The 133,347-nt window shown below is 58.3% G+C and overlaps 9 protein-coding genes across 19 annotated transcripts in view; 6 read left to right on the forward strand and 3 right to left on the reverse strand.

Annotated features, from left to right (window-relative positions):
• Positions 1-7,047: 7,047 nt before the first annotated feature.
• On the forward strand, positions 7,048-42,320 carry DCHS1 (dachsous cadherin-related 1). 4 transcript variants are annotated; one of them, XM_028725438.2, is made up of 21 exons: positions 7,048-7,267; positions 9,225-11,054; positions 24,014-24,202; positions 24,729-24,960; positions 25,091-25,327; positions 26,241-27,245; positions 27,357-27,544; positions 27,730-27,826; positions 27,972-28,129; positions 28,218-29,055; positions 30,254-30,493; positions 31,467-31,592; positions 32,143-32,352; positions 32,943-33,806; positions 34,353-34,466; positions 34,948-35,159; positions 35,302-35,456; positions 36,234-36,364; positions 36,623-36,909; positions 37,418-37,556; positions 37,790-42,320. In XM_028725438.2, the coding sequence occupies exons 2-21, from the start codon at positions 9,321-9,323 to the stop codon at positions 40,354-40,356; spliced, it is 9,723 nt and encodes a 3,240-aa protein (XP_028581271.2). In that variant the 5' UTR covers positions 7,048-7,267; positions 9,225-9,320; the 3' UTR covers positions 40,357-42,320. The 4 variants fall into 4 exon arrangements, with proteins under 4 accessions (XP_028581271.2, XP_077782915.1, XP_077782916.1 ...); XM_077926789.1 differs by lacking the exon at positions 7,048-7,267 and adding an exon at positions 7,496-7,692; XM_077926790.1 differs by lacking the exon at positions 7,048-7,267 and adding an exon at positions 7,998-8,177.
• A 4,220-nt stretch (positions 42,321-46,540) lies between these two features.
• On the forward strand, positions 46,541-54,506 carry TPP1 (tripeptidyl peptidase 1). Its single transcript, XM_028725492.2, has 13 exons — positions 46,541-46,691; positions 46,796-46,900; positions 47,617-47,756; positions 49,133-49,283; positions 49,383-49,504; positions 49,825-50,003; positions 50,158-50,356; positions 50,712-50,900; positions 51,712-51,784; positions 52,232-52,352; positions 52,721-52,879; positions 52,962-53,099; positions 53,273-54,506. Exons 1-13 carry the CDS (start codon positions 46,672-46,674, stop codon positions 53,408-53,410), a joined length of 1,734 nt encoding a protein of 577 aa, XP_028581325.2. The 5' UTR covers positions 46,541-46,671; the 3' UTR covers positions 53,411-54,506.
• A 483-nt stretch (positions 54,507-54,989) lies between these two features.
• Positions 54,990-56,405, forward strand: TAF10 (TATA-box binding protein associated factor 10). Its single transcript, XM_028725556.2, has 5 exons — positions 54,990-55,236; positions 55,444-55,712; positions 55,806-55,870; positions 56,014-56,128; positions 56,236-56,405. Exons 1-5 carry the CDS (start codon positions 55,071-55,073, stop codon positions 56,323-56,325), a joined length of 705 nt encoding a protein of 234 aa, XP_028581389.2. The 5' UTR covers positions 54,990-55,070; the 3' UTR covers positions 56,326-56,405.
• A 1,964-nt stretch (positions 56,406-58,369) lies between these two features.
• On the reverse strand, positions 58,370-64,937 carry ILK (integrin linked kinase). The gene is made up of 13 exons (XM_028725499.2): positions 64,781-64,937; positions 64,196-64,292; positions 62,969-63,134; positions 62,666-62,761; positions 62,314-62,410; positions 61,610-61,693; positions 61,392-61,477; positions 61,207-61,316; positions 60,971-61,098; positions 60,442-60,563; positions 59,609-59,708; positions 58,985-59,115; positions 58,370-58,876 (listed from the first exon to the last, which is right to left on the reverse strand). The coding sequence occupies exons 2-13, from the start codon at positions 64,282-64,284 to the stop codon at positions 58,727-58,729; spliced, it is 1,359 nt and encodes a 452-aa protein (XP_028581332.1). The 5' UTR covers positions 64,285-64,292; positions 64,781-64,937; the 3' UTR covers positions 58,370-58,726.
• Positions 64,938-65,146: 209 nt separating this feature from the next.
• On the forward strand, positions 65,147-68,788 carry RRP8 (ribosomal RNA processing 8). Its single transcript, XM_077926793.1, has 6 exons — positions 65,147-65,634; positions 66,007-66,472; positions 66,621-66,750; positions 67,025-67,131; positions 68,388-68,484; positions 68,597-68,788. Exons 1-6 carry the CDS (start codon positions 65,301-65,303, stop codon positions 68,720-68,722), a joined length of 1,260 nt encoding a protein of 419 aa, XP_077782919.1. The 5' UTR covers positions 65,147-65,300; the 3' UTR covers positions 68,723-68,788.
• Positions 68,789-68,807: 19 nt separating this feature from the next.
• On the forward strand, positions 68,808-77,663 carry LOC114595143 (F-box/WD repeat-containing protein 7). Of its 2 annotated transcripts, XM_077926792.1 has the most exons (13): positions 68,808-69,057; positions 70,806-70,949; positions 71,082-71,384; positions 72,622-72,704; positions 72,837-72,975; positions 73,327-73,461; positions 75,167-75,290; positions 75,372-75,508; positions 76,091-76,204; positions 76,292-76,473; positions 76,562-76,787; positions 76,866-77,076; positions 77,265-77,662. In XM_077926792.1, the coding sequence occupies exons 1-13, from the start codon at positions 68,914-68,916 to the stop codon at positions 77,531-77,533; spliced, it is 2,211 nt and encodes a 736-aa protein (XP_077782918.1). In that variant the 5' UTR covers positions 68,808-68,913; the 3' UTR covers positions 77,534-77,662. The 2 variants fall into 2 exon arrangements, with proteins under 2 accessions (XP_077782918.1, XP_028581290.2); XM_028725457.2 differs by having other exon boundaries at positions 70,806-71,384; positions 77,265-77,663.
• Positions 77,664-77,685: 22 nt separating this feature from the next.
• DNHD1 (dynein heavy chain domain 1) lies at positions 77,686-120,877 on the reverse strand. 5 transcript variants are annotated; one of them, XM_077926788.1, is made up of 42 exons: positions 119,723-120,877; positions 119,446-119,634; positions 118,593-118,796; positions 118,182-118,292; positions 117,936-118,092; positions 116,862-117,113; positions 115,345-115,488; positions 115,040-115,139; positions 114,297-114,565; positions 112,864-113,107; positions 112,616-112,773; positions 111,323-111,448; positions 104,527-104,803; positions 104,306-104,433; positions 103,945-104,143; positions 103,665-103,756; positions 103,324-103,540; positions 103,005-103,130; positions 102,740-102,837; positions 99,594-102,642; positions 99,299-99,443; positions 98,504-98,699; positions 98,137-98,425; positions 96,312-98,034; positions 96,014-96,222; positions 95,555-95,759; positions 89,674-89,776; positions 87,824-87,973; positions 87,486-87,668; positions 85,475-85,906; positions 84,922-85,363; positions 84,694-84,840; positions 84,394-84,579; positions 83,846-84,024; positions 82,535-83,500; positions 82,284-82,455; positions 82,092-82,178; positions 81,606-81,807; positions 79,526-79,617; positions 79,271-79,423; positions 78,299-79,026; positions 77,686-78,192 (listed from the first exon to the last, which is right to left on the reverse strand). In XM_077926788.1, the coding sequence occupies exons 1-42, from the start codon at positions 120,529-120,531 to the stop codon at positions 77,734-77,736; spliced, it is 14,397 nt and encodes a 4,798-aa protein (XP_077782914.1). In that variant the 5' UTR covers positions 120,532-120,877; the 3' UTR covers positions 77,686-77,733. The 5 variants fall into 5 exon arrangements, with proteins under 5 accessions (XP_077782914.1, XP_077782912.1, XP_077782911.1 ...); XM_077926786.1 differs by having other exon boundaries at positions 79,271-79,617; positions 98,137-98,699; XM_077926785.1 differs by having other exon boundaries at positions 79,271-79,617; positions 112,616-113,107.
• A 6,492-nt stretch (positions 120,878-127,369) lies between these two features.
• On the reverse strand, positions 127,370-128,247 carry TIMM10B (translocase of inner mitochondrial membrane 10B). Its single transcript, XM_028725572.2, has 3 exons — positions 128,162-128,247; positions 127,891-127,986; positions 127,370-127,779 (listed from the first exon to the last, which is right to left on the reverse strand). Exons 1-3 carry the CDS (start codon positions 128,201-128,203, stop codon positions 127,588-127,590), a joined length of 330 nt encoding a protein of 109 aa, XP_028581405.2. The 5' UTR covers positions 128,204-128,247; the 3' UTR covers positions 127,370-127,587.
• The window catches only part of ARFIP2 (ARF interacting protein 2), a 7,167-nt gene continuing 2,029 nt past the window's right edge, over positions 128,210-133,347 (forward strand). The window contains exons 1-8 of one of the 3 annotated variants that reach the window (XM_028725508.2): positions 128,210-128,353; positions 130,507-130,614; positions 130,939-131,047; positions 131,464-131,559; positions 131,767-131,882; positions 132,422-132,643; positions 132,999-133,156; positions 133,302-133,347. The exon at positions 133,302-133,347 is cut by the window's right edge and continues 129 nt beyond it. In XM_028725508.2, coding sequence (XP_028581341.2) covers positions 130,516-130,614; positions 130,939-131,047; positions 131,464-131,559; positions 131,767-131,882; positions 132,422-132,643; positions 132,999-133,156; positions 133,302-133,347 — 846 coding nt within the window. In that variant the 5' untranslated portion in view covers positions 128,210-128,353; positions 130,507-130,515. The remainder of the gene's footprint in view (positions 128,354-130,506; positions 130,615-130,938; positions 131,048-131,463; positions 131,560-131,766; positions 131,883-132,421; positions 132,644-132,998; positions 133,157-133,301) is intronic. The other 2 variants (XM_077926794.1, XM_028725509.2) reach the window with 2 other exon arrangements.

Genomic DNA, 133,347 nt, shown 5'->3' on the forward strand with positions numbered 1-133,347 from the left:
GCCCTGCGCGACCTCCGCCCGCCAGAGGAGGAGAGCGCGGCCCCGCCGCCGAAGCGGGAAGGAGCCTCCCGCGCGCGCCTCCGCCTCCTCACTCTCACGGGCGCGCGCGCCCTCCTGCCCGCGGCTCCCGCGGCTCGGCGCCCCCCGCCCCGTCGCCCCGAGAGGGAGCCGAGAAAGATGCCCGGCTCTCCCGGCGGCGCTTCGGGCAGACTCCCTTTTCGGGAGGCGATCGGAAGGCCGCCGCCCCCTCGGGCTTCCTCTCGGCGGCGAGACGGAGAGGCAGGAAAGGGCGCGGACGGCTCCCTCCTCCCGGAGGCCGGAGAGCCGGCGCATCTCTAAGGCGGGAGGTGGAGAGGAGGGGAGGAGGCCCACGCAAAGCCCACGGCCGGGTCGTCACGCTATTGGCACCAACCGAAACCAGAAGATGCTCAGGGCTGTTTGCAAGTGGGGACAGGACAGGATCAAGTCCCTTTCATCGCAGGCTGGTAGAACCTCTTTTCCCGGCTGACAATGCCCCACTCTCTCAACCCTTCCTCAGAAGGCTTGGTTTTCAGGCCCTTCATCATCACCCTCCTTTGCACACCTCCCAGCTTGTCAATATCCTCCTTACACTGGGGTGCCCAGAACTGGACACTTCCTCTGCACTGGAGGAGGAGGAGGAGAAGCATATTATGGACCTGCAGAAAAAGTGGGTGCAGTGTGACTCTGGGTGCTTCAACTATGATTCCTTCATTGCAAGAGATTCCTGCAAGACCAGTGGACCCTGGGTCTCTTCCAGCTCTACAATTCTATGAGTCTATGAAGTTGTTGTTGCTTTTCCAGTAGCTCAGTATAGACATTTCCTGTGTTAGAGAGGAAGCTTCCTCCTGCTTTAAAGGAGGGCAGCTCAGGCCAGGGGGCTTTCTCAAGGCCTTCCTCTGCCAGGAAAACACACACACACACACGGCTCACTTGGTATCCTCTTAGCCAGGTTGTACAACCGCAGAAGGTAGAATCCTACAATAGTAGAGTTGGAAGGAACCCTAAGGGTCATCTAGTCCAACCCCTATATATATATGTGTGTGTGTGTGTGTGTGTGTGTGTGCACGCGCGCGCTAGGCACTAAATAGCAGCTTAAATCTAGGTTACAGTCGCCACAACAGAATGTCTATTCGCCAGAGGGTTGGACTAGATGACATTTGAGTTCTCTTCCAATGCTACGATTCTGTGGTTTTATGATCTCCACTACATTGCTTGATTGTAGCTTGTTCTTACAAGAATTCACTTGTGCCAGAAGAAGAAACACACACAGTGGAAATGGAAAAGGTCTTTAACTATGGACTAAGGCAGAGGTTTTTAGACTGTGGTCTGTGAGTTCCATCTGAGTGGCTGTGGAAAGGCTGCAGCACAGCCGAATATCTCCGCACTTACTTTCCTTGATGTGATGATGGAGGACTAAGATGCCCAGCAAGGGGTCCATAATTTGCGCAGCTGCACAGAAGCACAAGACACACAGCTTTTGCTGCACATGCGTCAGCTGGCTTGGTGGAGATGTCAGTTGTCTACTCGGTACCCAGAAATCTCCACATAGCCACAATTGGACCCATGCCAGTAGCAAAATGCGCCTGGCACCCCAGGGAGTGTCGAGCACTGCAGCTAAAGAGCCCCTGATGGCTGGCCATCCAATCTCTGCTTAAAAAACTCCAACCAAGGAGAGTCCACCACCTTCCGAGGGAGTCCGCTCCACTGTTGAACAGCTCATACCATCAGAAAGGTCTTCCTGATGTTTAGTCCTTCCTCAAAGAAGTAACCATGGCCCAAGAATCCAAAGCTTTCCTGAGGACACCACGCACAGCCAGTGGTTTCCCTCTTCCTGGGTCATGACCTTCAGCAGGAAGGAGTGATGAAAAGACCACCTGTGCCCCAAGGCCCTTCAGCTTCCTGCCCAGAGCTTCCCAGTCCTTTGCAATCCCTCAAAGACTGTCTGGCAGTCTCCTTTGTACCCACATGAATCCGAAGGAAGGGGTTGTGGTGAGTGGGCTTCTCATGAAGCACAGAATGAAACAGTTTGAAGGGACCACAAGGATGATCTAGTCCAGCCCCTGCAATGCAGGAATCTTTTTGCCCAAGGAGACCCATGACTCATGCTCTACTGACTGAGCTGTCCCATTGGGCAACTTCTCTGACACATTGTGAATCTTTGCAACTGGAAAACGGCACACCTCCTGGAACCTCATATTTTATGATATGGCAATATAGAAATACTTTTATAAATGAGCTATTGGAATAACAGCAACAATTTCATAGAAGTTTTTAAACAGAGGTCAGATGGCCATCTGTCAGGGGTTTCTTGGCTGTGCATTGCAGGGGGTTGGACTAGATGACCCCTGGGGTTACTTCCAACACTACAATTCTATGATTCTATATCAAGGCAGTGTACATTATGAAAAATAAAACATTGTTTCTGCCATACACATGAAGTGTCCAGAGTGTATCCCCAGCACACTGAAGCGTCAGCTGCAGATGTGTCTCAGACTCCTGGCGTTTGGCTTCCTCTGATGGGTCTCGTGGAAAAGGGGGGGTATCTTTGCTCTTGCTCCACTTTACAACTGAAATGGGGCGGGGTGACCTTTCAGTTTGGTTTCTCTGGATTGAGGAAGGAGTGATGCTAGAACTGAGTGAAGGTGTATCACAGGGTCTCCTCAAACTATTTTTACATTTAGAGTCTGTGTTGTATCGTGTTTGGTAATGAAGATACTGGTTTGGCCCGACATCTGTTTTGTGTATAGTCATCTATTTTAGGTTTTGAGCATCTGCTTTCATTTGGACTCCATGACGCAGAGCTCAAAGCCCTTTCCAGGGTTGCTACAAATGTCAGGAACTTCACTGAAAATTCTCTGCTCCTTTTCTGCACTCCAAAAACTCCAGGCTGGTGGGGAAGGAGAGGGGAGCACAGCAGATGTGTTTCCAAGTCTTATTTTGTTCACATAACATGGAGATGAGGAAGCAGGAAGCCCATGCTTACAGGTGGGGGGGGGGAGGCTAAACCCTAATCTCCACCCACCAATTCTCTGCAAATGAAACTTCACCAGTCCCTCCACTGGGTCTACTTTCAGTTTGGCAGGCTGACTGGGGGCAGGGATGGACTTTCTGACTTAGGTTTGCATTTGTTGTTTTGTTTCTATGTATTTTGTGGTTTTCAGAAGAAAACATCAATAGAGAATTTTCCTCACAAAAAAGAGGCAGGGGTGGGGCATTTGCCATGGAGAACTGGAAGGCGAAGGAGGGATACGTGCCCCCCTAAGGAGGCATTAGTTCCTGCCCACCAAGTGGTCCCTGCTCATTCTGCCCTCCTGCATGGACCTTTGAAAGGGCAGCTCTGGCGGCTCTGCCACCTTCGCCAAGAGAGCCGGGAAGCCGACTGCTCTGAGCTGTGCCTGCAGCACAGTTTGCAGGACAGCTGGTGGGAGTCTTCTGCTGTTGGTTCTTGTCTCTTGTGGAATAGATGGTTTCAGTCCAGAAATCTGCACTCAAGGAAACATAGGCAATGTGGGAAGTGGTAGAAGGGATGATGATCTCAGGCTGAACTCCATTTTGGAAACAGGCAGCAGAGAGCTCTGCTTTCAAGGCAGCTGCATTTGGTTTAAAAACAAAGTCCCCTTTCAACAAACATTACATTTTATTTCACATTCAAAACCCCAGAGTGTTAATAAAGAAAAATACTCTGAGGATTTATGGACAGAGCTGCTTGCAATTAATTCTCTAAAGGCCAGCTCAGCTGAAACCTAAGCCCAGAATCCAGCCAGAGGATGGGTTTTTCAAGAATAGCAGCACCTCACATTTTTTTGGAGGGGGGCAATCTCACAAGTGGCCCCCCCACCAGTTTTTAGATTTAACTTTGTAGCCATGGAGACTGACAATCACAGCTCACCCACCAGCCCTCTACTCTGAACAAAGCTGCCTGGTTTCATTAAAAATGTTCACACACATTGTTTATCTCCCTGACATTCAGCACAAAAGAGGACCCTCTTGGGACCTTCACAAACTCCCTATTCATTGGGAAGTGTCGGCTGGTTTGCCCTGACTATTGGGTGACTGCCCAATAATGTGCTACACCAAGATAGCCCAGCACTAATATTTTAATCAAAACATCATGCAAAGAGGCAAAGAGACCATATATTATGTCAACACAGCGAATGAGTCGCCCCCAGCAGAAATGGTCTGGAGCCAGCGGAGGCCTGTGGGGCATACCAAGTGCTTCTGATCTTGTGGACTCCTCCAAATCTCTCTACAGAATCCTCTCAACCTTGTTTGTGGTGTTTTCTCAGCTCCCGGTAGCTGCTGCAGTGGCCTGGGCTCAGGCAGCTCACTCTCCCCTTGCACACACCCTCTCCATCTGCCAACAACATACTCTCCCTGTTGCCAGTTGTGTAAAGTGGGCAGCAGCAGCCACCTGCAGGACTCAGCTCAGTGGGGAACTTGCCAGAATCATCATAATCATCATTTATTTATTTAATTTATATGCTGCCCTATACCTGGAGGCTTCGGGGTGGTTCACAGAATAAAATCAAAATATAAAACCACAAAATACATATTCAAAATAAAACTGAAAACCCAATAACCCTCTTGGGTCTCCCCAAGACTGTGTGCAGTGCACAGCTGAGGTCAGACTTGACAGGTGGGATGAGAGGCAGTAGCAAGGCTGTCTGAGGGTCTGGCAGCCACGGATAAGCCTATTCTAAATCCCAACTGGAGTCTGAGTCGGAAGGAATAAGAGGAAGGAGGCATTATTTTTCTCCAGTCTGGGGCAGGATTAATAGTCAGAGGGTAAGAGCATAAGGAAAGCCCTACTGGGCCCCTAGTCCAGCATTCTATTCTCACAGCAGCCAACCAGATGCCCGCCTGGGAAGAAGCCCTTCTCTCTTCCTGCGATTGCCAGCAGCTCCTCTTACAAAGCATGCTGCCTCCAACCAACCATTCAGGCAAAGCAGAGCCATTGATGGCCTTATCCTCCGTGAATTGGTCTAAGCCTCTACTAAAGTCGCCCAAGTTGGGGGCCATCAGTGCCTCCTGTGGGAGAGAGTTCCGTAGGTGCTGTGTGAAGAAGTACTTTATCTGTCCTGAATCTTCCAACGTGCTGTTTCATTGGATGCCCAGGAGTTCTAGCATTAGGAGAAAGGGAGAAAAATGGGGCCCACTTTCTCCAGGACATGCATAATTTTATAAAATTATCATGTAACCTCTTACATGCCTTTTCTCTAAACCAAAAAGTCCCCAAAGCCCATTTCCTCATAGGTAAATCACTCCATCCCCTGGATCATTCTGATAGCCCTTTTCTGAACCATTTTCAATTCTACAATATCCTTTTTGAGGTGTATTCCAAATGTGTACACACTATAGATTTGCCCCAGCTGCAACAAAACATGTCTCTCCTGCATCACAGCAGGCACTGTAATCATTTTGACTTCCCTCCCAATGGCACACTCCTCTATTGTCTCCCAATTCCTGATCCTCAAGAGGTCCTCTCCTCTTCTTCCTTGACTGCTAAGCTGACTCAGGAGTCTTTGGTGAGGGACTTCGTCAAAAGTCCAAGTACAGTATGCCAACTGAATTATCTATCTATATTCTTGTTGCCGGAGGATCCACCTCTCTGAGCCAAAAATAGTTCCAAAAGAGCTTCACCAGTTCCCCTGACTCTGTCCCCAGTGGACATGGGGGTCAAACCCAAGGAAAGCTCCCTATGCAGCCAGAACAGAAGGGGGGACTTGGTTAGACACTTTCGGTGCCTCATGGATGGACTCTTCCACCCCTATTTTTTCTAAAGTGAAGCCTCCATGTTGCTAGCCAGGCCTTTGCCCAGAAGCATCCTGACCCAGGCAGACTGTCTTCCAGCAGGAAGGGTGTGTTATCAGGAAATGTGTCCACATTGCTGCTCACCCCAACAGGGCAGATTTTAGTCTTTCCAATTTCAGTGGTGGCCTGTGGGGAGCATCCCCGCCCCTCGCCTTCTGTCCTGCTCATTTCACTATGCCATAGCTGAGATGCCCCGTGGCACCCCAGGCTCAGCACCCCGTGCAGCGGAACCAGTGGTGCTGCCCTTCATCTGCCTCTTGAGCAAGAACCCCAAAGCAGGTTGCAGGAGCAGAGGCTGCAGAAGAGCAGGCCCAGTCTCTCTGCTGGGGGTGAATGCCAGCATGGATGGCCATGCTGAAGAAGAGGCTCAAGTGCCTCTCAGCAGGCTCCCTTGCAAGTGAGGGCTGGTGCTTCCAGGTGTGGTCCCTGCCCAGGCCGGCAAGGCTGAACGGGGGTGGGGGGTGGGGGGGTTGCAAGCCGCTGGGCTGCTTCCTCAGCCTCCTTGCAAAGACCTGCAAGCGGACGGGGAGCCCACAGCCCGGCAGCCTCGCAGGGGAGAGAAGGAAGAGCCCTAGGACCGAAGGGGAAGGAAGAATGGGGCGTGTGACCCACGCGCTCTCTCCAGCGAGGCATCTCTGTGGCGCCTGGCTGCTGTTACAGGGGATCGCCTTTTGTAAGCCGCCTTGCAGCCGGAAGCTCCTCCTGGGGCGGAAGACGGGACAGAATAGAAAGGACGGGAAACAAAGTCCGTGAACAAAATTAATCTCGTCCAGCAAAAATCGTGGCGACGGCGAGAAGAAGGTGACCTACAACAGAACAAGAGAGATCTAGAGGGGGAGGGGAGCGGATTCCCCCTCTGAATCCTTGCTTGCATCACGAGCCGTTTCAGGCATTGTCGATCGCATTCATTCATCAGTGAAAAGGTCACGATTGTTGCACTACGGTTTGTAACTGAGCGGAGGCTGGGGCGCTCAGCCCCCGCCAGCCGCCGCACCAACCGAGGCTGCCACGACCCGGCGCAGAAAGAAGCCTCTGAGCCTGTGCCGAGTGCCGCCTTCCTTCTCCCCGCGCGGAGGGTCTTCCTTTCGGCCGAGCGCATCGCGGCTCCGGAGCAGGCGCAGCCCCCGCCCAGGCTCGCTCCTTTGGGGGGGGGGGGGCTGCCGGGGCGCGCGCGGAGAGGGGGGCGCGCAGGGCCGCGGCGCAAGCGGGGCCGGGCAGGAGCGGGCGGGCCAGACGGCGCGGCTCGGGTTTCAGCGAAGCCTCGGCTCGCTCCATCCTCCAGCCCAGCCGAGCGCGGAGCCCTCGTCGCCCTCGCCTCCCACTTCTCCTCCTTCGGCGCCTGGCGCGGGGGTCTCTGCCGCCCGAGGCAGGCCAGCCCCCCACCCGCGGCCGGAGCGCCAGGCGGACAGGCGGATGGCCAGGAGAGAGGATGCACGTAGGTGGCCGGAGCGCTGCGCCCCCTCCCCGCTTTGTCCCGCGAGCAGAGTAGGAGCGCGGGCGGGGGAGGAGATGGGCGGGACCTCGCCGCGAAACGGCGAAACCTGCCCCCCCACCTGGCCCGCCCCGCGTGCCCAGCACCCCAAAGAGCGGCGAAAGGGCCGGAGCAGCCCCTCCCGGGTTTGCCCGGCGAGGGAGGGGGCGGCAGCCGAGTCGGGGGCTCCGCGAGGGGAGGGGGGGCGTCGGGCTCACGTTTCACAGGCCGGGACTGGACCCGCCTCGCCCGCCCGGCTCCCCCCGCGCTCGGCGCTGGGCAAATTGGAAGCAGCTGCGGCGCTGGGGCGACTCCGCGCCTCCTGGTGCTGAGCCCCCAAAGCCATGGACACGACGGGACCCCCGAGGGCTATGGGGCGGCCCCTCAAGGTGTGCGCGCGCGGGGCGAGATTCACATGTGTCCTGGGGAAAGGAGAGCAGAGGTCCAGGGACCCCCCCCCCCCAAGCCGGCTGGCCCTGCTTGCCTTCCCGCTACTCCTCGCCTCGGGCACGTAGCCCGGGCACCCCCCCCCCCCGCTGGGTCTGGGACGCGCGCTGCCCAAGGGCTTCTGGGCGTGGGAGCAGAGTCGCAGCCTTTCCCTGCAGCCGCAGCCCCCCCCTTGCCCCGCTGGGGAGACCTTTCCGAGGGGGCGGGGTCGCTCCTCCACCGCGGGCCGGCCGGGGTCCGACGCCGCCGACGAAGCTCGGGAGTGGACGGGGCGTCAGCCCAGGAAGAAGACGGCTTTGCTGACCGGCTTCCCCCTGCAGCAGGGCGCGGGCGGCGCGGGGCCCCACCGTCCATCCCGGGGAGCCCCGAGTGCCATCGCGGGGCCCCGACGAGCGGCAGCGGCGGCGACGCTTTCAAGCGCGGCCAAGTATGAGCTCAGGCTGTCGCTGCTTCCTGGCGGAGCCCGAATCCTGGCCGTGCCTGCGGGGCTCCCCCCCGCCGCCGCGGGACTCCCCCCCTGCCCCCCCCCCCCCGCCCGAGGAAGGGCTGACCCGCTCCCGCTCGGAGCACCCGCGCCGCCCGCGGGACTGGAGCCAGCCCGGCCCCCCAACCCCCACCCCACCCTGCAGTGAGGAGCCGCTACAGCGAGGCGGAGCGAGCGGTGGGGCTGCAGCCAAGGAGCCGGAGGAGCCGGAGCCAAGGAGCCGGAGAGACAAAGGCAGGCGGGGGGAGCCAGCCAGGCAGCGAGCGAGCGAGCGGGGCGGGGAGCAGCCGCGACGGCAGCGGCGGAGACAAAGGCGGGCCGTGGCCAGCTCGCGCTTTCTTCTTCTTTCTTCCCTTCCTCCCTTTCTTCCCCGCTTCTCCTCCTCCTCCCGCCCGCCCGCCTGCCCGCCGCCTTTGTCTGTCCCGGTCTCCGATGGCAGGCAGGTGGGGTGGCCCCAGGGGCCCTCCTGACCGGGGCGTCCTTCTTGCGACGGCTGTGCCCGGGGCAGGAAGAGCTGGGGGCACGGGTAGCGCCACCGTCTTTTGCTACGGAAAGAGCGGCTGAGGAGCTCCTGCTCCCCTGAAGCCCTCTTGGGAAGAGCAGGGAGGGAAGGGGGGCTCCTCAGCCCTGCCTCTGCTGCGACCGACCTGGAGCCACACCTGTCCCCCAACCCCTGTCCTCTGGTCTGCCCCCTCCTCAGCCCCTGTTCTAGCCAGCAAGACCCACCCCTACCAGCCTGTCTTGCCAGAGGGGAAGGGGTCCTGGGCATTTGAGGGTGCTGGAAACGATTTTGGGGGGTCTGTCAGGGGTGTCAGGAACAGCCCCTTTCACCTTTCCTGCAGCACCCACCACTGTCCCCCTGCTCTGGGGTCTGATTTCCCCCCTTGGCCACAAAGACAGGTGGGGGTCCCGTAACTGGCATGCTTCCCTCACTGTCTCCTCGCCTGTTCTTCCCCTTCAGACTTGCTTTCTCTTGTGCATTCCTTGCAGGATTAAGGCGCTTGCTCAGCAGACAGAGGCCGGCCTTTCGAGGGCCTCCCAACCCTCACCAGCTTCCTTCGGAAAGGCTTCAGGGAGCAGCTAGACATGGCCTGGGTCATTCTGCTGCTGCTGCTGGGGGTGCTGGCTGCCCTTGGGCAGGGCTCAGCAGTCCTGGGCACCCTAGACCTGCAGATTGATGAGGAGCAGCCGGCTGGCACCATCATTGGGGACATCAGTGCAGGCCTGCCCCCTGGCACCACGACTTACATGTACTTCATCTCTGCCCAGGAGGGCAGCGGGGTGGCTACAGACCTAGAAATTGATGAGAATACTGGCATCATCAAGGCTGCCAGGGTGCTGGACCACGAGAGCCGAGACCACTACAGCTTCATTGCGGTCACCCCTGAAGGTACCACGGTGGAGGTCAATGTCCAGGTCAACGACATCAATGACCACGCGCCCACCTTCCCCAAGCAGCGCAGCTCCCTCCAGATCCCAGAGCACACCCCCCTGGGCAGCCGCTTCCCCCTAGAGCCAGCCTTTGACGCCGACAGTGGCTTGCTCAACACCCAGGGGTACGCCATCAAAGGGGGAAATGTGGGGCAGGCTTTCCGCCTGGAAATGCGCCGTGGGCCCAATGGGGTCCTCCAGCCGGAGCTGGTGGTGAGCAGCATGTTGGACCGGGAGACGCGGCCCAGCTACACCCTCTTTCTGGAGGCCTATGATGGCGGATCTCCCCCCCGGAGCTCCCAGATGACCTTGGATGTGTCTGTCCAGGATGTCAACGACAACGCGCCAGCCTTCAACCAGAGTCGCTACCACACCCTCATCCCAGAGAACCTCCAGCCCGGCAGCAGCATCATGCGGGTCTTTGCCCTGGACGCTGACGAAGGGGACAATGGTGCCGTGGTGTACGAGATCAACCGCCGGCAGAGCGACCCGGAGCAGTACTTCACAATCGATGCCACCACTGGAGTCATCAAGCTCAACAAGGGCTTGGACTATGAGTTGCGGAAGGTGCACGAGCTGGTGGTGCAGGCGCGAGACCGGGCGGTGCACCCCGAAGTCTCCACAGCCTTCGTCACCATCCAGGTGCGAGACTACAACGACAACCAGCCCACGATGACCATCATCTTCCTCAGTGAGGATGGCTCTCCTCGCATCTCAGAAGGCGCCCAGCCCGGGCAGTTTGTGGCCCGCATCTCCGTCTCAGACCCTGACTACGGAGAGTACGCCAATGTCAACGTCTCCCTGGAGGGTGGCGAGGGCAAGTTCGCCCTCACCACCAAAGACAACATCATCTACTTGATCTGCGTGGACCAAATGCTGGACAGGGAGGAACGGGACTCCTACGAGTTGCGGGTGACAGCCACGGATGCAGGAACGCCCCCCCTGCGGGCTGAGTCAGCATTTGTGCTCCAGGTGACAGACGTCAATGACAACCCGCCCCTCTTTGACACCCAGGAGTATGAGCAGAGCGTCCCCGAGGTGGTTTACCCCGGCAGCTTCGTGCTGCAGGTGACGGCTCGCGACAAAGACCAGGGCCCCAATGGGGAGGTTCGCTACAGCATCCTGCACACCCACCACACCCATTCCCACTGGTTTGCCATCGATCCTGCCACAGGCATCGTCACGACGGCCTCTTCTCTGGATTATGAGGTTGATGCTCAGCCCCAGCTGACTGTGGTGGCCACGGATAGGGGCAAGCCTCCCCTCTCTTCGACCGCTGTGGTTCACGTGACCTTGCAGGATGTCAACGACAATGAGCCCCTCTTCGAAAGCAACTTCTACAATGTCTCCCTGAGGGAGAACGTCCCTCCTGGCACCTGCTTCCTCCAGGTGAGCGAGGGGTTGGGGAGGAACCTGGCCAGGAGGGGGTGATGCTGCAGGAGCAGCCAAAGTGGCAGCAGTACAAGCAGCCTCTCCCTCTGGTACCTGGCCCAGGTTGATGTGCCCTGTGCTTGTCCGTGGCTCCCGAGAAAGACAGATCTGGAGGGGGCGGGGTGCATATGGGGGTGGGCTGGAGTCCTTGACTAGGGTGGGGAATGAGCACCTCAAGTCCAACTGGCCAAGAGTCTCAGCAGCTCTGCAGATTGTTGGAAGGGGACAACCTCGGCTGGTAATGGCAGCTCATTTGTGAAGGGCCCAGGTTTAATCCCATTTGTGAAGGGTCCCAGGTTTAATCCCAGTGGCAGCTCTAGGTAGGGCTGGAAGAGAGAGTCCTGTCTGAAATCCCACTGTAGACGGAACTACGCCAGGTGGACCTCTGGTCTGACTTGGAAGGTGGGAGGCTAGGCTGTTCCTAGAATAGCAGGTCCCTTCTAGCCCCACATGCCTCCCTATCTTGAAGGGCTGCCACACCAAGGAAGGGTCAGTCCTACCTTCCCACTTCCTGTCTTAGGGCCATTCCCCTCTCTCTGCCCGTCCTGTGTGCTCAAGAAGAAGGGACTGGATCAAGAGGAAAAGAATCCTTTCCTTGGCATGTTGGGGGACACAGACTGGGGCAGAGGCCAAAGTCCCAGGGCGGGACAAGGAAGCCTCACGCTTGCATAAGCCCCAGCAGTCTGCTGAGTGAAGCCCTTCTCCTCCTTGAAGGAGAAGCAGCCTGCAGCTGATGAGCTCCTGCTTCCTGCTCTTCTCCATTCCACAGTCCATTGCAGAAACCTTGGACAGGAATAGCCTCACTAGATGGATACAGAAAGCTCCAGGCTGAGTCCACAGAATCCGCCATGGAGGAGAGAGTGAGCTCCACTGCAAGGCCCCTAGCAGCCTCTTTCCCTCGCGGGAGGCAGTGCAGCAGTAGATGGGCCAAAGACCCAACCCCATTTTATGGGCCAGGCCAGGAGATTGCCAGAGCAGATCTGCCAGGGTCCATCAGTCATACCCTCTGGCTGTCGCCAGGTTGGGTCTCTTTAGCCTTGGAAGAACCCCATTGCAATTTGGGTCCTCCTGGGATCCTTTCGGGGGCTCAGCTGCCTTGAGGTGCCTCAGGCGATGCCAGCTTAGCTTCGTGGAACAGAATCCTGCTCCTCTGTAACAAGGCATCCCTCCACCCACCCACCACTCCTCATGACAGCAGCTGAGTATCTGGAGTGCGGGGGGGGGGGCAGCAGGCAGCTGGCCAAGAGGAGGCAAAGGCCCTCTCCCTTGCAGCCCAAGGAGGGCAGGATGGGGTGGGGAGCATCAGAGCCAAGCTCTGCCCGTGCCTCTGACTTTGGGGGCACCAGCAGTGTTGCCATGCGCTTGGTTTGAAGAAGGGGTGTGGACCTGTCGGGCCCTCCAGATATTGTGGGGCTGTACCTCCCAAGAGCCAGGATGGCCGTGGGTAAGGATGAGGAGAGCTGGAGACTGGAGCCCCAGTCAGTGGATTTGTTGATGCACTAAGGAAAACCCAGGATGGACTGACTTTTTCCGGGTTTTATATTTCATCCAGATTTATTTTATATATTGTGATTTATTTTATTCAGTTCATATCCCCAACTTCCTCCCGAAGGAGCCCAGTGCAAAACCTGTCAGGGGGGTTTCCTTCCTCTAGCTTCCTACACATTTTCCCTTCAGCTCTCTGGGCTCTGGAATGTACCTTGCATCTTGATCTGTCTCTTGCCTTGCCCCGGTTTCCTTTCCTTGCCTGAGAAGCTCATAGCTCTGGCCTCTGAGCTCGTCCTTTTCGGAGCTGCAGACCTCTGAAATGGCTGTTCCCATTGGCTGGCTGCTGCTTTCTCCTTGAGAGTTTCCTTATGCTGCTGACATCTGTGTTATTCGAGGGACTTTCTGGCTGAGCAAACCCCAGTTTCCCCCACGGTTGTGCAACTGCGGCAGCCCCAGACTCCATCGCCACTTATGGGGAGGTTTGCTGAGCAAGAGGAGCTGGATCTGCAGACATTGTTCCTTCCCTTTCATATTCTTTGAACTGGGAAGCTGCACAATAGCTCAGGAAAGGGGGCAAATGCTTCCTTCAGATATATATTTTTAATTTATATAAGCATATTTAAAATGTTTTTAATACATGTGTATTTAAAACACAACAGTGTTAATGGAGAAATCTGAGGCTCCCTTGGACAAAAAACAAGGACACCAGCCAGGAATAGTAGAGCAAAACAGCAACCAGTCGGCTTGGTCTTTATTGAAGACTGTCGCAACAGGACTCCCACCTACCACAAGATGGAAGCCCCAAACTTTTATTACCGGTAGCTGCTAATCCCCATGTTACAGCCCCCCAAACTCCATCACTAATACATCATGGTTACATCATGAAAGTGGAGGTCTGGTGGCAGTAATCTGAGCATCCTGGACCCTGCCCCATGGTTCTCCTTGCCCTCCACCAAACACCCATCAAGTGTAATAAAAAAGATATTTACATTTCCCTGTTTCCCAGCCAAGTTAATCACATCCTTTTGTCTTCCTCTGGGTTTGTTATTTCTGGAACGGCTACCTGTCTGGCACTCAGGTATCAGGATGCCAGGGATTATCACTCAGGCAGAGGGGCTGCTGAGTAGCTGAGCTTACATAGAATCATAGAATCATAGAGTTGGAAGAGACCACAAGGGCCATCAAGTCCAACCCCCTGCCAAGCAGGAAACACCATCAGAGCACTCCTGACATATGGTTGTCAAGCCTCTGCTTAAAGACCTCCAAAGACGGAGACTCCACCACACTCCTTGGCAGCAAATTCCACTGTCGAACAGCTCTTACTGTCAGGAAGTTCTTCCTAATGTTTAGGCGGAATCTTCTTTCTTGTAGTTTGGATCCATTGCTCCGTGTCCGCTTCTCTGGAGCAGCAGAAAACAACCTTTCTCCCTCCTCTATATGACATCCTTTTATATATTTGAACATGGCTATCATATCACCCCTTAACCTCCTCTTCTCCAGGCTAAACATGCCCAGCTCCCTTAGCCGTTCCTCATAAGGCATCGTTTCCAGGCCTTTGACCATTTTGGTTGCCCTCCTCTGGACACGTTCCAGTTTGTCAGTGTCCTTCTTAAACTGTGGTGCCCAGAACTGGACACAGTACTCCAGGTGAGGTCTGACCAGAGCAGAATACAGTGGCACTATTACTTCCCTTGATCTAGATGCTATACTCCTATTGATGCAGCCCAGAATTGCATTGGCTTTTTTAGCTGCCACGTCACACTGTTGGCTCATGTCAAGTTTGTGGTCAACCAAGACTCCTAGATTCTTTTCACATGTGCTGCTCTCAAGCCAGGTGTCACCCATCTTGTATTTGTGCCTCTCATTTTTTTTGCCCAAGTGCAATACTTTACATTTCTCCCTGTTAAAGTTCATCTTGTTTGTTTTGGCCCAGTTCTCTAATCTGTCAAGGTCGTTTTGAAGTGTGATCCTGTCCTCTGGGGTGTTAGCCACCCCTCCCACTTTGGTGTCATCTGCAAATTTGATCAGGATGTCCTTGAGTCCATCATTCAAGTCGTTGATAAAGATGTTGAATAAGACCGGGCCCAAGACAGAACCCTGTGGCACCCCACTAGTCACTCTTCTCCAGGATGAAGAGGAACCATTGATGAGCACCCTTTGGGTTCGGTCAGTCAGCCAGTTACAAATCCACTGAGTGGTAGCATAGTCAAGACCGCATTTTACCAGCTTCTTTACAAGAATATCATGGGGCACCTTGTTGAATGCCTTGCTGAAATCAAGGTAGACTACATCCACTGCGTTCCCTTCATCTACCGGGCTTGTAATTCTGTCAAAAAATGAGATCAGGTTAGTCTGACATGACTTATTTTTCAGAAATCCATGCTGACTATTGGTGATCACAGCATTCCTTTCCAGGTGCTCACAGACTGTTTGCTTAATGATCTGCTCCAGAATCTTCCCTGGTATTGATGTCAGACTGACTGGGCGATAATTATTTGGGTCCTCTCTTTTCCCCTTCACATGCCTATATGAATTTCTGAAGTTTTCCCAGTGAGCCAGTACATAGATACATTGATCAGTGAATTCTTACATTTGGTATTGTACAGCAAAGGCCCTTTGAACAGATAGGAAGAAACTGTGAAGAAGTGTTTTGTGGGGACAAATCACAAAAGTGATTGTGCTGATTTTGGTAGTGGGCTGCATGTGCATGATATCTGCTGGAGGGGCAACCCCCCCAACCTATGCATAAATTCCTGCAACAACAGGAATATTTATTAGAAAAGAATTTAAACAGCAAAACATTTGATGGTGGGCATCACTGTAAGATGAAAGACAAGCCCTGTTAGGACATCCCCTCTCCCTCCAATGACATGAGCATGCCCGCTCCCCAGCAGCAGATGGGGCAGTGGGCCTCCTGGGGAAGCAAAGTTAAGGTTCAGGTTTAGCACAGCTCTGCCCCCCCCCCCCATGGTGGCCTTGGCGGTGCCTGGAGGGTGTTTGCTTCTGGCTTGGGGAGGGGGCACAGGCACAGATTTCACACAACACAGAAAAGATGCTCAGCGGGCATGTCAAACACTGTGCTTCAGGGGGGCCACAGGTTTGTGGGGGAGGGTCTCTGGGTGCGTAGTATGTGGGGTTGGGGGCTCAATAGAGCACTGGGGTGGGGTGGGGGCCTCTGTCCTAGCCTGTTGGCAACAACTGCTCTTTATGGGCATATCTTTTTTTTAAAATCTGCAACTAGCACCCCTCCCCCTTCCTCTCTCTCTGCCCCCCACATGCTTCTTCCACCCCCCCCCCCATTTATCATTTGCACATCCTCTTGTCACCCACCAAGGCTAGTTTGAAAAAGGGAAGAAGTGCAGAAGAACCAGTTTCTGCTGCTTGTTCATAGAAACAGGAAATATGCAGCTGCAAAGAGAAAACAAGGGCTTTAATAGAATCATAGAATTGTATGATGATAATAATAATAATAATAATGATTATTTATTATTTATACCCCGCCCATCTGGCTGGGTTTCCCCAGCCACTCTCCAAATATTGAAAGGGTTGGAAGGGACCCCCTAGGGTCATCCATACCAACCCCCTGAAATGCATCAGCTAAAGCACCCATGGCAGAGGGCCACCCAGGCTCTGCTTAAAACCCCCCAATGCAAGAGAGTCCACAACCTCCCAAGGGTTGAACTGCTCTTACTGTCAGAAAGTCTGTGGCCCTGTGAACCCCCCCCCCCCGGCCCCCCACCTCCCCTCCCTGGCCCTCCTTTGCACCCTGGGTGTTTTTTGCCTGGCTGGGATATGTCCTTGATCTCTGACAACATCTCTTGGTGATAGCTCAGATAGTTGGTGGACCATGAGACTTTTAATCTCAGGGTCGTGGGTTGTGCCCCACATTGTGCAAATGATCTCTGCATTACAGGGGGCTGGACTAAATGACCCTCAGGGTCCCTTCCAACTCTACACTTCTGTGATTCTTGGATTCCCTGGATGGAGGATGGAGAAGGGTGTGTAATGTGCGTAGAAACTGGTCAGTTATGCAAAGGTGACTACAGCCATTCCTCCGCCCTGTGGCCACGTGTCCTCGTGAATTCTGCTTCTCAAGGGATCCTGCTTGTGCCGTGGGAGGGAGATGTGCAGCCCCCACCTTAATGTAATTCAAACTCGCATCCTCCTTTGTCCCCTCTTGAGCTGCTTGGGCAGAGAAAATGTGGCTGTGCGTTGGCTCTGCACAGGCGGGCCACACCTGAATTCCTGCATGTGGCACCATCTGAGTGGCAGCGACTCCATGTCATTCTGGGCATTTGCACCTGGGGCCTGTCCTGCCCTTTCTCACCCAGTGGATCCTCCAGACCAGTTTCTACTCTTTCTGACTCGTGCCCAGGATCTGGCGTCCTCACTGTGGGCATCAAGCCATGGAACTTCCTGCGAGAGCCAGGCTGCTTGCCTGGCTCCATCCAGCTGGTGTCTAGTGGTGCTGTGCCCCCAGTGGCTGGGCTCCCTGCTGCGCTTAAGTGATGGCGCCTCCCATTGTGTATCATGGAGGGCAAGGCTAATCCTGGCTACTAGCCATGCTGCCAGGAATCGCGGTGGCAACGGGGGGGGGGGGTGTCCTGCTTGTTTCTGGCCTTTGTCCTTTCAGGACACTGGTTGGCCACTGTGGGAACCAGGCTGGACTGAGGTGGGTCTGATCTCGTGGCCAGGGCATGCTTTTGAATGTAGGCTATGCCAGGGAGGGGGCTGTCCTTGGAAGAGGGTTGGGTGTGTGATGCAACAGGCCCCTGTGCCATGGGTGCCTTCTGAGCTCTCTCTGTGTACCCAGAGCCATGGGAGGAGTCAGGATTCACCCCCCCCCCCCGGCATGGCACTTGGGCTGCTGGTGAGCCCCCTCACTCTCCTCCCTGCCGATGCCAAGCTGGGCCTGCCTGAAGGTGGCCTCGGATGCCCTGTTGGTCTACAGCACAGCTGTGACTGCCCAGGCAGATTTGGGGCTCAGCGGAACTGACCGTGGGGCCTCTGGGCCCTGGCCTCCAGTCTCCCCCTGCTTAGCCCTGGCTGCGAGCGCAAGAGCTGAAGGACTCTGGCTTGATGCAGCTGCAGGGAGCCTCTGGGAAGTGTTGCTGCTGGCCACGCATGGCTGGCGGCCGCTGCTGCTGTCAACAGCTACCCACAGGGCCCGCTCTTCTGACCCAGCCCGTGCAGGCCAGCCGCTCCCCAGCTGACCCTGGAGGCCGGCCGGGAGCCGGGAGCCCTCATTTCCTGAAATAGCCCAGCTGGCTGCTCCTTCACCACTTTTAGCCGCTCAGCAACTGTGCCAGGGTGGGGAGGGCAGCTGCGCAGTGCGCCTAGCCGGGAGTGTGCGTGGGATCGCTGACCACACTGGCGCCACGGCTCCCCTCGTTCCTGGGCCTGAACCAAAGCCAGATGTGGAACTGCGGCTTTGCAAACATCTGCAGAGCGAGGCCTCCTGGGCAGCCTGCCATCCGGGGCCTGGGAGCTGGGCTGGGCTTGGATGGGCAGTGAGGGGAGCAGCCTGCAAAAAGGCCGGGTCCCTGCCTGAGAGGGGTGCGGAGAACAGGCACCCCTCTTTCCTGCCTGGAACCAAACCTCAGAGACGGCTGCCCTCCACCATTGCAAGTGCCCTGAAGGCATGAACTGAGGAGGAGGGGATCTCCCCCTCCTGATCACCCAGAGGGGCTCTGAGGAGGGTGCTGCTCCCTGCAGTCCTGCCATGCCCATTGAAGAGTCATCAAAGTTTTGTGGCAGGGAGGTGCTGGGTTCAAATCCCTGCCTTGTCAGCATCATAGCCTCCCTCACGGTGCCTTGCCCATCACTCTCTGGGCCTAAATGAATGACTGTGTGGATGAGCAAAAGGCGGGAGGAGCTGAGGAGACCATCCTCAGGATGGAGGGAGGCAGTGTGTGTGTGTGACATAGCCGCCTCTGGTCTCTGCCAGGGTTGTGGGTGGCCCTGACAGTCCCAGGATGCTGAGTGCTGCTGTGGCCGCCTTGGGAAGGCGGGATGTGGCGTCAGCACTTTGCTCTGAAACATGAGCCCCTTGCGGATGGGCGGCTGCTCCATTATGCAGTGACAGGCTGTGCCAGGAAGTGCAGTCCCCTCCCCAGCCGGCCATGCTCCAGCGCAGCCCCTCACAGCTGTCCCCCAGCAGTGGGGCTTCCAGTGCAAAGAGCAGGATCCTCAATGTCCCCGCCTGGTGCTCTGGGTGTGTGATTGTACGGCTGTGGCTGAGGAAGGGGGCCTGGCAGGCAGGAAATGCTCCATGTGGGGGCTGCTGCACACCCCCTGCCACCCCCCCCCATCCTGTAGCACCTGGGGCTGAGGATTCGCAGGAGGCAGGATGGAAGAGGAGCTCCTGAGAATCTCAGAGCCAAAGGAGAGCTTTTCTCTGCTTTCGGATGACATGCAGCTGAGCGGTGGAGGTGGCGGCCAGCTTGGGTTTCCTGCATTTTGGGAGGGGGCAGGTTAACTCTTTGCACTGTTTTCCAGTCTAAATCCCACCCCACCCCTGAAAATACCACAGGAAGCTGTTTGTTTCCAGCTGCATTTTATTAAAAAGCGAAGTGTCAGGAGATCCCGTCGCAGGTCAGCTGAGCGATGTGTGGGGAAGCCTCCTCTGCCGCTGTGAGCAAGGATGCTTCGCGCACACTCAGCGTCTCCCCGTGAAGTGTGCTCAATGGTGGGCATCACCTTATGGGTCACAGGACCCGAGGGGTGGGGGTGGGGGCTTCACACGCCTGACCAGCTCCATGCGCTGCTTGCACCTCCCTGGCCAAGCTGTCATGAGAGTATTGGGGCCTCCTCTCTATTGGGGTTTTTTTGGGGGGGGAGTGGGAAGGGGTAGTTATAGAATCATAGAATAGTAGAGTTGGAAGGGACCCAGCCAAGGGCCATCTAGTCCAGCCCCCTGCATGCAGGAATCCCCGCTAAGGCATCTCTGACAGATGGGATTATTATTAATAAATGCACCCTGCCTGTCTGATAAAAATTCCCCACTGCAGCTGCATCATTAAAATGATCTACAGCATATAAACCCCCAGAGTGTAGCTGGCTGGTTGGGGGGCTGGGCTGTTTGCTGGTCTGTGGGGCCACATGGCAAACCTCCCTCCCGCCTCCACCACCCACAGAGCTCTTTCCCTCAGGAACACTGGGAAGGAGCCGAAAGAGCTGCTGTCCTGGCTGGGGAGGGGAGGGGAGGGAGCCGCAGAATGCCGGCATCTCAGGCTTGCTGGTCTGGGTGGGTCTCCCCCCTCCCCAGGCACATCTTTGTCATTCCCCACAGCCTCACCCCCCTCAGGGCTTGCGGAAGAGTCTGTCCTCTGGGAAAGGAGCCCCCCCCCCCCCGCCTTGCAAGCAGGTCTAGGGTGTGTTTTCAAGAGGGGGGAGGAAATGGGGGCTGGTTTTAGCAATAGAGGGAGAACCCCAACCAAGAAGCACATGCTGCCTCTGGGATTCCCTTCTAATTAGAGCAAGCCAACATTAATCAACAATATTATCATTATTATTATGTTCCCTATGGGTTAGAGTAGGGCTCTGATCCTATGATCTGGCATTGTAAATAATGTTTGTGGTTCCTCATGGTGTCTTTCCCAAGAAGTCCATGTGCTGACAGCCATTGTCCTAGGAGGGGCATCTAGGCCAACCCTTCGCAATGCAGGAATCTCAACTAAAGTATTCAGGACAGATGGCTACCCCAACCTCTGCTTAAAACCATTTAATGAAGGAGAGTCCACAACCTCCCGAGGGAGACCATCCCACTGTTGAACAGCTTTTCCTGTCAGAAAGTTCTTCCTGATGTTTAGTCAGAATCTCCTTTCTTGTAACTTGAAGCCACGGGTTCAGGTTATTCCCTCTGGAGCAGGAGAAACATGCTTACTCCATCTTCCATGTGACAGCCCTTTAGATTCCCTCTCAGACTCCTCTTTTCCAGGCAAAACATCCCCAACTCCCTCAACCATTCCTCACAAGGCTTAGTTTACAGGCCCTTTATCAGCTTTGGTCACCAACCTCAGCATAATAATAATAATATATAATAATAATAATTTATTATTTATACCCCGCCCATCTGGCTGAGTTTCCCCAGCCACTCTGGGCGGCTCCCAATCACGTGTTAAAAACAGTACAGCGTTACATATTAAAAACTTCCCTGAACAGGGCTGCCTTAAGAAGTCTTCTGAATATCAGGTAGTTGTTTATCTCTTTGACATCTGAGGGGGGGGGGGGCGTTCCACAGGGCGGGCGCCACTACCGAGAAGGCCCTCTGTCTGGTTCCTTGTAACCTCACTTCTCGCAATGAGGGAACCGCCAGAAGGCCCTCAGCACTGGACCTCAGTGTCCGGGCTGAACGATGGGGGTGGAGACGCTCCTTCAGGTATACAGGACCGAGGCCGTTTAGGGTTTTAAGGTCAGCACCAATACTTTGAATTGTGCTCGGAAACGTCCTGGGAGCCAATGCAGTGTTATGTGGTCCCGGCGGCCACTCCCAGTCACCAGTCTAGCTGCCGCATTCTGGATTAATTGCAGTTTCCGGATCACCTTCAAAGGTAGCCCCATGTAGAGCGCATGGCAGTAGTCCAAGCAGGAGATAACTAGAGCATGCACCACTCTGGCGAGACAGTCCGCGGGCAGGTAGGGTCTTAGCCTGCGTACCAGATGGAGCTGGTAGACAGCTGCCCTGGACACAGAATTTACCTGCGCCTTCATGGACAGCTGTGAGTCCAAAATGACTCCCAGGCTGCGCACCTGGTCCTTCAGGGGCACAGTTACCCCATTCAGGACCAGGGAATCCCCCACACCCGCCCACCCCCTGTCCCCCCAAAACAGTACTTCTGTCTTGTCAGGATTCAACCTCAATCTGTTAGCCGCCATCCATCCTCCAACCGCCTCCAGGCACTCACACAGGACCTTCACCGCCTTCACTGGTTCTGATTTAAAGGAGAGGTAGAGCTGGGTGTCATCTGCATACTGATGAACACCCAGCCCAAACCCCCTGATGATCTCTCCCAGCGGCAGCATGTAGATATTGAAAAGCATGGGGGAGAGGACGGAACCCTGAGGCACCCCACAAGTGAGAGCCCAGGGGTCTGAACACTCATCCCCCCCACCACTTTCTGGACACGGCCCAGGAGGAAGGAGCGGAACCACTGTATGACAGTGCCCCCAGCTCCCAGTCCCTCTAGACGGTCCAGAAGGATGTCGTGGTCGATGGTGTCAAAGGCCGCTGAGACATCCAGCAGAACTAGGAAGCAGCTCTCACCTTTGTCCCTAGCCCGCCGAAGATCATCGACCAGCGCGACCAAGGCATTTCCCATGGTGAGGCCTGAATCCCGATTGGAAGGGATCCAAATGGTCCGCATCCTCCAGGCGTGCTTGGAGTTGTCTGGCAACCACCCGCTCAATCACCTTGCCCAAGAATGGTAAATTTGAGACTGGGCGATAGTTAGCCAAATTGGCTGGGTCTAAAGATGTTTTTTTAAGAAGCGGTCTAATGACCGCCTCTTTCAGGGGGTCTGGGAAGGCTCCCTCATAGAGGGAAGCATTCACCACCCTGCAGAGCCCATCGCCCAGCCCTTCCCGGCTCGCTTTTATCAGCCAGGATGGGCAAGGATCAAGGAGACAGGTGGTCGGTTTCACTTGTCCAAGCAGCCTGTCCACATCCTCGGAGGTAACAGATTGGAATTGATCCCATGTAACAGGACTAGACAGAACTCTAGCACTCTCCCGCCCTGGCCCTGCTCCCACGGTGGAGTCTACCTCCTTCTGAATCTGAGCGACTTTATCTGCAAAAAACTTTGCAAAAGCATTGCAGGAGATCTTGGGGTCCCTACCAGGCCCCGGTGGTGCAGGTGGTTTTGATAGATTGTGAACCACCTGAAAAAGTCTCCTGCTGCTGTTTCTGCAGATGCAATGGAGGCGGCGAAGAAAGCCCTCTTCGCCGTCACCATTGCCACTTGGTAGGCTCGAGGTTGAGCTCTAGCCTGTGTCCGGTCTGATTCAGGGTGAGTTTTCCGCCACCGGCGCTCTAGCCGTCTCAACGATTGTTTCATCACCCTCAGCTCCGGGGAAAACCACGGGGCTGTCCGAGCTCCATGCAATCGGAGAGGGCGCTTCGGAGCCAGACAGTCAATAGCCCTGGTTAACTCCGCATTCCAGCGGGCCACCAGGGAATCGGCTGAAAGGCCATCAACATGGGATAAAGCATCCCCTACCACTCTCTGGAAACCAGTTGGATCCATTAAGTAGCGGGGGCGAACCATCCGAATCGGTCCCATCCAATCGGTCCCATACTTCCAGCTTGTCAACATCCTTCTTAAACTGGGGTACCCAGAACTGGACGCAGGACTCCAGGGTTACTATGACGTCCCTCAGGGCCAACCCAATACTGTACATTTAGGCACCTGAGGAAAACTACAACATGCCCCCTCTGCCAGAGAAGAAAGGTGAAAAGCTACATCAAGAATAAGCAGGGAATAAAGATCTGCAATGGGATCTGTTGCTCCTGTGGATCCTGAGGCAGTCACCTCATTTTGCCTCCTGAGAGGACTGGCCCTGACATTCCTTGATGGCGACACTTGATGTTTGATGAGGAAGCCTACAATTGCATGAGCTTTTTTCGCTGCTGCTGCTGCTTCCACCTTCTTCTTCTTTGGCTATTACTTGTAGCTGAGTAAGATTGTCTTCCATGAACACAGTTTTAACAGTGAGTCCGTAAGTGACTGTGGAGGCCAATTCTGGATCCACACGTCCTTCCATAGTTCTGGGCGGGAGTTGATCACAGTGAGGGTTTGCCAAGCGTGCCTTCCTCTTAGCACGTTTTTCCTTTTCGTCCTGAGTTCAAAGCCCATGACATCTTTGGTCAAGGCTGTTCTCCAACTGGAGCGCTCGCAGGCCAGTGTTTCCCAGTTGTCAGTGTTTATACTACATTTTTTTAGATTTGCCTTGAGACAGTCTTTAAACCTCTTTTGTTGACCACCAGCATTACGCTTTCCATGTTCAAGTTCAGAATAGAGTAGTTGCTTTGGAAGACAATAATCAGGCATCCACACGACATGACCAGTCCAACAAAGCTGATGATGAAGAATCATTGCTTCAACACGGGTGATCTTTGCTTCTTCCAGTACACTGGCATTAGTTCACCTGTCTTCCCAAGTAATGTGTCAGATTTTTCGGAAACACCATTGATGGAATCTTTTTGCTGCTGCATCACACTGCTGACTCACATTCAGCTTGTGGTTCACTAAGACCCCCCCCCCGACTGCAGTTAAGCCAGGGATCCCCCATCCTAGATCAGCCTTCCCCACCTTCCAGATGTGTGCAGGTGTGCATGCAAATGTGTCATTGTGGGGGGGAATGTTGCACTTTGGTCCTGCTCCTGCCGCCTGACACGTGCAAATGCCATGCTTCTTTCTTGCTTCCTGCAGGTCACAGCCACGGATGCCGACAGCGGCTCTCTGGGCTCCCTCTCCTACTCCCTGGGCACCGGCCTCACGAGCTCAGCCCCCTCTGCCTTTCGCCTTGGGGAAGAGACCGGCCAGCTCTGCACCACGCAAGACCTGGACCGCGACGAGGGCACCTCCGCCTATGACTTCACCGTCACGGCGGTGGATGGGGTGAGGAGGCCGCAGGGGCTCGCCCTCTTGTGGCAGAACAGCTTCAGCCAATGGTGGCAAAGGGTGGCCACAAGTGGGGTGGGGGGGCGGTTGGAGACCCTTCTGGCTGGACCGTGACAGCCTCTGTGGGTGTTGGGGTGGGCAGGAGGGTTTGCAGCAGCCACTTTGGCCTCACCCCAAAGAAGGCCGTGGTCACCGGGGCCAGCCACACCTGCCCTTCCAAAACACCAGGAGCCAGTTGGGCTGTGGAGGCACCAGTGCGGAACTGGAGCCCTGGCTGCTACCCCCGTCTGTGCCGCCCTCATTGGGGGCTTGTGGCTTCTGCCCCACCCACAGGCAGGGGCCATTTGAGGTGCGGCAGAGTGAAGCCATAGAATTATAGAAGGGTCGAGTTGGAAGGGACCCCAAGGACCATCTCGACAACCTCTTGCCGTACAGGAATCACAACTGAAGCATCCCTGAATTAAACAAAGGGATGTGGATTCCCAGCAGCCTCTCTCTCTATCTCTCCTTCCTCCCTTCCCAGGGTGGGCTGAGCTCCATGGCCTACGTCAAGGTTTTCCTGGAGGACGTCAACGACAACGCCCCCACCTTCTACCCTCTGGAGTATGCCACCAGCATCAGCACCCAAAGCCATCCCGGCTCAGCAGTGCTGCGTGTCACGGCCCACGACAAGGACGAGGGGCCCCATGGGCGGGTGACCTACCACATTGCCGCAGGCAACACGCCCTCCCTCTTTGCCATCAACCCAGACACGGGTGAGGAGGCGAGGTGGGGCAGGCAGGGCGGCGCCAGCCTCCAGGAGCTTCACCCCAGGGGGGCTGCTTCCTTCCTCCCCACCCCTGGCCCAGGCCTCCCCCACAACCAGCTCTCCCTCTTCCTTCGCAGGTGCCATCTCCTTGCTGAGGAGTCTGGTGGGCAAAGCCAACACACTGGTGCAGCTGGAGGTGGCGGCCCGGGACGGAGGGGGTCTGGCAGCCCAGCCCAGAGCTCAGGTCAACATCAGCATTGTGGCCGGCACCATCTCCCCGCCCAGCTTTGAGCGCACCCAGTACTACTTCACGGTCCCAGAAGACACCCGGCCGGGCAGCAGCGTTGGGGTCGTCTATGCCCACAACCCCGCAGGTAGGCACAGGGAGCCTGTAAAACAGGGGCAGGGAAGCTCTGGCCTCTGAGCCAGTCTTTGCCCATCAGGGGTCCCATTTTGGCCCCATAACCATGCCCAGCTGGCAGCACAGGCGACATCAGCGGATGGGTGAGACTTCTCGCTGCTTGCCCTCCCCCACCTGCTCTCTTAAAAGAGAAGTGCAGAGCTGTTTCAAAGAAGCCTTTTGGAAAGCCCCTGAAGATGGTCCCGGCGCTCTGTTTTAGCCACTCAGATGGGAGCACAGGGTCTGTCTTAAAGCACCTGGCAAAAAACGCTCTTTGAAGCACCTCCCACAAAGCACTTCCTGAAAGGACACTTTTGTGAGGTGCTTTAGGAGAGTCCGGTGCTTGAGTGATATTTAAATTATGGGGGAGGCTGCTTCAAAGAGTGCTTTTGCAAAGGGCTTTAAATGTCTCTTAAACCATATTAAGAGGAGGGTGCTGCTGCTTCAATGAGTGCTTTTGCAAAGGGCTTTCAGATGCATCTCTCCCCCACCCCCCATTCAAGTATGAAGCTCATGGGGGAGAGCAGGGCTATCCTAAGCCATTTGGGCCAAAGCTGTTGCAGGTCCCCAAGTTCTTAACAGTCAGGCAGCTGGCTGTCAGGCGCTTAGCAACCCTGTGCAATAGGCTTTCAGAGGTGGGAGGGGCAGCCCAACTGTCAGTCAAGTGACACCACATGCTGTCTACCTGTCAGATTTGGCTTGCAAGGCTGATCAGGATCTGCACCATCGATCCAAACAGGTCCCACACCCCTACAATAAATGCAGCGAGTGGCAGGAGCTCAATAGAAGAGTTTCTGTGTCCCAAGTAGGTCTCTATTTGGGGGGCCAGGGGGGGCTGTTTCCCACTCCAGCCGGTCTCCACTCCCCCCCTCTGTTCTTGCCTCCAGGCCACTTGGACAGTGTGTTCTACTCCATCTCCTCGGGGGACCCCCACGGGTACTTCTCGGTGGACCCCGAATCGGGGGAGCTGCACACCAGCCTGCCCCTGGACCACGAGGCCCAGCCCCTCCTCCTCCTCGAGGTCCAAGCCCGCAGCGGCTCCCCTCCCGCCTACAGCAGCGCTCGGGTGCAGATCAGCATCACGGACGTCAACGACAATGCGCCCGCCTTCCCGGCCCCCTCTGACTCAGTGCTGCTACCTGAGGGGGCTGCCCTGGGCACCGTGGTCTACACAGTGCAGGCGGAGGACCGTGACAGCGGGGCGAACGGACAGGTGCGCTTCGAACTGGCCTCAGGAGGGGCCAGCGCCTTCACCGTGGAGCACTTCTCCGGGAAGGTGCGCCTGGCGGGGGCCCTGCAGCGGGAGACCAGCGCCCCCTACAGACTGGTCATCCTGGCGCAGGACGGCGGGGTCCCCCGGCTCAGTGCCACCTTCACCCTCTTGGTTCACCTGCAGGCGGCCGATGAGCACGGCCCCATCTTTGACACGCTCACCTACCGCGTGGAGGTGCGCGAGGGCGTGCCCGTGAGCACCCGCTTCCTGCAGGTGCGAGCCCTGGCCCGGGAGCCCAGCGCCCCCTTGGCCTACCACCTGCGGGCCGAGGGGGATGCGGCCAGCTTTGGCATCGCTCCCGACACCGGCTGGCTGTACGTGCGCAGCTCCCTCGACCGGGAGGTGCAGGAGCTGTACGTGCTGACGGTGCTGGCGGTGGCCGGGGAGGCGGAGGGTCGCCAAACGGGCACCAGCACCGTGCGCATCACTGTCACGGATGAGAACGACAACAGCCCCCGCCTGAGCGAGGAGCGCTACTTCTTCACTGTGGCCGAGAACAGGCCGGCCGGCAGCAGCGTGGGCCGGGTGACGGCCAGCGACCGGGACGCGGGACAGAACAGCCGCCTGGCCTACCGCCTGGTGCCGCCCGAGGGAAACTTCCTGGTCCACACCCAGACTGGTGAGGGAGCAGAGCGGGAGGCCCTTCTCAGCAGGGGCCCCTGCGGGGGAGCCGGGAGGGAGCAGCTGGGGGTCTCACCTGCGCTGAGCGCCTCTTCTCCTCCTCCTCCAGGGGAGCTGAGCCTTCGGAGGAGCTTGGACCGGGAGCAGCAGGCCAGCTACCAGCTCCAGGTGGTGGTTCAGGACGGGGGGACGCCACCCCGCAGCACCACGGGCACCGTCTACGTCACTGTCCTGGATGAGAACGACAATGCGCCCACCTTCCTGCACGTGGCCGAGGGCCGCGAACTCCTCCTCCAGGTGGGCGAGGGATCCAGGGGGCAAGGAAGGAGCTCTTGGGGGCACTGGCAGTTCCTCAGAAAGGGCAGCGGGAAGGCCAGGGCCGAGGGGTAGGATCATGGAGCAGGGAGGTGGCATCACCCTCTGCGTGTCCAGGCAATGGCTGCCAACTCCAGCTCCCCCCCCCCTCTGCTGTACCCTCTCAGGTTCTGGAGGAGAAGCCGGCTGGGCTGCTGGTGGCTTCGCTGAGGGCCAAAGACCCGGACGAGGCAGAGAATGGCACTGTCTTCTACTCGCTGTCAGGTAAACAGGCCCCCCTGGGCTGGGCTCCTGGGAGGCCCCACACTGCCCAGAGGTTTCAGGCCCCCACTCCTTCTCCCGGAGGGTTTCCTGGGCCTCCCCTTGGCTGCCCCCCTCCCTCAGCGCTTCTCTCTCTGTCTCCCTGCAGGTGCCTGGGCAGAGCGCTTCTCCCTGCACGTGGCCACCGGGGAACTGCGGACAGCCACGCGGCTGCGCCAAGCAGACCGGGGCGAGTACGCTTTCACGGTGACAGCAAGCGACCGAGGTGCTGCCCCCCAGAGCACAACAGCAGCCGTGCGCATCCAAGTAGGAGCCCTCTGTTGCCTCGGGCGTGGGGCTGGGCCTGCCCCAAATACCCCCAGGCCCCTTCCTAACCTCTCCCCTCCCTCTGCAGGTGGTGTCCACAGCCCGCCTGCTGCCCCGTCCCGACACTACGGTGCTGACCTTTCACCCCACGGAGGGCCTGCAGCCGGGCTCTCTCATTGGCTGTGTGGCCCCCCCAGAGCCGCCTGCCCCCGGGCAAGTGACCTACATGCTGGTGGGGGGCAGCAGCGGGGACGGCCTCTTTGTGGTGGACCCAGGCACGGGGGACATCTACGTGGCCCAGGAGCTGGACTACGAAGCCGGGATGAAGCACAGCCTGCAAGTCAGCATGGAAGACGTCCTGCAGGGCTACCCCAGCCAGCGCCTGGTCTTGGTGGAGATCCACGTGCAGGACAGCAACGACCACGTCCCCACGTGGCCCCAGGACCCCCTCACTGTGGTGGTGTCTGAGGGGGCCACCCCTGGCACCTCCCTCTTCACCTTCCAGGCCCTGGACGGGGACGGCCCGGGGCCCAACAGCCAGCTGCGCTACAGCCTCTTGCGCCAGGAGGCCCCCCCGGCCCCCTTCCAGCTGGATGCGCGCAGCGGGGAGCTGAGCCTGCAGGGGGCGCTGGACCGCGAGACTCAGTCGACCTACCTGCTGGTGGTCCAGGCCACGGACCAGGCGCTCAACGCCAGCCAGCGCCACTCGGCGGCCGTCACTGCCCACATCTTCGTCACGGACGAGAACGACAACGGGCCTGAGTTCTGCTCCCCCTTGAGAATTGACATCCCTGAGGACCAGCCCCCGGGCTTCCTGGTGCTCCAGGTGGTGGCCAGGGATCGGGACCTGGGTGAGAACGGGAGGGTCAGCTATGCGCTGCGCGCAGGCAACCTGGACGGGCGATTCCACCTCAACCCCAACACAGGTAAGGCGGAGGGAGGTCCCAGGCCGCCATGCAGGGATTTGTAGTCTGTGTATGCAGGATCTCACCATGCATTCCCAGGAGTTGGGAAAGAGCACTGCATCGGGATGTAAGGGATGTCCTTCAGTTATATGAGCAGTCCTCCCCCCACCAGATTTTTCTGCAGGTGAGGCGAGCCTGTGTTCTCCCCCCCCCCCTTTTGCACGCCCTGCTATTTTGGCTGTGCGCTCTGCTGATTGGCTGGAGGCGGCAGCAGTCCCTCCTCCCTGTCCTGTGGGGCCGCCTTGCAATACGCCACCAATGAATGGTCTGTCTGTCTTTCCGAGATGCGGCCTGTGCACAGTCCCCCCCCCCCCGCCCCTAGGCATGTGCAAGGGACCTGGTAGGTCACCAGGAGCAAAAGCACAAGTCTGGGAAAGAAAGATAAAACAAATCACCCCACACCTGAGGTCTAAGACCCTCTAGTGCAGGGGTCGGCAACCTGAGGCCCGGGGGCCGGGAGTCCGCGTGTTTTTACATGGGTAGAATGTGTGCTTTTATTTAAAATGCATCTCTGGGTTATCTGGGGCATAGGAATTCGTTCATTTCCCCCAAAAAAATATAGTCCGGCCCCCCACATGGTCTGGGGGACAGTGGACCGGCTCACGGCTGAAAAAGGTTGCTGTCCCCTGCTCTAGTGTGAGATGGGTGGTTGGGGAGAGCCCTTCTGAAGTCCTGTGTTGTAATACCTCCCCAGGAGCAGAAGTCTGAGACTCTGCACCTTGTGCTTGGCCGGGGGGGGGGGGGCTAGCCCTTTGGGGCAACAGCTCCTTCTGAGGGTTCTGGCAGAAAACAGAGGGGGAAATTCCATCTTTTGGTTGTTCTAAAATGCTACTGACATCCTTCTGAGGTTTACCTTTTCAGTGATTGTTGACAAGGATTTCTGGATAACAACTGCTTTATTCTCTTGCTTCTCTGAACTGGACTTTTGCAGAATAATGCTTTTTTACATAAAAAGATGAAACTCCTCCTTGCGCTGCTTGCAGTGGAGAAATACATTTCCAGCTGGAGTAACACTGGCCAGAAATCTGAGAGCAGAGTCTTGCTCCAGCCCATGACAATGAGTTCTGAGTTGATTCCCAGAACTATGAGATCCCTGCAACCCCTTTTGCCTTCATGCCCCATCCCCTTCTCAAATGCTGGCCTCCTGCTCTTCTCCCAGGCGCACTATCCATCGTGAGGACGCTGGACCGGGAGGAAGTGTCCCAGCATAACTTGACAGTGGTAGCCACGGACCACGGGTTGCCACGGCGCTCTGCCACGCAACTCCTGCTTGTGCATGTGCTGGATGTGAACGACCAGGCGCCTGCCTTTGAGAGAAACAGCTACGAAGCCAGTGTGGCAGAAAACCTGCCCCCTGGTGTCCCCGTGCTGCAGCTGCACGCCACCGACCCTGACCTGGGTAAGAGCCTGACCCTCGGCCTGTGGTCATTTGCAGAGTCATCCACCCAGAAGTGGAAGGGACGGGGAGGAGTGTCTGGCCAGACAATGGGGTCACCCAGAGAGCACAAGCCCCCTTTCCATGGGGGCTCATTGTGTCCTCCTTGGGCCCGGCACTGTGCATATTGTGCCAAAGGCCACCCGCTGTCTTTGAAACTGGAGACCTCTGAACTCATGGGCATCAGTGGGTGGAGAAGCTCTGCCAGCCTGGGCTGAGGGCACCGGGGTGGGCCAGGGGAGGAGAGGCTGGACTTGGCTCATGGAGACTCTTGGCCAGCTGGTCAGGACATCTCTGCCTAACCTCCCTCACAAGAGGGTGGCTAGAATGAAATGGTGATAATCCTTGGAGCCAAAGGAGGGTGCAAATGCAAGCGAGACCTCGGAGGAAGCAGACCTTAGCCAAGATGGCTTCAGCCCAGCAGATCAACCCGACTAAATGGCCAGAATGCCCAGTGGGTGGCAAGAGCACCATTTGGTGTTGGGTTGGCCACCACTCTGTGCAAGCGCAGGTGCCCCTGGCCCAGCTGGCGCCTGCCTTTGGCTGCCTGCTGCAGCACCTCCTCTTGCGCCAGCCCTGCCCACTCCCCAGCTTCAGGGCAGCAGCAGCAGCTCCCATGCGGCAGAGACGTCCTCTGCTCCTTGGTACCAAGGGGGCGTCTGTGGCTGGACCAGGAAGCTCCCCGTTTCCATGTCTGGCTGGTCTTGAAAGGCTTCTGAAGCCCAGTTTGAACATGCCAGCCTCTGGCAGCTGCCACAGCTGGGCCCCCAGTCCCTGCCCTGCTAACACTCTGGCTTTGCCGGGGGGGGGGGTCAGCCGAGTGTGGTTGGGAGGGTGTGGAAGAGGGGCCTTTGCGCCTGTGGGGCTGCGCTTGTGAGGAGGTCGATGTGGGGGAAGAGTAGGGCCCATGCTCAGTCTCCCTTGCATATCTTGCCAGGATCCAATGGGCAGGTGTCCTACGGCGGCATCTCTGGGGACGAATTTTCCATCGACCCCCACACGGGTCTGATCAGCACCCGGCGCTCCCTGGACCATGAGGAGCGTGCAGAGCACTTGCTGACAGGTAAGTTGGGGGAGGGGGGAGGAGAGGGGGGTCCTCGGCGGGGGGGGGGGCTCTTCTGAGGCCCACAGGCTGGCGGCTCCTTCTATTTCCAAGGCAGACTTGGGCACCTTCTGCCTCAGAGAGCACACAAGGACAGGCCAGCCCCGGATGCAGCATTTGGGCAAAGGGGCATTTCTTGGTACTCTTGTAGTGGGACCTGCCCAGGTTCCTTTCAAGTGTTTTAAAATCTGAGTCAGTTTTTTAAAGTGTTGATTAAATTTGTATCCCACTACAAACTGACATCAATTGGCATTGTATGGAATTTGTCCTTTAGTCTGCTCTGCTTGTTTTTGCTGCCTCTGTGTGTTTCTGCTCTGCTGTCCTAATCTGCACCTGGCAAATAGAAGGAGCTGAAGGGGCTCCCAGAAGCCCTTTCAATGCGCACAGAGGGCCAGGTTTAGCTGCTGTGCCCCTCCCGGTGCCGGGCAGCCTCCTTGCTTCCCATGCCCCCCCCCCAGGAGACTTCCCCCTGCTGTCTCTATGGCTCACAGCCTGCTCCCCCTCCCCACAGTGTATGCACGGGACAAGGGGCTGCCCCCTCGCCAGGCCAAGGCCACGGTTCGCATCCTGGTGGCAGATGACAACGACCACGCGCCCACCTTCCAGGCGGAGGCCTCCTCCCTGGAGGTCCCAGAGAACCAGAGCCAGGTGGAGCTGACCACCCTGCGGGCCACGGATCACGATGCAGGGGAGAACGGGCGCCTCACCTACCGCCTGGCAGGTGAGGGAGGGAGGGAGGGAGGGAGACACCCTGCTTGGGGTGATGCAGTGCCAAGGCAGGGGAGGGCTTCCCACCCCTCCAGGGGGAAGGGGCTCCTTCTCCTGGTCCCCCTTCATTTCAGAGTGGGTCCATGCAGCCTCCATTTCCCACTTTGGAGCCGTATTAAGCCTTGGAGATTTTATTTATTTATTCATTACATTGAAATTTATACATTGTTCAGTTGTGGGGAAACAACCTCAAAGTAGTTTACAAAAAGATGAAAGAAGAAAATCAAGAAAAATTTGCAGCAATGCTTTAAAGCCTACAAAAAGTTAAAGCACTAAGGCGGATAAAATGTCAGCAGGAATTTAGGGAGGCTGCCTGTTTGATACCAGCAGGCAAGGAGTTCCAGACTAAGTCCTTTTAAATGCAGAAAGGGAATTATGGGATGCCTGTAGTGGCAATTCCATGAAGTGGGTAAGGCAATCTTCAGGCAGGGGAGGATTGACACATGGGCAGCTGAGAAACCAGCATTAGGGGTAGTTTGGGCAGTCATGTGCCAGTCCAGGAAAGCTTCACCCTCCTCCTCCTCCTCCTGCTCCTCCCTTCAGCTGGAGACTCTGAGGAAGACTTCGCCTTGAACCCCGTCTCCGGCCAGCTGTCCACAGCACGAGGCCTGGACCGGGAGCGTGTGGCCAGCTATGCCCTGACCGTCCAGGCCTGTGACCACGGCTCCCCCCCACGCTGCGCCAGCCTGGCGCTCCACGTGCAAGTGCTGGATCTGAACGACAACGCCCCTCACTTTGCCCAGGAAAGCTACGTGGCCGAGGTGCCGGAGGACTTGCCCGTGGGGGCGCTGGTGCTGCAGCTGGAGGCCCAGGACCCGGACGAGGGGCCCAATGGACGCGTCTCCTACTTCCTGGCCAACGAGTCGCTGGGCACCTTCCAGGTGGAGCCTCAGACAGGCCGCCTCACCACCACGCAGCCGCTGGACAGGGAGCACCGGGACTCCTACCGCTTTGTGGCCGTGGCCGTGGACTCGTCCCCGCTGAGCCCCCGCAGTGCTTCCGTGCAGGTCACGGTCAGCGTCCAGGACGTCAACGACCACATCCCGGCCTTTCCGCTCAGCCCACTTTCTGTCACGCTGCCCCGCAACACGCCCGCCAAGCGGGTGGTGGCCACGCTGCGGGCTGAGGACCACGACGCGGGCGCCAACGCCTCCCTCCTCTACCGCCTGGCCGCCCCCAGCCCCTCCTTTGCCATCAACACCTACACAGGCGCCATCCAGCTGCTGCAGCCCCTGGGCACCCTCACCCAGCGCCAGCGCACCGTCTTCGTCCTGGCCAGCGACCTGGGGGAGCCCCCGCTCTCCTCCATCGGAGTGGTGGTCATCCACCTGCAAGACGAGGGCTTCCGGGGGGTCCGCTTCCCCCGCAGCACCAGCGACGTGACGCTGCCAGAGAACGCCGCGACAGGTATGGGCAGGGGGTGGCTCTGGCTGGCTAGTCTGGAGCGGAAGGGGAGGGGGCTGCCTTGTCTGTCCCCAGCCCATAAGTGGGAGCACCAGGGCCACTGCGTGTTGTGTGCCAGAGGATTTTAAGACGGGAGCATAAGAAACCTCAGAGTCTGGCATCCTGTTGCACACCACCCTCGGATCTTTTGATAAAGGGTTGAATAATAATAATAATAATAATAATAATAATAATAATAATAATAATAATGGAAACCCTCGAGCAGGTCCAGAGCACAAGAGGTGGGCACAGGCATCCTGGCTAGGGGCTCTCGGGAGCCCCCCTCCCCCTCCATGGATTTGCCTAAACCTCTTTCACGGCCATCCGAGTTGGTGGCCATCCCTGCCTCTTGTGGGAGGGAGTTCCGTGGTTTGACTCTGTGCTGCATGAAGAAGTGCTTGCTGGTATCTGTCCTGAATCTTCCACTGACAACAAAGCAGGTTTCCTTCTGGAAGTGGATGTTCTTTTTCTAAAGGCCTGCCCCCCCCCCCCGGCTGCCTCCCCCTCCAGGCACCACCGTGCTGAGCACCCCAGCCGCCCACACAGCCGGCTCCTCAGGCCGCATCACCTACAGCATCGTCAGCGGCAATGAGAAGGGCGCTTTCCGCATCCAGCCCAGCTCAGGTACGAAGGGGCCCTCGGGGGCAAGGCCAGGCCGGCCCCCTGGGGCGCGAGGAGAGGCCTTCCTTGGGCCACGTTGTTCTCAGGCGGCTTCATCTCTGGGTCAAAAGGCCCCCTTGGAAGCCTGCTCTGTCCTGGAGGAGGTGAGAACCGAAGGCTTTGTGGGGGCCGCCTCCCTCCCTCCTGGCTCCCCTTCTCCTCCACCCTGTGCTTGGATGTGGTCCTGCTCCAGGGTGACACTTCCATGGAGCGAGGGCCTCTCCCCCCTGGATCTAGCCCTCTGGGTCCAGCTGTTCTCGCTGCCCTTGCCAGACGCAGAGCGCAGGCCTCCATGGCAAAGGAGGGCCCCCCATGCCAACCAAAGCAGCCCCCAAGTTGCCTTCAAGGGAGAGGGTGGCCCCCACCGCACGGCTTCCCCGGGGACCCTCCCTGCATGGATGGAGTGTGGCGCAGGCGGCCGATCTCCCCCCTTCTGCCCCTGCAGGCCTGGTGTCGGTGCAGAATCCCCGCAGCCTGGACTTTGAGCTGAGCCCGCGCTTGCGCCTTGTGCTGCAGGCAGAGTCAGCCTCCTCCTTCGGCTTCATGGCTGTCAACGTCAACCTGCAGGACGTCAACGACAACCGGCCGCGCTTCCGGCTGCCCAACTACGTGGCCTTCATCTGGGAGGCCCAGGGCTACGACTCCCCCGTCATCCAGGTGGGAGGGGTCCTCTGGCTGGCGGGCTCCTCGGCGGGGCTCCAGGCGAGCCTCAGGAGCAGCACCGGGGGGGGGGGGAGTCCTGGGGGGCTGGGGGCACGTAGGCCAGATCCCCAGGACTCTCCCCGTCTTCTCACGGCAGGTTGTGGCAGATGACTTGGACCAGGGTCCCAACGGGCAGGTGACGTACACCATCAACCAGACGCTGCCCATGAACGGGCTCTATCGCATCAACAGCCAGACGGGCGCCATCACGACCGCGGCCATTCTGGACAGGGAGATTTGGGCCCAGACCCGGTGAGTCCGCCCTTCGGCCTCCCTGCTCCCAGCCGTGGAGCGACTCTGGCCACAAGCCTCGCCAGGAGCCTGTGGGGAGACATTTATCCTCTCTGAGGCTCTGTGCTGATGTTGGGAAGAGGGAGAGAGGCGGTGTTTAAATTGTGTAATTGTTTTTGATTGTTTCTACTGTGCAGTGAATCTCTCTTGGATTCCTGGCAGGAAGCAACTCAGAACTGAACTGAATCGTGGAGAGGCAGCCAGTCCAGAAAGGGCAGGGACAGATCTACTGTGCAACTAAGGAAGCTTCGGCTTCAGGCCCTGAATCCCAGAGGGATCCCAGAAGCAACTTTGGTCCACGTTGCTTAAAAATTGTGGGTCTAGTAGACCCAATCTGAGCTGCATGGATTTGAGTCTAAGTTGTAGATATTTCAACAACACCAAAGTCCGAGAGTCAGGAGCACAGATCTTGTAAAGGTGTCCGTTCTGTCACCGAAGAAGAGAACGGGGCTCGCCCAGACCTCGTTGCTGGTGGCCAAGGGGCCCCCTGACACTTCAGGCTCCAGGTCTGTGACTGGGCCAGGCCAGTTCCCTCTTCTGCCCCTGCCATGCGCTCCCTGGAATAGCAGGGGTGCCTGTGGGGGCCTCCTGAAGGCTGCCAGTCCACAGGATGCCAAAGGGGAAGGGGCACCCTGTGGCACCCAGCGGGCCTCTCCTTGGCCCTGGCCCCCAGGCCCCAGGCAGATGCCAGCTGTGCCCCCTTGTCCCTGAGACGCTCCTGCTTCCCTCCGCCCACAGCCTGGTGCTGACCGCTACAGACCGAGGGAACCCTCCTCTGGTGGGCTCTGCCACCCTCACAGTGCTGGTGATGGATGTGAACGACAACAGCCCCACCATCCCTGCCCCCTGGGAGGTGCGGGTGCCTGAGAGTGAGTAGATGGAACAGGGCTCACGAAGCCCCCCTTGGTTGGCTGGGGGGGAGGGGCGCTGTGGGAAAGCGGGGCTCTCTCTTGCCAAACCTGAAGCACCTCTGAGCAAGTGCAGAGCTTCTTTCTCTTAGTGCTGGCACCGAGCCCTCCGTTGAGATGGGGAGGAGAAGCCATGCCCCCTGGGCAACCCTAAACAGCTTTGCATGGCCTTTGCCCCCGGCAGGCCCAGCTCTGACCCCCTCCCCCCCCACTCCACAGACGCCCTGCTGGGCACCGAGATCACCATGGTGACGGGCAACGACGTGGACTGCGGGCCGCAGCTCTCCTACATGCTGGTGTTGGACAGTGGCACCGCTGGCACCTTCAGCATCCTGCGCTACGGCGGCCGCATCACTCTGCTGGGGCCGCTGGACTATGAGCAGCGCAGCCGCTATGCACTGACGGTGCGCGCCTCAGACTCTCAGCACGAGACGGAGGCCAACGTTACGGTGCTGGTGGAAGACGTCAACGACAACCCGCCCGTCTTCTCCCAGGCCCTGTATCAGGTGCGCAGCCTTTGCCCTCGGGCGTCTCCCCTCAGGGCCGCACGTCCTTCGCCAGGCAGGGCCGAACCCGTCAGAAGGCCATGCACAAAGCGATCTGCGTAGGGGAGCTCTGCAGCAGTTCCACACAAATGCTGTGTGGGAAAGTGCAGGAAAGTGGCCCAGAGCCAGGATTCAGAGGGCAGGGCAGCGAGAGCACCTTCGATTGCAAACCTCGATGCAAATTGCTGTGTTGCTGCTTTAGTTTAAGCATCACTTGTGCCAAATATGAAAAAGTGTCCGGGTGTGAGTTGCCCCCTTCAGCTCAACATGGCTCAGTCACGTGCCGGAGAGACCACGCCTCCCCCCCCCGGACCCCCTCCTCATTGCCCTCATTCTGCTCTGCTCCCCCTTTGGCTCCTCACAGGGGCACCCATGGGTAGGGGGCAGCTCATGCCAACAGGTTTCCCCCACAACCTTGGAGGGCAAATAAATGCCCAGGAATGACAGGTAACCCTCTGTGTCCTCCCAGGTTGTACTGCCAGAACACACCCGAGCCGGCAGCCCCATCCTGACCCTCAGCGCCACAGACCTGGACTCTGGCGCCAACGGGGAGATCACCTACCAGCTGGCCAGGCCAAGCCACTTGGTCTCCATCCACCAGACCAAGGGTATGAAGGCAGCCGTGGGAGGAGGCTGTATCCACGGAAAGGCCCCTGTGAGATGCGTTGGAGGGGCAGGGGCAGTTCTGGGAGGGACGGGACTTTGGCTGAGCTCCTCCTCCTCCTCTTCTTTGTTCTCTGTGATGTTCTCCCTCCGCTTTCTCTCCTTCCTCCTCTTTCTCTTCCTTCTCCTCCTCTTCCTCCTCCTATTCCTGCTCACTGCCCTTTCTCTGCCTTCCCAGGGACCATGTTCACCACGCAGCTCCTGGTGCTGGATCCGGGGCGCTCCACACTGGACATCCTAGTGGAGGCCCGCGACCGGGGCACGCCCAGCCTTTCGGCCTGGACCACGGTGCAGATCCAAGTGCTGGACGTGAACGACCACGGGCCTCAGTTCCTGAAGCCGCACTACAACGCCTGCGTGTCGGAGGACCTGCACCCGGGGACCACCCTGCTGACCCTGGAAGCCACAGATGCCGACGTGACGCGGGAGAACGCGGCCCTCGACTACACCATTGTCAGCGGGAACAGCGGCCACGCCTTCCAGCTAGAGGGCCGTTCCGGGGGCGCCAGTGCCCTGGTGCTGGTGGAGCCCCTCGACTTTGAGGCCGTGGCCATCTACAACCTGACGGTGGCCGTGTCAGACCGGGGAGTGCCTCAGCACAGCGCCGTGGTGCCCGTGCTGCTCACTGTGCTGGACGTCAACGACAACCCCCCGGTGTTTGGACGCTCTGCCTACCATGTGGCCGTGAGCGAGGGCACCGTGCCCGGGGCAGAGCTGCTGCGCGTGGCAGCCCAGGACCCTGACTCGGGGGCCCACGGCCAGGTCCACTACAGCATCAGCTCCGGGGACCCCGGCGGGCTCTTCCAGCTGCACCCATCCACAGGGGCACTGCGCCTGGCAAAGGCGCTGGACTGCGAGGCCCAGGCCCTGCACACCCTGGTGGTGCGGGCCTCGGACGGAGCAGGCGGCCACTTTGCCCTGGCGTCCGTCACCGTGGAGGTGAAGGACGTCAATGACAACCTCCCCTACTTCCCCCTGGAGGTGCTGAGCTGCAGCCTGCGGGAGAACCTGCCGCCAGGGAGCCTGGTCACCACGGTGCGGGCCGTGGACCTGGACGTGGGAGCCTTTGGGGAGCTGCGCTACGCCCTCCTGCCAACCGAGGGCGGGGAGGCCTTCGCCATCAACAGCAGCTCTGGGGAGCTGCATGCGCTGCAGCCCTTTGACTTTGAGCGCACAAAGGCCGTCCAGCTGCGGGTGCAGGCCACGGATGTTGGCAACACATCGGCCACGGCCACCGTACGTGTTCTGGTGACCGGGGAGGACGAGTATGACCCTGTGTTCCTCAGCCCAGCCTTCAGCTTCGAGGTCCCCGAGGGTGCCCAGCGGGGGCAGAGCATTGGGTCCGTGGTGGCCACGGACGAGGACGAAGGCCCTGACGGAGTGGTGCTCTACACGCTGCTCAAGCCGTCTCCCTTCTTCGGGATCAACCAAACCAGTGGCGCCATCTACCTGCGCGTGGACAGCCAGGCGCCCTCGGGGGGGCCTCCCAAGCAAGAGCCCCGGGAAATGGTGCTGGAGGTGCAGGCCCACAGCCCCTTGCCCGCCTCGCGCTCGGCCTCCGCCCAGGTCACCGTGGACGTGACGCACACCTCCTTCGGCCTGGTGCCCGACCTCAACCTGCTCCTGGTGGTCGCCGTGGCCGCCTCCCTGGGCGTGGTGGTGGTGCTGGCCACCGTGGCCATTGTGCTGGCCCTGGTCCGCTCGCGGCAGAGCCGGGGCCCCAAGGAGGTGGATCTGGCCCATGTGCAGAGTGGCTCCTTGCAGAAGCTGGGCCACGGCGAGCCGACTCTGCCCAGCGGAGACTGCCTCTACCACGAGGCACTGCCCGGCTATGGCACGGAACCGGCCGGCCCCTACACCCGGGGTGGGTCTCTGGACCCTTCCCACTCCAGTGGGCGAGGGTCCGCCGAGGCGGCCGAGGACGACGAAATCCGCATGATCAACGAGTGTCCCCGCATGTCCAGCGTCACCTCCTCCCTGCAGGAGCACCTGGTGGCTCGTGGGCCCGACTCGGGCATCCAGACGGACGCAGACCGCCTCTCGGACGTCTCCTGCGAGCCCGCCACCCTGGATGCGGCTCACTGGTTCAAGAACCGGAAGGGGCCTGGGGGCCTGCTGCTTCCCGGCCAGCCCCCCCAGCTCTACCGGGATGACGGGGGCAGCAGCGGCCCCTACCTGGGGGCCGGCTGTGGGCTCAGCGTCTCCTCCGCCCCCAAAGACTACTCTTTTCCGGAGGACGGGAAGCCGTGCGTGGACGGCTCCCTGACGGCCATTGTGGCCAGCGATGAGGAGCTTCGCGGCAGCTACAACTGGGACTACCTCCTCAACTGGTGCCCCCAGTTCCAGCCCCTGGCCAGCGTCTTCACAGAAATCGCCCGCCTGAAGGACGAGAGCTCCCTGCGCAAGCCCTTCCCCACCAAGCCCAAGCCCCGCATCGACCCGCCTCCACTCATCACCTCCGTGGCGCACCCGGGCGCCAAGTCCGTGCCCCCCAAGCCGGCCGTGGGGCGGGCCTTCCCCCACCTGGCCACCGCCTCCTCCTCCTCTCTGCGACGCTCCCCCATCAGCCACGAGGGCTCCCTCTCCTCGGCCGCCATGTCCCCCAGCTTCTCCCCCTCGCTCTCCCCACTGGCTGCGCGCTCCCCCATGGTCTCTCCCTTCGGGGTCTCCCAGGGGCCCTCGGCGTCCGCCATCAGCACCGAGCATTCCCTGGAGGCCTCTGAGGAGGCTGAGCTCCGCATCTAGCTTGGGACTCCGCAAAGGGTCTTGACTGAGCACAACCCCCCCCCCCCGCTCCTGGAGCCGAGACTGTGGGACTTTGCCAGGCTGGCTCCTGCATCTGGGGCGCTCTGCCAGCAGGAGAGTCGTGGGTTGCAGAAGCTGCCCCGGCATCACCGTCCTCACCTCTTCCTGGGTGCAAAGGGATGCTGTGAGGGGCAGAATGCGTCCCTCTCCAGGCAACTGGCTGGCCAAAGCGGTGGCAGGAGATGGGCTGCGCTCCCAGGGGGCATTCCATGCGTGGCACAAGGACCACTGCCCTGTGGCAGATCTCACTGCTGTCCTTCCACTGCCCCCACCCCATGTACAGACGCTACTCACAGGAAGACACACACCACCTTCTCAGTATTGTTCCACCCCACCCCACCCCACGGGGCACTGCTCCCCCCTGCACACAGAGCTGGCTGGGCTGGGTCTGCTGAAGGGGCGCCTGGCTGAAGCCCCCATGGCCTCAGGGCTGTCACTGCCCCCTCCAGACCCGTGAGGGGACTCAAAGGCACCCCACAGCAGCAAAGGGGGCAGCCAGCACGGAGGGGCCTCTTTGCCTGACCAAAGCGTCTCTCTCTCTCTCTCTCTCTGGGCCAAGGTAGGTGCTACTTGTGCCCTTCACAGTCCCACATGATGCCACCAGCTCCCCTTCCGTGCCAGGGGGCCCCCGTGCCCTCCTCCCACTGCTTGCTTTGCACTGGCATATGCATGCCTTGGGGGGCTGGTTTCCCCCCCCCCAAACACACACACACAAGCAAATCTTAACCTAGGAAGAGGGCATCTTCACTTTGCTCGCTCACTCTGACAGCTTGGCACTGGGTGTGGGGCCATGGGGTCGTGGGGCGATACAGCACCAATGCCCTTCTTGTCCGCGTTGCTCTTTGTCTGAGACTGAAGCAGGGGATCCCAGACTCCCCACAACTTCAAAGCAATACCTCCCCCACCCTCAGCACAGACTTGCAATAACCAAGTGGCTTCCATTTTTCAGTGAGGGGAGTGAATGGTACTACAGTAGCAATAATTAAACACCCCTGTCTGTCCACCCCCATCCCGCCCTACAGGCACATACATGAGAATAAGGGCAAGCAGAGGGAGCGGCCATCTCCTGAAGCCATCCAGCTCTGGCTGGTAGCAGCTGCCTAGACAGGGGAACGTCCCAGGCCTCCCTGGAGAGGCGGCCAAGTTTTGTACCCAGGATCTTCTGCATGCCAAGCAGCTGCTCCCCCCTTCCCTGCCAGTGCTGGCAAGAGGGATCGCGTCTGGCCAAATGCCCTGCAGATAGAAAGCTAGCATGTCAGGAGGGGAAGAGTTCAGCTGCCAGGCTGGTCAACTGGCTCCAGCATGACAAGGAGCTTGAGGGGCCACAGGGGCTTGAAAGCTGCAGATGGGAAGAGTTGACGGGTGCAAGAGACCCCATGAGGGCAGGGGCAGGAAGGGGACGGAAGCTGCAACAAGTTTGCTCCTTGCCCACAGGCTTCCCAGAAGGCTCCTGCGCAGGGGGGGGGGGGGCTGGGGTGGCCGAGGGCACTTCCTCTCCAGGCCGGGAAAAGCTCTACCAGCAGAATTGCTGCCTGCATGCACAAGACCAATGGGCCCAGGCCTTTCTGAGGGACAAGCACAGGAGACCCCTGCTGAGCGGGCGAGGAGGGTGCCCCGCCTTCCCCCTCCCATGCCCATTTAACCCCACTGGGCCCGTCCTGGAGCCCCCCTCTCCGGCATCCTCTCTGCCCTGACTGCGGCCCAGCCTGGCAGACTCTCTTTATTTATTGTAATCTGTTTCCTATTTCCAGCATTTTGTATCTTTTTGTATTGCTGAGCACCCGCAGCATGATAAGTCCCGGGTGCCCCGCCCGCCCCCTCCCTGGCCCTCCTTTTGAGCAGGGACCAGATCCAAGTGCCAACTTTTTGAAGTAATGCCTTAATAAACCACACCGTGTTTGTAAGGACTCGTCTTCTTGGCGGGGCGGGGGGGGGGCTGAGGGGATGAGACGGGGCCCCGCACCCCAAAGGCAACCGCTTAGGGGTGGCGGGAGGCAGCTTAATGGGCCAGAAAACCCTCGGAAGAGCTTTCGGGTCCAGGATCAGGCCAAGGGCTCATCTCGTCCGCCCCCAAGAGGAGCCGGCAAGCAGCATCCGAGCCAAGAGCCTTCGCCCCTCCTGTGCTTCCAGCCACGGGCCGGCAGAAGCGGGGCTGCCTCCAGCTGCAGAGTCAAGCACAGTCGTGGCGGCTCGGAGCCCCCGATCGCCCCCGACGGGGCTCCCGTGGCGAGAGCAGCCGCTCTTCCTCCTGGACGGCTGTTCCCTCCAGCACCCCTCTCTCCCCCAAGTGCAGTTTGCTGCCCCACTCGACGCCCAGACCTGCGGCGGCGGCGGCGAGGAAAGCCCCGGCCGGCGCCGCGGGCGAAGGGGGTCGGCGTCGGCGCTGCTTCCGGAGGCCCTGACAGGAGGGGGCTTTCCCGACCCGCGCCACCCCCGGTCGCCGCGCCTGGTCCCGGCTCCCGCCCCGCGCTCAGCTTTGGGGGCTTCATCCGCTTAGCCTAAGCCCCGAAGCAGATGCGCCTAATCAGGCGGCTCAGCTCCCCGCGGCGGCCAATTGGCAGGATTAGCCAGAGCGGCCCGCAGACGTGAACTCCGGGTGAACCTGGACGCTTGAGCGGCGAGTCTTGCCTGACGGGGTGGACTAGATGACCTGGGGAATCCCTTCCCACTCGGCAGCTCCGCGCCCCTCTGGAGCCCCCCAACCCAGCCGAGCGCGCCGCCTCTGGCAGCCCTCCAGGAGGTGAGGGGGAGGGAGCCCCGCGGGGCAGGGGCTTGGGGCGGAGGCTCTCCTCAGCGCTTGCCCCGGGCACGAGCCTTGGTCGGCAGTTCGGGGGCGAGCGGCTGGAGGACACCGGAGAGAGCGGAGGAACCGGGTTGCTCCCACTAAACACTCAGAAAAACTTTCCGACAGTCAGAGCTGTTCAGCAGTGGAAGAGATTCCCGCGAGGGGAAGGTTGAAGTTCTTAAAGAGAGGCTGGATGGCCATCTGAGGTCCAGCCCCACTGTTAATGCTAGTGCTCCATGGGGCCCAGACCTGTGGGCTGGAGCCTGGAGGTGTGTGAGCATGTTTATCCAGAGCACGTGGAAGCTGCTGTTGATCTCTCTTGCCAAAAAAGAGTTAACTAGCAGGTGTGTGTCATCTTTATCTGCATCTCTCTAATGCCTTACATTTGCTAAAACCCAAGTCTGCCCACGGGCTGAAGACATTTGGGCAAACGCCCTTCTGATCCCTGCGCTGTCGGGAGGCCTCCTCGCCCTTCCTCTTGTCCCTGCTCTCACTTGTGTAGGCAAAAGACCAGTCGAACAAGAACAGGAGGAGGAGAGCCTCCTGGGTCAGGCGAGGGGCTGATTTCAAGTCAAGTGGCCTAGTTTGCTACGGTTCTTCTTTGTTGTGTAAGTTGAGACAATGGGTTGCCTCGGAAGCAAACAGCTAGGGGTAGGGAAAAGGGACCACATCTTTTGTCTTTCCTTCCTCAGTATCCGCTGGGAAATGATGTCATCAAGCTGCTTGCAAAGAAGCCGTAGCATTTAGACTGAGTTGAGAAGGGGACACATGGAAGGCTGCATTGCTCTCTGCAAGAATCCTCACCCTGGAAGCTCCGCAGGGAAGCAGCATCTCCCGGGCCCTTCCACTTATGCTCAGCCTGTGTGTTGGGCCCTGGGCCTCTGGGGGGCCACAGCCTCCCCGTCTACAAATGGAGAAGGAAGAGCCTTGCTTCTGTGCTCACGTCCTGCCTCCAGGCTTCCCCTGGTGTGAGAAGAGGGTGCTTGACGGGACAGGCTGTTCCTCTGATCCTGCAGCCAGGCTCCTTTTGTGTTTCATCAACGTCAAAAGCCTTCAAGGACTTCCTTCGGAAGGAAGCAGCCGGGATGCATGATGTGTCCTTGCAGGAGTTGTTCTTATTTCACCATCAGGTCACAGCTTGCGACAATTTAATAAGCAACCTTAAAAGCACTTCAAAACAAATTAGTCACAGGAAGAAGGTGGGTCCTGGTGACTCGCACCTCGGGCGTCAGAGGCCGGGGGAAGGTGTGCCTCTTTGGCGTGTGACGGAAACCCCAAACCATGCAGGTGCACCGGAGGGGGGGGGGCAGCCCCTGCTTCTCAGTGCTCAGAGAGCTGCAATGTGTCTAGCAGCAGCCTGTGACCAAGCAGGGTGTTCTGAGGTGTGGGGTGCAGGCGAGTCCTGCTTTTGGCCGGATCAGCTTGCTGGCCCTTGCAGCCCAGGGCTGTCTGACTGGCAGAAGATCTCTGGCATCTTGAGCAGAGATCAGTCCCTTTCCTGGCCCTCCAGCTTGAATGCAAGGAGCCCAGGCATTAGAGGGAAAGGGAAAGGAGCCCTGGACGGTGGCGGTTGTTGTTGTCTAGTCGTTTAGTCCTGTCTGCCTCTTCGTGACCCCCTGGACCAGAGCACGCCAGGCACTTCTGTCTTCCACTGCCTCCCGCAGTTTGGTCAAACTCATGCTGGGAGCTTCGAGAACACTGTCCCACCATCTCGTCCTCTGTCGTCCCCTTCTCCTTGCGCCCTCCATCTTTCCCCACATCAGGGGCTTTTCCAGGGAGTCTTCTCTTCTCAGGAGGTGGAGTACTGGAGCCTCAGCTTTAGGATCTGTCCTTCCAGTGAGCGCTCAGGGCTGATTTCCTTCCGAATGGAGAGGTTTGATCATCTTGCAGTCCATGGGACTCTCAAGAGTCTCCTCCAGCACCAGAATTCAAAAGCATCAATTCTTCGGCAATCAGCCTTCTTTATGGTCCAGCTCTCACTTCCATACATCACTACTGGGAAAACCATAGCTTTTACTATACGGGCCTTTGTTTAAGTCCAGTCAAATTCAGCTAAGGGTTATGGCGCTTTCCGGGTCATGTGGCCAGCATGACTAAACCACTACTGGAGCATGGAGGACCATGACGAGTGCCAGAGCACCATTTACCTTCCCGCTGCAGCAGTTCCTATTTATCTCCTCTCACTGGTATGCTTTTGAACTGCTAGGTTGGCAGAAGCTGGGACAGAGCAACAGGAACACACTCTGTTGCGCGGATTTGAACCGCCAACCTTCTGATCAGCAAGCCCAAGAGGCTCAGTAGTTTAGAGCACAGGGCCACCCGTGTCCCACAATGCTACGTTCTAACACGACTTCTAAGTCCAGTGTTGGGCTGCCCCTGAACACCACTTGCTGGGAAGAGCACAGGTCCCCCTTGCAGGCTCCCCAGAGACGTCTGGCCGGCCACGGAGAGAAGAGGGAGCTGCACCAGACGGGCCTTTGGTCTTGCTCAGCTGCCGGGCTCCTCCTGTGCAGGTCCCTCCCACCAACCCAACTTGAGAGATTGGTGTGAAGCAGGAGGGCTCCTTTGAGGCTGTGGTTCTAACCTGGATCTGGGCTCCAGCCTTGAAAGGGATGCCAGTGCCAACCACTACCAGTCCCCCTTCCACAAAACACTCGATTTCCCCCATGGACCTGTGTTTACTCCGCAGGAGGCGATGCTTCTTACTAGATAGCTTTGGAAGGGAGAGCAGCAGACCACTCTCTGCCAGCCTGCAGACGAGGCGAGGGCTCCTCTGTCTTTCCCAAGAGATGGGGTGGGGATGCGAACGATGGGCAGGTGCCGCTGGCAGCCCTGTGACAGCTCCTGCAGGGGACCATTTCATCTCACCCCCTTCTGATCCCCACCCACTTCTAATGCGTGCTAAAATGCTTGTCCTTCCTTAAAAGCAAAGTTAGTCACGCAACAGCCCTCGAACCGCAGCTGGGCATCTCGCGGGCCTTCGGTGTGGCCCTGGCGGGTGCCCACATGAGCCCCTGCCCACGTGTGGTGCAGTTGTGGCGGGGAAGGTGGTGACATCAGGATCCCGAGGGCGAGCGTCGCCGCTTCCAGCGCAGCCCCCGGACAGAAAAGGCGCCCCAGCTCTCACCCGGATTTATTCCTTTCCCGACGGGCAGATTTCCTGGAAAGCCCCTCCGAACATTTCGCGCTTCCCTTTCTTTTTCACGAGCCCTGTCCTCGCGTCCCACCGGGCGAGGCTTGGGGGAGCATCCATCGGGGGTCCACAGGCGCCCCTCTCGCCCGCCCCGGCGTCGGTTCCGGCGGCCAGAGTGCAGCCTCTGAGCACGCACAGAGTGCAGCCAGCTCAAAGCAGCCCAGCGGGCGAGCCACGTGATCTGGATGTCTCTCCCCCCCCCCCGCAATCATGTGACGGGCAGCTTCTCACGTGACTCAGTTCTGGGCTCCTGCCTCGAGAGACGGGCTGCGCTGCGATGGGGCTGCTGGACTGCCGGTACCGGGGCGCGGGGGGCGCGGGGAAGGGGGGAAGGGGGAAGCCCCCCCCGGCAGACGCTTCCCGCTCCGCGGCCTGACACCCCCCCCGTTTCTCCCGCGCAGGTGCCTCCTGCTGGCGCTGCTCCAGCTGCCCGCCTTGCTCCGCTTGGACGCCGCCGACGCCGCCGCCGCCTTCGGGTGGGCTCCGGAGCCGGACCAGCTTTTCCAGTAAGCGGCCGCAGCGGGGCCCCGGCCGGGCCTGGGGCGGAGGGCGCCGTCGGGGCAGCAGGACGAGCGCGGCGAGCGACGGGCGCTTGGGCCCCTCGGGGCTTGCTCGCCGCCCGGCTCCCGCGAAGGAGGCGGAGGTGGGCAGCCGCGGACCCCAAGCGCCCGTCGGCCCGGAGGAGGTTGGGGGCAGCTGGCAGGAAGGACCCGCCCCCAGATGGGGGGGCTATCAATACTAATGCTATGATTATTGGGAGGTGGGTCTGGTTGGTGTAGTGGTTCAGAGTGGTGGACTCGTAATCTGGGGAACCGGGTTCGATTCCCTGCTCCTCCACCTGCAGCTGCTGGGTGACCTTGGGCCAGTCACACTTCTCTGAAGTCTCTCAGCCCCACTCACCTCACAGAGTGTTTGTTGTGGGGAGGAAGGGAGAGGAGAATGTGAGCCGCTTGGAGACTCCTTCGGGTAGTGATAAAGAGGGATATCAAATCCAATCTCTTCTTCTTCCTTTGGCCTTGCCAGCGGAGCTTGCTGGATCCCCATCCATCTGTTTAAGGAGCCTCCTTTTCTGTGAAATGGGTGCAGGGTGTTAATTCCCGGTTCCTCTGGGGGAAAAGCTGGATTTGGCTGGCGCTGCCAGACTTGGGCACTGCTCTTGCCTCAGCTGCCCACACTCTCTGCCAGCTTGGTGCCACCTGTGACAGCCGTGTCTCTTTCCCAGGATCCCGGAGGGATGGAGCTGTCTGGGTCGAGTGGCTGCCTCGGAGGCGCTGAGCCTGACCTTCGCCCTCCGGCAGCAGAATGTGGGGCGCCTGGAGGAGCTGGTGCAGCGAGTCTCCTCTCCAGACTCTCCAGAGTATGGTAATGCCCCCCTTCTCTCTCTGCCCCCCACTTCTGCCCCTCCTGCTGGGGCTTCCCTGATCTCTCAGCACAGCCAGGAGAGCGGCCCCCTTGTGGCTCAGGGGCACGTTTCACGTGTCCTTGGCGGACTGCACAGGCTTCTCCTCACAACACTGTTCTTTTTTTTAATTTTTTTAAAAAAAATAATTTTTATTAATTTTCCAACACATAATAAAGACAATACATTACACAATACACAAACAAACAAACACATAAACACGTATAATTTCAAAACCTTCTTTTCATAACTCTTGCTTCTCCGACTTCCCCATACCTCCCCTTTCTGCATCTCTGTTTCAACATTTCTTCAGCAAGTCCTCACTTAATTTAACTGATTACTCATTTTTTATCTCCTTCTCTCTTACATAAAAGTCGTTTACAGCTGTAATCCTCTTTTTCCTGTACCCTTGACATTTTAGCACTCGTTAATTTTACAACAATTCTTAAGATACATTTTAAAGTTCTTCCAATCATTCTCCACAGTCTCTTTTCCTTGGTCACGGATTCTGCCTGTCATCTCGGCCAGTCCCATGTAGTCAATCACCTTCATCTGCCATTCTTCCAATGTGGGTAGTTCTTGTGTCTTCCAATACTTTGCTATAAGAACCCTTGCTGCTGTAGTAGCATACATAAAAAACGTCCTATCTCTTTTTGACATCAATTGGCCAACCATGCCCAGGAGAAAGGCCTCTGGTTTCTCCTTACAACACTGTTCTAAGGTAGGCACATACTGTTCCTGGGCTCCCTTGCAGCCGAGGCTGGCAGCCCTCGGAATGTCTCCCAGGCAGTGAGTCCTACCGAGCGCAGCGGGACATGGTCCTGTGTGCAAGGATTGCAGCCGCAAGGACTTCCTGCTCAGCTTCTCTTGCACAATCTTTGGCGCTCTGGTGGCTCCCTGGGAGGAGCAGCTCGTAGGGTTTGTGGGAGGCAGGCAGGCAGATTTCCTCTCCCAACTCCAAGGACGTCTTTACACCACAGGACCATCTTGGTGGTTTTCCTGTGTCCTGAGGGAACTCTTTCTCCTGAGAGGGGGCAGTTGGCTAGCCTAGGAGTCCCTAGCAGAGCTCTCAGCCCCATTCCTAGGCTGCTGCTGCTGCTGCTGCTCCCATGGCTCTCAGGGGAAGCCTGTCAGTCAAGGGGGACCAGAAGTGGCATCTTCAACAGGAAGTGGGCAGACCGATCAGCCGCCGGCAACCAGCGATGGAAGACTGTGCCCCTGCTTGGCTGCCCAGCTCCCCTGGCAGTCGGGGGGTGGAGGGAGACCCCTGGGACCCTCTGAGGTAGGTGGGCCACCAGAAGTCTCCTTCCCTCCCTCCACGCTCCCCTTTGTCTCGCAGGCCGGTTCCTGTCTCTGGCGGAGGTGCAGGCCCTGGTCGCCCCCTCCCCGCAGACGCTGAATGCCGTTCGCAAGTGGCTGGAGGCTCACGGGATCTGGGACTGCACAGACGTGGGCACCAAGGACTTCTTGCAGTGCCAGGTGCCAGCCGGGTGAGTTGGGACGCGGGGGCTCTTGGGGCAAGGGGACGGCACAGAAGGCACCCTGAGCTCCCCCCACAGCTGACCCTGACCCGAGGCTTCTCCATGCAGCATGGCAGAGCAGCTCCTCCCGGGGGCCCAGTTCCAGCGCTACGTCAATGGGGAGCGAAGCGTCGTGAGGTCTCCCTTTGCCTACACCTTAGCAGAGGAGCTGGCGGAGCACCTGGATTTTGGTACGGAAGCCTTGGGGAAACGGGGAGCGGCAGCAGGGGACGCTCTGTCCCTCGTGTGCATGAGCCCAGACTGCCAGGGGAGAGTGTCTAGCCCTGGAAATAGGCAAATATCTTCCCACCATAGGAGTGGGAGAGCTGACCTTCTCTTTACCCTGCCAAGAAGTGGGTGGTGATGAAGGGAGGGTGGGCATGACTGAGCAGATCTCTCCCCCGCCCCTGGTTAGCCTTGGGCTGAGCAAAGTCTGCTTTAGGTGCCCCCTTCCTTCTGCCCCAGGATAACTGCACCCTCTGCTTATTCTCCTCCTCCTTCCAATTCTCAGTGGGGGGTCTTCACCGCTTCCCTGCCGAGAGGAAGGCAGTGAGTAGGGCCTGGACTGCCGGGAAAGCGCTGCTCTCCACCTTTCACCTGGGGGTGACGCCGGCTGTGATCCGCCAGAGGTACAACCTGACTGACAAGGACGTGGGCAGCTCCCGCAACAACAGCCAGGCCTGTGCCCAGGTAACTGGGGGGGCGTCCCCCCCCGACAGCCTCTCCGTTCCCTCAGTGTCCTGGGGCCAGCTGCTCTCAGCCCAGCCGCCCTCAGGGGTGCCCCTGGCAAGGAGGTGTGCTGGGTCTGGGTGCCCCACGCCTGCCTCTTCTCCTTCCCCTCCAGTTCCTGGAGCAGTACTTCCACCAAGCGGACCTGGCAGAGTTCATGGGTCTCTTTGGGAAGAGCTTCCCGCACCATCTGCGCGTGGACCAGGTGGTTGGGCACCAGGGCTGGGGCAAGGCCGGCCTGGAAGCCAGCCTGGACGTGGAGTACATCATGAGCTCCGGGGCCAACATCTCCACCTGGGTCTTCAGCAACGGTGGTACTGACCAGCACACTTGGCTCCCTGTCTTCCTATCCCCCCCCCCCCCCGGGAAGGGCTCCAACCTCTCTCTTGCCTCTCCCAGGGGACCTGGGAAGCGGGGTGGGGCAGGGACCCCCTGTGATGTGGCTGCTTTCTCTGCGCCACCCTCATCCTGGGACCAGTTGGGGCTGAGTGCTATACTGGAAGATGCTGGGAGGCTGGCGGGCTCTGCGCCCTCTCCCTGCCACCCGTTCCAGGATGAGGCAGACGTTTTGGAGGCAGGAGGGGGTCTCGGGGGCTGGCTTGCCCCCCACCTCTCCCTGTCGGCTCCCCGTGGGCTCTGCTGATATTCCTTCTCCCCTCGCCTCCCCAGGGAGGCATGAGAGCCAGGAGCCCTTCCTGCAGTGGCTGCTTGTGCTCAGCAACATGTCTGCCCTGCCCTGGGTGCACACGGTCAGCTACGGCGACGACGAGGACAGCCTGTCCCGGGCGTACATGGAGCGGGTCAACGTGGAGTTCATGAAGGCAGCCGCGCGAGGCATGAGCATCCTCTTTGCCTCAGGTTGGTGGAGGCAGGCAGCCTGAACCCTTTGGCTCCCCTCCCTCGAAACACAAAACTGTCTCTGAGGGCACTTTGGCCTCCATGTTCCTCCTGCTCTGCCACTGTGCCGTCAAGGGAAGCCTGTGAGGGGCAGGGCCTTCTTGGTTGTGGCACCTGCCTTTGAAATCCACTCCAAGGAGGGAGATGCATCTGGCTATCACTTTGTTGGCTGGGTGAACATCTCCTCCTGTCAGAAGATCTTCTCAGTGGTGGGTCTGCCTGCCTTGTATTGTGGGAGGAAGGCAGGGGCAAGATTTATGTTGACTTGGGACATTTTATTGTCCTCCTTGGCAAGCTGGTGGTGTTAGGCTGTGATTTATATTGTGTGTTAAAGCGCTTTCAGGGTTTCTTATTTTAATACATAGTATTGCTTAAACATCCCTTAATGTTGTGTTGTAGGCTGCTTTGGTACATTTACTATAAAATGTATTAATCTGCAGTATTTTTACTTCACTGGTTAATTTCAAAAACAATTGCAAGGCAGTTTTCCAAACGTATAATTAAAAACATCAAACATAGAATCAATGGTACAGAATAAAACAGTAATGGCAATAAAATAGTGTAGCAGCAACATTTCAAAAAGGCAATAAAATTCAGGTTGCTGCCGATAAAGCAGGTTGCCCAGGCGGCTAAAGCAGTTTCCATGGTGTGCCTGAAAGGATAGAGCCGGGGGGGGGGGGGGGGGGAGGTCAGCATGTTTGGGGAGGGAGGGAAAGTGGCTTGCAAGTGCCGCCCCCAACTGGCCAGGTCTTTGGCTGCCCTTTCCCTGCAGGTGACTCTGGAGCAGGTTGTCGGTCAGTCCACGGAGGGAAGCACACCTTCCGGCCCAGCTTCCCAGCCTCCAGGTGAGAGGAGAGGAAGGCGCCGCGAGGGGCAGGTGGGGCTGGCGAAGGTGGGGCTTGACCCAGATCCACTCACAGAGGCCTGGCCCTTCCGCATCCCCCCCCCCCTGAGCATTATGCAGACATGCGCTTGTCTTTCCAAGCCCTTCTCTGAAACCAGGGCAGTGAGCCACTTGCGTCTTTTCCAAAATGCAGGGATTCTGTAGCAGATACTAGGTCTCAAATCTGCAGCCTTACTGGGTTAGGCCTGTGGCTTGGCAGGGGAGCCCTCCTTCTGCCAGCTGCCCTTTGACGGAAGCAGAATCTTCTTGGGGAGGGGGGCTGCGTTCTGCCACCCTCAACCTCGCTGGGAGCTGCTGGAGGGCTGCCTGTCTTGGCAGACATCCTGGGAGGCTGGAACCCGTTGGTCTGCCGGTGCCTTTGTGACGCCTTGCCTTGCTGTGCCCACAGCCCATACGTGACCACAGTGGGGGGGACGTCGTTCCAGCACCCCTTCCTGGTCAGTGCCGAGGTCACGGACTCCATCAGCGGGGGAGGCTTCAGCAATGTCTTCCCGATGCCAAAGTACCAGGTGAGTCCCATGCCACTCGCAAGCTGCCATCGGGGCTCCCTGCTGGCTCCGGCAGAGTCATGTATCTGTTGACCCATCATGGCAGATTTCAGTCTGCAGCTCCTGGGCCCTTTGGGGTTCCCCATGATCCACTATGGAACTCCTTGCCACAAGCCTTCTTTAAAGTTGTGAACATTTGCATAAATGGCTTTTACTGTGGTGAAGAGGTGAATTTTGAAGCGCAGGAGCTCACCCTGAAGGGCTGCCAAGCCCCCCCCCCCCGAGAGTCCAGAAATGAAAGATCCTCCCAGGCGGGTGGGACTTGGGATCCCTCGCCCAGGACCCGTCTCAGTGCTGCCTCCTTCCTCTTCTCGTCTCTCCCTCAACAGACAACAGCTGTGAAGCGGTTCCTGAGCACGACCTCCAAGCTGCCACCGTCCAGCTACTACAACAAGACGGGCAGAGCCTACCCAGACCTGGCCGCTCTCTCCGACAACTACTGGGTGGTCTCCAACCGCATCCCCATGCCCTGGGTCTCCGGCACCTCGGTGAGGCTGCCCGCCTGGTGCCCGCTCCTGGGCAGGGCCGTCTGGGGTGCTGGGCCTCACTCTGCCTCTTCTCCCCCGACAGGCCTCGACTCCTGTGGTGGGGGGCATCATAGCTCTGATCAACGACCGGCGCCTCCAGCGAGGGCAGTCCCCCCTGGGCTTCCTCAACCCCGCCCTCTACCGGCTCCAGGAGAAGGGGAACAGCACTGCCCTCTATGACGTGAGTGTGGGAAGGGGCTGGGGCCGCATCCTGCTGAAGCAGTTTGGTCCTTGGCTTTGCCCAGCGGTGTGTGTGCACACAACACAGCAGCATTGCCACATGGGGCAAAGGGGGGGGTCTTTTTCTGGGGCTGCTCTGCCTGACGACACACTCTTCCCCTCTCCTCCTCTCAGGTGACCACGGGCTGCCACTACTCGTGTCTAGATGAAACTGTGCAGGGCCAAGGATTCTGCGCAGCTCCTTCCTGGGATCCCGTCACCGGCTGGGGGACGCCAAACTACCCAGAGCTCCTGTCTGCCCTGCTGGGCTAGGCGGCCACATCACACTTGCAGACATCCATGGCGCTTGGCCACTCAACAGCCGGGGGGAGCTGTGTGGGTTGGGAATCGCAGGCTGCAAGATGGAGGCAGGGGGCATTTCAGAGGGCCTCCCCCCGCCTCCACTGCAGGACCAAAAAGTGTGCATTGGCCTAACAGTGAAAGCAGAAATATGCAAACATTCATCTCTGTAAATCTATAGTGGTACGTCGGGAGGAGAAGGTGCAACTAAAAGCTAACAGTCTAAATTGTGTTTTGCGTGTGAAATACCTTGACGTGCAAAGGGTTGTGGTGTTTCTCTTAGCAAATGTGAGAACTGTGCATCTACAGCAACACAAGAGAAGTCCCATTGCTGGCAAATCAGGTAGGGGGAGGGGTCACAGAGTGTGCCTTTCTGCACTTAAAGGTGTGATGTACCCCCCCCTCCCCATACTCTCAGGATGAAGTCCTGCCTCTAGGAAACTGAACTCCATAGCCAAATGCTCTTGATCAGTTCTTCACAAGCTCCAACTGGAAACTACCTCATTGGAGTGAGGATGGGGGTTGCCCTCCCTCTGTTGGCGCTGTGTCTCCCGGACCCACTCATGGGGGGCCCACAAAATGCAACGCCAGCTCAGTCCCTCTCCTCTAGGCCACAGCTGCTCCCTAAGCAGAAGGCCTTGCTTGGGTCCTGGTCCCGATCCTGTCCCACCTGCAGGAACTGCTTTGCCAGCACTACTTGGGCACCGTTTGCAGGTTGGGGGATTTTTGGGTGGAGGGAGCCCAGTTCAGTGCCTCCATTGCCTGGAAATCTTTGCCAGGCAGCCCCCCCCCCCCTTCTTTCCCTCCTGCTCCAAGGTCAATGGAGGCAGCACTTCTTTCCCCACTCCCACCCCCTAATTTGCACTAGAGCATTTAATGTGGAAACACGGATATTCTTCCTCCAATAATGGATTTATATATTCAGCTTTGATAATTCTAAATACAATTACCGGTACTTATGGTTGTGATTTCTTTTTTTTAAAACAACAGATTTGTGGTGTCTCGGGTTCATGGGTGTGAATGCAAAAGCAGAGCAATAAATCAAGACTCTGGAGACTTGTCCCCGTCAGGGCTGTCCTGTGGTGTATGATTTCTGGCTTGGGCTGGGCGCGTCTCTCAAACTCAGCCTCGGCTCGCCCAGGCCCACCTGCAGTTGCTGCCGGAGGGGACTGAACCCGGAAGGGGGGGGGTCGGGACCCCTTCCGTTCTTCCCCACGCTGCTCGAGTCCCGCCCCGTGAGCAGCAGCGCAGGCGCGCCCCCGGCTCAGCCCAAAGGGCCCCGTCCCCCCCATCCCGGCCAGCGGAGCCCGACCGAGAGCCCGCTCCTCCTCCTCCTCCTCCTCCTCCTCCTCCGGGGATTGGCCCACTCCGCCTTGGGCGCCGCCGCTGCTGCTGCCTCTCTGGTGGCCGGGAGTTCCGCAGCCCAACTCGGCCGCCCCCCGCCCCGCCCCGGACAGGAGGGCGGAAGTGGCGTCTGCGTGGAGGCCGTAGAAGATCGGCCCGGAAAAGGAAGCGGCGGCCGCCGCTCAGGCCCCGCCCCTCCACTTCCGGGACCCTCTTCCCCTCCCTCTCGGCTGGGCTCGCGGCGCCTGCGCAGACGCCGCTCGGAGCGACGCTGCTGGCCGGGGACTCCATGAGCGCCATCGGGGGAAGCGGAGGCGGAGGCGGCGGAGGAGGAGGAGGCGGCTTGGAGCCCGACCTCAGCCCGGCCGTCCCCGTCCCCCTCCCCGCCGCCGGGGGAGACAGCGCCAAGGGCAGCCCGGGGCTCGTGGCGGCCGTGGCCGGAGCCGGAGGGGCCGGTGAGAGAGATGGGGGGGGGGGAAGGGGCGGGAGGTGGGGGGGCAGTGGGGGGAGGGGAGGGGCAGTGGGGGGAGGGGAGGGGCAGTGGGGGGAGGGGAGGGCAGGGGGGAGAGGGGAGGGGCAGTGGGGGGAGATGGAGGGGAGGGCAGTGGGGGGAGGGGACCTTCGCCCAGGGTCCCTCTCTAAATCCCTCTCTCTCCCCGCAGGTGCCTCCTCCTCCTCTTCTTCCTCCTCTTCTTCTTCCTCCTCCTCTTCCTCCTCCTCCTCACTGCTGGCGCATCCCGCGGAGGCGGCGCCCTCGGTGCCCAACGGGATCTTCGCGCCGCCTGGAGCAGCCGCCAACGGGGACTCAAAGCCTGCCGCCCTCGCCGCCGCCTCCTCCTCCTCGGCGGCCTCCGCCGCCCCGGCCTCCTCTCCCGCCTCCAGCGCCCCGCTGGTTGACTTCCTGCTGCAGCTGGAGGATTACACGCCCACGGTGAGGCCCCCTTCCCCGCCCGGCCCCCGGCAGCCTCGCCGGCCCCTGGTGGCATCTCCCTCTTGAACCGCCCTCCTCGTGCTTCCCTTCCAGATCCCAGATGCCGTCACAGGCTACTACCTGAACCGCGCTGGCTTCGAAGCTTCCGATCCGCGCATGTAAGTGGAGCTGTGGGGGGAGAGACCACGTCCCCAGGACAGATAGACTGCCCCTTCCTCTAGGGGCCCCGTGTGGCTCTTCGGGACCCATCCTAGGGCTCACCCGCCCCTCCCCTCATCCCTCCTCTGATTTCCCCTTCCAGCATCCGCCTGATCTCCTTGGCCGCCCAGAAGTTCATCTCCGACATTGCCAACGACGCTCTGCAGCACTGCAAGATGAAGGGGACGGCCTCTGGCAGCTCCCGAAACAAGAGCAAGGTGAGGTCCCCCAATGCCCCCCCCTCACAGGGGGCCCTTCCAGAACTCTCCCTTGAGGTGCCCAGGAGGGAGGCCCTGCTGACGCCCCTCCCTCTCCCCCACTGCAGGACAAGAAGTACACCCTCACCATGGAGGACCTTGCGCCCGCGCTCTCCGAGTACGGCATCAACGTCAAGAAGCCCCACTACTTCACTTAGCTGCCCGACCACTGGATTCGCTCTTGGACTGCTTCTCTTTCCTCTTGGCTGCTGTACCATTAAAGTTCTCCCTTTCTTGAGCTCCCTGCCCTGCCTGTCGCTCCTTCTGCATCGGAGGAGGAGGGGAGCAGCTCTGGTAAAAGATGGGGGGGGTGTATTTGAAGCAAAGGTGTGCCAGAACACCTGGGGGGATAATGAAGATGTCTCTGGCTGGCCTGGGCATGACATTCCTGGGACACCCAAGGAAGTTCATCCAGCATTTCCTGTGGTGCAGGTGGAAGGTAAAGGCAAAGGCAGTGGTATTTAATAGACTCTTAGAGTTGGAAGACACCCCGAGGGTCATCTAGTCCAACCCAGCTGCAGTGCAGGAGTCTCAAGAAAGGAGGTTCCGACTAAACATTCAAAAAAACTTTCTGACATTATTATTTATACTCTGCCCATCTGGCTGGGCTTCCCCAGCCACTCTGGGTGGCTTCCAATAAAATACGAAAATACATCAAACATTAAAAGCTTCCCTACACAGGGCTGTTTTCAGATGTCTTCTAAAAGTCTGGTAGTTGTTGTTCTCTTTGAGATGGCCCTTGGGATCCCTTCCAGCTCGTAAGAGTCTATGATTCCTGTGAGTCTTCACTTCTCCAGGCTCAGCATACCTAACAGGTCATCTTAGTTGCCCTCTGCGCGTGCTCCAGAGAATGGGAATGGCCTGGGCAGGGCCTCCCTCCTCCGTCTTGTTGGCACTAGGGCAGTGATGTTCCTGGACAGCGAAGCTCGTCCAGCATTGCCTGTGATGTGTGGGGAAGCCAAGGTCAGCGAGGCTTCTGAAGGCCACTTGCAGGAAGCCACACCAGGGGAGATGGGCTCTGGTGCCTGGGTGCTGCTTGCTTGTTCCCTGTGGGGAAATCTGGCTGGCCCCCAAGAGAACAATTTGCTGGACTTGGTGGGCCCGCTTGGCCCTGATCCAGGAGCAAAAGAGCTAGGAATTGCAGGGAGGAGGTGGGTGGAAAGCTTGACTGCTCCAGGGTCAGGGGTTCAGTTGCTCCAGCTGCAGCAGCTTTTCTCTTTGGTTACTTATGCTGGGCTGGGGAAACCAGAGGGAACTGGCCTCTGGAAGGTCAAACTCCCCCCATCATCTGGATTTGCTGTAGTGATCTTCCAGTGCCCCACAGGTTTTGAACCATTCTATTGGAGAAGGGGGACTTTGGGGCAATGGGATGGCAGTGGTCCGTTGGGCAGCAGGTGCGCCTCCTACCCTTCTATGGTAGGCGACAGTCCAGGCCCTCCAAAACTCACACACAAAGTCCCTCTCTGTCCAGTCAGGCACGGTCACAGTTGGCAGTTTTTTCCACTAGGCAAAAACGCTTCAGGAGGGCATGGAGCTGTGCGAAACAGCCCCCCCCCCCCCCCGCATGCAGCCAAGTGGCTCTGCGTGACTCAGCAGCTGCCTCAGAGCCTCCCCTGTCCTGTGACCACGGCCACCAACCACGCAGTAACTCAAGCGCTGCAACATGGCGATGGGCATTGCAGCTCGCAGAGGGTGGCCTCAGTTGATGCCCATGAGAACACCCCCCGGCCGCACCCATTGCATCTCTTCTGCTTTCTCCCATTCCAATGGGTCATTTGGTTTTCTCCTTCTGTCTCTCCACCGAGAAGGTGTGTGGAGGAGATTACTTGTGGAGAAGGGAAACTTACTCTAGAAGGAAAACCACAAGCGTGCTGCTGGCTCCGGCGAGAGGCCTATCTCACCCACCACAGCCGGGGAGCCCAGAGGCACGTTGCCTCTGGTGCTGGAGCAGCTGCAGAGCTGCTAGGAGCAGCGGCCTGATCCTGCTCAAAGCACCCACATGTGCTGGGCATGAGAACCCCAATACAGCCACCTCCCCACAGTAGACTGTCGTATGTTGGAGATGGACCAGGCTCCCGGGGGAGAGGGTGGCAATGGCAGGAGGGACTGGGGCAACTGTCCTCTTCAGCCGAGGCCCACCAGGGAAGCTGGGGCAGCGGGCTCTGTCCCCCTCACCCCACAAAGGCTGCAGTGACCACTGTCTCCTTTAATAACTTTATTTTGAGCCCTCTGGCTTGGGCCGGGGCCTGCATAGAAAAGATAAAAACCGTGCAGCGCAGAGGCAGGCGGTGGGCTCCGAGTGCGAGGCGACGTTGCTGATGCGCGCTGAGGGGACGGGGCACTGAGGAAGGCAGCGCAGCATTGCTGGGGGAGCTTAAAGGCCAGGGCAGCTTACAGCAGGGACCCCCCCCAAATAGAGCTGCCCCGAAAGGGGAGGGGGGCAAGGCGGTGGCTCCTTCTGTACCGTTTTGTTTCAAGAGGAAGTGGCGCTTCCTGTCAACAGCGCCTCCCCAAGGCACTTGTGGGCAGGTTGGGGGGGCTGCAGAGCACACACCCCCCTCACTTCTCCTGCATCTTCTCCAGGATGGGGACGATCATGTCAAATTTGGGGCGCTTGGCTGGGTCCTCGTTCATGCAGATCTTCATCAGCTTGCAGATGTGGGGGGAGATGCCTGGGGGGATGGTGGGCCGCAGCCCCTCCAGGGCGACCTGGGAGGAGGAGGAGGAAGAACAACCTCAGATGGGGCCCCAAGGGTCGCCTAGTCCAACCCGGCCAGGGTGGGGGGTGGGGGTCCTGCCCTGCTGCCCCTTCCTCACCTTCATGCCAATCTCCATGTTGGAGAGGTCAGCAAAGGGCACTTCCCGCGTCACCAGCTCCCACAGCAGAACGGCGAAGCTCCACATGTCAGCCGAGCGGCGGTTGATCTCCTCTGCCTTCTTCTGCAGAGCTGCGGGAGCAAAGAGGGGCTGCAGACACGCAGGGGCTGGAAGGGGGACCCCTCCCCAGCAGGGCAGCTGCTCTGCCTGCACTCGGCTCCCCGGGCAAGCCCAGGGGGGCTTAGGGGTCAGCCCCGACTGCTGCTGGCCAGAGGAGGGCAGTGTGGCAAAGTGGTCGGAGGCACTCGCAGGAACGCCCCCCCCCCCGGGAGTGCTTTTCAGTTTGAGGTATTCTTCTGCATTGAGCAATAAAATATAATGAAACTAAGGATAAGAGCCAGAAAAGATGACAAGTTCGGGGGGGGGGAGGGAGATCTGTGGAACAGCTCTTAGTGCAGTGACTGCTCTGCCCCCGCAGTCGCAGGAGGGGAGACTGGCTCTGGCGCTTGAATCCTGCTGGTGGGCTCCCCTGAGGGGCATCTGGTCGGCCAGGGGGCGCACCCCCCTTGGCCCGATCCAGCAGGCTCGTCTTCGGATCTCAGCGGAGGCCAGGGCGCCACTCACCTTCCGGCGCCACCCAGGCTGGCGCATACATCCTGCCAGGGCACTGGAAGGAGAACTTGACGTCTGCCATGCTGATCCGGGCCGTCATGTCTTCATCGATCTGTGGGGGGAGGGAGGACACAACGGGGAGCTCAGCCTCCTAGAGCAGTGTTTCCCAACCTTTTTTGGGCAAAGGCACACTTGTTTGATGAAAAAAATCTTGAGGCACACCACCATTACAGCCCCGTGACGTCAACGCTGCCGCCGCCGCTCCCGGCAGGCATGGGCCCAGCTGAAGCGGCGGCGGCTGTTGTGGTGGTGGCGGCGATAGCGGGCGGAGGAGGGGGCGGCGGCGGGGCCGAGGTGGCCGGCGGCGGCAGGGGAGGCGGCGGCAGGTGGAGCAGGAGGGCGGCCGAGGCCGGTGAGGGAGTAGGGTTGCCCGGGGCTTGAGGAGCCGTCGCCGGGAGTTGCTGCTGCTGCTGTTGCTGCTGCTGCCCGGACATGCCGGCCTCCTCCTCGTCCGCTGTCTCGCGCTACTCCCTTTTGCGCGCGCTGCCCTGCCGCCGCCCCATTGGCCGGGTCCTGTCAGCTGATCCTGTGTTATTTCCTGTGTGTGTGTGTGAGGGGAGAATGGAGAGAGAAACCTCGGCACCACCACCGCGGAGCCGCCCCCGGCTCGACGCGGATCCTCACCGCCGCCGCCCCGCCTCTCGCCGCCCGACTCGCCCGCCTCCCTCCCACGGCACACCAGGCAACGTCTCGCGGCACACTAGTGTGCCGCGGAACACCGGTTGGGAAACACTGTCCTCGAGACCCCACCCGCCCACTGAACCCCAGAAAGGGCCCCCACGCACCATGATGCTGCGGCTGTTGAGATAGTGGCGCGGGATGAGGGGCTCCAGGGTGTGTAGGAAGGCCATTCCCCGGGCCACGTCCAGAGCAAACTTCACGGCCTGCGTCTGGTCCACCACAAAGTCTGCAGGGGGAGAGAGAGCAGGGGGTGGGCAAATATGGGGGGGGAGCCTGCCTCTGCTGGGGTCAGCGCTTGCTCCTGAGCGCTGTCTGGAAGGGTGGGGAGGGCTTCCAAGGGCTGCCTGTGATTCAGGCTGCCCAAGCCAGGGGCCACAGTGCAAGAATGGCATGAGGCTCTTGGGCAGGGGCCACTCTGGCCCCCCAACCCTTTCTGGCTCTGGCCATCTACGCACTTTAGGCCTGGAAAGAGGTAAAGGCAGCCAGAAAGCGCTCTGTTCCCTCCCGAGAGCTAGAGAGAGAGCAAAGGATTCCGGCGTTGCCCGGGGGGGGGGGCTAGATCCCTGGGATCCCTTTCCACACCCCCTGGGGTGCCCCTTGGAAGCAGGGCGAGGTATGGGAAGCAAGACTCACTGGTGCCTTCGTGGAGCACGTTGTAGAGGGAGCCGTAGGGCATCCAGTGGGTGAGGGTGATGGGGTGCGGAGCAGGAGGGGACTGGCAGGCGCCCAGGACCGGCAGCACGTTGGGGTGGGAGAAGATCCTGCGAAGGGAAAGGAGGCGAGTGGAGGAAGCAGCCCACCCACCCACCGCCTGCGCTCACGTGGGCAGGCAGGCAGGGGCAGCCCCACGGGACCCCCCTCCCACCCACCTGAGCTTGGGGTACTCCTCATTGAAGTCGCGGCTCTTGCGGGTCGTCCAGTCTCGGGGCTTGAGCACTTTGATGACGATGCCGTTTCCCTGCCAGCGCCCTTCCCAGAGCTGTGGAGAAGGCGGAAGGTCAGAGGGGAGTGGGCAAAGGAGACGGGGGGGTGAGGGGAAAGGAGCGGCCCCCACCTCTCCAGACTGGTTCTCGTTGAGCTTGTGTCCCAGGGTCAGCTGCCGGAAGTCGATGCCAGCCAGCTTGTTCAAAGTCCCATTGCCTAAAAGAGGAGACCATCATTCAGGCGCAGCCTGCAGAAGGAACCCCCCACTGCCCAACCCACTGGGCAAGGAGAGTCCCCTCTGCCCCCCCCCCCGGCTCCCAGGTCTCCCCCTTCCTGCAGCTCTCTTACGAGGTCTCGTCCGTGTTGTGCCCTTCCAGAAGGTGTCCTTGAAGGGGATGCGCGTGAGGCTCTGGCCCAACTTCTCTGCTCGCTCTGGAGGGGGTGGGGAGAGAAAACAGGGATGTTGCGCAGGTGGAAAGGGGGTGGAAAGAGCCCCCCCCCCAGCGCCTGGAGACTCACTGAACAGGCAGGGCCAGGAAGCAGGAGGGGGTGCAGAGGAAGGGTGGCAGGAAGCAGCCGGGGAACCCAAGGGAAGAAGGACCAGAGCCCTCAGGGGTGAGACGTGAGGAGTGGTCAGAGGCAGGAGACTGGGAAGAGGAGGTGAGGGAAGAGGTAGCAGGGTCTAGTCAGCCGGGATCCAGAATCAGAGGCAGAAGGAGGGGGGCCAAGAGGCAGAGATCAGGCCGGCTGGAGAAGCCGCCAGGTCATATAATGCACTCGGGGAGATATCTTGGCTGAACAAGTGTGTACAAACGCTCTAAACAAATTAACAAATGTGGTCTGACCCAAAGGCTGAGTCTGACCAAACTGCGATAGGCAGTGGAAGACAGGAGTGCCTGGCGTGTTCTGGTCCATGGGGTCTCGAAGAGTCGGACACGACTAAACAACAACAACTAGTCTGACCCGAAACAAAGGGGGGAAGTAGCTGAAGGCAGCCGCTGAGCAGGGGGGGGGGGGCTTAAGGAGGCAGGGTGGGCAGGAGCCGCGCTCACCTTTCAGGGAGTCCCGCAGGGGCGCCTTGGCCTTGTCCAGGGGTGTCTCCCCATATTTGTTGCAGATGCTGACGAGAGCCCCGCTGGCCACCAGGTCCTGAAGGACGGGGAGGGTGAGACCGTCTTCCCACAGCAGCCCTTCTTGCCCAGCCCCCCTCCCCACGGGGCACCAGGTCTTCCACCAGCCCCACTCCCCACAGGTCACCACTGCCCTCCTATTAGGGGGCTTTCATTTAGTTTTAAATTGTGTGAATTGGGGGTATATGAATTTGCTTGAACAGAGCACGAAGGTTGCCACTGCAGCAGGAAGAGACCCGGCAGCCCCAGGTGCCTCTGCCAAAGCAGCCCTCACCTCAGCCACCTGCTCCTGGGCCCAAAAGCAGGCGTAGTGGAGGGGGGCGTTCCCGTGCTCGTTCACCGCGTTGATGTCGGCCTTGAACTGGATCAGCTGAGCAGGGCAAGAAGACAGAGGGTGGGCTGGGGAAGGAAATCCCACTCCAAAAGACCCCCCACAAAGTGAAATTCACCCACCCCCCGGGGGAGGGAGATGCGCCAGACGCCCACCCTCTTCCCTCTCCCTGCAGGGGGCGCCCTAGCAGGGGGTGGGGACGACCGGGAGCCTTGGGCAGCCCCCTCCCTGTGGGGTCCCCCCTACCTTCTGGACAATGTCCCGGTGGCCATGGCTGGCAGCCAGGTGCAGCGGGGTGTCGTCCCCCCGGTTCATGACGTTGATGCGCGCCCCTCGCATGACCAGCATGTCGACCACGCTGGAGCGGCCCTCGCGGCAGGCCCAGTGCAGGGGACTGAAGCCGTGGTCATCGCTGCAGGGAGGGAGAGGGGCCTGTTCAGTGCCCAGGGCAGGAGAGGGGCCAGCCTGGCCAGGGGGCAGAGCTCCAGGGGTCCCGGGGCACCTGGTCAGGGCTGGGGGCGCCAGAGAGTCTGGGAGCGCAGGAATCCCTCCTCCCTCCCTGAGCTCACTCTTCTTGAGCCAAGCCCAGGAGAAGAGGAAGACCAGGCCTTAAAAGGAGATCTGAGCCAGGAAGACGGGGCAGCCCCCAGGTCCCAGCCGGGACAGCAGCGAGGGGGCCAAGCAGATGGGAGCATCCCAGGGGAGAAAAGCAACCACTGGCCCGGAAATCAAAGGGTCGCCTAGTCCGGCCCCTGCAAGGCAGGGATCTCAGCTAAGCATCCTTGACAGATGGCTGCCCAACCTCAACTTAAGAAGCTCCGAGGAAGAAGAGTCTGCCTCCCCTGTAGAACAGATCAGAAGGGGATCCTGGCCGGCATCACAGACCCCACCCACCCACCCTTCCTGCCACCCCCAAATCCCTTCAAGCCTTGGGGACCAGACTGTGTGGAGGGGGGGTGGCTGTGGCTGCTTCAGAGGACTAGGAACAAGTTCAGGACCAGAGGAGAATGAAGCCACCCATTTGCCTGACCCTGGACTCCCTAGAGGGATTTGGGGGTCGTTGCACAGCCCCCGTTTCAAGCCGCCTGCCCCCAGGGAAGGAGGCTGGCTGCTTGGGCAAGGGGCTTCTTCCTTTGACGGGCAGCCCTCACCTGACCCACCCCCACACTCTGACCCCCACCCCAGGGCTCCTCCACAGCAAGGCTGAAATGAGGGGAGACTGGGCAGCCCCCCTCACTGCCCTCCTCCCCTCAGGGCTGGGCTGGTGCTTCTGGACTCCTGCCACCTGCTCTGCCATCCAGGCTCCCCCCCGCCCCGCCAGCTCCGGCATCAGAATTCCTGCCGGCGTGTTTCGGAGCTGCGGTCATTTCCTGTCCTTTCCAGCCAAGGGGACGAAATGCAGGACGAAGGCGGCTCGGGGGGCGGACAGGGGGTCTGGGGCTGCTCCCTCCCTCCCTCCCGCTCCCCACTCACCCCTGGTTGAGGTCGTTCTCCGTGTTGTCCAGCCAGAGGCGCACGGCCACGGCGTTGCCCTCCCGGCACTGGGTGAAGATGTCGTCCATGGTCCCTCCTGCCAAAGGAGGGCGGGGAGGGTCAGCCAGCGGTCGGAGCCGCGATGAGCCCCCTCGCCCCGCAACCCGGCTGGCCCCCGCTGCTCGGGCGTCCCGGGCAGCTGCACCCCTCCCGCCCCGAGTAACGGTCCCGAGCGGTCCCGATTCAGGGCGGGAAGAGGGCGATAGGCAGCCGCCCCGACGTCCTGCTCTGGAGCCGAGAATCTGGGCTCTAGATCCGGGCAGGAGCCCCCCGACGCCGCCCTTCCGCAGCAGAGCCGCAGCGCCCGGCCGGGAGAGCCGCTTCCTCGGAGCGGAGCGGGGCGCGATGCCCCCCAGGGTCCCGGGGCAAGAGAGCGGGAGCGGCCGCCCCGAGGGGAAGCCGCCCTCCCGGGCCCCCGCCGGGCAAGGGCAGCGACGGACGGGCGTGGCCGGGGCTGCTGCGAGGCGAGCGGCCGGGCTGCCCCACCCCGACCCCGGGCGATCCCCGTCTCGCCGTCCCCTTTACCGTGCCCGATCGCGGCGGCGGCTCCGTGTGTGGCGCGTCCCGTCGGCTCGGCTCCTCCCCGCCGCTCCCTCGGGCGGCTCCCGCCGGAGACCGCCCCCTCCCGGCCTCGGCTCCCCTCCGACGGCCCCGCCGCTCCCGCCCCGCCCGGCAGCAGAGGCTCCGCAGCAGCGGCCACGGGCGCCACCAGGCGGCGCTGCAAAGCCCGGCCAGGGCCGGGGGTCCCGGGCGCCCCGCCTCCGTCCCAGACAGGCCCCCGAGGGCGGACTCTGCTCCCCCAGCCCGCCCGGGCGCGCCCCAGGCACGGGGGTCTCTCTCCGCCGCCTCCCTCCGAGGGCGCCCCTTCCTCCAGCGCCGCTTGCTGGGGCGGCCTCCGGGCGGCAGGGGGAGCCCGCGCGCGGCTCTGGCGGCGAGGTGGTCTCAGTCTAGAGTGCCGCCCGGAGACCCGGAACTTCCGCCAGCGTGAGCGCCTGGGCTGCTGCTGCTGCTGCTGCTGCTGCTGCTGCCTCTTTCCCCCGGGAGGATGTTCGAGGAAGCCCCGTGGGGCGAGGCGGCGGAGCTGGCGCTGCCGGGCCCGCGGGCCGAGGCGAGTCCCTCTGGGGGCCGCCCCCCGCCCAGCCCCGCCCAGCGCCGGCGTCTCCTGGCCACCCTGCGCCGCCTGCAGAGCTCGGCGCCGCGCCCGCCCTCCCCGTCCTCCTCCTCCGGCCGAGGCAGCAGCGCGTCGGACTCGGAGGCCGAGCAGCAGCCGGAGAGGAAGCGCGCCAGGAAGGGGCCGCAGGCGGGGTCGCCCCCCGGAGCTCCGCAGTCGCAGCAGCAGCGCCTCCCGGCCCGGAAGGAGGAGCCGGCGCCCCGAGCAGGTGATGCCTGCGGTGCCCCTGCCCTGCCCGCTTGGCTGTGGCCGAGAGAATTGCCCGGTGTGCAAAGGCGGGCCAGGGGGGTTAGGCTGGGTTGTATACCTGCAGGAGGGTTCGGGTGGCGGCAAGCGGCAAGCTGCCTTCTCGCGGGACTCTCGGCGGCTATGCTCCTTTGCTGTGGATTTCCCATCATCTCAGTCCCTGGGGGCCTCTCCAGGTGTGTGTGGGGGGGGCTGGTCCCTCTGCCTGAAACCCCAGAGGGTTCTTGCCACCAGCAGTCAGTGCACAGAGCCCTGGACTAGAGAGATCATCTGGGCCGGGGGGGGAGGGGCGATGGAGCCCAGGGCTAAGCACCTCTGTCCTTGCCCTGTCCAGACAAGGCAGCTGGAGGCGGAGACCCTGAGCCCAGCAGCAAGCAGAGGAGCGCTGGGGCAAAGGACCCAGAGGAGGAGCCAAGGCAGCGGCTGACCAGGAGACAGTGGAAGAACCGCCAGAAGAACAAGCGTCGCCAGAACAGGTTCAAGGCAGGGCAGGGCCAAGAGGAGCCCCCTGCAGTCCCCGCAGCAGCAGAGGAGCCCCCCAGCAGCCAGGAAGATCCAGCAGGCCAGGAACTTCTCAGCGAAAGGGCAGCATCCCTGCGGCTGCGCATGGAGGAGCGGCTGGAGTCCGCGCGCTTCCGCTTCATCAACCAGCAGCTCTACACATCCTCCAGCCAGCAGGCGGTCCAGCTCTTCCAGGAGGACCCTGAGGCCTTGGCAGTGTATCACCGGGGCTTTGCCCGGCAGGTGGCCCAGTGGCCTGAAAACCCTGTGCAGCGCTTTGTGCGCTACCTGCGTCAGAGGTAACGATGGGGGGGGGGGATTGGCCAGCTCTCCCCCTTCAACATGTGCTGGTTAAGCAAACATCTGCACGTGTTGCAATGTCATGGTTAACGTATAGAAGTGTTTGACAGGATGGGTGCACGGTCTAACTTTGCCCTCCCCTCACAGACCAGCATCATTCGTGGTGGCAGATTTCGGTTGCGGGGACTGCATGCTGGCACGCAGCGTGCGGAACAAAGTCCACTGTTTTGACCTGGTGGCTCTGGACCCCCGAGTCATTGTCTGCGACATGGCCCAGGTACGTTGGGGGGAGGGCCTCCTCACAGCACCTGCCTTCTCCAGGCTTGGGAACAGCTGTGTGAAGAGCCTATGCAGGTGGGCTTTGCCTCACTGGAGGCTTTTAAGCAGAGCTTGGACAGCCACGTGCCAGGGCTGCATTGAGTGTGATTCCTACATTCCAGGGGGTCAGACTAGATGGCCCTTGGGTGTACCTCCCAGCTCCATGATTCTATGACTACCTCACACACATGGTTTTCCGATTGCGCCTCCCTCTTTTTGCTCCCTCTGTGCAGGTCCCCCTGGATGATGAATCTGTTGACGTGGCTGTGTTCTGCCTGGCACTGATGGGTACTAACCTGCAGGAGATCTTGGAAGAGGCCAACCGTGTGCTACGAGTTGGGTAATTGTGGGGTCCTGGGCTCACTGGCATGGGAGGGGCTGTGGCAGTGAGGGGGACACGTGAAATGGCTGATCAGGGCACTGCCAGCTCAGTCAAAACCTATGGCTGTCATATGGGGATGGTGATATTTAATACCTATGCTGCTTAGTAATAAAAATAATACTCTGACTGGGTTTTCTAGTCAGAAATATTAAAATATTAATAGAGATATAGTTAGAATATTTTTAAGCGTTGTACAGAAAACTGAAATAACAACAGCTTAAACAAAAGATATTACTAAAATAAAGGATTATGTTAATATACATTTATTAATATTTAGGCAATGAAGTAATGATGGTTGCAAAGAGCCTTGAGGCAGTGAATCAACCAAATCTGTTTAGTAGCAAAATTTCAGCATAACTAACTTGAATATTGAAAATACCACTATTTATGTATTTTCTATTTCAGTATCAAAACAGTCCTGAAAATATGCATGAAGCCCCCCTGATCTAAAGTTTGCTTGCATCCTTTAAAATCAGTCCTCGGCATCAATTGCCTTTGAAAACAAGTCGCGAGGAGAAGGATGTGACTCTCTGGTCAGGAAGAGCTTTGGTGGGAGTGGAGACTTCCCAGGCAGAAGTCTTGGGTTCACCCACTCACACCCACCCATGGCAGCTCCAGGCAGAGCTCAGAGAAGGACCCCTGGGTCTGAAGCCCTGGAGAGAGAAGGAAGGCTCTCAGTGGCTACATGTCCGCCACAGGATCAGAGGCAGCAGCTCTGGGTCATTGGGAATAATAATAGTAATAATAATAATAATTTTATTGCTTGTATCCGGCCCATCTGGGTGGGTTACAGGACATGAAATACTGTAAATACTCTGGGTGGGTTACAGGATATGAAATACTGTAAAACAGACATTTTAAATTTCTGAAGGTGGGAAGGGGCTGCTTCTGAGGCATCCTCTGAGGTTTCCTGACGTGAAATGCAATAATAAAATACACAAGTGTTCCCTGATTACATGATTGGTAACCATTCAAAGCACCAGCAAAAACAATGACCTATAGTATTTGGGGCCCCTCTCTTTGGGGCCCAGGCCAAGCCTTCTCCCAGCCCCTCCCGGGTCCTGCAGGTGCCCTCCTGACACACACGGGGGGGGGGGTGTCCTGCTCAGGGGATGTTTCTGCTGCTGGAGGATTCACTCAGCATCCCTGTTAGTCTTTTCTGCCCGCCCCCCCCTGCTGGCTGGTGGCTGATCTCCGTCTCTCCCTCCCCGCAGGGGGACCCTCCTGGTGGCCGAGGTGGCCAGCCGCTTCCCGGACCTGCGGGCCTTCGTGGCGGCGCTGGCCCGGCTCGGCTTCCGGCTCCTCCGCAAGGTAGGTCTCCTCCCCCTCTGCTGGGGGTCCCCTCCTCCCTCCCGGGGCCGCGCGAGGTCCCCCTCCGGCCCGCGCGCGCCTCCGCATGGCCTCTCCTCTCCTCTCCTTGCAGGACGTGACGGGCAGCCACTTCTTCACCTTCGAGCTGCGCAAGGCGGAAGCGGCGAAGCGGAAGGGGCGGGGCGAAGGGGCTCTTCCGGGCCTGGCGCTCCGCCCCTGCCTCTACAAGCGGCGGTGACGCCACGGGGGGCGGGGCTTCTTCTGGGCCGCCGCCTCGCTCTGAATAAAGCGCTTTTCTCTCGAAGCGGAAGTGTCTCGTCTCGTCTCGCAATGGCTGCTGGGGGCTGTAGTTGAGGGAGGGGCGGCGGCGGTGCGTGGCCGGCGCAAGCGCAGTCCGGCCGAGTCCGGGCGGCGGCGGCGGCAGCAGCGATGTCGGGATCGGCGGGCGGGCCGGGCCCCGGGGGCGGCGGCGGGGGCAAGCTGGACATCAACCGGGCCTGCGTGGCGGAGCTGGAGCGGGCGCTGGTCGGCATCGGGCGCCGCCGGGCCCGGGGCATCGTGCGCAAGCGGGAGGTGAGGGACCCAGGCGTCCGAGGGGCCCGCTCCCTCCCCCCCCCCCCGGGAGGGGGTCTGCTTCCCTCCCCGACCCTGGCCCCGCGGGGGGGGCCTCCTCCCGGTGCGTGACGGGGGCGCCCCTCTCCCCCCCCGGAGGGGGGTCTGCTTCCCTCCCCGACCCTGGGGTCCCGCGGGGGGGGGCTCCTCTCCTCCTCTCGGTGCGTGACGGGGGCGCCCCTCTCCCCCCCCCCGGAGGGGGGTCTGCTTCCCTCCCCGACCCTGGGGTCCCGCGGGGGGGGGGGGGCTCCTCTCCTCCTCTCGGTGCGTGACGGGGGCGCCCCTCTCCCCCCCCCCCGGAGGGGGGTCTGCTTCCCTCCCCGACCCTGGGGTCCCGCGGGGGGGGGGCTCCTCTCCTCCTCTCGGTGCGTGACGGGGGCGCCCCTCTCCCCCCCCCGGAGGGGGGTCTGCTTCCCTCCCCGACCCTGGGGTCCCGCGGGGGGGGGGGGCTCCTCTCCTCCTCTCGGTGCGTGACGGGGGCGCCCCTCTCCCCCCCCCCCCGGAGGGGGGTCTGCTTCCCTCCCCGACCCTGGGGTCCCGCGGGGGGGGGGGCTCCTCTCCTCCTCTCGGTGCGTGACGGGGGCGCCCCTCTCCCCCCCCGGAGGGGGGTCTGCTTCCCTCCCCGACCCTGGGGTCCCGCGGGGGGGGGCTCCTCTCCTCCTCTCGGTGCGTGACGGGGGCGCCCCTCTCCCCCCCCCCGGAGGGGGGTCTGCTTCCCTCCCCGACCCTGGGGTCCCGCGGGGGGGGGGGGCTCCTCTCCTCCTCTCGGTGCGTGACGGGGGCGCCCCTCTCCCCCCCCCCCCGGAGGGGGGTCTGCTTCCCTCCCCGACCCTGGGGTCCCGCGGGGGGGGGGGCTCCTCTCCTCCTCTCGGTGCGTGACGGGGGCGCCCCTCTCCCCCCCCCGGAGGGGGGTCTGCTTCCCTCCCCGACCCTGGGGTCCCGCGGGGGGGGGGGGCTCCTCTCCTCCTCTCGGTGCGTGACGGGGGCGCCCCTCTCCCCCCCCCCCCGGAGGGGGGTCTGCTTCCCTCCCCGACCCTGGGGTCCCGCGGGGGGGGGGGCTCCTCTCCTCCTCTCGGTGCGTGACGGGGGCGCCCCTCTCCCCCCCCCGGAGGGGGGTCTGCTTCCCTCCCCGACCCTGGGGTCCCGCGGGGGGGGGCTCCTCTCCTCCTCTCGGTGCGTGACGGGGGCGCCCCTCTCCCCCCCCCCGGAGGGGGGTCTGCTTCCCTCCCCGACCCTGGGGTCCCGCGGGGGGGGGGGCTCCTCTCCTCCTCTCGGTGCGTGACGGGGGCGCCCCTCTCCCCCCCCCCCCGGAGGGGGGTCTGCTTCCCTCCCCGACCCTGGGGTCCCGCGGGGGGGGGGCTCCTCTCCTCCTCTCGGTGCGTGACGGGGGCGCCCCTCTCCCCCCCCCGGAGGGGGGTCTGCTTCCCTCCCCGACCCTGGGGTCCCGCGGGGGGGGGCTCCTCTCCTCCTCTCGGTGCGTGACGGGGGCGCCCCTCTCCCCCCCCCCGGAGGGGGGTCTGCTTCCCTCCCCGACCCTGGGGTCCCGCGGGGGGGGGGCTCCTCTCCTCCTCTCGGTGCGTGACGGGGGCGCCCCTCTCCCCCCCCCCGGAGGGGGGTCTGCTTCCCTCCCCGACCCTGGGGTCCCGCGGGGGGGGGGGGCTCCTCTCCTCCTCTCGGTGCGTGACGGGGGCGCCCCTCTCCCCGCCCAGGAGCTGAAGGGCTTCGCCTCCCTGGACGACCTGCTGCGCGTCAAGGGGATCACGGCGCGGATCCTGGAGCTGAACAGCCAGCGGATGACCTGCTCGCGGGAGCCCGCCTGCCCGGCGCCGTCCTCCTCGGCTCCGGCGCCCGAGGTGGGCTTGGCCGGGGCGACCTTGGCCCGCGTCTCCGGGGCGGGCGGGGGGCGGGCGGCAGAAAGCCGGGCGGGGGGCGGGGGGCGGCTGGGCCGAGGCTCGCTGACCCCCGCGGCCCGCTTCCCCCCGCAGGCTCCGGACGAGGAGGCGGGTCGGTCGCCGCCGCCGCCGCCGCGTCCCGGGCAGCGGGAGAGCTGGGCGCCGGCCTGCTTGGCAACGGCCGAGGCGGAGCCGGAGGAGGAGGAGGAGCCGGGCAGCTCCTGCCCGCCGGGGGCTCCCGACTCCGAGGACGAGACGAGCGGCGGCAGCAGCGATGGCGAGGAGAGCGGCGGCGGCGGCGGCGACGTCTACTTCTACTACACGGTGGACGAGCGCTGGATCGACTACCTGGAGCGGACGGAGGGCGGCGGCCTCATCCGGCACACGCGGCCCAAGGTGAAGAAGGGGCTGCGGGGGGAGAGAAGGGGAAGAGGGAGACCCCGGCAGAGCAGGAGGCTGCCCGGGATGGGCCAGATCCAGCAGACGCTTCTCCCCTTCGGAAGCTGCCTGGGGAAAGGAGCCCAGAGAAAGGACGGGGGCTCTGGGCTGCAGCAGCAGCAGCAGCAGCTGAGAGTGTCCATGCCAGGCGGCTGTGCCAGTTTTCGGTTTGTCTTCTCTTTGGCCCAGGGAGGCTGGCAGGAGGGGAGGGTGAGGCTGGCCAGGACCTTCAGCCACCATGGGTAAGCATGCTCTGCCCTGCACAGTGGGAGGCAGCGATGCCTCTGAAAACCAGATGCTGGACAGGTGACCAGGGGTGGGGGGAGTGTTGTTCTTGGGCACAGATTGTGCCTGGGGGTTTCCATAATGGGCATCTGGTTGGCCACTGTGGGGACAGAGGGCTGGACTGGACGGGCCTCCTGATCAGCAAGCCCAAGAGGGTCAGTGTGGTTTAGACCACACTCCCATTCACATCCCTTTTTGAATCTGCACAATGGGGTGAGCTCCTGTTGCTTTGTCCCAGATTCTGCCAACCTAGCAGTTTGAGAGCATGCCAGTGCAAGTACATAAATTGGTACTTCTGTGACAGGAAGGTAAATGGCATTTCCGTGCGCTCTGATTTCCGTCACTGTGTTCAGTTGCGCCAGAAGCGGTTTAGTCCTGCTGGCCACATGACCTGGAAAAACTGTCTGCGGACAAACACCGGCTCCCTCAGGGTGAAGCGAGATGAGCACAGCACTCCATCGTCACCTTTGACTGGACTTAAACTGGGGTCCTTTACCTTCACTTGATGGGCCGTTGGCCTCACCCAGCAGGCTCTTGTGATTCTCGGGTGTGTTCTGGCCATCAAGGCTCCAAGGATGAAAGGCAAAAGCCGTCAGGTGGGGAGAGGGCTGCTGCGTGCTGCATCTTTATTCCCCACCTCCTGCCCTTACGAGGTTGTTGTCCCAAAGCACAGTTTGTAGATCTGTGTTCTGAGAGAAAGTGTTCAGCCTTCCAGTCTTTTGGGGAGGCATGGGGGCCCTGGCATGGCTGCTGTGCGGTGGAGGCAGCAAGAAGGGTCCCCACTTGACCTGATGCGGCGCTGTGCATCAGGAGGGGGTGCTGCGTGCATTGCATAGCCTGCCTTCTTGCGGAGCTGAAGGGTTTCCTGGATCCGTGTGACTCCATTCCGCCCCATCTCTTTGCATTGCAGATGAAGCGCAAGTCAGAGAGCGGCCCGGATGGCAGAGCCCAGTCGCCTGGCAAGAAGCTGTGCAAGGGCTCGGAGAGGGGCAGGTGCGGAGGTGGCGGGTGGCGCTTGGGAGCTCCTGCAAGGTGCCGGGGGAGACGGGGGGTCTGTCTCCAGCAGGACTCTTGACTTGGGCCCCTGGCCATGGCATTCTCCTGACATACTTGCTTCCTCTCCAGAGTGCTGGGCCCCTGTGTCGCTAGCCCCACGGCCACCTTTGGGGATTTGCGGAACGCCAAGGCAGGCCAGGCGCGCTGCCGGCATGTCCCCCCAATGACCCCACCCCCTGAGCTGCAGGACTGGCTGCGCACTTTCCAGGTGAGCCTGTCTGTGTGTGTGATGCATGAGGCCCTCGGCTGGAGGCAGAGCAGGGCTGCGCTTTCTGGCTGGCTTGCAGCTGACCTCCTGACATTCGGCAAAGGCCTTTTCCCACGAGCCAGGCATTTGGCAGATGTTGTGCTGTGGTGTGTTTCTCATTTCCTATTTTGTTTTAGGGCTTTGATCTTAAAAGTGAGCTGATGCATTGGTGGTGTTTCGACATTTAGAAAGCTACAAAGCTTTTGCTTTGATTGCTTTGATGGGCTGCTTTGTGGCCTTGGTTCCGACCCAGAGATGGGCTGCAATCCTGGGTTTTGCGCTTGATCTCCCCTTACTCCTTTCTCCCGCCAGCGCTGGAGCGGCCCAGAGAAGCTGCTGGCTCTGGATGAGCTCATTGACCGCTGTGAGCCTCCTCAGATCAAGCACATGATGCAAGTGATTGAGCCCCAATTCCAGCGCGATTTCATATCACTGCTGCCCAAAGAGGTGAGTGTCTTGTGGGTGGGGGACCTTGGAGGAAGAATGCAGGGCAGCCGAAAGAGGACAGTGGGGAGTTGTTGGCTGAAGGTGTTGGTGGAAGAATGAGCCTGCAGGGTGTTGTTAGAAAGCCTTGAGCAACAGGTCAGGAGATCAGAATCTGAGCCACAGTCAAGAGGGGGGACAAGGGGACACGATAGGTAGTTGTAAAAGAAGTGAAGAAGTGTGCATGCACACAGAAGCTTATACCAGAACAAACTTAGTTGGTCTATAAGGCGGTATTGGATGATTTTTTTTTTTAATTTTTGACTGCGTCAGACCAACACGGCTACCTACCTGTGTCTAAAACAAATAAGAGTCAGAACTATTCATACCAGCTACACATTTTTAAAGTGTGCATGAAAACTCACAGAAACACTAGGATGAAGTAACAGAGAGAAACGGGAAGAAGAGAACTTTATCTGAAGTGCAAATGTGGCGCCAGCAGGAAAATTGAGTAGAGCCAGTTGCTTTAGCAGGAGATGAGACACATCAGAGAAGGAGCTATTTGATTTGATTACAAGGCCTTGGGAAACTTTTAAGGGCAAGAATCAAAGTTATCGGAGAACCTGAAGGCCTGGTGAGAAGCTAAGAGCCAGAGTTCAGTTCCTGCCAAAGAGGAGAAAAAGGAATGAGACGGGCAAGGGAAGGAGCAGCAGCAGAGGGCGTTGCAAGAGGGAGGAAGAACGGATCAGCCCCAGAGAGGGAGGGTAGGAGAGAGCCGGGCCAAGAGCAAGCGGCAGGGGTCCCAGGCCTTGTCTCTCCAGGGCAGCTGCTCAATGTGCAGCAGAAAGTGATGGAGAAGAGGAAGTGGGTGGGTGGTAATTGGGCAGGGAAATCAGGCCTCTGGGATCCAAAAGATTTCTGGGTGCTAAGGCAAAAGTTGGGCTTTATGCTCAAATTAGGCTTTAAAATGTAAACAGATGCAGAGTACAAAATCTTGCTTTTTTGAAAGTGATTGTTAAATGGTTTTAAAGGGTGTTGTCATAAGTGGCAGATGGGCTGAACACTTTCAGTCAAAAGCTCCTTTTTCTTAATTTTTAAATATACAGACATTAAGGGGAGGCTGTCAAAGATGTCAAGGGAGAGAAGAGACAGCGGTCAATGGATTTAGCTCGCTTGAACGTCCGCATACATGAGCTAATGTAACGGACGCTCTCTCCCTGCCTCTCCAGGCCAAAGCAGAACTTCCCTTTTGAGGTGCAGGCTACCATTTTTAGAGCAAAAGATGTGTCATAGGGAGCCCTCTGTAACGCATCCGAGGAAAGCCAAATCAGACAGGAGTGGCAAGGAGGACAATAAGAAATGGCAGGAGGATGCTGGGAGGGCAAGAGATTGGCCCAGATGGTCAGGACAGGGAGCTCAGCTGCAGACTCTGTGCTGGATTGGAAAGGCAGGAGTTTGGGATTGCGTGGCCACAGTGGCCCTGACAGCTGCTGTGTGGGAGGAGGGTGTGGACCACAGGCTCTGATCCAGCTCTCTTCTTGGAGGAGCATTGGACGGCTGCTTCAGAAGTTCGGCTGGTGAGGGTGGAAGGTCATCTAGATGGAAAAGTCTCCACATTGCTGTGGTGGACGTGAGAAGCTGCCCAGCCCCGCCCCGGGCTCTCCATGCCTGGCTTGCCATTTGCACCCAGGGAGGCCTTTCACGGGAGGAAATCTTGTCCCTTTTGCAGTTGGCGCTCTATGTGCTCTCGTTCCTGGAGCCGCGGGACCTGCTCCGGGCGGCGCAGACCTGTCGCTACTGGCGGATTTTGGCCGAGGACAACCTGTTGTGGCGGGAGAAGTGCCGCGATGCAGGTGAGGCTCAGCTCCTGCCCGGTGTTCTTCCCGGCTGCCCTTGGGCCTCCTCCCTGTCACAGCCGCTTCTGCCTCCTGCAGGTATCGAGGAGCCCCTGAGTCTGCGCAAGCGCCGGCTGCTCAGCCCAGGCTTCATGTACAGCCCCTGGAAACTGGCCTTCCTGCGGCAGCACCGAATCGACATGAACTGGCGTGGCGGGGATGCCCGCCCCCCCAAGGTAGGGGACCTCCCTTGACCCCCACCATTGGGGTGGCGTGGTGCGGGGTTTACACACCTCGTCATGGGCTAAGACACTACTCTGGGATCTCTGGGGTGGCTGCACGATGGGGACCAAAGAGCAGGCTCTGGAGGAAGAGCAACCCAATGCCTGGGTGCCCAGCTGGGTCCCAGTCCCTGTCCTATACCAGGCAGGGGCCAGGGCTCAGTGGTGGGCTGGGACAGACATGGGCCCCATACTCTTGAGAGCTGCTGCTGAGCTAGGTGGACCAGGCAAGCACCTTTGACTTCTGGCAAAGAAGATCCAGAAGGTACAATTATTCTGGCTATTCACAAATGCGGGATGGGGGGGGGGGAGACTTGGTTGCTCCTTGAATTGGGGCTGTCACTGTGGCTGAACCTCCAGCCCTTGCTGAATTTGACGTCCGCCTGCTTGATGCCAGCTCCTGACCGCTGGGCCTGGTCTCAAGCCTTGGAGAACTCAAGGCCACTGGGCTTGGGGAGGAAGCCGCCCCTTCCCTCAACCACAGAAAGGGGGTGCAGGGTGATGCCGGCTGGCCTGCTAATTCTCTCCCTGGACCAGGTTCTGAAGGGCCACGATGACCATGTCATCACCTGCCTCCAGTTTTGTGGCAACCGCATTGTGAGCGGCTCAGATGACAACACGCTCAAGGTGTGGTCGGCTGTCACCGGGGAGGTGAGTCTGGGAAATGGTCTGTGGGCGGGGCTGGCTGTGGCTCCGCCTTCCCTGGCTCTGAGTATCTTCCTCCTCCTCCTCCTGCAGTGCGTTCAGACCCTGGTGGGGCACACGGGGGGCGTCTGGTCTTCCCAGATGAGGGACAACATCGTCATCAGCGGCTCAACAGACCGCACCCTCAAGGTGTGGAACGCGGACACGGGCGAGTGCGTGCACACCCTCTACGGGCACACCTCCACCGTGCGCTGCATGCACCTCCACGGCAGCAGGTAGGTTGGGGGGGGGGAAGTCGCTCCAGGGACCCCTCCTGCCCCTCCTGCCTGGGACTCAAGCTGCTTGTCTCTCCTCCCTTGGCAGGGTGGTGAGTGGGTCCCGGGACGCCACGCTCCGCCTCTGGGACATCGAGACAGGGCAGTGCCTGCACGTGCTGATGGGCCACGTGGCCGCCGTCCGCTGCGTCCAGTACGATGGGCACAAGGTGGTGAGTGGCGCCTACGACTACACGGTCAAGGTCTGGGACCCCGAGACGGAGAGCTGCATCCACACCTTGCAAGGCCACACCAATCGCGTCTACTCCCTGCAGGTGAGGGACCCCGACCCCTTCCCTCCCCACCCCCCGAGTTGCACAGCCCCTCACTCCTCCCACCCCTCTCTTGCGCAGTTTGATGGGACCCACATTGTGAGCGGCTCCCTGGACACCTCGATCCGCGTGTGGGACGCCGAGAGCGGCAACTGCCTGCACACGTTGATGGGGCACCAGTCCCTGACCAGCGGCATGGAGCTGCGCGACAACATCCTGGTCTCTGGCAACGCCGACTCCACGGTCAAGATCTGGGACATCAAGACGGGCCAGTGTCTGCAGACCTTGCAAGGTGGGTGCTGCGGGCAGCTGGCTGGGCTGCAGGGACCTGAAACTCCCCATCGGACCTCACAAAGGCTTTTCTCCCTCTGGGCAGAGGCCTGCCACCAGGGGCGTCCTCCAGGAAGAGGCGGCTGGGCACTTGTGGCTGGGCATGGCAGCTGATGGCTGGCCCTCACCTTCTTTGCCCCCCTTCTGCAGGTCCCAGCAAGCACCAGAGTGCCGTCACCTGCCTCCAGTTCAGCTCCAAGTTTGTGGTGACCAGCTCGGACGACGGCACCGTCAAGCTGTGGGACCTCAAGACGGGCGAGTTTGTGCGCAACCTGGTGGCGCTGGAGAGTGGCGGCAGCGGGGGGGTGGTCTGGCGCATCCGGGCCTCCAACACAAAGCTGGTGTGTGCCGTGGGGAGCCGCAACGGGACTGAGGAGACCAAGCTCCTTGTTTTGGATTTTGACGTGGACCTGAAATGAGGAGGAGGGCTGGACTGGCAGGGGGGGCCTGCGGGACGGGCATCCCCCCAGGCGTGAGTGAGTGGTGCCTGGCCGCGCACCTTATTTATAGCTTGGCTGCAGGGCCCTGGCAGAGCGGCAGAGCACCCAAGCCTGCTTTTTGTACACACTAATAATATATCACTTTATTTCTGTACATGGCTTTCTCTTTGTCATGTGGGTTAAGCCTGGGAGGGGGGCGGGGGCTGTCCTGGGGAGGGGGCTCTGGGGGAGGGGGCAGGGCGCTGCCTTTGCCCCGTGCTGCTGTCCCCCTCCCAGCGCAGGAGGCTGACGGCGTGGACACGCTGCTGGAGGCACAGCTCAGGGGCCATCTTGGAAGGCAGGCTCAGGTGCAGGATGACGTGCTGGCTGCCCAGCGCCACGGGGACCTCGGGGACCCCCAGGTAGACGGGGCACAGGAACTTGTTGGCTGGGAGCTTGGGGGTGGTGTCAGCGGAGGCCATGTCCCAGGTCAGGCGGGCGGCCTGGATCCAGATGGTGGGCAGCGGGCAGGGCTCGGCCGTGCGGCTCTCCTGCAGCAGCCCACCGTGGGCCTTCCAGAAGGCATGGCGCAGCTCCAGCCCGCTCAGATAGATGCCTTTCTCGGGGGCGCTGGTGGGGGGTGGCCCACTGGGAAGGACCTGGCAAAGGAAGGCAAGAGGGAGGGGAAAGGGGGCGCTCAGGGACCGGGGCTGCGGGGCCTGCCCCTGGGCCCACCCCCATGCCCGCCCGCCCTCTCCTCCCTACCTGCTGGTGCAGCTGGTAGCGGTGCAGCTCCTGCCTCTCCACGCGAGCCCTCTCTTGCAGCACGGCCAGGAGGAGGCGGCGGGGCTGGTGGAAGGCGGCCAGCTGGTAGTGGGCCACGAGCGGCCCGCTGATGGAGCCCAGGTAGCTGCACAGGAGCTGGGTCCGCTGCTTGAGCGTCTGCAGCCAGGCCGGGGGGGCCTGGGGGCCGGTGAGGGCGTAGGGCAGCCAGGGGCTGGGCAGGCGGCCCTGCTTCAGGTGGTAGAGAATGGTGCTGCAGCGGCGGGAGGAGCAGGGCTCCCCCTGCAGGCGCTCCTGGGCGCAGCAGAGGTCGCGGCCCACCTGCTTCAGCAGGGCCAGGAGGATGCCGGCCTCCTCCAGCAGGAAGCGCTGGAGGGGGCGCGGCCGGGGGCGGGCCTGCCCTTGCGGGGGGCACCCCTTCCAGCCCACCTCCCAGCCGCACTCGCTCAGCTGCTCCTGCAGCGCCTGCACCAGCTGGATCCCGTCCCGCAGCAGCTGCTCCAGGGCGCCTGTGTGCGGGCGGCAGGGGGCCCGGCGGGGCTGCCACAGGCCCTGGGAGGCCTGCAAGGCCACCAGCAAGGCCTGGCTCCGCTCCGCCAGCATCCGCTGCTGCAGCGCGCTGCACAGGCCGACCCCGGCAGGCTCCATGGGGCTGGGCAGCTGCTCGATGCCGGCCTGGGTGGCGGCGGCCGCCTCCTCATCCGTGTTCCCTGCAGGGTGCAAGGAAAGGGAGGGGGGTCAGCAGAGCACCCAGCGCCCCCACCTCTTCCCTGCCCTCTCCAAAGACATTAGCCAATTCATGAAGGGCCCCACAATGGCCACCCACTGCCGCCACAGCCGGAGGAAGCAAGGCTTCCAAATACCCCTTGCCGGAAACCGCAGGCGGGGAGGGTGTTGCTCTTGTGCTTGAGTCCCGCTTGCAGGACCCAGCTGGCTCTTCTGATCTTCTCTCACCTGGGTTGGGGCAGCCGACGACTGTGGCCACGAGCTGCTGGAGGCTGGAGGCTGGCTGCAGGGGGGAGGCGGGAGCCAAGCAGGCCTGGCAGAGGCTCTGTACCACTTGGGCATCACCGCTGTCCAGGATGTGGCCCCCGTAGAGCATGGTCCCTGCAGAGGCACAAGAGCCAGCCGTGTTTCGGAGGGGGCCTTCAAGGCCTTGGCTCCTGCAGGCTGCCCCCTTGAACCCCCCACTCAGCCCTGTTTCCATACCGGCCAGCTCCTCCAGGGCTTCCTGGGCTCCGTCTGTTAGGCAGCTCAGCCTCTCCTGGATTCTGAGCCCGGCCAACACTTCCCCGTGGCTCCTGCAAGGGCAGCACAATCTCAGGCACAGGGCAGAGTCAGAGCAGAAACCACACTCCTGGCTTGCCAGAGTGAGGACCGTCTTGGCCCGGGGGGGGGCGGCGCCTGCTCCCAACTTTCTTATGGGTCTCAGCAGCTGAGAGGAAGAGCCCTTGGACAGTGGAACAGAAGACCTGGGCAGGGGACGGGCCTCTCCTTCCGTGAAGGATTTTAAGCAGGAGTCTTTAGCTGTGATTCCCACATTGCAGGAGCTTGGACTAAAGGACCCTTGCGGTGCCCCTACAATTCTGGTTCTATGAAAGATTCTTGGGTAAACTTCATTTTGGGATCAGTGGGAAACAGGTTAAGAAACAGGAAGTAAGAATAAATAGGTGGTTCTCCCAATTGTGGGATGTACAAAGTATTCCAGTGTGGCAGCCATGAAAAAGGAAATTTGCATGCGAGGGATCAGTAGGAAAGGAATTGAGAATAAAACTGCCAGTATCATCATGCCGTTTCAGGAATCTGGTGTGTGTCCACATTTGAAGAACTGTATACAGTTCTGGGCACCTCCTCTCCCCTCAAAAAGGTTATTGCAGAGTCGGAAAAGATTCAGGAGGGGCCCCCTGAGGGGGTGGAGCGACTCCCTTACAAGGAAAGGGGGCAGCATTTGGGACTTTTTAGTTCAACAAGTGAGGGGCAACATGGCACACGGTAAGTGGAAAGGGAAAAACTTTCTCCCTCCCCCATAACCCTCAAACTCGTGGATGTCCAATGAAGCTGAATGTCAGAAGATTCAGGGCAGATGGAAGAAAGTTCTTCCTGCAGCACAGAGCCAGACGATGGCCCTTGCTCTCGCAGGAGGCAGTGACGGCCACCGTCTCTAAAGAGGAGCCACAATGGCAATCCTCTTCCTCCACCATTGGGGGAGCTGCTGGGAACCGCGCGAGGGGAGAGGGCTCTGGGGCTCCTGTTCTGCCTCTGGTTGGCCACGTGAGAACCGGAGGCTGGGCTAGATGGCCTGATCCAGGTGGCGGCTCTTACACCCTCTGTGCTGTGCAGGAACTGATGCTGGGACCTGTGCTTTTTAACGTTTTTTGTGAGGGTTGTGTGAGCAGTAAGGTTCCCAGGTTTGCTGTTGATACGAAATTGTTCAGGGTGATTAAACTCCAGCGGGATTATGAGGAACTCCAAAGGGATCTGGTCAAAGGGGCTATCAAAATGGCAAATGCAATTCAACGCAAGGAAAAGTGATGTAAGCTCAAGGGACCCATTACCATTAGGTCCAGTTGCGGACAACTCGGGGGTCGTGGCGCTCATCTTGCTTTATTGCAAATGCAATACAGCTCAAGGAAAAGTGATGTACTTTGGGGCAAAAGAAACCCCTAACAAGTGGGGTCTGGACTGCTGTGGCCAACGCAGGAATGAGCTCATGGGGTCCCTTTCTGCTCAGGACCTTCTTGGTTGGTCACTGTGAGAACAGAAGGCTGACTAGATGGAGCCCCTTTGGCCTGATCCGGCTGCTTCAGGACTCCTTAGGCTCATCCTACTTGGCAGCTTCCATGGGTGCGTCCCGGGGACCCTCCAGTTCACCTGCTCTGGGGAGCCCTGTTGAATTCTGTGAGGCACAGGTAAGGGGTCTTCCTCCTGCTGCTGCTGCCAGAAAGGGCTGCAGGGAGAAAGCCCTCAGCCTTTCTCTGGCTGCCTGTCAGCTGGGAGATCCAAGCCCTCATCCGCTGCTGCTGCTGCTGCTGCTGCTGCTTCCCACTCTGCTCCCCCCCCCCCCCCTGCAGCCAGCAGCCCCCTCTGTGGCAACCCTGTGGGCAAGGACTGGTTTGTTAGCCCACACAGGCAGCTCCAAGAGCAGGGGAAGAATGGGGAGCCCACAGGTGGCGATTCAGGGTGCTTTCCAAGTAGCATAAAGCAGAGGAGGAGTTTCCAAGCTCCCATGAGATGTACTGGCAGGCTCTTTGCCTCACTGCTGGACAGGGTGAGCAGCTCCTTCACTCACCACAGGTATGTCTCTGCCTGGGTCCACTGGGCATAGGTCTGTCTGTAGAGCAGGACCCCATAGAGAGCGAGGAGGGGCAGCCGCTGCTCTGTGTCTAGGTTCTGGGTTCGCCCCTGCAGCCAGTAGTGGCTGCGTGCCAGGATGCCCTTCAGCTCCAGTGGCATATCGCAGAAGAGGGAGGTGGCACTGCGCTTCAGGAGTTCTGTTGGCACAGAAGAGAATCAACCACCACAGCAGAGGCCGGGAGGGACAGTAAGGACAGCAGCCGAGGCCATGAGAAGTTGCTCAGCTTCTGTTTCTCCCGCAGAGGCAGGCGGAGCCCAGATGACAATGAGCAAGAGGGAGCGGGGCCCTGGGAGAGAGAGAGATGCCAAGGGGGACAGTGCGCCTCTTTCCCCAAGGGGTAGGCAGGGTGTGGAGAAGCCCCTCTGGCCGTGCCCCCCTGCGGCATCAGCCTCCCTCTCTCCCTCCTCCCTGGCCTGGTACCTGGCATGGAATGAGGGGCGTCCGCTGCAGTGATGAGCCACAGGCGGAACTTGGTGTGGATCTCGAGGCCTCCCCCTGGGGCCTTGCCTGTGCCAAAAGAGGGCAAGGTGAGAGGGGCTCTGGCCGGGGGGGGGGGGAGGGAGGGAGACACCTCCCTGCCCAGCCAGGGAGGCCTGCTTCCCTCCGCCTCACCTGAGGATTTCACCAACTGGTCCAGCAGCTGCAGCAAGTCGGGGTCCCAGTGCTCCTGGAGGTGGCAGTTGGTCAAGACCAGCCACTTGCCTCTCTTGCTGCAGATGGGCAGCGTCCGCCAAACCCGCTTGCAGGCATCTGGGGTGCCAAAGGAGATGACTACCACACTTCCCTGCGGGGTGGGGCCTGGTTACTTGCTCTGTCCTCCCAGAGGGACCCATTGCCCCTTCCCCTCCTTGTGCCCGGCTCACCCCTCGTCCCCGCTGGGTGGCCATCTGCTGGATCCAGAGGAGCGGGTGCATGAAGCAGCCTGGTGAGCGGGCCGAGGGCGTGTGGAAGATGATGGGCTTGTTGGCCCGGCTGTAGGAGTAGGGGTAGGTGATGGCCATTTCCTCGGTGAGAGACCAGCCCAGCGAGCAGGTGGTGAGGGCCGAGACCACGCTGCTCATGGCAGAGGGACACAAGATGCGCCACAGGACGGCGCGCTGGAAAGGCCTGAGGTGGGCGTGGCTGGGACACAGGGCCAGCCCCACCATGGTGGAGCGCAGGCGGAAGTACTCCTGCCACTGGGCGGCCTGCCCAGCCAGGGAGGCCTGCAGCCCCTGGAAGCCAGGAACGTTCTCCAGCAAGCCGCACTCCTCCCAGGCCTCCGCGCTCACCCAGCTGGGGCGAGGCACCCCGGCCGGCGGCTGCAGAAGCTCCTTGGCCGCCGGCTCCTGCAGGCCCTGGCAGAAGGCCAGCCACTCCAGTGGGGTGACCTCCCCCGAGACCTTCAGCGTGGCCACGGCCCCCAGGAAGAGGTAGAGGAGGCGGTCCATCTCCCGCAGGCAGGGCACCGCCTCGGTGAGGCATTGGTGGAGCACGGCCTTGCTGAGCTCCAGGAGGCGCGACTCCAGCGACTCCTGCTTGGTGGACTCCTGCCGCTTGGTGGAGAGCAGGGCCTGGCGCACGCGGGCCATGCAGACGCTGCTGGGGAAGCTGTAGGAGGGGTGGAGGCGGCAGACCTGCTGCAGGGCCAGGTGCAGGGCCACGCCCAGGCGGGGCACCATCCGGTACTTGCTGCACAGCGCCGCCTGGTCCTGGTGCTGGGAGACCATGTGCTGGTGGGTGGCGTGCAGGGCCTGGATCTGCGTCTGCAGCAGCCGCACCATCGGCATGAAGTTCTCCTCCTCCAGCAGAGAGCGCTGCGGCTGGGCAATCAGGGCCACCAGCTCCTCCTGCGGGGAAGGGCCACGGGGCTGGGCTCAGCGGCCTCTCCACCGCCGCCCCACACCAAGCCACAGGAGCCCCTGCCTCCAGCTTCTCCTGTGGGGAAGGGCCACGGGGCTGGGCTGAGCGGCCTCTCCACCGCCGCCCCACACCAAGCCACAGGAGCCCCTGCCTCCAGCTCCTCCTGCGGGGAAGGGCCACGGGGCTGGGCTGAGCGGCCTTTCCACGGCCGCCCCACGCCAAGCCACAGGAGCCCCTGCCTCCAGCTCCTCCTGCGGGGAAGGGCCACGGGGCTGGGCTGAGCGGCCTCTCCACCGCCGCCCCACGCCAAGCCACAGGAGCCCCTGCCTCACCTCCGTGGCCTCCAGCTTCCCCTCCAGCTGCAGGATCCCAAACTGCAAGGCCTGCTGGTTCTTCAGGATCTCCTTCCGCTCGGCCCGCAGGACCTCCACCAGCAGCAGCTCCTCCAGCGCCTCCTGGCTGAGGCTGAGGTCAATCACGTTCAGGCTCTTGAGAAGCTCGTGGTCCACCTCTGCAAAGAGGAGCCAGGCGGGAGGCAGGGCCCAGCCGTCCCAGTCACCCGCCTGCCTGCCACTCTCCGCCGATGGCTGGCTGCGGGGTGGAGGCACCTGTGGCTCTTGTTCCCCCCCCCCCCCCACTTTGGGGAACCCAAGTAGGTCGCTGCCGTGCTTTGACAGCGCAGCTTCCAATGCTGGGCGAGAGATCTGCTGACTCTAGCTTTGCTTCCACCCGCAGCAACTGGGAGTTTCCAAAGCCTCTCGCCCTCTCTGAGAGGGGAGCCGAAGATGGCTCTCAGGGTGAGCCGCCTCCACCCACCTCCGCTCCCTGGGGAGGGATTCCACAGGTGAGAGCCAGGAGGGCACTTGGGCACCTCCCTTACCTGCAGCCAAAGCCTCCAGAGGCAGCTCAGTGTACAGGTAGAGGCGGAAGCAGGGGGGCACCTGCGCCAGGTCCTCCACTGACTTTGAGTGGAGGGCACCTCCGAACGACTCCTTCTGCATCAGCTCCTCGAGGGCTGGGCACCAGGGGACGTTCTTTTCAAAGTCCGTCAGCAACACAGGGGTGCCTGTGAGGAGGTGGGAGCCAAGCAGCACATTTGCCTGAGCTCCCGGAGGTGCTGGTGAAAGAGAACGGCACCCTCCCAGGGGGCTGCCAGCGGCAGGGGCACCAGCTTCCTCACCAAGGCCGGCTGCTTTGCAGAGGTTCTGCTCCAGGTCTGGGTCTGTGAGCGACAGGACCTCCAGGTTGTCTTCCGCGATCTCTATGGAGCTGCCCTGCTCCACCATGTCCGGCACCAGGTCAGAGATGGCATAGACCTGAGAATCCGCTGTAAAGAGGGGTTGGATGAGAAGCTACCCGCAGGCAAGGCCATGTGCCTGACCCCCACCCCCCTGCACACCCCACTCACCCTCTTCCATAGCTCTGGATGTCAGCAGCCAGAGATAGGCCTGCTTGTCGGGATCCACCAGCAGAGGCCAGCGGTGAGCCTGCGAGTGGATGCTGGAGAGCAGGATCATGCCGGCCAGGCGGCTGCTGGGGACCTTGGGCTTGTGGACTCGATCCCAGAGACGCTGCTCTGGAGGAGAGCTGAGCAGGGAGGCCAGGTGCAGGGGCTGTTGCACAGCCAGCAGCAGACCGCTGTGGGAGGCTGGGCCAGGACAGGGCAGCTCCTTCTGCAGGAGCCGCCTCACGTCGTCCGGCCCGAGGGGGCCCCAAGCCCCGGCACACACCGCCTGCCACTTCTCCAGCAGCTCCTCCCGCCGCTGCGGAGGGAATGGGCCCAGGTAGGAGAGGCTGGCTGCGGAGAGGAGGGCATCACCATAGAGTGTTGTGCGCTGGGATTCCAGGTTCTAGGAAGGAAAGCAGAGGCGCCAGAGGGCTGAGTCTGGGAGAACGGCACCCTCGCCTCGCAGGGCGCGGGGGGGACGGGACATGGGTGGACAGCCGCCCGCCCCTCTTACCCTGGTGACAGTTGTCCAGCTGGCCATGTGCTCGGCCACGGAGCTCTCGACGGTGGTGGCCTCCTCTTTGGCCTGCAGGGAGTGGGTGAGCTGGTGCATCAGCTTCTCCTGGCGCTCCTGCTTCTGTTTCAGCTCCTTGATGCGCAGCTGGGTGGCATCTCTCAGGTATTCCGAGTGCAGGCGCCGGTCGCCCAGCTCCACCTTCTCTGCGTTGATCTGGGCGTCGCAGTACTTTAGCCGTGCGATGGTTGGCTGCCAGTCGAGCAGGGCCCAGTGGTACCAGTAGGTGGCCGAGATCCACTGGAAGAGGGCGGCAGCAGCCTGGCTGGCGCTGGATATGCTGTTCTCAGAGATGCGCTCGTGAGTCACAGCCCGGCCCAGGGCCTCAAAGAGCTCTGTGGTGAGGCTGTCCTTGGGGTAGAAGACAAGATCCTGGAGGGGCAAGCAGAGGGAGGGAATGGGACCCTGGCCTGGCTTTTTCACCAAGGAATGAGGTGCAAGAAACACTAGGCTGCTTGTATTAAAATGCCCCAAGCTAAAACAACCGGTTGCTTACCATGAAGATGGGCCAAAGGGGAGCACCTTCTCCAGCAGTTCCAGAAGCACCCAGGGGACTGAGGGGGTCTTCCAGCCTGTCCACCTCACCAGCTCCTGCACATGGCCTCTCTGCCTGGCTTCCCTGCCCCTTTAGTCACAGAGCATGGGAGCCACTCCAGAGATGCCCAGGCCTGTGCAGAAGTGAGTTTTTTTGCCATTTCCCCTCCCATTCACCAAGTCTGGAGAGGCCCATTTGGAGCTCTTCACAGTCTCTACTTGTTTTAACAACTCTGAACAGTTTAGTATTGTCCGCAGACTTGGCCCACCCCACTGCTGAGCTCTAACTCTGAGTCGTTTGTGTGCAAGTTAAAAAGCTCGTGTCCCGATCCTGATCCTTGGGGCACTCCACATTACACATGTGTTTGTTCAGAGAACAGACCATCTATTCTTACTCTTTGCTTCCTGTGATTTAACCAATTCCATCGTCACAAGAGGACTTCTCCTCTTACTCCTTGACTGCTAAGCTTACTCAGGAGTCTTTGATGAGGGACTATATCAAAAGGTTTTTGAAGCTTTAAGTGCACAATGTTGACCGGATGAGCCCAATCTATATACTCTCAGCTAGACTCTCAGCTCCTGTGGGCTTCTCTGTTCTTGGGTGGAGCCCTCCTTGAAAACCAAACCATAGATATTAAACTCATCAAAAGAAATAAAGCAAATACCATGCAAAGAAGGAATTACTAACCAGAGATGTGTCAGCATTTACTGTTAACAATCAGCATGTATCAGAAAGCAACAGAAAGAAAAGAAATTAAAGACAAAAATGGTTCAACAGAAGTGACTGAACCTAACAGATATATCCAAAATACAGTCAGAATTGTTCTTGGTCTCTCTCATTTTCTTGCAGAGGAGGGGGAAGACCTCTGTTGCAACAGAAATATAAAGATCTGCCTTGCTTTCACTGGTTCCTGACTCCATCCACTCTCCTCTGGTTGATCATGGCTTGAGGGGACTCAAGAGTCCCTTGGAGGAGCAAAAGGCCACTTTTTCTACAACCCTCGAGGGATAATTTTATATATACAGTATAATGTCTTCTTCCTTAAGGATATTTCCCATGCTTCGTGAGGACTGCAGCAGTGATGTGTTTGCAGTACCTCTCTTGTGCTCAATTACTTTCCTGCTCTCTTACTGCAGCTGATGGTTTCAGGTTTTATCCACTGGTAGTTCCATGCTAATCAAATCCACATTTGCTGTTTCGCTAGCTATGCCTCCCCACCCCCTCCCAGGAGGAAAGAGGCTGCTTTTGCCCCTCCCTTTGTCAAGGACTTGGCGCAGCTGGAACAGCCTCTTGGTCTAGGCTAGGGTCTCTCTCTCCCCAGGCGGGCCGGTCCAGAGGGGAAGTGGGGCCTTGAGGCTCTGGCTGCTGGGCCAGCCCCAAGAGCCCCGGAGCCACAGGAAGGGCTCTGGGCCTCACCTCATAGAAGTTGTCCCTGTTGAGGAGCAGCTTTGCATTCTCCCAGCCCGGCTCCTGCTCAAACATCAGGCAGAGGATGTCCGTCACCATGACCACAGTCTCTGGCGGCTGGCGATAGCTGCGCAGCTCCTCAACGTCCTGCACCCGCAGCATGGCCAGGGCCTCCTTGTAGTCCTTGTTCACCTGAGAAGAGAAGGGTCACTCTGGGATGAGGGGGCAAGGGCCTTCAGGCTGGGCTCTCCTCACCTGCCCCCTCTGCCACACCTTCCCTCCAGGTGGCAGCTGCAGGAGGGCCTGTGACTGAGCAAGACCTTCCTCCCCCCCACATGCCCCCATACCTTCCTCATGGCCAGCTCCCTCCCCTTCTCCAGAGCATCTCGCTCCTTGGTAAGGGCATCGATACGCGCTTCATACAGCTCACACTCCTTCTCCTGCTGCTTCAGCACCTCCTGCTCCCGCTGCACCTCCCGCTGACTGCAGATCACTTGCTGCAAGGCAAGGAGGATGGGTGGGGTGAAGGGAGACCACCCTAGAGCCACCAACCCCCTAAACCACAGCAGTATCTCCAGGACACCTGGCTGCCGCTGGCTCAGGCCACATCCAGCCCAGCGACCAGTTCTCACTGTGGCCGGCTCTGGTGCTCCTTGTGGGAAGCGCACTGGCACGATGGGTGCCCAAAAGCCTCTCGCACACATAGCGGGGAGCAGCCTTCTCTGATGAGGTGCATCTGCCTCAGTTAGCACTAACTTAGAAGTGGGAGTTTAAAATATCCCTGTTCAGCCTAGCACTGAGGAAAATTCACTGTTTTAAAAATCTGTGTATTGCTTTTGATTGTTTTGCTATTGTTTGCTGTCCTGGGCTCCTTTGAGAGGAAGCGGGGAGGGATAAATACCTAAGAAATGATCCACCACAACTTGGATTCTGGGCCCTCTGACACCAGAGAGACCACGGCCATCCTCACGGGAAGACACACCTCTCGACTCTGGCCTTTGTCAGCTAAAGGATTTTGCTTTGCGGGACCCACCTTGCTTTTATATATTTAGATACTTATATACCACCAATTCATACGATAAAATATAAATTAACATCAAAGTCACTAGCCAATCAAATTCAAGCAGTTGCATAGGCTAGTCTTCATAAAAGAAGTCTTCAAGAGACACTTGGAAATCCAAAGCCAGAGTGCCTCCCACGTCTCTGCTGGAAGAGGGTGACTGGCAGCGCCGAATGCCCGACTCCTCAGGGAGGCCAGTTTGGCCCCTGCAAGACAGCAGACAACCAGCAGCACTCCTCCAGGTGACCTGCGATGGAGCTGGGACCCAAGGGCTCCTCGAGTTGTCAAGGGCTTCATATATTAACACAGGACCCTTCAACCTGACCCACGTGTGTGGGCAGACAGTGCAGATGCCCCTGTCAGCAGCCAGGATGCGACCTTCAGTGCTAGCTGGAGCTCACAGGCAACACCTCATTGCGGTAGTCCAGCGTGTGGGCTGTGGTGGTTGGATCATCCAGATATGGCTGCAGCTAGCTGGTCAGAGGCATTCCTAGCCTGTTGCTGGAGCCTCTACTGAAAAATGTACCCAGGAGTACCCCAAGCTATGTGTCTGCTCTTTCAGAGAGAGGGCAGCCCTGCCCAGAACAGGCAACTGATCTGTCTCCTGGGCATGGAAACCACCTTCCCACACAGCCTCTGTCTCCCCAAGATTCAAAACACCCCACATGCTGTGAGCCAGGTTTGCCCTCCACAATAGAATGGGATAAAAGACGATTTCCCCTTTCTTCCCGATTCCATTCTGAATATCCAAATCTTATTTACAAGCCTTGCCCTGTTCCCAGCTTCCTTTCAAATCCCTTTCCTGCAGTTCCTTCTGCTCCAGTAAATTGGTCAGTGCAACTGAGCTGCCAGCCCAGAAGAGGCTGCTCTGATGGAGAAGACTCTGTGGGCAGCCTCCCCTTGTGAAGACTTCCAGTTCTGCTGGTGGGGAAAGGCAGCCCTCAGCAGACGCCTTGTCTTGCTCTGCTGCTGGGGCAAAATGGGCTTCAGCTGCTTTGGAGGAGCAGCTCTTAAGCCTTTTGAAGCAGGTCCTTCCCTTGCATATGGCGCCCAGTGAATTCCAGGTGCTTTATAAATGTCAAGCCAGCTGGGAGCTGAGAGTTTCAGGCAGGAACAGGACTGGCTGGCCTCACTCACCTCCTTGATCTTCACCAGCTTCTGCTGCAGGAAGCGCACGTCCCGTGTGTGCTCCTGCTGCTTCTTGCTCACTTCCCCCATCTTGTGCAGGGCCATCTTCATCCTGCAGGTGGGGAAAGCACCCCATGAGGAGGCACACAGAGGGGGTCTGGGGCACAGGACTCGGGGGTCCAACACCCACCCAGGTCTGTCAGTTAATCTGGTTGCCTGAAGTCCCTTCATAGGGCTTCCAGGTGGAAAAATCAAAATTAGAAATAGAACTGTTAGATCCCAAAACTAAGATACTTTCAAGAATGTATAACTTGCTGTTAAAATGGAACACTCGGGATGAAACGGTTAAATCTGCTATGATTAAATGGGCACAGGACTTTGGACATAACATTATGTTTGCTGACTGGGAACAGTTATGGACCACAGGTATGAAATTTACGGCATGCAATGCCTTAAGAGAGAATATTATGAAAATGATATACAGGTGGTACATGACCCCAGTCAGGCTTGCAAAAATCTATCACTTGCCCGATAATAAATGTTGGAAATGTAAAGAAACTGAAGGTACATTCTTTCACCTTTGGTGGACGTGCCCAAGAATTAAGGCTTTCTGGGAGACGATTTATAATGAATTGAAAAAGGTATTTAAATATACCTTTCTGAAGAAACCAGAGGCCTTTCTCCTAGGCATCGTCGTCCAATTGGTGCCAAAGAAGGATAGAACTTTATGTATGCTACAACAGCAGCAAGAATACTTATCGCACAGTATTTGAAGACACAAGACCTACCCACTCTGGAAGAATGGCAGATGAAGGTGATGGACTACATGGAATTGGCGGAAATGACTGGCAGAATCCGAGACCAGGGAGAAGAGTCGGTGGAAGAAGATTGGAAGAAATTTAAAGACTATTTACAGAGACATTGTAAAATTAATGAATGTTAGAATGATGTTGGATTGAAGTTAAGTGGTTTCTAGCTGTAATGGTATAAAAGAATATGAAAAAATGGATTTTTAATAGGCAAAATTTTAATGCTATAATAATTTAAGATTAAAGATCAGGATAAAATAAGGAGGGAAAGAAATTGCTGAACTAATAAATTAAACTGGAATACAAAAAAGGGAGGTATGAGGAGGTCCAGGAAACAAGTAAATGAAAAATAAGTGATGAAAAGATTGACTGTTTTTAACTGTTTTTATTTGTATTTTTTCTTTTTCTATTTTGTAATATTGTAAAAACCTTAATAAATATTTATATATATAAAAAAAGAAGTCCCTTCATAGGATGCCTAAGACAGATACGTGACGCCCTCTGAACCAGGGATGCCTACAGAGAATGCAACTTAGGGGGCTACTTAAGTTCCTCTCAATGGGGTGAGGATGCAATCCTTAGTTCTTGGCTGATTGTCAGAAGGCAACTCTTGATTCCCTTCAAGGGCTCCTCTCCATCCCTCCTGCACCCATGAACAAAGGTCTTTCAGGTAAACTCAGCTATCCTGTGAATCAAAGTCCTGCAAAATGCTAACAGATGGACCTTCTCCATCACCCTTCCTGGCCCTTTTTATTTATTAATGCATTTTTCAATATACATCATACAGTGGTACCTCGGGTTAAGTACTTAATTCATTCCGGAGGTCCGTACTTAACCTGAAACTGTTCTTTTTTTAAAATGTTTTAAACTTTTTATTGTTTAAATAATTCAACATTAATACACATATATTACAAATATACAAGCATACAAACATTCCTACATACCTACAACATACCTACACTCAATCCCACAGATAATTCCTTCTCCCATCACCATCCACCACCCCTCTGTTCTTAACCTGAAGCACCACTTTAGCTAATGGGGGCCTCCTGCTGCTGCTACGCCGCCGGAGCACGATTTCTGTTCTCATCCTGAAGCAAAGTTCTTAACCTGAAGCACTATTTCTGGGTTAGCGGAGTCTGTAACCTGAAGTGTATGTAACCCGAGATACCACTGTACATTCATATTTACATCCTATCAAATCCTGTATGGACTTCCCAACCTATCTTTCCTTGATGCCCTCTTACACATTCTTATGTTTTTTATACTTCCATTTATTATCTACTCCAAAGGTTTTCAACCTTCTTGGGTCCACAGCTCCCTTGACCAACTCCCTTCTTTCTGCGGCCCCCCTGTGGGGCTCAGGAGCCCAGTTGTGCCCCCCCCCCTTGCCTGCAGAGCTGGCAGCCTCTCACCCTTTTGGAACCCCCTCCCTTGTGGAGTGTTCCCTCAGCCTCCACCCCCCCCCCCTGGTCTCTGAGCCACCCCCCACAACCCACAGAGAGGCGCTTCCTCACACTGCCCCACAAGGGCCTTAGTGGCCAAAGCTGAACGGGAGGCCAGCACCTTGCCTTGGGAGGCAGCAGTGGCAGCGGCAAACACAAGGAAGGCCAGCGCAGCGCATGTGAAATATGCTCGGAGTCGAGAGTGGATTTCATGCTCTTTATTCAGCTCATAGTGGTGAGGAGGAATGCAAGTTCCCCTAAAATATCTGCTTTATAACCATTATTTACCCAATGGGCTGCATGTGATTGGCTAATTCCGGGATTCTCCTGTAGGCCAATCAGGTTGTGGATTCACTTCCACCTGGAGCTGGATTGGGTGGCCCCTGCAGACCAATCAGACTGCTGCATTGTTCCTAGGACCAATCATACTGCTGCATTCTGAATCCTATTGTTCTAGGACCAATCAGACTGCTGCATTTTGGATCCTATTCAACTCAGCATATAACAGCCTGCCTGGCTGGCCTCCCCCTTGTCTGTCCATTGCCAGCAACACGGGCTGGCAGGCTGGGCTCCTTCACCCACTTGCTTGTTTACTCCAAGGTAGCCTCAGCTTCTGGCAACCAGCATCCCCTGACCAACCAAAGGGACACCATTCCCCTGTAGCCATGCAAGCCTTTGGGAGGCAGAGATGTGAGGGGGCATCAGAAGAGGAAGGGAAGGAAAGAGGGGCAGAGGCCAGGGTGGCCCACAGCACCCCAACCATCATTCAAGGCACCCAGGGTGCCATGGCACAGGGGTTGGAAACCCCTGATCTACTCTTTTCTCCTTCTATTCATAACCCTTACTTTTGTCTGCTGCTGCTCACATATTAATCACTGCTGGTAAATTTATCTTGATATCACATTGTTTTAAATATCCCTCAAATTGTTCCCACGCTTGTTACTATCTTTCCTTCTATATTTCTTATCTTGGCCCTTATGCTTGCTAGTTGGATATGTTCTATTAGTTTAAGTAGCCATTGGTTCTTTGTCGGGACAGCTTTCTCTTTCCACATCGTAGCATACAATATTCTTGCAGCATATTGAGTGTATTGTGCACTCAATACACTCAATATGCTGCTACACTCAATATGCCAGCAAGTTTGGAAAACTCAGCAGTGGCCAGAGGATTGGAGAAGATCAGTCTACATCCCAATCCCAAAGAAGGGCAGTGCCAAAGAATGCTCCAACTACCGCACAATTGCGCTCATTTCACAAGCTAGCAAGGTTATGCTTAAAATTCTACAAGGCAGGCTTAAGCAGTATGTGGACGGAGAACTCCCAGAAGTGCAAGCTGGATTTAGAAGAGGCAGAGGAACCAGAGACCAAATTGCAAACATGTGCTGGATTATGGAGAAAGCTAGAGAGTTCCAGAAAGACATCTACTTCTGCTTCATTGACTATGCAAAAGCCTTTGACTGTGTCGACCACAGCAAACTATGGCAAGTTCTTAAAGAAATGGGAGTGCCTGATCACCTCATTTGTCTCCTGAGAAATCTCTATGTGGGACAAGAAGCTACAGTTAGAACTGGATATGGAACAACTGATTGGTTCAAAATTGGGAAAGGAGTACGACAAGGCTGTATTTTGTCTCCCTGCTTATTTAACTTATATGCAGAATTCATCATGCGAAAGGCTGGACTGGATGAATCCCAAGCTGGAATTAAGATTGCCGGAAGAAATATCAACAACTTCAGATATGCAGATGACACAACTTGGATGGCAGAAAGTGAGGAGGAATTAAAGAACCTCTTAATGAGGGTGAAAGAGGAGAGTGCAAAATATGGTCTGAAGCTCAACATCAAAAAAACAAAGATCATGGCCACTGGTCCCATCACCTCCTGGCAAATAGAAGGGGAAGAAATGGAGGAAGTAAGAGAGAGTCTACCACCTCCCAAGGGAGTCCATTCCACACAGTTCTGTCAGGAAGTTATTTCTGATTTTTAGTCGGAATCTCCTTTCTCATCACTTGAGGCCATTGGTTCCAGTCCTGCCCTCCAGAGCAGGAGAAAACAAGCTTGTTCCCTCTTCCATGTGATAGCCCTTGAGATATTTAAGATGGCTATCATATCTCTCCCAGTCTCCTCTTTTTCAGACTAAACATACCAAAATCTCTCAACCGCAGAATGCCACGGCGAGGCTCTTTACAGGGTCCTTGCCACAGGATCACATTCATCCAGTGCTTTACCAGCTGCACTGGCTCCCAGTGGAGTACAGGGTCAGGTTTAAGGTGCTGATTTCGATCTTTCAAGCCCTATGCGGCCTAGGACCCACGTACCTATGGGACCGCCTCTCCTGGTATGCCCTGTGGAGGACCTTAACGTCCACAAATAACAACACTTTGGAGGTCCTGAGCCGCAAGGTGGTTAGATTGGTCTCAACTAGGGCCAGGGCCTTTTCAGTACTGCCCCCGACTTGGTGGAACGCTCTGTCCCAAGAGACCAGGGCCCTGCGGGACTTGACATCTTTCCGCAGGGCCCGCAAGACAGAGCTGTTCCGCCTGGCTTTTGGTTTGGACTCAGTCTGACCCTTATGTTTCCCTCCCCGTATGGTTTTGATTTATGGGCTACTACTATGTGCTGTGCTGGCTCGCCAGATGCAGCTTTGTCACGCTGGCCACGTGACCCGGAAGTGTCTCGGGACAGCGCTGGCCCCCGGCCTCTTAAGTGAGATGGGCGCACAACCCTAGAGTCTGTCAAGACTGGCCCGTACGGGCAGGGGTACCTTTACCTTTACCTTTACCTTACTAAAATGAGGCTGCATTTTAAATTGTATTTTAACCTGTATTTTAATTAACAGTTTTTTCCCCTTTCCTATTATGTTTTATTGTAATTTTATTGGTGTTAGCCGCCCTGAGCCCGGTTCTGGCCGGGGAGGGCGGGGTATAAATAAAAATTTATTATTATTATTAACCGTTCCTCATAAAGCCTGATTTATAGACCCTTGATCATCTTGGTTGTGCTCCTCTGCACACGTTCCAGCTTGTCAATAAATATCCTTAAATTGTGGCACCCAGAATTGGAGCCAGTATTCCAGGTGTGGTCTGACCAAGGCAGATTAGAATAGCACTATGGCTTGCCTTGATCTGATCACTAAACTTCTGTTCATGCAGCCTAGAGTAGCATTTCTTCACCTCAATATCACACTGAGCATTTGGACGAGAGGGACAACAGCAGGTCCCCAGGACTGAATCACTCTTGGGGTCAATGGAAAGGCAGATTCCTGGCACCAGAATACTTATGGCGTCCAAATCCCTTGATGATGGCTCTCAGTGGTTTGATGTAGACGTTCAAAAGTACAGCAGACAGAATGGACCCTTGTGGGACTCCACAGCCCCAGAACCAAGAAACAAACTCCCAGTGCTAGCCAAGAAACGCATTGCTTTCCAGTAGTGACTGAGCAGGGGTGGAGCCCCCATAACAGGACCTCCAAATCCCACCGGCTTGAGCTGCTCAAGAATGCCACAGCCAAGCTCCTGGCCCCAGCCCAAGGCAGCAACATGGCTGGACCCAGAGGCCTTACCTGAAGTCCCAGGAAGTGTAAACTGGGTTTGCTGGTGTCACTGCTGCGCCCAGTTGAGTGGAAGAGCCACACTCACCGATCCAGCTGCTTGGCATTCTTCTCCTGCAGACTGCTCAACAGCAGTAGGAAGGTGTCAAGGAAATCCAGGAAAGTCTTGGGGCTGATGAGGGGGAGGTGGGCAGCCAGGGAAGTCATGTATGCCATGGTGCAGCAATGGATCTGGGAGGCAGCCTCGGCCGTGCGATGCATCAAGTCCTTGAGGTCATGTACCGACGTCAGCTCTAACAACAGAGAATGGACATACCTGCCCAGGTCAGAGCTTGGGGTGGGGTGTCCATCGTGGAGACAGAGATTGGGACGCTGCCATCACCCAGACCAAGGAGAGTGGAGAACAAGTGGGCAAGCAAGCAGGGAGCGGGGGGTGGCGGCATGGTGGGCACACCTGCAGGGGGCACAGGGCTGTTTGCTGTTGCTGGAGGGACAGGAGGGAGTGCCCTTCCTCCCCACTCCCAGCTGCTGCTTCCGTGGCACCCACCTCGAGTGAGCTTGGCTGAAGTCTTCTGGTGGTACATGAGGTGCTTGGAGGCCACTGCCACCAAGGACTCATGGCTCCATGGCTGATAGACCTCCAGGCTGCTGAGCACTTGGGCCAGGGCTGTGGCTGTGATGGGCGGCAGGGCCAAGGAGCCAGCACCCCCCAGCAGCAGCACCACATGCAGGTTGGCACGCACAAACTGGAAGAATCTGCAAGGGAAGCAGAAGGCAGGACCTGAGCCCTGAGCCAAGTCCTCCCTTGCCAACCCCCTGGGCCAAGGGCTGCCCCAGCCCCACACCTTTGCAGAATGAGCTCCTCTCGCATGTTCCGCTTGATGTTCTGGTTCTCCTGCAGCAGGGCCTGGATGACAGCCATGGTGTCTTCTGGGCTGTAGAGGCCAGGGCACGTGCCCTCGGCCATCAGGGCCAGTAGCAGGTGCAAGTTGGCCAGGCTTATGCCGGCGTGCACCAGGAGCAGCACTCGCTTGCCCATGATGCCTGCCTGCCAACTGGCCAATCGCAGCAAGGCCAGGGCCCCTGCCTCATCCTCTTTGGCAGGTATCTCCATGAGCAGCGAGGCGGTGGCACGAGCAGCCAGAGCCACGAGGGTCCTCCGCCCTGTGCAGCGGGCAAAGGAGACAATGGCCCCATGCCGGTCAGGGCCGCAGAAGAGCCGGCTCAGGCGCACTATGTGCTTCAGCGCCTCCAAGCACAGCAGGAAGTTTTGGGGCAGCAAGGGCTTCAGCTGCTTCTCCAGGGTCTTCCAGAGCTTCTCTTGGTAAGGGTTGTGGGTGTTGGGGCTGTAGGAGTCGGGGCCCAGGTCCTTGCTGAAGACGACGTCCCGGAGCTCCTCACCTGGCTGCAGCAGGAGGTGGGAGGGCAGCAGGGGGCCGGTGCTCTCCTTCTTGGGAGAGCCATGGCGCCTGGCCTTGTGGAAGTGAAGCCGGCTGGGGGACGCCCGGCGCCGGTCACGTGGGGACCGGCCCTGGGAGGGAGGGGTCTGCTTCCTTGCAGCTTCCTCTGTGGTTTCCGCCTCTGTGGTCTCGCTCTCTAGCTCCAAAACAGCCAGGCCTTCTCCAGGGTCTGGGCGGTCCAAGGCCAGCGCTGCTGCCTGCTCCACTGGGTCCCAGGGGTCAGGGCAGCCCACCTCACCACTCCAAGGGAAGAGGGGCTTCTCTTCTTCTGGCTCCTCCTCCGCTGCCCATTCTGCATCAAGGCTGAAGCTCTTGCTGGGCAGCTGGAAGGTGATGCCAGCTCTGCTGGGCGGGTGGTGGTCCTGGTCCCTGGGGGGGCTGGAGGACCAGGTCCTCTGCGCAACCCGTATGACATTGCGCTTGGCACAGAAGGCGGTTATGGCGACGTCCATCAGCATCTGCTCGCAGAGCTCCCGCTGCTGCTCCCTCTGCAGTGGGGCACAGAAGACACACAGACACTCGTGTATCCAGAGGCGGACGACCAGTCGGGTGCTGAGGAGGGCAGTATAGCCCGCCCCCATGGTCATCTTGGTCACCCCAGAGGTGCGCCGGCTGGACGCCAGCTTGAAGTTCTGTTCCTCCAGGGGACTGCTGAGGTGGATGCCTGGGCGGGGCCGCAGCAGGAACAGCCCCTTGCACACCTTCTGGATGTCGTGCAGCGAGAAGTGGAAGAGGCAGCAGGCAGGAGAGGGCGGGAACAAGCTCTTGGCCGTCTCATAGGCGTTGATGGTGGCCCTGACCAGTGCCAAGGCCAAGTCATTTTGCCGGGTCAGCAGGGGGAACTTCTCCAGCCAGCACAGAACAGGCTCCACAAACAGGCCCATCAGGGAGTCTCTGGTCACGAGCGGCAACACCACAGTGCTGAAGAGCCTGCCAAAGCGAGGGCAGAGGGGCAGGGCGCCTGTCATGGGCACGGAGAGTGTGCCAAAGCAGTTGAAGCCGGTGGCCGGGCAGTGCTGCACCTCCAGGGTCTCTCCGTGGTAGAACTGCTGGTAGCTCAGAGCCTGGCGCAGGGACTCCAGCACAGGGCTCGATCCCCGGGCTGAATCTGGACAGGAGGAGGAGGAGGACTATAAGAGCTGTGGCAAAATCCCCCACGGCCTCCCCACGGTGCAGGGAGAGGCTCTCCTCCCCAGGCCCCTTGGCTCACCCACAAAGGCCAAGTGCAGGTCCTCCACCAGGAAGAGGCAGCGTCCCTTGGCAGCTGCCCCCCGCCCGGGCTTGCCCTTGTCTCGCGCCAGGCTGAGGAAGCGCTTGTGCAGCAGGTGGCGCAGGTGGGTGGGTCTAAGTGCAGGGGTGAGGCAGACCCGGTGGTAGCTGTGGTTCGGTTGCACCAGCATCTCTGCAAAGGAGGACTTCCCGCAGCCCGGCTCCCCAACCAGCAGGACTGGACGCTCGCTGCTCAGGAGCAGGTCCACCACGAAGAGCGCCCGCTCGTGCTGAGGAGGGAGGAAGGAATGGCAGAACACACATGGGCTCCCCAGCCAGAGATCCCCCCCCCAAGGGGCTGGCCCTACCTGGGGCTGCAGGACAGAGAAGGTGACTGGGAGGACCTTGACACGGTTGGCTAGATAGGACCCGTTAAAGGATTCCAGGGTGCCATCCGCTGCCAGGGGGCAGAGGTCGAAGGCGGAAGGCCCAGTGGGGAGCTTGATGGAGAACTGGCTCCTGTGCAGGGCCTGGCGGGCAAACTGCTCAAAGAGAGGCCAGTGCCTGGAGGAAGACAAAGGGCCGGGGAAGAACTCTTTGAAGCCCCCAAGACCGCAATACCAAAATGCTGCTCCACCCCACCCACCGGCATGGCTCACACCCTGCCTGTCCAGCACCCCCAATACAACAGAATCATATCCAATCGTAGAGCTGGAGGGGACCCATGTACAGTACTGCATGCACAGTAAGATGTTCTGGCCCCTGTCACTTGCTGGGATGGCCCTTGCTGGCTTCGGAGATGTCTTTGCAGGCTCCCACCCGCTTTGCTCCTCCAGTCCCCCCCCTCCCCTCCCCCAAGGTCTCTTCCTCACTTGCATCTCTCCAGCCTCTGTGCTGCCCTCTCAGTACACAGCATCAGCTAGTTGGCAGCTGGCGCCCGTCTGTCTCGGGAGACTATGGAGGAGTGTGCCTTTGGGGGTGATGTCAAACTATTGGAAGGTTACAGCACCAAGAGGACAATCTCCTCCCATACACTTCCATAGCATTTCCAAAGGCTCCTTCTTCCCTGGCTCTCCCCTGCCCCCACGGACCATGATAAACATCTCCCTCCTCAGGTCTTCCCCCCACCTTGTGAGGCAAAGAGGGCAAGGAGTCCAGAGTACCTGGGGTGTAGGTGGCCTCCGAAGCCCCAGATGTAGGCAAAAACAAAGATGCTCTGCACCAGCAGGTGGTGGTGGGCAGGGACGGTGTCGTCCAGACTACGGGACAAGGAGGCATTGCGGCTGTCCAAGACGGTGCCCTTGGCGTCTGGGGGGAAAGGGCTGGGGTGAGCCAGGGCAAGGAGCCTCTCCACCGCTAAAGACACAAAGGGCATAGGGATCTACGGGAACAGCCCCACAGCACGGGAGGCAGCCCTGGCAGGAAGAGGCTCCTTCCCCACACCCTGGGGTCACTTACCTGTTGACTCCTGAGTGGCAGCAGCAGCAGCAGGAGGAGGAGGAGGCAGGTGCTTGACCCGGTCCCGGCGCAGGTGTTGCTCCAGCAGGGCAAGGAGGAGCCTCAGGAAGGTGGTTGTCTCCTGGACGCCCTGGGCCACGGGGTCCTGGGGGTGGGTGTGGGGGAGCAGCACCGAGCAGCAGTGCTCCTGCAGGAAGGCCAGCGTCGCGGGGAAGAGCTCCTCGGCCAGGCTGCGCAGCATGGCCAGGCTCTCCTGGGTCAGGCTGTACATGCGGTACACAGGGGCCAGGCCCGAGGCCAGCAGCCCCCGCCACAGGCTGGCCCCCCCGCAGTACAGCAAGGAGTAGTGGGTGCAGACGGAGGGGGCCACATTGGAGGCGCTGGGCATTTCAAAGAGGAACTTGACATTCTTGGGGATCCGCAGCTTCTGCCCATTCGGCAGACTGAGGGAAGGTCTGGCACTGAAGAGGGAGGAGATGGGCTCCAGCCACTCTGCGCAGGCTGCCCCATCCAGCACCAGCCACTCCTGGGAGCTCCCCTCACCCGTCCTGCGTGCCAGGGTGGAGGTGGCCGCTCTCTGCAGAACCCGGGAGAGGACCCCATCCTGCCATATGCTGCCCTCCAGGCTCCCCACAAACTCAGCTACACTCAGGCAGTTCGGCCACAGGCAGACGGTGCTGGTCGGCTGGAAGAGGCTGCTGGGGCTGACCTCAGCCAGGTGGGCCCCTGGGCCAGCATCGCTGGCTGCCAGCCGGCTCAGGGCCTTGGCCAGGGTGCGCCACATGGTGGTCTTGCCGCCCCCCGCAGGCCCCAGCAGAAGGACGCCTGGGGCCCCCAGCAGGGCCTGGAAGAGCTGGCCAGCTATGCTCAGGAGCTCCTGCTCGGGCTGCAGCTTGTCCTCGTGCAGCTGGGCCACCAAGGCACTCTGGAGGCGGTAGGGCACCTGCGACTCAAAAGCCTGCAGGGGGGCTCCCGGAAAGACCTCGCGCAGCAAGTCCCGTGTGTTCTGGAGTCGTGGGCACTCAGGGCCGCTGAGCAGCGAGGAGAGGCACAGCGCTTTGACCATGGCCGGCTGCTCCTCCAGGCCCTGGAAGAACGCGGCCCTGCCTGGGGGCCGGGACCTGAGCATCAGGGAGCCCTGCCTGGCTGGAGGGCTGAACAGGATGCTGACCGCCACCCTGACCACCTCCCGGACGAGGCTGCAGCGGCCCAGGTGCGGTTTCGGGTTCAGCTCCCCCTCCAGGCGCAGAAAGTGGTTCAGCTTCTCTGCAAGACGGGTAGCCTCCCGGAAGCCAGCGGCCAGCAGGGTGACCTCTGCTAGCTGGGTGAGGTCAGGGGGCAGCATGGCCAGGGGGCGCAGGGCCAGGCACAGGGCCTCTGGGAGGCGCTCCAGGGTGATGACGCAGCCATAGGTCTCCCGCACCCGCAGCAGCCGCCCCCCAAAGAGGATGTTGCCCAGGACACGGGGCTGGTAGGGCTCGGCCTCATCGGTGCCCAGCTCCAGCACTGGGATGGCAGGCTGCAACTCACCCTCAGAGCTCCCAGAGCTCTCGGAGCTCTGGCTGGAATGGGGGGAGCCGCCACCCGAGGACACCCCTGCAGTGGCTCCACGGCCCCCTTGCAGGCTCTGGCACATCCGCTGCAGGTCAACCAAACGCTGGCTGAAGGCCGAGAGCACCGCTGCCTCCAACTGCTCCGCCGCCTCCAGCAGCAGCAGTGCGCCAGCATGCACCGCCCCGCAAAGGTAGCGTGAGAGGCAGCCCACCGACATCTGCAGGGTGCAGTGCAGGGTGACCAGCTGGCGACCCAGAGCCTCGGCCAGGCCCCGCACCGTGTGAGACTTGCCCACGTCCGGGTGGCCCAGCAGGCCTCCACAGCGGAAGTCGTCCAGCGCCAAGAGCAGCCCCAGGAAGGTCTTGTCCAGCGAGGGGCTCCCCAGGAGGTGCAGGCAGGGCCCCAGGTACTCATAGTCATAGCGGAAGCGGCGGTCAAGGGCTTCTGCCCAGCAGCCAGGGGGGCTGCCCACCCAGGGGCTGCCAGCAGGGAGCCCCGCCACCTGGGCGCACTCGGGACTCAGGGCCACGTGGTACTTGAGGAGCCGGGCCCATTCAAAGGCTTGCGGGGAGCTCACCTGGCACTTGAGCAGCCGGGCAAGGGTGTCGCGCTGCTGCACCGTCAGGGTGATCAGCACTTCCAGCAGCAGACCCAGCTGCTCGCTGCCGGGCCGGGAGGGGCGCAGGTTGCGGAAGTTGCGGATGTAGTGGGCCAGGGCTTCCAGCTTCAGGTTTAGCTTGAGCTCCAGCTCTGGCTGGCAGCGTTGATTTGAGAGGGCCTCCTCCAGGGTGGCGCGCCACACGGCCTCCTCAGCTAGCACCACACATTGGTTGGGGAAGGTGCGACACAGCGTGGCCCAGCCCTCCACCACCATGTGGAGGGGCAGTTCGGTGGGGCCAGGGCAATGCTTGAAGGCCACATCCAGCTGGGGCCGCAGTGCCAGGCGCTGGGCCACACACTGCTGCATCTGCTGAAAGACGGTCTCTTTCATGCGCTGCTCCAGGGCGCAGAGCCACTGGGTGGCTTTCCGGCTGAGGCAAACTATGCTGCACAGCTCCAGCTCCTCCTCCTGGTCCCCAACCAGGCCCGTCACCTGCACCACCGGCAGCTCGGCTGACAAGGTGCCACGGTTGTGGGTAGCGGAGGGCACGATGAGTGCCAGCTGGCGCACTCCGGGGAAACAGCGCTGGGCCCAGACTGAGGCCTCTGCTGGCTCAGAGGCTGTGGCCAGCAGGCTGATCAGCTCCTCGTTGCTGAGGAAGAAGAGGCGGGGAAAGCCCATGCGCGTGCCCTCCAGCACGTAGTCCAGGGCCCGGATGATGACCTGCAGGTCTCTGGAGCCGTCCACAAAGGCTTCTTGCAAGGCACCCCCGACAAAGCGGCTCTCGCGGCAGGAGCCACAGGGGGGCCTCACACTGGACAGCACCAGCGGGTCATTGCAGGTCACCTGGATGAACTCTCGGAAGTGGCTGTCCACCCGCTGGAACCGCGACTCCTGCGTGGAAGGGGAAGGGAGAAGACTGGGCTGCAGCAAGGGGCTTCGGGCAGGGGACCAGTGCAAGGGGCAACCAAGAGGCCCTTCTGCAACTCACCAGCTCAGAGCTGGGGAGACTGATGTCCATCTCGTAGAGAACAATGTTCAAGAAGACCCATTTCCGCTGGAAATTGACCCAGGCCTCGAGGAGGGATTCTGAGGTACAAAGTGGAGATGAGGATAGGGAAGACTCTCTCTTTGCTGCAAAGCACCTCCTCCCTCATGGCCAAGCTGGCCCAGAGCTATGGCTGCCCCCCACCCCCAAAAAAGAGGGCTGCAGCAGAACTGCCCTTCCCCCAGGGCCTCCTGCCCCAGCTCCTCACCAAAGGAACGCAGGATGGACGCCCAGCTCTCAGCCTCCAGCAGGATGTCGGAGGAGAACGGGGAGAGGATGATGTTCTGGAGGGTCAAGAGGCTGTGCTCCACCATTGCCTTCAGCTCTGCAGTATCTGAGGCCGAGAGCAGAGGATGAGGGCTGGGCAGGGAGAGGAGGAGGCAGAGCCCACCTTTGCCCATGCCGCACAGGCCTGAGGGCTCCCGCAGCAGGAGCCACCTCTCTCTGCTGGGGTCACAGCTCAGCCCCCCCTCCCCAAGCGAGGAGCCCTTGCCATTGCAGCCCAGGCTGGCACTCTGGCGCTTTACCTGACAAAACGTAAGTGCCACTGTCCTTAGAGATGTATTCCAGCTTGGGCTGGCGGTGCCGTGCAGCAGCCGGCCGGCGAAAGCGCTCAGGCTGCGGCTCCTTGTGGGGAACGTTGAGGATGAAATTGACGAGGCGGAACTGCTTCTCGGCCCAGGATCTCTCCAGGCGGAAAAGGGTGTCCCTGGCGTAATGGCGGCTCTTCTCCAAAGCATAGACCTGGGGATCAAGGAAGGTCACAGCCCCCCAGGAGAAAGTGGTGGGGTGGGCCACACGGGCACAAGGAGCCTCCTTTTCTCCAGGGGGCCCAGCTTCTGCTAACCTGCCATGCCAAGCTACTCACCCTGAAGATGGAGTCACTGTGCTCCAGGAGCGGGTAGGAAAGGAGCTGCCCCAGTGTGAACTGCATGTTGAGGGGGCACTTGACGCCCATCACTGAGAGAGAGGGGGGGCAGCTGAGGAGATGGGCTCTGCAGAGGAGGCTTCTTCCCCACCTCCCTGCCTGCTGGCTTCTTGACCCCCACTGCTCCCACCATGGAAAGAGAGGAGGAGGAGGAGGAGGAGGCAGGGTCCAGCAGGGGCCAAGGTGCTTCCTGCCTCATGTCTGAGCACCAGGGTCTCACCAGCAAATATCTCCTTCCAGCAGCTGAGCTTGAGAAAGTGGCTGCCCAGTTTCAGGAGGATAGGGAGGTACTTCTGCAAGTTGGCAATGGCACGCAGGCAGGCTTGCAGCACCTGGTTTGGGCTGGGCAGGCAGTGCTCCAGGCTGATCACCTCCTTTTGCCACTCTTCGGTCTTCTCCATGGCCAAACCGGTGTTGAACTGGGGGTGGGGATGAGAGGAGAGGAGAGGAGAGGAGGTGTGCTCGGGCAGCCTCACAGAGGTTGCATGCTGGGGGAGAGGGGGGGGGACTGAGGTTTGGGACCCCAAAAGTGGTTCTCCTTGGGCAGGGAGAGGCCAACCCAGCCCCCTCCGTCTCTTTACCTTGACAAACGCCAGACACTTCCACTCAGTGATCTGCTCAGTGATGATGCGGAAAAGCTGCCAGATGCGAGTGTGGATCTCGATGACCCCCTGCTTCCCAGTGATGAATGTGACGTCCATGCAATCCCCTGAGGAGGCAGCAAAAGGCCGCAGCAGGGTTCACGCCCAGCCCAGAAGAAGAGAGCTCCCTCCTTGCAAGGAAAGGGCACCCTGCAGCTCACCTGTCAGGATCCGCTGGGAACGGCAGAGATCAGTGATGCGCAACACCGTGGCCTGGAAGGACTGGCAGAGAGTGCGCAGCTCCTCTTCCATGGCCCGGGGGTTCTGGGAGGGGTCCTGGAAATGCCCCATTGTCACGACAGTCAGCAGCTCCTGCAGCTCCAGGGTCGCTTTCCGGAGGGAGCTACTGAGCTCCGCGATGATGCTGAGGCGCCGTGAGAAAATGAAGTCCGAGACCTCCCGCTGCTGGTACGCAAAGGCATCCCAGGTGTCCAGGAGCTGCAAGAGCCAAGGCTGAGGGTCAGGCTCATGCCAGGCTCTCTGGGCACCTCACCCGAGAGGAACCTGCTCTCCATCCCGAGCACATCCCAAGTCTGCCCCATGCTTATCTCTGGACACAAACGCTATAGGAAGGAAAAGGTGTGCTGGAGGTGGCCTGCTCAACAAGTGCAACATGCTAGAAATTCCCAGGGGGACCCACTTTCCCACAGAGTCATTGTGGGTGGGGATACTGGGTGCCCATAGTTATTTAGTGCTGGGGGCATGCTATCATCCCATAGCTGTCAACTTTCCCCTTTTCTTGCGAGGAATCCTATTTGGAATAAGGGAATTTCCCTTAAAAAAAGGGAAATGTTGACAGCTATGTATCATCCTCCTGACCCAAATATGCCAAGTGGTCTTGAGATGGATACTTAATCAGTGAGACATGTTGTAGTGATATCAAATTCAAGATATATTTAAATTGCCAGGCACAAAGGCAATCCAACATGGTCACTTTTGGCTTCAAATGAGAAAACTGACCAAGAATGAGAGCACTGGTAAAAGGAAAGTTGAAAAGCAAAACCAAGTGAGTGAAAACTCTTCAAAATACTTGGGGGTTGTTGAAGAACCACAATACTAGAAGCTCAGTTGGAACATAAGCATGTCAGTAACACAGCTACACCTCCACTGAATGCATGGAAACAAAAAGATATGAATCAGACTAAGAGAATGCTGAGGGAAAAACAGAGGTGGCTGAATGTCTTCCAGTCCACTCCTCAAACGGACATTCACAGTAGGTACCAATTTCCATTTTTGGCCAGAATGGACTGGAGGGTATTCAGGGAACAGGATCCCCAAAGGATGGGCTGGGATTCCTCTGCATCAAAACCAAATATGAACAACCCTCTGAGCACCTGTCCTCAGTGTCAGCTGGGGGGAAACCATCTACTTTATAGGGCTTCACCAAAGTACCGTGTGTGAGGTCCTAGGGGATGCCCTGCAGATGTCAACAACCGGGAAATTGTCCTTTAAAACAAGCCAAGGTGCCATTTCCTTAAAGAATGAGTGGAGAGACCCCATATGCCTGGGTAACACACAAATTAAGACATTTAGTAAATAAAGGATGAGGACACCTTCATCTCCTTAGATGGACCTGAGAAAGAAGAGCCAAACAGGGAAGGCTCGCATTCTGTCTGAGAGAAAAATGTCGGACACACCGGACATCTGGGGACGGCCAGAAAGAGGGAAGCCCTCCCAGGTCTTGGGCTCTAGGGTAAACTAAATGGAAAGTGGTCTGGGGATAAAAGCACACCAGGATCCCCTTGGAAAGCGCTGAGTTGAGCATCAGAGGACAAAGCCCCCAACTCTGAAGAAGACCTACAAGGAAGGAAGGAAAAGAGTTTTCTTTTCTTTTTATGTACATTAGTTTTCTATAACTGCATTGTGAAAGTTTTTCAAAGTACAGCAAGATATAGAAAAGGGCATGGGTGGCACTGTGGGTTAAACCACAGAGCCTAGGACTTGCTGATCAGAAGGTTGGTGGTTCAAATCCCCGCAACAAGGTGAGCTCCCGTCGTTCGGTCCCTGCTCCTGCCAACCTAGCAGTTCGAAAGCACGTCAAAGTGCAAGTAGATAAATAGGTAAACGGCGGGAAGGTAAACGGCGTTTCCGTGCGCTGCTCTGGTTCGCCAGAAGCGGCTTCGTCCTGCTGGCCACATGACCTGGAAGCTGTACGCCGGCTCCCTCGGCCAGTAAAGCGAGATGAGCGCCGCAACCCCAGACTGGACCTAATGGTCAGGGATCCCTTTACCATTAAGATATAGAAAATGAATGTACATAAAAAACAGATGGGAAAAGTTACAAAAGGAAAAAGAAAAGAAAGAAAAAGCAGACAGAAGATAGGGAAGGAAGAGAAGAGGAAAAGAAGCAATATAGAAAGAGGGGAAAAACTTCTGATTTTCCATCTGCCGGTTACATTCAAAAGTTATGAAAAACATCTTATTTTAAGAGAAGGAAATCTACCTTTTCAGGAGCTAAAGGAGAAGCCTCAAGAAACTAGGGAAAGACACTCCTGGCGTTTCCTGCACTTCCCATCCATCTTCTAGGGGAGTTCCTCAAACTCCTCAGGGACTCCTGAGGTAAAAAGGGATGATTTCCAGCTGGAGCTCTTTCGAGCTGCCCTTGCCAAGCCCTCCACCCAGAAGGGCCAACTCTTCTTTGAGGAAGCAGCTTGGGGGTCTTTGATTCTGACCACGTGGAGAGGGAGAAATCCCTTCGACTCCGGAGGGCCAGCCGGCCTCACAGGGCAATGGGGAGGAGAAGCATGTCCGCCCCCGGGAGCTCCTTGGAAGGGAAATGGAAGGAAGGAATCCAGAAAGCCAGACCTGGGAAAGGCCTTGGGGAGAGCGGCCGGGAGGCAGCGCTCTGAGGGAGCCATTTTGAGCTGGGGAGGGAAAGGGCGGCTGCCATGTCTGGGCCCCCCGGCCGGCTCCATCCCGGTCTGTTCTGAGGAGAAAAATGTCTCCGCTCCTCACAGAAGAAAGGAAAACCAGGCCCTGCAGCCGGGGACTCGGGTGAGGGAAGCTTCCGGAGGAGAAGCCAGGGACGGGGAAGGGCAAAGGCCTTGGAGGCCCAAGCGGAGCCCCGCCTGCTGCGTCTCTCCTGGCCCTGTCAGAGCAGGGAAGGAGAGAGAGAGAGAGGGACCCCTCAATGGCCGCCTGCAGGGGAGCCAGGGCGGAGGGGGGCCTGAGGCCAAGGCTGCGGGGGGCCCAGAGGAAGAGGGCCCCCCAGGGCCGGAGGGAGGTTGGATGCGGCCCTCAGCTCTGGAAGGGAGTGGGGCCCTTTCTGTCTCCAGCTCTCCTTTGTCAACTACAAATTGTGTTGAATATATGCGAGATGGTAATTTATGGACCCAATAAGTACCTCAAGCCATTTGCACTCCTGTCTCCCACTGCCTCCCGCAGTTTGGTCAAACTCATGCTGGTAGCTTTGAGAACACTGTCCCACCATCTCGTCCTCTGTCGTCCCCTTCTCCTTGTGCCCTCCATCTTTCCCAACATCAGGGTCTTTCCCAGGGAATCTTCTCTTCTCATGAGGTGGCCAAAGTCTTGGAGCCTCAGCTTCACGATCTGTCCTTCCAGTGAGCACTCAAGGCTGATTTCCTTCCGAATGGATGCGTTTGATCTTCTTGCAGTCCATGGGACTCTCCAGAGTCTCCTCCAGCACCAGAATTCAAAAGCATCAATTCTTCGGCGATCAGCCTTCTTTATGGTCCAGCTCTCACTTCCATACATCACTACTGGGAAAACCATAGCTTTAACTATACGGACCTTTGTTGGTAAGGTGACGTCTCTACTTTTTAAGATGTTGTCTAGATTTGCCATCGCCTTTCTCCCAAGGAGCAGGTGTCTTTTAATTTCATGACTGCTGTCACCATCTGCAGTGATCATGGAGCCCAAGAAAGTAAAATCTCTCACTGCCTCCATTTCTTCCCCTTCTATTTGCCAGGAGGTGATGGGACCAGTGGCCATGATCTTCGTTTTTTTGATGTTGAGCTTCAGACCATATTTTGCGCTCTTCTCTTTCACCCTCATTAAAAGGTTCTTTAATTCCTCCTCACTTTCTGCCATCAAGGTTGTGTCATCTGCATATCTGAGGTTGTTGATATTTCTTCCGGCAATCTTAATTCTGGCTTGGGATTCATCCAGTCCAGCCTTTCGCATGATGAATTCTGTATATAAGTTAAATAAGCAGGGAGACAATATGCAGCCTTGTCGTACTCCTTTCGCAATTTTGAACCAATCAGTTGTTCCATATCCAGTTCTAACTGTAGCTTCTTGTCCCACATAGAGATTTCTCAGATGAACTTGCCATAGTTTGTTGTAGTCGACACAGTCAAAGGCTTTTGCATAGTCAATGAAGCAGAAGTAGATGTCTTTCTGGAACTCTCTAGCTTTCTCCATAATCCAGCGCATGTTTGCAATTTGGTCTCTGGTTCCTCTGCCTCTTCTAAATCCAGCTTGCACTTCTGGGAGTTCTCCGTCCACATACTGCTTAAGCCTGCCTTGTAGAATTTTAAGCATAACCTTGCTAGTGTGTGAAATGAGTGCAATTGTGCGGTAGTTGGAGGATTCTTTGGCACTTCCCTTCTTTGGGATTGGGATGTAGACTGATCTTCTCCAATCTTCTGGCCACTGTTGAGTTTTCCAAACTTGCTGGCACATTGAGTGTAGCACCTTAACAGCATCATCTTTTAAATTTTTTAAATAGTTCAGCAGGAATATCATCACTTCCACTGGCCTTGTTATTAGCAGTGCTTTCTAAGGCCCATTTGACTTCACTCTCCAGGATGTCTGGCTCAAGGTCAGTAACCACACTACCTGGGGTATGCGAGCCATCCATATCTTTCTGGTATAATTCCTCTGTGTATTCTTGCCACCTCTTCTTGATGTCTTCTGCTTCTGTCAGGTCCTTACCACTTTTGTCCTTTATTATGGTAATCTTTGTACGAAATGCTCCTTTCATATCTCCAATTTTCTTGAACAGATCTCTGGTTTTCCCCATTCTATTGTTTTCCTCTATTTCTTTGCATTGCTCGTTTAATAATTTAATAATAATAATAATAATAATAATAATAATAATAATAATAATAATAATAAATGTAAATGGCAAATTCTCAAGAAAATCCAGTGTTTGGCTTCATAAGATAAACTTCCCCAAAATTGAGAGGATTGGTAAAGAGGAAGTTGAAAGGCAAAACCAAGAGAGCCAAATCTCTTCAAAACATTTGGGAGTTGTTTAAAACCACAATACTAAAAGTTCAACAAGAGTGTATACATACATCAGATCAGGAAACATACCATGAGGGCCAAGTGGACACCAGTGTGGTTAATAAGCAAAGAAGCTATTGGAGGCAAGAAAGCTTTCTTTGGGAAATGGAAAAGGAACACAAACCTTGGCAAAAGCAAGGCAAGCGGAAAAAAGGGATGCTAAAAATGTTGGTGCACATTGCTAAAATCATAAAGACCAACAACAAAAAGTTATTTAAATGCATTAGTAGCAGGAGACCATCTAGGGACCCTTGAATGGCAAGGGAGTCCAAGGTGTGCTAAAGGAGGACAAGGAGATTGCAGAGAAGCTGAATGAATTCTTGGCATCTGTCTTCACAGTGGAAGGCATAGAGCAGAGCCCAGTGCCTGGACTCACTTTTGCAGGAAGTAAGTCTGGTTGGCCAGTGTGAGTACAGGATGCTGGACTAGGTGAGCCACTGGCCACATCCAGCAGGCTCTTATGCAATATTTTGCTTTTGTCTTCTTCTCCTTTGGCAATCACTCATAGCCGAGTAAGATTGTCTTCCATGAACACGGTCTTAGTGGTGTGTCCGTAGGTGACTGTGGAATCCAATTCTGGATTTGATGACAGAGGGCCATCCAAGATTTGCTTAAAAACCTACAAGGAGTGTTTTCCTGAGGGAGTCCATTCCACTGTCAAACAACTCTTACTGTCACAAAGTTCTTCCTGGTGTTTACTTGGAATCTCCTTTCTTATAACTTGAATCCGTTAGTTCATGTCCTACCATCAAGAGCAGGAGAAAATAAACTTGCTTCACCTTCCATGGGACAGTTCTTGAGATATTTGAAGATGACTATCATATCTCCTCTCAGTCACCTCTTTTCCAGGTTAAATATAGCCAGTTCCCTCAACCATTCCTCCTAAGGCTTTGTTTCCAGACCCTTGATCTTGTTGGTTGCCCTCCTCTGCACACATTTCAGTTGTCAACATCCTTCTTAAATTGTGGCACCCAGAACTGGACAGAGTATTTTAGGTGTGGTCTGACCAAGGCAGATGAGAGTGGGACTATTACTTCCCTTGTTCTGGACACTACACTTCTGTTGATGCAGCCTAGAATAGCATTAGCTATTTTGCTGCTGAATCACACTGTTAAGCTTATGGTCCATCAAGATCCCTAGATACTTTTCACATGTACTACTAATAAGTCAGGCGTCCCCCGTCTTATATTTGTACACCTGGTTCTTCCTGCTTAAATGCTGAACCTTGTAATTGTCCCTATTGAAACTCATTTTGTTAGTTTGGGCCCAGTTCTCCAATCTGTTAAGGTTGTCTTGAATCCCGATTCTGTCTTCTGCGGCATTAGCTACCCCTTTGAGTTTGGTGTCATCTACAAATTTGATGAGCATCCCCTCAAATCCTTCATCCAAGTCACATATAAAGACATTGAACAACAATGGGCCCAGGACAGAACCCTGCAGCCCCCCACTGGTCACTTTTTCCCAGGATGATGAGGAGTATTCTTTGGGTTTGGTCAGTCAACCAGCTACAGATCCCCCTAACAGTTACCTCATTCAACCCACATTTTACCAGGTTCATTGCAAGAATATCATTGAAACATGAAGGATGCCCAATATCAGGTGATGCTACTCCTGAAGCAGGGTCAGCCTCCAGCTTGGCACATCAATGTTTTCTTTTCCGCTCACCACCAAAATCCTTCCCTGTCCCCCCTGCAACTGGGTCTCTCACCGAGTTCTCCAGGCTCTCTTCGCTGGGCGTAAGAGGGCGGAAGCATTGCTGGATGACCTCATTGAGGGCTCGCACGTAGTCCACATATTCCTGCAGCTCTGCCATCTGCCCCTGGTACTGCTCCAGCTGCACGGGAAGAGGCACGTCAAGCAGGGGTGTTGCTGCTGCCCCAGAGAGCCCCAGATGGGCATCACTAGCCCACAAGCCTTGGCTGTACCACGCAGCACCTGGGGTCTGCCCCAGCTTGGGAATCCATCCCAGCCCTCAGCCCTGTCCTCTGCAGATGTGATTAGAATGCCCAGGCTCCTTACACAACATTGGTTTTCCAGGCAGGAGCACGCAGAACCTGGAATCCAAAGCTGGCAGCAGAAAAATGGGAGGGTGGAAACAGAGAGGCGGAAACGAGACACAGAGCTCTGCTTCCTGGCCATCACCCCTGGATCCCTCCATGTCATATATTGGGCAGGGCTCCCTGGCAACCCAGACTACTAAGGGGGACCCAACCTTGAAGCCGCCCATGGAAGAATGTGTCACAGCAAGGGGCCCGAGCCCCCTCCTTTCTCCAGCCAGACCCCCCCCCCACACACAAGCAGCCTCCTTCTTGCAGAGACCCCCCCCCCCCAAGCAGCCTCCTTCTTGCAGGTGTCTGCATGGAGCAAAAGCTTCCTGGAAAGATACAAGAGCTATTTCCCTGTTAGTTCCCCCCCCCCCCAGGCTCACAGGAGCCACCTCAAGCCTTCAGAGGTTCTGAGCAGAGAATTCTCTCTTACAACATTTGGGGCTCTTGAATTGTGAATTGTGCTCAGAAACATGCTGGGAGCCAGAAAAGATCCTTTAGGACCATTGTTTTTTTATATTATTATTATTATTATTATTATTATTATTATTACTGCTACTACTGCTGCTACTACTATTCACTTTGTGTTTTTATTCTGTATTTTTATGCTGTGAAGCACCCTGAACTCTTTAGATGAAGGGTGGTATACTGCTGCTGCTACTACTACTACTACTACTACTCCTAATAATAATAATAATAATAATAGGATTGCAGTGCAGGGCTTATCTATTGGCAAGGAGTGGTCTGGGCCCCAACTAGGCTATGCAAGCAAGAGGAATCTTTTCTTTTGACATACAACCTGGAGATGTGCAGGAAAGGTATAACATGGGGACAGTGAATCTGCACATTAACTGAAGGCGGGAGCTGAAGATTCCCAGATGACCATGGATATACTAGCTAAGGCAAGGGACTTTCTGCCTCCCTGCCTGCCAGGTGGGGAGGGGGAGGAATCCTACCTTCTGGGAGCACTTGGCAATGGTGAAGATGTCGGTGCCAACATTCATGTAGAGTTGCAGGACGCCAGACAGCTCAGCAATTAGCTTCTCGCTCCGCTGCGCAGTCTCGCTCAGCAACAAGGACAGGATGTCCTCATTGATGGAGGCCAGCAGAGGCACTGCAAGGAGAGAGCAGGCTGGAAAATGGCCCCCCAGGGGAGCGGGAACTCCAGCATGGCCCCTTGCTCCCACCCCTCCCCGGCACCTACGGAGGTCCTGATGAATGCCGCTGCAGTCCACCAAGAGAAGGAGGTTGTGTGTGATGACCACACGGGGCACCTTCTGGACCTGGGCCACCCACGTGCGCAGCTTGAGGATGCGGTTCACATACTCCTCGGCCGGCCAGCTCTTCATGCTTTCCAGCTGGCTAGGGCTCCAGCTGTGCACAAAGTTGTAGATCTCGCCCAGCCAGGTGTACTGTCGGCACAGCAGTTCCGTCTCGGTCAGAGCCATCTGTGGGTGGGGAAAGGGGGCAGCACTCAGCTGAGGCCTTTGCCATGCTGGACCTGGCCCCAGCCCTCTGACCCACGAGTCAGGGCCGCCAGAAAGGAACCCTGCACATGCTCTGCAGATGTCGGGGCCTGGCTCTCCCCACACCCCATGCTTCAGGAGGAAGCCAACCTGCTCCCACCTCCTGGGAGTTCTGGTCAGGGGGTGCAAAAAAATATATATAAATGTTTTGGGTCTTTATGATTTTAGCAATAATGTGTCTCAAGGTTATTTTTTTTTTTAGCATTCCTTATTGTCTGCTTGCCTATGGAAGCACTCTGTGGAGCACTCTGCCCCTTCGGGGATTTTGAACCTGTTGGACTCCATGTCCTGTTTGAGAGGGTTACCCTTGGGGGAACCTTTCCAGTCCTTCCTACAGAGTGTGCATGCAGAGACAAGTGTGCCCCCCCCCCCCCCCCCGGTTCTCTCTTCTAAGACCAAGCACTCCATGCTTTCTCCTGCTCTGGATGGTAGGACCCAAACCAATGGATTGAAGTACAAGAAAGAGGATTCTGACTAGACATCAGAAAGAAATTCCTGACAGTGAGAGCTGTTTGACAGAGGAACGGGCTCCCTCGGGAGGTTGCGGACTCTCCTTCTTTGGAGGTTTTTTTTAGCAGAGGTTGGGTGGCTGTCTGTCATGGATGCTTTAATTGAGATTCCTGCCTGGCAGGGGGTTGGACTAGATGACCCTCAGGGTTCCCTCCCTCTCTACAATTCTACATTGCATTTGCAGTGTTTCTCTCTTCCCCCAAGTAGTTTTTGCGCTCTCTGAGTTGCTATCATGCATTGGCTGGATAATGGTCCTCTGTATGTCCCAGATCCTTCTCTACCAGGATGGAATCTGCATGGCACCTGAGGCAAAAGGAACAGAGTGCAACGCGGAAAGAGACAGCTCTGGAGCAACAGGGCCTGCCCTTGTCCCTTTGCTATACTGTTGCCGAGGAGGTCCTGCTCAGCCCACCAAAGAATGGGCCCCAGGCTGGTCCAAATTCACTGGCGCTGGGTAAGTCCCTAGACAAAGCAATCCAAGCCCCTGCCCCAAACCCTGGCTGCTACAGCTCCCTATGCCAGGCAGAACCAGGGCGGGTGGCTGTCAAGCCTGGAAGCAGCCCCAGCCCCAGCTCAGCCCACACTTCCAGCGGGCACTCACCGTGAGCAGGGAACGCAGCTGCTCCGTGGCCTCCTGGATGATCCGGTCTGACCTCAGGTCCTTCTCCAGTTGCTCCCGCGACAGCAAGGGGTACATGCCCTTCAACCGGTGGCCAATGACCTCCAGGCCACCATATACCTTCACGTCCATCTGATATACCAGCTGGGGCTTCTCACCGCAGAGCTCTGCTGTCGACAGCCGCTTGGGCTGAATGAGGGGCTCCAGGGAGCCCTGCTGAGGAACGGCGCTCCCACTGCTCACATCTGCAGCTGCAGGGGAGGAGAACAAGCACTGTCACCCGGCCAAGGTGGAAAAGACGACGACCCACCCCTCAAATCTGTAGGTCCACAGGATGGCAAGAGCACATACAACAAGCAAGGGGAGCAGACTTGGCAAGCTCACGGTTCACATCCACACCAGACATTTAAAGCACTCTTAGATCACTTTAGCAGTCGTGGCTTTTCTTCCAGGAATACTGGGAACTGTACTTCACTAAGCATGCTGGGACCTCTCACAGAGCTGGTTCCCAAGACCCTTCATAAACTACAGTTCCCAGGAATCATAGGGTGGGGGAAAGGGGTGTAAGGGGGCTTTCAAGGTATGGTGTGGATGTGGATGGAGCAAGAAGGAACTGGCATAGATTTGGTGTCACTTCTGGAGAGGCCCAGCCCAACCCCCCACCCCTTGAATGAGAGCCCAAGGAGGCCAGGCAAGGGCCCACTGGGATGGGGCTCGTCCTCTACCTGGCTCACCACTCGGCTTGGCTGCATGGTGCTCAGCTTCAGCTGTGGTGCTCTGAGGGTTCTCCGGAGGCGCTGACCCCTCACTTTTGACCCGGGTCGTCTGAAGGGAACAGAAAGTCTGCTCAACTGGTGGGGCAAAGCCCCCTCCCAAACATTTCTGGGCAGCCCCTGCCGCCTGCTGCATGGAAATGTGGTAAGCTCAAGGCACAAGCGGCCAGGAGGTTGAGGGGTGGAGGGAGAGAGAGAGAGGGAGGGAGGGAGGAGGGATCCTCCTTGCGTGGGGTTTGACCAGGAAGCTGACCCACCTGCAGCACGGACTCCAAGACCGTATTGACAGCCCCCAGCAGGCAGTCCTCCAGCTCCTTCTGGGAGGGGAAGAGCATGAGCTGCCTCTCGGCGCCAAACACCAGGTGCACCTGGAGGACCGCTTTCCGCTTGATGCCATCGGCCTGCGGGGAGACACCAAGCGGCAGGTGAAAAGGCTTCTGGTGCCCTAGACATGTTAAGTGTAACTATTTAATTGTACCCTGAAATGGGAAAGAACTCTGTACAGTATGTGTCTGTATGTATATTGTGTAGCATGGTATGGAAACTTCCACTCAGCTAAACAAGTTGCAGAGAGCCTAACAAGTTTATGATGAGTGAGAATGCATCTCTGCTAACTCTGTCACAAGGTGAGAAAGGATTGTATTACAGCCCTATGTGTTTGTTAATCTGTAGGGATCCATTTTGCGTATGTTAGCTTTTTCTTCCGAAATCACTGAAGAGAATGGTATGCTAAGTCTTTCTCCAGGAGATAGCCTCTGGCTAAAAAGAGCCTGTTTGGGAGATGCAAAGCTTTGATTTCAGCTCTGGGTGAAGATATCCATAATTCTAATTGTGCCCCTGAAGGACCAGGTGCGCAGCCTGGGAGTCATTTTGGACTCACAGCTGTCCATGAAGGCGCAGGTAAATTCTGTGTCCAGGGCAGCTGTTTACCAGCTCCACCTGGTACGCAGGCTGAGACTCTACCTGCCCACGGACTGTCTCGCCAGAGTGGTGCATGCTCTGGTTATCTCCCGCTTGGACTACTGCAATGCGCTCTACGTGGGGCTACCTTTGAAGGTAACCCGGAAATTACAATTAATCCAGAATGTGGCAGCTAGACTTGGGGACTAGGAGTGGCTGCCGAGACCACATAACACTGGTCCTGAAAGACTTTCATTGGCTCCCAGGACGTTTCCAAGCACAATTCAAAGTGTTGCCGCTGATTTTTAAAGCCCTAAACAGCCTCGGCCCAGTAGACCTGAAGGAGTGTCTCCACCCCCATCATTCTGCCAAGACACTGAGGTCCAGCTCCGAGGGCCTTCTGGTGGTTCCCTCACTGTGAGAAGCAAAGTTACAGGGAACCAGGCAGAGGGCCTTCTTGGTAGTGGTGCCCACCCTGTGGAACGCCCTCCCATCAGATGTCAAGAAAATAAGCAGCTCTCTGACATCTGAAGGCAGCCCTGTTTAGGGAAGCTTTTAATGTTTGATGTTTTATTGTGTTTTTAATATTCTGTTGGAAGCCGCCCTGAGTGGCTGGGGAGGCCTGGGCAGATGGTGCGGGGTATAAGTAATAAAGTGTTGTTGTTGTTGTTGCTGCTGTTGTTGTTTCCAAATGCACAGTATTAATAACCTCAGTAAGGCAGAGCATCCTGTCTGCTCCACAAGCAAAGAGCTGAGCCAGACTCTGGAGGCCGACCCTGAATCCCCTGCTGGAGCAGAAGCTGGGAACCACGACAGGCTCTGCCCCCCCCGCCCCCCCCGCCCCCCCAGAGCAGGTATCCCTGGGGTACGGGACCTTCATGGTGTCATAGATAAATGCTCTGACTTCCTCTTGCATTGCAGAGACCAGGTTCTGGCAGAGGAGGAGGTTCACCAGCAGGGCCAGGAAGCCCAGCCTCTGCAGCCAGTGTTCGGCGATCTGCAGGCGGTGCTGCAGCTTCTCAAAGTCGATGCGCTGCTTGTACAGGGAAGCCTTGGTGATGTACAGCTTGTAGCTCTGCACCTGCTGCTGCAGCCCACGGACCATCCTGTATGTGTCGTCCCGGACCTGCCAGAGCAAGACATGCAACAATGACGCCACCGCTGGCTGGGGTGCAGCGGCCAGGCAGGCACCTCACCTGGGCCCAGACAGGCAGAATTATCTGCAGCAGACACATGCATACAGATCTACATGGCTGCCTGCAAACAGGAGTCTGCCTGACTTCACACAAGGGCAACCTGACCGCACATTTTCAAAGGGCCCCTTGCAGGAGCCCAGCCATTCCCTGTATGAAGCAGGGTGGCCCAAGTCACTGGCACTGGGGAACTTGCAGTCTTGAAGCCGGGTGTCACTAGCAGTGTCACTCTCAAGAACGTCGTGGAAGGGATTCTGGGGGCCCAAACCTTCATGGGCTTTGCTGGGTAAAAACAGCAAATGTGCCCAGAAACAAGAACATCAGAAGATGTTTTTGTTTTACTATGTACAGTGTGTTCTCATTTTGTATTGTTATGTTGCGAAGCAATCTTCGGATGAAGGGCAACATACAAATTTAATGAATATAAATAGATAATAAATGAATAAACAGGACATCACAGTGGTGTATAACAAAATATAAAATGACAATGAAACAAAAATCCATTAAAGCAACAGGGGAAAATATAAAAAACAACTGGCTCAATTTGCAAAAGTTTAAGTGACTGAATAGACCTGTTGGCATAACAAGATCTTCAGGAGACGTCTGAAACTTAGCAGGGAAATTAGCAGCCTGGGATGGGAAGCATCTCCCAGCAGCCCTGGGGATTTTGCCCCAGCCTTTGCCAGAGGGAGCGTGGGCTCCCGGCTCCCGCACAGCCAAGGGATACTGCTTGAGGCCCCCACCCCGGTGCTCACCCACTGCAAGACTGAGGAGCAGAGCTGGAGGAATTTGCTGAGCAATTCTTGGGCATTTCTGTTCTCCTGGGCCAGGGCGCGCTTGAGATCGGAGAAGGTGTAGCACTTGACTCTGCTTCTTGGCAGCCAGTGGATGGAGTGCAGTTGCAGCAGCAGCCTGCAAAGGAAGGAGACGAAACAGCTGCCGGGGCCAAGGAGCAGCAGAGGCCCCCAAAGGGGGAGCAGGTCCCCACCCCCATGCCTCACCTGGAGATGTGAAGAAGAGCAAGTCCAAAGTGGGGCACCGAGTGGAGGAGCTGCAAGCTCAGCTTCTCCCGGCACTTCAGGTAATGCAAGTGCTTGACGTTGACGAACCAACTGACGGGCGGTGGGGAGATAATAATAATGATAATAATAATAATAACAACAACAATAATAATAATAATAACAATTTATACCCCGCCCATCTGGCTGGGTTTCCCCAGCCACTCTGGGCGGCTCCCAACAGAATATTAAAAGCACGATAAAATGAGAGAGACGGAAACGTGTCGCTGAGACTGGGGAAGCCGCTCTCTGCCTTTGCTCTCTTGCGGCGGCAGCAACCCAGACCCACCACACAACGCAGGAGGACAACACCCGCATCACTTGGGCCTGGCACTTCCTCGCCCCCCCCCTTACCGGACAAAGGCTTTGCGGACCAAGAAAAGCCGGAAGAAGGGGATGTACTGCAACAGCTGCCACAGCACGGCCTGCCGGTGCAATTCGCCCAAGGAAAAGGCCTCCGACCCTTCTTCAGGGTGCACATGCAACACCCCAAAAGGGGAGAAAATGTAGTGCTGAGGGTTGACCAGGCGCTTGGGAACAGCCACCAGGTCATAAGGCCTGCGAAAAGGGGGAGAGAGTTGCAGGAGCCAGTCCACCAACCCCCAGAGAAACCAAGCAGGGCATCCTCGCCCCTCTGCTCTGTCCTGCCCTCTCTGCTGTCAGGGCTTTTCCTGGAAGCTCAAGGAAGAGACACAGAAACTCAGGAAGCTGCCTTGTTTGCCAAGCCAGACCAGGGGTCTATCAAGTTCAGCGCTGTCAATGCTGACAAGGGACTTTCCTGGGACCATCTGCATGCAACGTATGTGTCCCCCCCCCACAAGCTACAACCTTTCCCCCAGCCTTATGCAGCTCCACAAAGTGCTGTGCCCATCAGTGAGACTGCCCAGGCGAGTGTTGAATGACAGCCAGAAGAGCATAGAATGCCAAGGTTGCTGGTCCAGGCCCTGCAAGGGACAGCTGCATCTTCCTGCACTGCAGGACTCGATGGTCCTCAAGAGTCTCTGTGATCTATGATTCAGGTTCTGGACTCGAGTCTACAGACTCTAGGGGGACCAAAGCTGGGAGAGGCCTCTGAGAAGACCCTGGGGAGAGGGGGCAAGACAGAGCAGAATTCACCTCCTTTCCCGCTCCCCCTCAGCAAAGGAGGGAGGGAGGGGGACCCACTTGCATGATGGGATTGCCAGCCAGGGCAAGAAAACAGGGGTACCTGAAGTGCCGGTTCTGGGCAACGTTGAAGTAAATGAAACTTATTTTCCCCAAATGGCGCTTCCGTGCAAAGAGCTCAGCTGCCTCCAGACTCGTCACCATTTCTCCTCCTCTGTCTCCTGCTGCCCCAGCTCTCTTCTTGGGCACTGCAGGCGGTCCTGGGCTTTCTTTGCGTGGCTCTAGGGAGGGCCTGCATCAAAGTGGGAAAGAAACGTCTGTAGGACATTTGTCAGCAGAAACGCCCCGGGGTGAGCCAAGCCGGCTTGGAGAGGCCTTACCCTGCAGCCCGGCTTGGAATAGCACAGGGGAATTCTGTGGGCACATCTGCAGCGAGAGTTAGAGGCATGAGACCAAGGCTGCCAGGTCGGGGGGTCTCCTCTTGAGCCACCTCCCTGCCGACTTGCCCCACACATCTCTGCAGCTCCTGGAGGGACACGGGATCTGGCTGCAGCATGCCAGAGGCCCCAGCCACCACCCATTCCATCGCAAAAGGGCAGGATTGGCCCAGAAAGACGGGCTCTCTGCTGGAGGGCAGCTGCTTGGCGATTTCCTTAGGCTCTCGGGGGCAAAATTCTCGTGGGTCAGCCCACAACACAGCACAGTCCGTGGGGAAGGCCCGCCAGATGGACCCCAGAATATCTAGGTCAGAAACCATGGCCTGGCTGCTGCGGAACTGGAAATAGAGGCCCTCCAGGTAGGGGGCCAGCTCTGCCCGCCTCGACAGCAGCTGCTGGAAGGGGGCGATCAGCCGCAGCGCCTCCATCATGCGCAGCCAGGCCCGGCGACTGCTTCTCTCCAGGACCGTGCGGAAGATGGCGGTCAGCTCCGCCACAAGCGCGTCCACATCCTTGGGCTCCGCATGCCCAGCCTCCTGGATCTGGGTAGCCAGGCGGCGGCGGAGGGAGCGGGCCCAGGAATGGTCCTCCTGCTGGGCTGGGCTGCTGGGCATCTGCCTGCCTGCAAGAGACACAAAGGGGATGGGTGAGGACCACCTCAGAACAGCCCTCTTCAGGCCTGGGAGAGCACAGCCAGGAAAAGGGGCCTCTGGGGATGAGCAATAGGGGCCTTCAGCACCAGGCGAGGACATTTCTCCCCCTTTGCACAGCTTTTCAGTCCTCGCCACCCAACCTGCAAGCTGTGGGATTCATGGGGTTGCAGTGCTTGCCCATGGCTGGGTTTCCTGGGAGTGAGGGACAGGAGAGACTCTGGTGCCTTTGTGATATATAGGGCTTATTGCCACCTGTCCCTAAGACAGAGGGACTCCTCCTTCCATAGTCACAACCTTGGCTCTGTCGCTCTGCTGCTGCCTGCAGCTTGCTTCCAGCCCAGCTCACACCCAACTTTCAGGTGGAACAGCCAGGTGAGCAGGAGGCGCTTGGGCTAGGCTTAGAACCACTTGGAGGTTTTTATGACTTTTAGGAAAACAAACAAACAAACAAGGCCCTCTAGTGGTGTACCATAATAAAAGACAAAAGTGGAAAGGACCTAACAGAAGCAGAAGACATCAAGAAGAGGTGGCAAGAATACACAGAGGAACTATACCAGAAAGAAATGGATGGCTCGTACACCCCAGGTAGTGTGGTTGCTGACCTTGAGCCAGACATCCTGGAAAGTGAAGTCAAATGGGCCTTAGAAAGCACTGCAAATAACAAGGCCAGTGGAAGTGATGATATTCCAGCTGAACTATTTAAAATTTTAAACGATGATGCTGTGAAGGTGCTACACTCAATATGCCAGCAAGTTTGGAAAACTCAGCAGTGGCCAGAGGATTGGAGAAGATCAGTCTACATCCCAATCCCAAAGAAGGGCAGTGCCAAAGAATGCTCCAACTACCGCACAATTGCACTCATTTCACACGCTAGCAAGGTTATGCTTAAAATTCTTCAAGGCAGGCTTAAGCAGTATGTGGAGAACTCCCAGAAGTGCAAGCTGGATTTCGACGGGGCAGAGGAACCAGAGACCAAATTGCAAACATGTGCTGGATTATGGAGAAAGCTAGAGAGTTCCAGAAAGACATCTACTTCTGCTTCATTGACTATGCAAAAGCCTTTGACTGTGTCGACCACAACAAACTATGGCAAGTTCTTAAAGAAATGGGAGTGCCTGATCACCTCATCTGTCTCCTGAGAAATCTCTATGTGGGACAAGAAGCTCCAGTTAGAACTGGATATGGAACAACTGATTGGTTCAAAATTGGGAAAGGAGTATGGCAAGGCTGTATATTGTCTCCCTGCTTATTTAACTTGCAGAATTCATCATGCAAAAGGCTGGGCTGGATGAATCCCAAGCTGGAATTAAGATTGCCGGAAGAAATATCAACAACCTCAGATATGCAGATGACACAACCTTGATGGCAGAAAGTGAGGAGGAATTAAAGAACCTTTTAAGGAGGGTGAAAGAGGAGAGCGCAAAATATGGTCTGAAGCTCAACATCAAAAAAACTAAGATCATGGCCACCAGTGGCGTAGCGTGGGTTGTCAGCACCCGGGGCAAGGCAAGTAATTTGCGCCCCCTAACCCGTGGATTTGCCCTAACCCCAGATGTTGCGCCCGGTGCGGCCGGCCCCCCCTGCACCCCCCACGCTACGCCACTGATGGCCACTGGTCCCATCACCTTCTGGCAGATAGAAGGGGAAGAAATGGAAGCAGTGAGAGATTTTACTTTCTTGGGCTCCATGATCACTGCAGATGGTGACAGCAGTCACGAAATTAAAAGACGCCTGCTTCTTGGGAGAAAGGTGATGGCAAACCTGGACAGCATCTTAAAAAGCAGAGACATCACCTTGCCAACAAAGGTCCGTATAGTTAAAGCCATGGTTTTCCCAGCAGTGATGTATGGAAGCGAGAGCTGGACCATAAAGAAGGCTGATCGCCGAAGAATGGATGCTTTTGAGTTATGGTGCTGGAGGAGACTCTTGAGAGTCCCATGGACTGCAAGAAGATCAAACGCATCCATTCTGAAGGAAATCAGCCCTGAGTGCTCACTGGAAGGACAGATCCTGAAGCTGAGGCTCCAAGACTTTGGCCACCTCATGAGAAGAGAAGACTCCCTGGAAAAGACCCTGATGCTGGAAAAGATGGAGGGCAGAAGGAGAAGGGGGCGACAGAGGACGAGATGGTGGGACAGTGTTCTCGAAGCTACCAGCATGAGGGAGGCAGTGGAAGACAGGAGGGCCTGGCGTGCTCTGGTCCAGGGGGTCACGAAGAGGCGGACACGACTAAACAACAACAACAGTGGTGCATCAACGAACGTGCTAGCTCAAAGCTACGGCAGGGTCTGGTTTGGTTTCAAGGTGGATGGGGAGCTGCATGTTGAGATCCCTGCATTGCAGGGGGTGGACTAGATGACCCTCGGGTCCCTTCCCACGCGACAGGGGAACTGCAGCCCTGATCTCCCAAGGCCACTTGCCGGACTAGTCCAACCCCTGCACTTCCCGGGAGAGTTTCTCATTTGGGGCATCTTCCCCGAGGAGGGGGCTCCAAGGCCGCCCAAGGAAGCAAGAGGGAGAGAGACGCCCCCGAGGAGCCCGGAGGAAGGACCCTCTGCGTCCCTTACTCGGCAGGGCGACGGGGGCGCAGGGCTCCATGGCGTCGTCGGGGCGAGGGGCGGCGAGGGCGCGCGGGACGCGTTGCTAGGGGCGCCCAACGGCCGGCGCTCCGTGGCCCCCGGGATGCCTAGACTCGCCCCGCCTCCGGGTCCCTTCGGAAAGTCCCGTCCTGGCCGCCGAGGCTGCCCGCACCTTCGGGGGACCGGCGTCAAGCGGCGCCGGACTGGGCAGCTGGCGCGCAGGTCTGCTCTGGAAACCCCCTTGCTCAGCTCCAGAGCAGGATCCCGCCTGTCCTCTCCCGGGATCTCTCCCTGCCCAGGGTCCTGCTCGCAGGCTTTCTCGGGGGAAGGCTGGAGTTTTGCCTTGGACCACAGAACTTCCCTAGCTAGAAGCCAATTTAAGTAAAAGCGGGGGAAAGATTAAATATGAAAGGAAAGTGGGCCACGTATAGAGATTTATTGATCGAGGTAGAAAATAAGTTAAAATGGAAAACATTTGAAGAAATGACGAGTTAATGACGGATTGGTTGCAATATCATCAGTTAAATGGTGTGTTCAATGAGGATAAAAAGAATGGTTTTGATACAACAAGATCCAGGCTGGAGAGAGAGCTTTTGGATGATAAGAGAAAAATATTATCAAAAATGTGCAAATTATTATTGGAATGGCATACCAAAGATGAAGAGGTGAAAATAATAATAATAATAATAATAATTTATTATTTATACCCCGCCCATCTGGCTGGGCCTCCCCAGCCACTCTGGGCGGCTTCCATAAAAACCAAAAATACAGTAAAATCACATGTTAAAAACTTCCCTGAACAGGGCTGCCTTAAGATGTCTTCTGAATGTTAGGTAGTTGTTTATCGCTTTGACATCTGCTGGAAGGGCGTTCCACAGGGCGGGCGCCACTACCGAGAAGGCCCTCTGCCTGGTTCCCTGTAGCTTTGCTTCTCGCAATGAGGGAACCGCCAGAAGGCCCTCGGAGCTGGACCTCAGCGTCCGGGCAGAATGATGGGGGTGGAGACGCTCCTTCAGGTATACTGGACCGAGGCCGTTTAGGGCTTTAAATGGTAATGATACAATGGGCTAAAGATTTTGGATCTAATATTCAGTTAGAATCATGGGAAAGGTTATAGAATGAAGGAATCAAATTCACCACATGTAGTGCATTAAAGGAAAATGTTATGAAAATGATGTATAGATGGTATCTAACACCAACTAAACTTGCTAAAATGTATAGGACAAGAAATAAGGAGTGTTGGAAATGTAAAGAAAAAGAAGGGAACTTACATCATATGTGGTGGAATTGTAACAAGGTAAAAGCGTATTGGGAAATTGATATATAATGAGTTAAAGAAAATGTGTAAGTACACCTTTCTTAAAAAGCCAGAAGCACTTTTATTATGTCTAGTGAGTGAAGAGATGCCATAGGGTGATCAAAAACTGTTTATGCATGCAACAACTGCAGCAAGAATCCTTTTAGTCCCAAAATGGAAGCAAGAAGAAATACCAACGAAAGAAGAGTGGCAGATGAAGATGATGGACTTTGCAGAATTGGCAAAGCTGACCGGAAAAATCCGAAACCAATGTGATCAAGCTTTCCAAAAAGACTGGAGTAAATTTATAAAATACTTGAAGGACCATTGTAAGCAATTAACGACACTAGCAGGGTTGTAAGAAGACTTGTATTGATAATTGTCACTACCCTTTTATATTTATTTTAAAATTGTGATATTCTGAATGAAACGTAAAATGGAAAATGCATAAATGCTGTTACGGAAATTACGGAGGGGGGGCACATCCTTAAAGTTAAATGTTACAAATATTATGCCTGAATGTATCCTTTCAACTTAACAGCTCAGGGAAGTTACCTAGCTTTAAAAATAATATAAAATCAACTCCTTTGATTTCCTCCATTCCAAAGCTACTTTCCCCTTGAAAAAGGACTCCAGGAAGTTTCCAGAGGTGACAAGTGCTGAGCTGATTGTTGGCCAAGGAAAGCCTAATCCCATCCCCAGACTTGCCAAGGGGCCAGACATGCAAAGGAAGTTCTATTGTACTTTGGGTGGTGGGACTTCAGAGGTGTTTGCCTGTGCTAATCTTATACCCGAGAGTCTTGCCCTGCCATGTCTGCTTATGCTAATCTTGTACCAGTGTAACCCCTGTCTACCCCTCCCCTTTTGTGACATGTTTGGGACGCAGGTGGCGCTGTGGGTTAAAGCGAATCCCTGCGGCGGGGTGCGCTCCTGTCGTTCGGTCCCAGTGCCTGCCAACCTAGCAGTTCGAAAGCACCTTCGGGTGCAAGTAGATAAATAGGGACCGCTTACTAGCGGGAAGGTAAACGGTGTTCCGTGTGCTGCGCTGGCTTGCCAGAGCAGCTTTGTCACGCTGGCCACGTGACCCGGACGTGTCTGCGGACAGCACTGGCTCCCGGCCTATAGAGTGAGATGAGCGCACAACCCTAGAGTCTGGCAAGACTGGCCCGTACGGGCAGGGGTACCTTTACCTTTACCTAGTGATGTAGCAGTGATGCTGTACAAACTGCATTCTGGGATATGGTGGGAAAGTTTTAAAAGTCCTTGTCACCCCATCCGCAGGGTTCAAAATTCCTCTTTGAACCTGTTGCGCAATAAACTTTGGTCTACAGCTATTTCTTCCGGTTGGTGGCTGGAATCCTTCCTTTATTCTGCAGGGACCTGCGGGCTCTGGCCGACCAGCTGGGGGACTGAACAGCCTCACACCTAGATTTTTCCGTAACAATGCTATGATATACGAATGAATTTTGAAAACCATGAGGTGGGCGGGAGGGTAACTGACAGGCTCGTATGAGCAAAAGAAGTAAAGTGGATAGCAAAGATGTGTTTAAATATTATAAAATGTAAAATTAATAAAAATATTATTAAAAAAGAAGCCGTATCTTGTGTTCCCCTTACCCTCTCCCTGGTCTGACGAGCCCTGATCCAAAAGGCTTGAGACCATTTCCCACACAAGGAGCTGTAGGTCTGGAAGAGTCAAAGGAAGGTGGGATTCTCCCTGACTGCATCTGCTGCCCCCCCCCCCCCACTCCCACAAATGACTGCAGTCCCACTGGCTTCTGGAAAAAGGGCCAGCGCCACCTTACGGTACCAGGTGGCTCTACGCAGGAATACAGGAGGTAGCTGCCTTATAGAGAGTTGGTGCATTGGCCCACTGCATGGAGCTTAGGTGGCCCCATGGTTTTCCCTGGGAATGAGGGCAATGAAGCAACCCTTCTGAATCAGACTGAACATGGGTTGGAGCTCAGTGTCCAGCCCACCAAGGGGCAACAGCTAAGAAGAAATTCTGGTACATGCTCTGGTTATCTCCTGCTTGGACTACTGCATGCACTCTATGTCGGTGACTCGGAAACTAGAATGCGGCAACTACACTGGTGACTGGGAGCAGCCGCTGGGACCATATTATACCAGTCCTAAAGGGTCTTCACAGCCTCCCAGTATGTTTCCAAGCACAATTCAAAGTGTTAGAGCTGACCTGGGCAGCAGAGGGCCTTCTCGACAGGGGCGTCCTCCCTGTGGAACGCCCTTCCATCAGACGTCAAGGAGATAAAGAACTACACTACTTTTAGAAGACATCTGAAGGCAGCCCTGTATTGGGAGGTTTTTAACATTTAATGTCTCACTGTGTTTTTCTATTCGACTGGAGGCTGCCCAGAGTAGCTGGGGCAACCCAGTCAGATGGGTGGGGCACAAATAATAAAATTATTTTTAGTAGTAGTACCAGCCCCACTGACAAGCAGCTGCTCTTAGGGGTTCCCGGCAGAGGTCTCTGTGAGCCAGCAGGGATTGAACTTGGGATCCCCTGCTATTGGGCTACGATGGTCCTTCTTGCGAGACCCTTTGGCGCAGGAGCAGCAAGGCCCTTCCCCCATCCATGTGCCCTGCATTGTGTGCTCTGCTCTTGGAGATCCATGTTTTCTTTTGCCCAATGCTTGATGGAACTGGGGGGGGGGGCACATCTCCAAAGGCCCCACAGGCACCAACCTGCATTTGGTCTACATGAAGCGGCACCATCCCTGCTTCAGGGCTCATGTGGCGCAGTCCATCCAGATCCCACCCACAAGCCACGCTGTGGTGGCCACAGCAGCAGAATTCCCAGCAAACCCTTTCCTTGGGGGCCCACCCTGCTCAGCACCCACCACGTCAAATCAGAACTTGGAATAGGAGGTGCTGAACCTGGAGGTGAATGAGTGCAAAGGGAGCCTTGCTACTTCCAGCTCTGCTCTCAAGCTGAAGTGTCAAGGAGCAGAACTGGCTGAGGCCACCCCACCCTCGGGCAAGCAGCACGGAAATCCCAAAGGAAAGCCCCGCTGATGGCCAGCACAGCACTCCACGCACAAGGTGTCCCAGAAAGTGGCTTTATTGTCCGTGCTCCGGGATGCTCCTGGAGAGATGGGCCCCAGAAGGAGCCGCTGCCCACGCCGCCCCGGAGTCCAGCCTCGAGGGGGGCATCTCTGAGGGCAAGCGGCCCGGCGAGGGGCTCCCTGGAGCGGCAGCCCCGAAGCACCCGGGGCCCTGCCGTCGGGCGTCGCTGAGAGACCAAGCAGCCCGCAGGTGCCGTCAGGAGGCGCTGACCACGCCGGGCGGCGGCAGGGCGGGAGGCTCCGCGGGCGGGAGGGCCGCTTCCTGGCCGGCGGCCTCGTAGTCGGAGATGCGGCGCTGGACGAGCGAGGGCATGAGGCGGACGTAGGCGGCCATCAGGCGGTGGTTGGAGCGCACCAGCTTCCCGGCGCAGCCGTCCAGGCAGCTCTCCTGCGGGGAGGGAGAGAGAGAGAGAGAGAGGGTCAGCCCGGCCGGGGTCTCGGGCTCCCGGCGCCCCGCTTCCCTCCCTCCCTCCCTCCCTCCCTCCCGGGCAGCGCTCACCTCCTCGCCGGTCAGCGCCCGGTAGTTCAGGTTGGAGACGCAGCGCTGGAAGCAGAGCTCCGTCATCTGGTTGTAGGCCAGCAGGAAGTCGCGCAGCTGCAACGACAAGGCCAGGCTGGGAAGGGGGGAAGGGAGGGAGGAAGGAAGGGGACCCCCCCCCGGCGCCCCCCCCCGCATTCCCACGAGCCCCACCGACGCGTGTCGCCCGGAAGAGAGTCCCCGCGGGCCCCCCGCCTCCCGCTCCCCCCCCCCGCCGCCCCCCGCCTCTCACGCCGCGCAGTTGCTGCTGCTGCTGCTGCTGCTGCTGCTCCATCTTCTCCTCTTCCTCTCGGGGCTTCCGGATCCACTTCCGGCCTGGCTGAGGCCCCTCCTCCTCCGGCGCCGGGCCGCGTGACGTCGTTTCCGGTGTGCCCGGGGCCCAACGCGGATCCGACGCCCGGAGCCTCCGGGAGCCGCCAGGCAGGTGCGCCGCCGAGCGGAGCGGGAGGGAGGCAGGGAGGGAGGCAGGGCGGGAGCCGCTTCCCGGGCGAGGGGGGCTCCTCTCCTCCTCCCCTCGGCAGGGGACCCGGGCGCGCCCCCGCCTCGCCCGGAGCGCGCAGCTCGCCGGGGCCCGGAGGGGGGGGGCAGCTCGCCGGGGGGCGGGGTCGGCTCCGCGGTGGCCCTTGTCGCCCTCCGGGGCCCCCAGGCCGGGCTCCGCTTCCTCCCCTCCGGGAGGGGGTCCTGCGTCTGCCGAGGCAGTGGGTGCCCTCGGGGCAAGGCTGGGGGGGGCAGAAGGGGGCGCCACTCCGCTCCCCTGGCCGCCCCGCATCTCCGCTGAGGCCGAGGGAGCCAGAGAGGGGGCTCGGGGGTCCCTGCTGGCTAAGAGGCCCTGAGGATCGGGGGGGGGGGCCCTTCTGAAGGACAGAACGCTCCCCTCTCCTCTCCAGCAAGGCCATCATGGCAAAGGGGGGGGGGGTTGTCTTGCTCAAACTCGCCTGCGGGAAGGAGGGAGGGTCCTGGCCAGATCTGGCCAGGGGTCTTGGTTGTGGGGCAGGAGATTCCGCCCTCCAAGTTGGCAGGTTCCCAGGGAAGGGCATAACAATACATTGCCATTTACAGATGTGTACCAACTCCTTCCCCAATAAAACCCACAGTATTAAGCAAATACCCCAAAGCGAACCTGGCGCCTGGCCCTGCCCTTCCGGCCAAGGCTCCTCCGTGGCCACGTCAACCACCAGCCTGGAAGCTCGGCATGTTCCTGGAGTGGGGAGGGAGCTCTTCCCCCTCGCCCCCCCCACCCCAGTGTATGTGCCAACGGGACCCTTGGAGGTGACACGCCATGACTGCCCGCCAGTTATGAAAATAGACTGACTGCATGGGGGGGGGAGGGAAACTGAGGTTCCAGCAAGAAGGGGGGGCAGCATTGGGCCCCATCTGGGTCGGCTTGCAGGAGGTGCTGCTGCCCCCCCCCCCCCAGTTCTGCTTTGGAGAGTTGGGTGCTGATGCCCCCCCCCCCGGATTTGGCTCCCTTGAGCTGATGCTCTGTGCTGCGTCTGTGGCTCCTTCCCCGCCTCAGGCGTGTGGGACGGGTGGTGTGGCATTTGCCCGTGGCACAGTGTGCTGGACCCATTGGCAGGACTTGTCATCAACTTCTGCCCAAGCGGAGCGGCTGGTGCCGCTAGGAAGGAGACATGTTTTGTGCTGGATTGCCCCCCGGGGGGTGGCATTCTTCCTGGCACTATTGTTAAACTTTCTGACCTGGCCCAGGTATTGCCCTGGCTGTAGGCGGTTGTGGGTGGGGGCTTCCTCCCTTGTTGGTGTTCTGTCCATGTGCCTCCGAGGTGTGCTGGGCCTGCTCCCTTCTCCTTCCTGCATTTGGGAGAAGAAGATGCCATGTGAGGCTGAGGGCAGCCCAGGAAGCTGCTTTCTCTGTGGGGTGTGTGTGTGTGTGCTGGGAATCTATGGGGTTTCAGGAGCTGTTGGGGAGTGATGGGGTGGAGTTGGCATTAGGGGGCTGCCAGGTAGCAGGTAGCACGTTCTATTCTCTTTCCAAGAAAGGCTTTTTGGTACATCTATGGGGAAACCAGGCCCACTTTGCTTCTTCTTCAAATGGTGGTTCCAGTCGCACCTGAGAACTCAAGGGGGGCCTAGCAAAGGAGGGAGAGAATGGGAGGGAGATGGGCGGTGGGAGGGTTGCCAGCGTGGTGCTCCTGCGCTCCTCTTGTGCTCCCTGGTTTCCCGCAGGCTCCTCTTGGCCCAGGTGGTCCACTGGCCAAATCCAGGCGTCAGGGAACAAGACTGGCATGCTCAGCAGAGCAGGTCTGGGAAGTGGCGTCTGCCTGGGGCCACCAGAAGGCAGCTCTTTGCTCCTGAAGACAAAAATGCCCCTCTCTGGGGGTGTTTGCCCCGGGGTCTCCTGCTGCCAGCCCCCGCCCAGGCATTGGGGGCAAGGAGGCTGTCAGGAGGAGGGCATCTTGGCTGGTTGTGGGGGCTTCTCAGGAGGGGGGAGAAGGATCCAGGCTGCCTTATCTATTGACCGGGACCAGCGTGTGGGGGGGGGTCTATGGGGTGTGTGGACAGTGGAGCCCCTTCCTCTGCCCCGGCGCCTGAGCCCCTCTTTTTTCCTGGCCCCTCCAGACCCTGAGCATGAGTGACGGGCTGATGAGCAAAGCAGCCACCATGGAGATCCCAATCCATGGCAACGGAGACTCCCGGCGTCTCTCTGAGGACGATGGTCTGGAGCAGGTAACGGGGAGGGGGGAAGAATGGGGGGGGGTCCACTGATGTCCCGGGCGCAGTGTGTGTGGCTTGCAAGGGGGAGATTTCAGGGGGGCTCTGTAGGCTGAGCTCTGATGGTTATCGGGCAGGGGAGGAAGTGGGGTGGTTCAGTTGCCTGTGGGGCCCCCACCCCCATTCTAGCAGTCCAGTTTGACTCCCCGCAGGCCACTGATTTTGGGGAACCAGCCCTGCTGCAGAGCTGCCACCCCGGTTGAGGGGACGCTGCTGGGCCTGCCTGAAGCCCCCTCCTCTTGGGCTGGGCTCTGCCACGTTCCCTTTCTCCCGCTGCAGGACCTCCAGCAGGTGATGGTGTCGGGCCCCAACCTGAACGAGACCAGCATTGTTTCCGGGGGCTACGGGGGCACCGCCGAGGGCATCATCCCCACCAGCGCCATCAAAGGTCAGGCAGCCTAAGAGAATCGCCGTGCTGCTCTCTGCGCGGGGAGGGGGCCAATCTCTGCCCACAGCCGAGCCCTGCCTGCCCGGGAAGGGCGTCCCTCGGCCAAGCACCCGTCAGCAAGGCCCCTCCCTCTACCCCCCTCCTTCGAAATGGGTCTCCTGCAGCCTCCCTTTCCCCTGACCCCCAGGGATGAAGAAGGCACGTAGCTCAGCCCGCACCCTGCCTGGGGAACTGTGCCCGCCTCGTGCTCCTCTGGGAGCCTGGCATCGTGTGCTCATGCCACCCTGTCCGTGTCTGCCGCAGCTCATCAACCCCCCTGTGTTATCCTGCACCCCCTCCATGGCTCCCCTCCTCCTCCTCCTCCCCACCCTGCCCGGTGCCCATCTCTGCCCTGCCTTGGGCCCCCTCCATTTCAGGCTCTCTCGTTCCATCTCACCCACCCCGAAGACCGCTCATCTCCCCCAGCCCGTCGGCTGCCAGCCGGATAGCCAGCCAGGCAGTTGCTGCCTCAGGTATTGCCCTGCCCCCCAAAGCCCCCCCCCCATGGGAGCAGTTGGGGTGCAGGCTTCCAGGGGAATGTAGGCAAGGCGGAGAGGTGTTTTCCTAGCCCCTCTTTCCATCTCCTGCCTCCTCCATGGGGCAGCTCAGCCTTTGGAGCATTGGGGGACCTGCCCCTTTCCCCCTGCTCAGGAAGCCCCCTGCCCGCTCGGCCCTTGCAGGTTCCAATTTGCACCAGCCGCACTCCAACCCGGCCCTGGCAGGCGAGGAGGCCACGCGGGGCATCGCGGTGGAGAAGTTCGATGTCGTCAAGAAGTGGGGCATCAACACCTACAAGGTGAGCGGGGGGGGAGGCGTTGTGCTCAGCCCCAGCAAGAGGGGGCGCTGGTGGGGCTCAGCCTGAACCAGGCAGGTGCCCTCTTCCTCACACGGATCGGTCTCCTGCTTCTGGATCGATCCCCTTTGGCCCACCAGTGAGTCTGCGCAGCATTTTCTCTGCCTTCTGGACCCCTCAGTGCCCTGCTTTGGGGGCTGCCTTGGGAGGCGGCTCCAAAAGGCAGGGGGCAGCCACTAAGCCGCTGGTCAGCACCCACCCAAGGAGACCCTTGGCCCCCTTCCCAGAGGGCAGGAAGGGAGGGGCGGCCTTTTCAGCCGTGGCCCCTTTGTACAAGGCTTTCCCGGGCACCTGCTCTTCCTCCGTCTGGCAGCTGAGCTCCACACGCCCACACACCCTTGCTGTTTTAAGTCCCTTGGGCAGCTTTAGTGATCCTGGGAAGGGACCCTGGGGGGTCATCTAGCCCAACCCTCTGCAGGGCGAGGGGGATCTTCCGCTCCGGGCGAGGCTCCCCATCTGCCCCTCCTCTTCTCCCTCCGCAGTGCACAAAGCAGCTGCTCTCGGAGCGCTTTGGGAGGGGCTCTCGGACCGTCGACCTGGAGCTGGAGACGCAGATTGAGCTCCTGCGGGACACCAAGCGCAAGTACGAGAGCGTCCTGGGCCTGGCCAGGGCCCTCACCAACCACTTCTACAGCCTGGTGCAGACGCAGCACGCCCTGGCCGACGCCTTCTCCGACCTCAGCCAGAAGTCCCCAGAGCTGCAGGTGGGGAACACGCCCCACGCCCTTTGGGTGGGGGGAGGCAGGATGGCCCAGAAGCCAGGCGGAGGGGAGGCCCCCGTCCTGCCTCTGGGGCCGTTTCCAAGGGCATCGGAAGCAAACGTCCTGCCTGGCAGGAGAGCAGCTAAAGCCACAAGGCAGCTACAGGCCCCCCAGGAACGGCCCCCAGCCTGGAGGGCTTTGAAAGAGGATTGGGCAAATGTGTGGGGCAGGAGAGAGCTATCCAGTACACTGTCCTTGGGCTCTCAGGTTCTGGGGGGGGGGGTCTTGCCTTTGGGGGCTGGCTTGTGGGGGGGTCCGGGATGGTCAGCCCCCTTTTCAAGGCCCCCACCCCCCGCAGGAGGAGTTTGGCTACAACGCAGAGACCCAGAAGCTGCTGTGCAAGAACGGGGAGACTCTCCTGGGGGCCGTCAACTTCTTTGTCTCCAGCATCAACACGCTGGTCAACAAGACCATGGAGGACACTCTCATGACCGTCAAGCAGTATGAGACGGCCAGGTGGGGCTGCGAGAGGGGGAGCGGGGGGGGGGGAACTCCAGGCAGGGCCCGGCAGATGCCCCGCTGCTGGTGGGTGGCTCTTTCCGGGGGCGCCAGGGGTGGGAGTTGTGCCGCTGCTTTGACACTCCCCCCCCCCCCCGTGCAGGCTGGAGTACGACGCCTACCGCACAGACCTGGAGGAGCTGAACTTG

This window comes from Podarcis muralis, chromosome 4 (assembly GCF_964188315.1).
Source record: "Podarcis muralis chromosome 4, rPodMur119.hap1.1, whole genome shotgun sequence".
In the NCBI taxonomy this organism is placed as follows: domain Eukaryota; kingdom Metazoa; phylum Chordata; class Lepidosauria; order Squamata; family Lacertidae; genus Podarcis; species Podarcis muralis.

Excerpts from the sequence above, each read along its gene's own strand:
- DCHS1 (XM_028725438.2), top strand. The coding sequence starts at position 9,321 with ATGGCCTGGGTCATTCTGCTGCTGCTGCTGGGGGTGCTGGCTGCCCTT. Across the intron at positions 11,055-24,013 it reads CTGGCACCTGCTTCCTCCAG|GTCACAGCCACGGATGCCGA; the intron begins GTGAGCGAGGGG and ends TGCTTCCTGCAG. Across the intron at positions 31,593-32,142 it reads TGCAGAGCACTTGCTGACAG|TGTATGCACGGGACAAGGGG; the intron begins GTAAGTTGGGGG and ends CCCTCCCCACAG.
- TPP1 (XM_028725492.2), top strand. The coding sequence starts at position 46,672 with ATGGGGCTGCTGGACTGCCG. Across the intron at positions 50,004-50,157 it reads ACAGCCAGGCCTGTGCCCAG|TTCCTGGAGCAGTACTTCCA; the intron begins GTAACTGGGGGG and ends CTTCCCCTCCAG. Across the intron at positions 50,357-50,711 it reads CTGGGTCTTCAGCAACGGTG|GGAGGCATGAGAGCCAGGAG; the intron begins GTACTGACCAGC and ends TCGCCTCCCCAG.
- TAF10 (XM_028725556.2), top strand. The coding sequence starts at position 55,071 with ATGAGCGCCATCGGGGGAAGCGGAGGCGGAGGCGGCGGAGGAGGAGGA. Across the intron at positions 55,237-55,443 it reads GGCCGGAGCCGGAGGGGCCG|GTGCCTCCTCCTCCTCTTCT; the intron begins GTGAGAGAGATG and ends CTCTCCCCGCAG. Across the intron at positions 55,713-55,805 it reads TGGAGGATTACACGCCCACG|ATCCCAGATGCCGTCACAGG; the intron begins GTGAGGCCCCCT and ends CTTCCCTTCCAG.
- ILK (XM_028725499.2), bottom strand. The coding sequence starts at position 64,284 with ATGGACGACATCTTCACCCAGTGCCGGGAGGGCAACGCCGTGGCCGTG. Across the intron at positions 63,135-64,195 it reads GAGAACGACCTCAACCAGGG|CGATGACCACGGCTTCAGTC; the intron begins GTGAGTGGGGAG and ends CCCTCCCTGCAG. Across the intron at positions 60,564-60,970 it reads CGTGCTCCACGAAGGCACCA|ACTTTGTGGTGGACCAGACG; the intron begins GTGAGTCTTGCT and ends CTCCCCCTGCAG.
- RRP8 (XM_077926793.1), top strand. The coding sequence starts at position 65,301 with ATGTTCGAGGAAGCCCCGTGGGGCGAGGCGGCGGAGCTGGCGCTGCCG. Across the intron at positions 65,635-66,006 it reads GGAGCCGGCGCCCCGAGCAG|ACAAGGCAGCTGGAGGCGGA; the intron begins GTGATGCCTGCG and ends TGCCCTGTCCAG. Across the intron at positions 66,751-67,024 it reads TTGTCTGCGACATGGCCCAG|GTCCCCCTGGATGATGAATC; the intron begins GTACGTTGGGGG and ends CCCTCTGTGCAG.
- LOC114595143 (XM_028725457.2), top strand. The coding sequence starts at position 68,914 with ATGTCGGGATCGGCGGGCGGGCCGGGCCCCGGGGGCGGCGGCGGGGGC. Across the intron at positions 73,462-75,166 it reads TATCACTGCTGCCCAAAGAG|TTGGCGCTCTATGTGCTCTC; the intron begins GTGAGTGTCTTG and ends TCCCTTTTGCAG. Across the intron at positions 76,788-76,865 it reads ATCGCGTCTACTCCCTGCAG|TTTGATGGGACCCACATTGT; the intron begins GTGAGGGACCCC and ends TCTCTTGCGCAG.
- DNHD1 (XM_077926784.1), bottom strand. The coding sequence starts at position 120,531 with ATGTCCTCGCCTGGTGCTGAAGGCCCCTATTGCTCATCCCCAGAGGCC. Across the intron at positions 104,804-111,322 it reads AAGAGAGCCTGGAGAACTCG|CTCCTGGACACCTGGGATGC; the intron begins GTGAGAGACCCA and ends TGGCTCTTGCAG. Across the intron at positions 83,501-83,845 it reads GGAAGCTGGAGGCCACGGAG|GAGGAGCTGGTGGCCCTGAT; the intron begins GTGAGGCAGGGG and ends CCTTCCCCGCAG.
- TIMM10B (XM_028725572.2), bottom strand. The coding sequence starts at position 128,203 with ATGGAGCAGCAGCAGCAGCAGCAGCAGCAGCAACTGCGCGGC. Across the intron at positions 127,987-128,161 it reads AGCAGCAGCAACTGCGCGGC|CTGCGCGACTTCCTGCTGGC; the intron begins GTGAGAGGCGGG and ends TTGTCGTTGCAG. Across the intron at positions 127,780-127,890 it reads GGGCGCTGACCGGCGAGGAG|GAGAGCTGCCTGGACGGCTG; the intron begins GTGAGCGCTGCC and ends CCCTCCCCGCAG.